The sequence below is a fragment of the Cygnus atratus genome, chromosome 1 (assembly GCF_013377495.2).
Source record: "Cygnus atratus isolate AKBS03 ecotype Queensland, Australia chromosome 1, CAtr_DNAZoo_HiC_assembly, whole genome shotgun sequence".
NCBI lineage: Eukaryota > Metazoa > Chordata > Aves > Anseriformes > Anatidae > Cygnus > Cygnus atratus.
Window position 1 is genome coordinate 59058039 of NC_066362.1, and position 121657 is coordinate 59179695.

The 121657-nt window shown below is 43.4% G+C and overlaps 3 protein-coding genes and 1 long non-coding RNA gene across 4 annotated transcripts; 2 read left to right on the forward strand and 2 right to left on the reverse strand.

The window, feature by feature from the left end:
* Nucleotides 1–28271: 28271 nt before the first annotated feature.
* Nucleotides 28272–28916, reverse strand: ASCL1 (achaete-scute family bHLH transcription factor 1). The gene has a single exon (XM_035559265.1). It carries the CDS (start codon nucleotides 28914–28916, stop codon nucleotides 28272–28274), a length of 645 nt encoding a protein of 214 aa, XP_035415158.1.
* Nucleotides 28917–37586: 8670 nt separating this feature from the next.
* Nucleotides 37587–76373, forward strand: PAH (phenylalanine hydroxylase). The gene is made up of 13 exons (XM_035559284.2): nucleotides 37587–37628; nucleotides 41973–42080; nucleotides 51778–51961; nucleotides 58186–58274; nucleotides 60446–60513; nucleotides 63346–63542; nucleotides 63930–64065; nucleotides 65653–65722; nucleotides 68480–68536; nucleotides 69517–69612; nucleotides 69969–70102; nucleotides 73122–73237; nucleotides 73858–76373. Exons 1-13 carry the CDS (start codon nucleotides 37587–37589, stop codon nucleotides 73899–73901), a joined length of 1341 nt encoding a protein of 446 aa, XP_035415177.1. The 3' UTR covers nucleotides 73902–76373.
* Nucleotides 53936–75546, reverse strand: LOC126913456 (uncharacterized). The gene is made up of 5 exons (XR_007708790.1): nucleotides 75447–75546; nucleotides 63153–63369; nucleotides 61441–61498; nucleotides 58158–58272; nucleotides 53936–57110 (listed from the first exon to the last, which is right to left on the reverse strand). It is a non-coding gene; the product is annotated as an uncharacterized LOC126913456 (long non-coding RNA).
* A 3693-nt stretch (nucleotides 76374–80066) lies between the features above and the next one.
* On the forward strand, nucleotides 80067–114863 carry LOC118254192 (tyrosine 3-monooxygenase-like). The gene is made up of 12 exons (XM_035559251.2): nucleotides 80067–80264; nucleotides 81160–81376; nucleotides 83480–83568; nucleotides 86910–86977; nucleotides 88173–88223; nucleotides 92205–92350; nucleotides 98043–98178; nucleotides 98868–98937; nucleotides 100627–100683; nucleotides 103730–103825; nucleotides 109476–109609; nucleotides 111087–114863. Exons 1-12 carry the CDS (start codon nucleotides 80067–80069, stop codon nucleotides 111244–111246), a joined length of 1422 nt encoding a protein of 473 aa, XP_035415144.1. The 3' UTR covers nucleotides 111247–114863.
* Nucleotides 114864–121657: the final 6794 nt, after the last annotated feature.

The following is a 121657-nucleotide window of genomic DNA, read 5'->3' on the forward strand; positions in this document are numbered from 1 at the left end:
GGAGTAAGTCAAGAGAAACTCCAACAAATTGTAATCTCCATGTGGTAAAATGAGCCTGCAGGGATCCGAGTAAAGACACAGTTTCTGCTCAGGGGAAATGGATTTATCAAAAGTTTATCAAAAGAATACAGCATCCTTGGCTGTCATGTGTAGTTTTGTAGTCCAAATTCAATATTGGTCTTTAGTAAAGAGCTATGAAAATAAGAACTATATGTATATATATAAAACAAAAGACACAACATTTCTGGAAAGAGAAACTTCCAAAAACATGGCAACAGTGCTGAAAATGCTGTTAAAAAAATTTAAGACCTATTTTCAACAAGCACTGCTCATTTCATTCAATAAAGAGTATGCTGCATCCCTTATATCTAAGCCTAACAGTGATTTCTGGCTAGTTTCTTTAATGGTTTGCTGTTCCTCAAAATACTAAGCTCCTCAATTTCCTCTTCAGTGCTACTGAAAGCAAATTTGGCAAGAATTAGAGACAGAATTTATGACCCATAGTGATGGGTCACCATTGAACAGATACCACTGCAGGCAAATTTCAGTGCCAGACAAACTTTGTTTGGACAAATAAGTCTTTCTAAACTGGCATTGACGAATTAAGGAAAAAAAAAATAATAGATGGGCTCAACTTTAGTCCCCAGCATCAAAGAGAATGAAGATGGTTTCTTAATAAGTGGTGATCCTCCTATAAAAGACCCATCTTTGCTGATTTACCTCAATAAAGAGGAAGAGTAAATCTGTCCCTCTGCATCTCCCTGCAAGAACGAGTTATTTCAGAGACTAGTTGTTCTAATCTGAAAGCATTTATTCATAAAACAGTTGGAAGAAATAAACTATGTAGAAATTTCTACCTGAAAAACAAAAGCATTTTTTTTTTTTTTGTAATTGAGACAGCCTGTTAGTTGGATGCTGCTGCTGCAATCTAGATCCTTGTGGCTACTTAAAATAAAAGAGAAGGCTGTCCTTTACTTCACCAGTTGTGTCCCATGACACAAAGGAGCTACTGACGAGGCAACAGTGTGTTGCTGACTTGTTTCAGGGCACAGCTTTGCAATGGTCAGGGTGCAGTAGGAAGCTGTCGAAGGTGTTGTGTTGAATGCAAGGCTATGTCCATGCTGCCTGCTGAGGGTCTCCACGAGGCTGTTCTTGAGGCCTGCTGGATCTGCATGGAGAGATGTGAGATGGGTCTGGGTCAGATGTAAGCTATGAAGAGCTGGTCCCAGTCCTCCTGCCTGTGACAGGCTCTGTGCTGCTTCAATGCATTCATGAGGGGTTAAGGTGAATGGGCAGCATGCACCACCATCACAGCTAGAGTGGCAAACAGGTTTTTCATAAGCTTAAAGACAGTGGTTTGACTGGGTCCTTTTTTCAGATTAATTTCAGATGGTTCTACTGGAAACTGCATTTTCTCTTTTTCATATAGTCACTTCCTATCTTCACTTGGGGAAAAACATTCCTAGGTCTTTATTGGAAATTGATCCTAAAAGGATTCACTTTCTTTCTCAATTATTTTGAAAATGTTTTTTTTTTTCTATGATTTTTTGTTTTTATGGCCACCTTCTCAGCCAATGATTTGGGCTGGAAGATGATCATTTAAGGCTTCACACCCCTCAGTTTCAATATTTTCCTTCTACTGAGCTCTGCAAATCACAACCACCCATCTACCTTTAAGGGGAAAGGATTAAAGCCTCTTCTGTAGTTCACTGCAGGATTTGTATTCAGGAGTTACATAGCTATTCATCAAAACAGAAATGTATTTACTAAGTGAGGACCAAGTGCAGCCTTTGGCCCATCCTGATGTGGTACTGAGTTTTACTTTGTATATGGTACCTGCACTGTAGACCACTGTTAGCACCAGTCGGGAAAATTACTATATTTTGTTCTGTATGAGTATGATGTTTTAATTGCCATTGACTTATCTAGGTAGGAATAGATTGGCTGGAATTGCCTATGACATTTTTCACACTTCAGGCTGTAGTGTTCAGGATGCTTGGTCCCAGCCAGGATGGCAGGTTTGACCCTGGAGGTTCAAGCTGCAACTGAGTGCCCTACCTGCTGGGCTGCCGAAGGTCTGTACATGTTTGTTGGACATGTCACACTCTGTACTCTAACCAGAGCGAGTTTGTTTGTGTTCCCACTCCTTTGGCTCTGGGGGGATATGTGCTCAATTCTTCCCTCCAATAATACAGAGATCTGCCTCTCCAGCTTACATTTCTTACACTTCTGCTGAGCATCCTAATCTTGTGCTACTCCAAGGCAGCTCTGCATCAGTGGGCAGGGGCTGCAGTCCCAACTGCACCATACCCCTCTGTGTTGCAGCAGAGAGGAGGAAATAAGCTGCTTAAAGGATTGGGCTCCTGCAAACTTGCTTCCTCTCTGGGCCAAGGACAGCTTAGGCTTTCCAAGCTCACACTGCGTCCCTTGCTGCCCAGCTCTGTGCTGCCTGCATTCAGCCCTTGTGAGAATGCTATGAATTAGACTCAAATGCTAGATGATAGCCACAAGTCTGAAAATAAAAATTCAGTAATAAAGTCAGTGCCTATCTGGTACTGTGTTCGTCATGTAGGACTACTGCAAAGAAATCTAAAAAGTTTGAATTGATGCTAAATGATAGGAGCAAATAAAGTGACCTTTCCTGCTTCAAACTACCTCAAACAACAAATGGAAAGCAAGGAGGGGGAGGGACGGTGGAGGGTCTTATAATCTGCATGCTTGGCTGAGCCTCAGACAGGGTGAGAGAGATCATGGCTGTACTGTGAGGGAGTTCAGTGAAAAGACACCCTGTTGGCTCTGAACTTGCTAGCCCGAGCCCATGCGTGTGCTGACAGAGTGCTGAGCCCAAACGAATATGCCTGGCCGAGAGGAAAAGTCCGTGTGTGTGTCAGGCTGATAAAACAGCTGATCCTGCTGCAAGTGCATCTGCATGGCAGCGAGCTCTGGGGCTGCCCTGGGCTGGGCCCCTGCCTTGGGCTGCCTGGGGGAATGGGCAGTTTTTTTGTTACACAAGGGTGACTACAAAGCTTCTCTTCTCCCACCTTGTATGTGTTTAGACTGTCAGATCTATCTGTTGCAGCTGGAAAGAGGCTGTATCTGGCACAACGATATGTTTATTTCCCATAAGCATTGCTAATTTAAGAGTTTCTGGAGGTTTAATGGGTGGAAAAACAACACAAGGCACTACAAAGTGTCATGTGGCCATTGGACAAAAATCTAAACCCTATGCAGTACACTCACAGGGACCCCAAAAACCATTTCTCTTAGTCATGTAATATCTGGCTTAATATCTGAGAATCACAGCTTAACCCTGCATTCAGGCCCACAGCCACTGTCCTGCACATCTCAGGTGTTGGCCAGGTGAGTACTGCTGCACAGCATCCAAAATCTGTTGCTTCTGGTGCCAGGAAAGGTGCTGTTGAGATAGAAAAGAGTGTCGGTGTAGTTAATCAACAACCATATTGACTAAGCGAGTCCTTGATGTGGAAGACATTAGATTAAATTTTGCACCTGAAACCTGTGAACCTTGCACTTCCTTTAGACCCAGGCAGCATTAGCAGAGCTTACAGCAAGTCCCTCTCAGGCTGCTGATGCCTGTCAGACCTGCCTGCCAGTTATGGAGCTCATTTCTGCATGGTGTCACCCTTCTCATGCCTGTGACCTTGCCTTTGCAGCTATCACAGAGGGCTCAGCTCACTGAGCCTTGCTGCTCGAACAGCCTCCTTCATGGCCACAAATTATGTGCTGAGACTTGAATTGAGTGCTGAGACTTGGTGAACTTCAGCTTTTGTGTCCAGATAGCACTAAGCGCTCTGCCACCACGACATGTCCATCGAGACCCGCGGCCACGTTCACCTGGAAGGCAGGGTTAGAGTATTGTCTCAAACACACCATCACTTTTGCAACCCTCACTGGCGAAGGAGGAAGCTGCTCTGTGGCTTCATGCTAGGGAACAAGGGTCACACTATTGTTATGACCTGCATGGCCCTGCTGAATATGACAAACTGTACACAAGAAGACATCACCATTACAGGGTGAATGCCCATGCCTTTGCAGGATGGAAATAAAGCCCCTCTTGATGCTCTTAGGTGTAAGAATAGTTTCCATGTGAGCGTGTTGCCGAAGCATTTAAGCCAGGTGATTTTCAGAACGTCCCCTTTGAAACAAAAGGGTCTCGGCAGGGGTCTGTGCTCGGGCATTTTGGGGCCTCTGGCTCCCAGGGGTGTTCCGGCGCTTCCCAAGGCCGGCTGCAGGAGCCGGGGGGGGGCTGCGAGGGGCTGGGCGGGCGCCGCGGGGGGGCGCGGGGCGCTGCGGAGCGCGGGCGCTGTCCGTGGTGCTGCCCCGCCGCCCGGCCGGGGGGGGCTTTTTGGGGAGGGGGTCATGGGGGGTGCATGTGTGTTGTGGGGGTTGTCGGCGTGGGTTATATGGTGGGTGTATGTAGGTGTGCATGTGTGTGCGTGTACATGCGTGTGTACTGGACGGTGTACAAGTGTGTGTATACACACTTATACACAAGTCTGTGTATAAGCTTGCAGGTATGTGGCTGTGTGCATGTGTGCATGTCTGTGTGCATCTGTGTGTGTGATTGTATCTGCATTCGTATGTGCATGGGTGGGTGTGACTGTATGTATGTGGGCAGAGGTATGTGCAGGTGCGCATGCCTGTATGTATATGGACTCATGTGTGCTCACTAACATGTTCACGCTCACACAGAAGGCAGAATAAGTGACAGAAGATTTTTTTCCAGTGAGTAGGCATTTTGATAGCACTTAAAATGCCTAATTCCTTGGCAGAGGATTGGTCTTTGTCACACTTGAAAGCATGTACTTCTATGACAAGATAGCAAGTAGCTAAAATGGTTAACAGCACCAAAAAAGTCATAATCTTTGTTTGTCATAAAGGCAGCTCTCTGAAACAAAACAAAACAAACAAAAAAAGACAAAACACCCTGTTCTCTAATTCATATTTAAAAGTTTTATCATTTTTATATCTTATCATCACAGACACAGAGTGAGACTCTCATTGCAACTTCAGAAGTTCCTTGCAGGTCTGCAGTTTTTGAACCCAGAACAAGACAGAGAAGCCAGCAGGAGCTGGAAGAGGTAGTACAAGTTACAATTGCCTTTATGTATCTATCTTTCCCCTGTTGTATTCCGCTGGAAATGCTACACACAAAATAAATAAGAAAGACTGTTTTAGAATAGATTGAAGTATTTCAGAAACCTTCACGTGAATCTGGTGATCATTTTTTCTCTGCTTGATGTTAGTAGAAAGCAGAGCCTGTCCCATTAGATGTTTTCGTTTGTTTGTTTGTTTCAGTCATGTAATAGAAATGATGATAGTTATTTAACAACTTGCTGGAAAAGAGTAACAACAACCTCCCTACCACCTTTTGCTGTATGCTGCCAAGTTTGATTAACTCCTGTGGGTACGGTTACAGACATCTGTGTTATTTGCAGCCTAGGTGTGGGACTGAATTTTTAAACTGTTTCTGGGGTTTCAGAAAAAACACCCAGCAAGGGGAATCTGGCAAAGTTGTTCAGCAAAACCCATCTCACAGATGATGAGGTGTGTCCCGTTGCTGCACTCCAGCTCTGGACAGCATTTCTTCTGTTGTTCATCATTTAGAAATCTATCCCTGGATCTCTCGGACAGACTCACACTCGGCCTGCTCACACTGCTGTGTGCTGCTGGTGGCAGGCACGTCTCAATGCCCAGGATTCTGCTTCCTTCTAACCAGGTAACCTGGTTTCACTGACTGCGGAATATCCTCCCTGCCCCCATACAAAAATACTATTTTGGGTCTGAAATTCCATCACTCCTTGGGGTGATGGGAGGCCTCGTCATGGAGAACTTGTATTTCATGATATTCATTTACAAAATCACCCCAGGTTGCAGAGTTACCCAAACACAATCTTAGCTAAGTAATAGTGGTGGAAACGTAAGCCTTTTGCTGTGCCTCCCCATGTGTTTTGGTGGTGTGCTGTGGGACAGCAAACCCCCTCACAGGATCCTAGTGTGGGGAATGCAACAAAACTATTTAAGTCTGCAGGATGCCCACAGCAGCTGCTCTAGCTCTGGAGCACCACAGAGGCAGCTGCTGGTGGGCTTTGCACTCACCAAGGATCTGGGGATGCTGTTCTCATTGCCTTGTTGTGCTCTTGGTTTGAACCTTTCAGTGTCTGTTTGCTGACCTTTGCGTACTTACCATCCTCTTACAGGAGTGAAAGGGATGAGTAGTTCTTGCCCCTTTGTTTCAGAGAACAGTTCATTGTCCACCCTGCTTCTAACACAAAATAAATAAGGAAATTGTTTCATCATTATTTGTTAGTTTGGCTGGTTTTTAATAGGGACCCAGGGCAGCTGCATGCAGCTCTTGGATTCCTTAGAAAACCTCACGCCCTAAATACCAAAGTTTTCTCTTAGAGGGGGCAGAGAATGAGGATGCTCTTTGCTCTCTGTGATCGGCGAGATTGACAAGTGGATATATAATGTGTTGCCTAATGACAAGGAAATCTACCGAATGATCGATTATCCTTTAGCTTCGTAACTTTGCTAATATGTTATCTTGGATTTGTGACACCACCAGACAGCATGTATGTCCAGGGCTGGGGTTTCGATTGCTCAGGGAACCCATGCCTGCACACAGGCTCTCAGAGTTGGAGGGGCCTGAGGGGAAGTGGGATTTTAACTCTACTCACTTCCTGAGCAGATGCATGCTGCTAGGCTGGAAATAAATATAGGACGTAAGGGGTACTATACACCACTAAAAAATCCATTTTTATTTGCAGGTTTTACTTTTTTTTTTTTTAATTTTAAAAACCAGAAAAATAAAACCCAGCCCTCCTAGCACTCCTGAATGCAGAAAAGGTATTAATTTTAGCTACTAATCTGGCCCACTGCCTGGAATCCTCACACTAATATTTTCTTCTCCACCACCCCCAGAATGCAAAAATGGGTGATTATCCCTACTTTGCAGGTGGAATCTGAAATACAAGAAGGCAAACCGTAGGGCAGAATTGTAGGTCAAGGCCCCAGCTACTTGGCTTTTCTAGCCTGCCTGCCGCTGCACCACACCTCTGTACGTGCAGACAGGGTGCTCAGCTTCCCCTTTCCTCCTTCTAGATGCAGCTTTCATCAAAGGCTAGTGATTGGAATAGGGAAGGTAAATAGCACTTTCTACAAAAGTATCTCCGTTGAGGTAAATAGTGCTCCATGAACCAGACTGACAGGAAAACAGCTGAAGACATGGTCTGAAGCCTCAGCCCTGCAGGATCGTTAGGAATATTACTGTCCCGACCTAATGAGCTACCACTGATCCTAAACAATGTCTAGGACAAAAGACTAGAGGGGGATTGGCTGCCCTCACCCTGCTGCCAGCAGACTTCTGACAACCCATTAAGGTTATAGCTATTCAGGCCTGTTCAGACAGCCCTTTTATTTTTTTCTTACAACTCCCAGCTAATGAGCAGGCAGTGCTATTTTTATTTTGCACAGGGACTGTACAGCCAAACAAGGACCTCTGCATGGCTCTGGAGATGGAGTGAGGTGTGGGAAGGAGAGGATGGAGGAGGTCTTTTGGCCATGTCCCCCTGTGTTCACCCTTCGGGCAGATGCATGGCTGGGAAGCCCTCCGTGCAGAGACGGTGAGGCGTGTTGTGCTATCTGGGAGAGAGCAATCCGGCCCTGCTGCTTCCCCACACTTGCAGAAGTGAGCAGGGGAGGGGAGGCGAAGCCAAGACCCAGCTTGGCATGTGGCATGTGCCTTTGGCCGCCAGCACGCCTCGGCTGCGGCCCTCGCCGTGTGCCTCCAGCCGCTCCCGCTCCCGGCATTGCAGGAGGTGCCAGCCCCCAGCCCTGCCCCGCTTGCCTTGGGCTTCAAGAAGTGGTTGGAGTTGCCCTCTTCCTTTTGCGCCTTCCCACCTCCTTCAGGCTCCCTCTTCAGCTACAAGCGGCATCACTAATTGCTTTTTAGGGTCTCTTTTCTGCTCTCTGTTCAAAATTCACAGGGCATCCCCTGGCCCATTATGCTCCTTTCTGAACCTTTTCAGCGCCTTTTACAAACTTAGCACTTTCTGTGCTTCTCGTAGCCTTTGCAAAAAAAAAAAAAAAAAAAAAAAAAACTTTTTTTTTTTTTTGCAAGAAGGCCCCCTCCCTCCGCAGCCCCCCTCCCCACCAGAAAGCACATGCACGGGCCCGCCTCCCATTGAATGGGGGGCTTTGTGCCGGGAATTTCCGGAACACAGCCCAGGGCTGGAGGCGCGGTGTGAGTGGAGGGGCTTTGGGCAAGAAGCCTCCCTTAAGCCCACCCCATTACCACGGTCACTGTTTGCCCTGGGCTCTCTAAAAGGACTATTGTTGCCTGTTGCCAGGTATTCCCTAGCAACACTTAAGCCAAGCTGCCTCCTCTATTTATGGCAGAAACTTTTCAATGGTCTCCAAAACACGTGCTTGTCAACTCGGGAGAATACCTTCAAACAGACACAGAGGGGAAAAAAATAATCCCAAGCGCTTGCTTTGGTTGAAATATGTGTGTTGGGGGTGTTTTTCGATTTCTTGTCATTTACCTTGGATCAGCAACCCAAACATCTGCAATTTGAAAAAAAAATAAAATCCCTCCCTGTCACCCCTTTGCAGCCCCTGCCCCTTGCACTACCCAGCCTTCCTACTGGCAGGTGGGTTGGGGGGGCAGTATTTTGGGGTGGATGAGCCTTTGCTACATTTGGAAACTTTTTGCACAAAAGATTGCTTCATTATTTTAAGACAGATTTTGATTTCTTTGTGTGTGCCGGAGCCCTTACAAGAACTGCCCTGCTTGTATTGGCTGCTGGCAAATGGCCTTTTACCAAGAGGGGTGCAGGGTCAGGGAGGGGAACAGCATAGGCATAGCACCACTAAGTTAGACCACCAAATGCTTGGGGTAATCACTTGTTGTGGATGCTGAGTTTGAATACAGACGCATGCATTTATTCCAGCAGGGACATATTTCCGTGTTTGTGTTTCTGTAGTCAGATTGTCAGCTACAGCCAGCCAGTCAAGTTCAGGGGAGAAATTAAGCTGCAGCATCTCCAAACAGATGTATACATATTTTGATGACTGCATGTAATGATATGACAGAAAAGCCTTTCTGGGCAACTCCCCTTGATAGAGATACTCTGCTGTTTGTGTCATATAAAGGGCTCTAGCATAAACTAGTATCTTTGTCTACTAACATTGCATTACTTTCAGACTGCGACTGCTGCAAAGCACCAAAGTCATTGTCACCATTAGGGAAAATCTTATCAGGTAACAGGAAAACATAAGGGCAGGATTTGCAAAGACAGATGAAGCAGTGTGGTACCCAGCTGACTGAATTTCAAGGGACCGTGACCATCTCTGAGCTGCCCACCCATACATCCATGCTGGCAGTGGGTGCAGTCCCACTGCCACGGAGGACAACACACTGATGCAGCATCAACACCATGTCTAGAGTAATAATATGAAGTTTTCCCATCTGCAAATTTATACCAGCTTTCCTGACATCCTTTAAAACTTCAGTACATCAGCATGACATCCTGGCTTTCACTGCAATTTGTTCTATGTTGCTCTTACTTCATTTTTTATGGACTTTTGCTGTCCCCTATGACAGGTCCCCGTGCTTTATTTCCACCTGTTAGTTGTTTTATTTTTGTTTGTTTGTTTGTTTTTGGCTCATTCCCTACATATCTCTTCAACATCAACCCCTCATTCACTGAGTATTGTTTGTATTTCATCCTGTCAATGTCTTTCTTCCCACCTGTTCTATTGTTGTTGGTTTTTTTTCCCACACTTTCACTTCACTATTTCTGACACCATTTCGTCCCTGAATAATCTGTCATTTTTTCACCTTTGAGAAGGAAAAAAAGCATTCCTTGTTTCTCCTTTTAAACCCTTAGAGCCCTTCCTTTTTTGACTGTCATTGGCAGTTGCACCATCTCCCCAGTCCATCAAATTTGCCATTTTGTTATTACGAGTCTTTTCTGTATCCCATCTGCCTCTTCTCTGTTCTTTTATCTTGGGAGCTTCATACATTCAAAGCTGCTTTTCTGAGCCAGGGGCTCAAACCTTGTCCAAGACCTGTCTGCTTCTGTTTTTCTGTCATATTTTACTATTTTGCCCTACTGTAACCTGCAGAATTCACATTTGTAAGACTGGCATGAAAACACAAGCAAAGATGTGAGTTTAGAGGAGAGCTGTGAGACTTGTTTCTCAGCTGTAACCTCTGAGCTGCTGCATCATCCCAAGAGCTGAGCTGCACGGAGCAGTGCAGGAGGCCAACTGCAGGCAGCTGCCCTTGGTATGAGCATCACTGAGGCCTTTGGAGCCAAAGCAAACCCCAGGAGAGAAACGGGACTGGTGCTTTCTGACAGCCTGACAAGCAGGGAATTACTGTGCTGCCTTTTTCTGCTTTCTTTCCAGAGTAGATGGCAGAGGCTGGAACTGCCTCTATTGTTCTGAATAAGAAACTGAAAATATTCAATAGACGGTATTCCTTCTGTGTGGGATTTTTAGGTTTTTACTCTCTATGGTGAGTTGTAACAGGCTTGTGGAAAGATCACAGTGTATTAAAACATAGTAATTCTTTTTTATGACCTGTAACTATGGAAGCTACTCAGTCAAGGAGGTTATGATCTTACTCAAAATGACAGGCATATTTTGTGATGTTAGTACATCTTTTCCTAGACATGCGTGTTGGTGTTTCCACAGAGAAGGAAAATGTGTATCCATCCGTCTGCAACCAGCCCTGGTGCTGCTGCATTGCTGTCTGACATGGAATAGTCCCTGCTTGCAGCTCAGCCTTCATAAACTCAGTTTTGTTGCTGTTTTATAGAAGTACTGTAATTAGAAGATGCTACATTTCCTGTGTTAACATATTCCCCTGCAGAGCTTGACATTAGAGTGAATGTAAATGGTTTCATGAAGTGCAAGATTAGGGCTGTTTAAATAATTGTTGTAATTGAAAATATGTGTATTATTATGTCTCAAGATGTTTTAGATTAAATTAATGAAGTTCACATCTAGAGGAGCAGATATTAACCCTTTATATGATTCTAATCTTTTAACTATGCATCAGTCAGGAATCTGAAGTTCAGATTTTCAGTCCAGCCTTAAACCAACTGCTCTTAGCTTTGAAAAATATTTTGACTTACTCCTTGCTATTTTTTCTATTAATCTCAATATTATTGCACTTGACTTAAGACCAATGCCACAACAACAAAAAAGCAGCCTGATATATGGAAAGCCAGCCCCGTAGCTCCTATTAAAACCAATAGATTATACAGGATCTGATATAGATGCCTGCCTTGACCTACATTTAGATAGCAAGCAGAAAAACATTAGAAAGGCAAGTTTTTAATTTCTGGAACGTACGTGAGTGTACTTCTTATTCCTATTCCTTGCAAAGTCTCTCACAGCTTTACAGCTATTTTAGCCCCATGAACACGTTTTACCTATCTGTGGCATATAAAACTGCCCCCAGTAACTTAAAAAGAGGCATTGAAAAATGATTTCTTTCTAGAGAAACCGACCGATCACTCAAAACTTTCCATTTCTAAGGGTTAACTTCCAGCTCTTGTTTTTGTAGCTGGCTGATATGCATTGTGAAGGAGTTTCTGTAAACTGCAGAAATGGTGGTTCCCAAGTGAAGAGATATACCACTCTGGACAAGCTGTTCTATGTACAGGTTTCCTTAGAAATAGCTCTGATCAGCCCCGTTTGTCTGTCTCAAATTGTGCACTCATGACTTCCAAAATAACTCATGAAAATGCTGTTTACACCTATCAGGCACAGTTTGCCAAGAACCAGCATAATTGTTACCCTTATTTCAAAGAAATGATCTACCAGTTCATATATTGCCTGTGTGGTAGCATGGCAAATTTTCATCTTGGCATGACAACATCAATATATGTAACAATGCTTGAAGTAAGGTAATTCTGGGACAGATTTTTTGGCTTCTGATGAAATTCATACTTTTCTCAATGCATTATGGAAAATCACACATTTGTCCAAATTCTTGAAGCTACTTTACTTATACCTGAGCTTACTTTCTCTCTCATCAAAGGAGAGGGCTGGCTTAAGTCGCTCTCAGATTCCAAAATACATTATTAGCACATGCCTTACAGCCATGTTTAAAAGTCTCTGACTTCCTTAAAATATGAATCCCAGCTCTTGAGCCCTGGCTCTACAAGAGTGCTGAGCCATCACTGAAGACCAGCATCTTTCCTCCTGGGACACCTGGACTATAAAAATTTGCTGAGAGCCAAGTTGGAGCAGTTCTTATTCCTCCTGTGTTCAAATGCAGGTCATTTCGGAAGGTAAACTCTGTCTTCCAGTTACATTTAATATGTATGCGAACTGACGGTGACCTCGGTATGACATGTCCCTATAGACCTAGGCTTTGTCTCTTTCATACTACCAAGTCACCCGGTTTCAAAGAGAATGGCTACTTCTCTATATATTTTCTCTGTTTTCCATCCTTATGAATGTTTCACGCCAAGCAGTATGCACACACATACCTACACAAGCACTACCTGGGAACTTGCAGTTTATGAAATGCCTTGGGATGAGAATTTGGAGGAAAGAAACCCTGCCCTATTCCTGTCAATAATCAATGGTAATATTTGAGCCACACCTCAGCTGAATTTTTCTGAAGGTTGAAATGTTTTAAGCAACTTCCCCTTCTCTACCACATGTTCCTGTTTGTGCTCTTTTTTTTCTGGGTCAGAAAGGGAAATGCCAAAACACTTCAAAAGGCCTGATTCTAACAAGCTTCTGGTCTGGCTGGGTCCAAGATGGTGTGCTAAGAAATCTGATGGATAGCTAATTTTCTCACCCATACTCCTGTTCAATTTGTAGACATACATGGTTCTTGTCAAGTGTGAAGCTGACTCACTCAGATAACTGGGAATATGACTGAATTTGCAAAAAAAGCTTTTCAAAAACTGACTAGTAATTACGAGTGTTCAGGGCAAGATATCTTGAAAGAACTTCATTTGCAGAAAGTGTCAAAAACTTCCTTCAAGAAAATGAAATGTCTGAAATGTTCCCTCTTGCATATTCAGACACGGAGGTCTTCACACTCACTTATGACCTCTGAAAAGCGCAGTCCAAGTCACCCTTAAGCAACAGTTCAGACTGAGGTCAGTAAACACAAGGAAACACGAGCTGATGACCAGTGTGAAATAAGGCTGACCTCCTCATGCTGCCTAGCTGGCAGTCAGCTGTCTCTCAGAAAACACATCCCACATTTGAAACAGCTGGTTCCAGTAGAAAAATCAAGGACATAACTGTTGTAGAGACTGTGTCCCTCTCAGCACTGAGCCTTTCACAGATGGTGGTTGAGTGCTGATGTCAGTGGGAATCCTTGTCTTGATGACATCCAAGTTACTGTCAGTGTGGTTTGGGAGGAACAGAGGGAGCTTCACTCACATAGAAAGCAACTAAGGATGCTTTAAATTAGCATTAATTGTCTGTCAGCTTCCTCATCCTTTTCAGGATCATTTGTGGGCTCCCAGACAGAATATTTCATCTGAACAGACCTGCTCTGTTCCTTTTTTGTTGTGAGGAAAGTGCAAACTTTTGCTGTGTACTGACTTTGATGAAGTCAAAGAAGAAGAGTCCTAAGCAGGTTTGGAGATGCCATCCATTTGAGAGGACAGGTACTGGTCTTCAGAGGCACACGGCAAGGCTGGGAAACAGAGGCCATGGCATCCTGAGATTGAAATCTGAGAGGTTTAAAGGTTCCCTGCTGTTGCCCTGAGTCAGCAGGAGAGGTTGTTTCACAGATGCCAGTGATCCGGCTGATCTCAGCAGTGGGTTTTGCCTCTTTCAGAGGCAGTGTCTTTCAGCTACTGATGAGTTCTTGATGTCCTGTGCTCTGCTGCTGGGATGATAACCACAAGCTAGCATAGCACCGTTTAAAGGCTGTTGACCCCAATCTACTCCATCCCTTGCCCTGAAGGCAGTGTCAGTTATGCAACCATTCATAGATTAATGGACTTAAGTGCACCGCAGCACTATCATTGCTGTACAGCAGTGTGCTTGCAGCTGATTTTATCTATTTATGTATGTATTGGGGGAAAAGATTAGTAAAAACCTGCAAAAGTAGGATCTCCATAGTGCGTTGCTCTACGTTAACTCTCAGCATAAGGGTGAAAGCTCCTGCACAGAGAGGGGAGGGTGAATTCTTCATGCTCATACATGGGGGTTTCTGACTCCTTCCTCCCCATCAGCAGGAAACTGTGATAGGTCTGAGCCTTCAATTTACATATTGTGCACTTCATTTTTGTATTTAGCATTGAAAATGCTTAACAAGCACTCTCGAACGTGTTGGGCTCTGAAGTCAGAGCAGAAAGAGGTTACTGTTGACTGCAATGGGATCTGAAACCATGAAGCTGTTCCCAAATCAGTGCCTCAAAGTGTTACCTGTAGGTCTAAGAGGTACCTTTCATTATGAGGATACAGTGTTATTTTGATGGTTCGATATCAAGCACAATGGAGCTCCAGCCTTGATTAAAACTTCCAGGAACTTCCACAACAACAGTGATGATGATGATGATGATGATGATACAATGTACAGGATGGATCTGCTATACGCCCTTCCAGTTCCCCTCTCCTCAAGCCAGACAAAAAGGAAACTAAAATTGAATGGATCATTAAAATGAATGTGACTGCAATGAACTAATACCAGAAAACTTTTAGTTGACTGATTTATTTGGGCTGCATTTAATAATTAATAATGGAAGCAGGAACATATATAGATTATCCTGTAATATATTTTTTTAAGATAACTAAAGACCTTCTGAAAGCTGGACTCTATCTGTAGCTCTGTCCTCACTTCTCCTTTTCACATTTATTTTTATTAAAAACAACTTCATAAACAGCAACCATGAATTTTCCAAAAGGATTCTCATCAGGACCCACGTTTTGAATGAAAAAATTTATAAGGGAGCTGTTCTACAGACAGTTTTTAACTGGATGCAGAGCCAATTGAAATCTATAAAGAAATACTCATAACCTATTCCTACATGGAAACTGGAACGAAGACAAAGCTTTCACTTCAAAATCTGCTTAGATTTTCAGATTTCATTTATGCCCTGGGTTTCCAAAGATTAACTTTTCTCTTTCAGACTGCATTAATAGCAATAGGCCTCAATTAATCAGATTCAAAATTTGGAAACAAAGAAAGTATTTTGTCTGTATAATCACTGGGAGGCCATATAGTAAGATCTTTTCTTACTGGCCTTTTTAATGATTATTTCAGTCCAGATTTTTTTGTTTAAAGGAACCACTGAAATCTAGGCTTTGAATTTTGTAAATGAGCCTGCTGCCCAACGCACTTCTCAGCAAGATAAGGGCAGAATGGCATTTGCAGAAATGCTTAGCTATCTCTCTAACAATCCTGCTTGGTTGTGGGCCCCTTGGTAACAGCTTGGCAAATCTGCAAAAGGAATGTGACTATATAGTTTGTGTGTGGATTGTTGAGTCATTATAGCCTCCAAATTGCACAGCAGATCATTAATCATAGGCCAAGATAGGCAATCACTGCAGAAACCTGATGAAAAGGCTCCAGAATAATGCCTGCTAAATCATGTTTAACATGCAGACCTTGCCTGTGCAGATATGGAAAGGGGGAGGTAAGGAAAAAAAAATCATTCCCCTTTTAGGAAAGAAAACTTCTACTTATCTTTGATTTGCATTCAGCCCTCCCTCAATAGTCCTTAAGCCTGTTATTTAATTCATTTTGGTGCCAGGTCCCATCACAAAGCGAAAACCCTAACCAGGACCTATGCAGTCTATGACCTCCAAACCCCCTGTCTTTTCTTGTCAGTTCTATGTCATTTGTGCAGTTGAACTCCACCAATTTGAAATGCTGACCTCTTCCATAGACAACCTTATTCTCCTTGAGTGAAAGAAAGGGCCAAGGCCTACAAACCACTCAAGCGAGAGATGGCAAGAAAAGAGAAAAGTGGTTGACTCGTAAATCAATTTCCACAGCCCACCCAAAACCCACACGGACCATAACAAAGGTATTTTTTAAAAGTTGTGTTGTTGTGGTTTTCTTAATTGAGCTCATTCTCTTTAAAGAAAGTTTCGAGCTAAGTAAAATTGTTTATTCAGGGTGGAAAATTAGACCAGATTCCACTCATAACCCGCCTCAAATCAAGTTTTATTTATATCAGACCTCCATTCCCACCTGTCATCCCTGCAGAAAAGGAGTGCAGCCTCACAAACAGACCTTTGTCCATGTCGGAAGAGGTGGCAATATCTAAAGAAAGAGAAACGTTGAGAAACATCAGTGGCATAAATGCCTGCTCGGATCATACAGTAAATCCTAGTATGAGGAAGAGCAATGGCACCTGACTTCTTGCTGCACAGTCTGCCCATGTGGATGTGGCTGTGCATCTCTGTCTTTGGGCCCCTGTAATCCCACCCATGTGTCTACAGCCTGTACCAGGCTCCTCATGTGTAGTAAGCAGGGAAGGAACATGCACATGCATAGGCTTCACCGAGCCAAGCACACGCACTGTGCTGTAGAGACATGTAAGCAAACATCAGGTGCAAAAACAGCTAGAAACCTGCCACCACACCGTAAGGTTAATTTTAAAGACCCATATTTCACATCCTGGGAGTCTCATTCTGTCTATGTTACTTGCCTGGGAAGGCTTCCTGCTCCTCACCAGATTGAATGGCCGAGTCTTTATTGCTTTTATAGAGCAGCTGCAGAAATAGCCTGAAGTACATCATGTCCACAGGCCCTCATCCCTGCTAGCAGCCTTGAATTTTTCAGAGGCATGGCTATGACCATGCTGGTTCTCACTGAACTATCACATCTTTCAGTTTAAGGCTGGGATCCCTAAATGACATTACCAACCTTCCCAATGGGAAACAGTACACACACTCCCAGCCAGGCTGGTGTGTCTCCATCCTGCTCTCCCAGGATCATAACCCTCTGAAGCACAGGATCACAATTAGTCTTTATCAGTGTGGCAGACCCTGGTCAGACCTTTAGGCTGAACATAACAAATGAATCTTGTAAGATTTTGCATTGGCCAGGCATATTTTAAGAGCATCCACATGCTGCATACAGCATGCTTACAGAGATCCATGGAAGAGGAAAATTTTCTGGGAGCTATTAAATACAATGGCACTGCCTTTGGCTGGCATGTTCTTAAAGGACTATCTTCAAGATAGCATCATATGCTCTCCTTTCTCTTCTTTTTTTCCCCTTGGCCTCAGGTATTGGCTCTTTCTGGACTACTCAAACCCCTTCCCTCAGCTTCTCTTTCTTGAAACACAATGATGCTACTATGTGATGTAAACATCCTTGACACCTTACAAGAGAAATAGAATGTGATGTCATTAAGGAGCTGGGAGAGTTACTCCACCAGAAAAGAAGTAACTACAATGGCAGATTAACTCCTTCAGGAAACCTGACCTATTGCATGGTATCTGCTTTAAATTGCTGTGAAAATATTGATGGGATATGGTCAATACAAGGGTTCCTCATCTGGAAGAGCAGAAGCCTCAAAGGAATCTGTCTGTAGAGCCTGCTCATCTGATGTGCCCCCATCGGGTCTGCTCCTGCTTGCCCTGGGGCTTACCAGGTCCAAGCCCTTGGGGAGAAGGAAGATTTGGAACTGTTTATACCACTTGACCCTCCATCCAGATGACTTTCCATCATCTGGGGCCAGCTGATGCTAAGCAGTAAATTACATTCAGGGACATGCTGTCTCACTTCTCAATGGCATTTTAGCATGAGAGCCAGAGTCCATAAAGCCGGGCTCATTACACGCTGCTACAGCAGCTGGAGCTAAGAGGAGTGTCAAGCTCATTACCTTTGATAATATGCCTACTGATGGAGCTAGGTGTGCTGGAGATGGATTTACCAGTGGCCAGCACTTTTGTTTGGGGGTGAAGCACTGCATTAATCTGTCAGGCAAGACTCCACATTATGCAAAAGGAAGAATTCAACAGGAAACAGTTGCATGTGGATAAAAATCAATGCTTTCGCAACCTGCACCTCTGAAGGCAGCAGCGTCTGCAGCAGCTGAAAAGACACATCTTCTCCTTCCTCATCTCTTTTCTTCAGTGAACCCAGGCTTATAGCAAGCAGCTTGCAAAGTTTCACTCCACTTCAGTGAAATCCTTCTGTGTTACTAAAATACTCATTAACAATTTTGTTGGCTTTCTTAGTCAGCTCAGTGTGTGCCATTGTCTAGTCCAATAAAACAGAGCTAATTTTGTTCCTGAATGCATGAAGTAATACACCAAAACCTGTATTTGACTATGCTTATTAGTATTCCTGCCAATGCTTCCATGAAAACTTACCTTGCAACACCATTTTGTTTGGAGTGCAGTGCAGCATATTTCAATAGTTAATGTACAATACTCGAGAAAAAAAAAAATAAAAATCACGTGCCTGTAAAGGAGATGAAATGGCAAAACTGGAGAAGGAAACTTGCTGTGCCCAGGCTTTCTGGCTAAACAAGGTGTATCATGAATCTGTCTGTTAATAGCAAGGTCTTTTGGTAAAACCACCTCAAATGCATAATGATGAAAACAGAAGAATTAGAGCAGTGAGTCTGACTGCTGTCTGTATCAGCATTGGACAGCTGAATTGGCTAAGTCAAGAATAACCAATTTGTCATTGTAGTTGGTCTTCCTGGGTGCTTTGTTACTTAAAATCCTGAAGGATAAGAGGCCTTCTCTGAACTTCTGAGATCATCTGTATTTACTGGTTGTGGCCTCCAGGTTACTGATGGTGTGCAGTGTCTCTGCCAGAGAGTGGAGAAGAGTTTACAGAGCTGGGAGGAGGTGGACTTGAGGGAACGCACTGCACTGTAAACCTTGTCCTTCCAGCGTCCCTTGATTCACAGTTCACATATCACTGAGAGAAGAAGTGGGCTATAGTGCACTAGGTGGGAACCTTACACAGGCCCACCACTGAGGGAGAAAATTTTAATTTCCTGTTTTCTTAGGTGATGAAATCGCAAGGATGCACATGCATTGTCTCAATTACAGCAGCAGCAGCTAGCAGGCATGCATTTAACAGCGGTGTTAATAAGGCACATGCTCCTGGTCGTGTCTCACAGAAGTAGCTGTGCAGTCATGCAGCCCTTGCTTCTTTTCATGCTGTGGTGGCATCTGGCACAGCTAGATCCTTGTTTGGGTTATTTAATTGCTTCTTTGCCTGCCTTATGCAAACTACATTTGTAGCTGGGTCTGACGTGGGCTTTTGGGCACTCGGACCCATGACTGCAGTGCATTTAGTAAGCACTCTGCTCTGTCCTGTAGGCAGTATTTCACATAGTCACCCAGTGACTTTATTCAGTTCACTGGTCCCCAGTGTTATTGTCACCCTGCATCATTTACCAATACAATTTTCACAAACAAAATTAGTCATTGCAATGTAGGTGTATGGAAGCTGTCCCACTCTGGAAGGATTCATTAAAATTCCCATAATAGTCTCCTTGTCAGGACTCTTGCCTGCTGTCTGGGAAGTATTTCAACAAGTCTGTCCTACTGTTGTGTTAATTAAACATTGTTCTATTTATAAATGCTCTATTGGTCAGTAGCAGTTCCACACACAGAGAGCGAGAAGGAGCAGTGGTAACTAAAAGTGATGTGCCAAGAAGACAGGATTTGGCCATGCAGAGAAGCCAAGGGACAAGTCAGACTAAGCAGAGTGCCCCTTGTGGACCTGTCATTGTCCTCATCACCTGCTCCTGCTGCCACGGTGGTCTTCTGACAAGAAACTTGGGAGTGGGGGAGGAGGGAGGAGGTTCACTCACTGCTTCTGCCAGCAGCTATTTTATTTCTCTTTGTCCCTACATCATAATCCCTTCATGGCAATTACCATAGAGTGTTGTAGGTGGTGAAGATATATCTGGGTTAGAAAAGGGACCAGGTAGGTTAATGGAGGATAGAGCCATCAGTGGGTATAAAGATGGGCAAGTGCAGTCTCTAGCCCCGTGCTGGGCTGTGGGAAGCTGTGCAGCCTGCAGGGGGCTTACTCCTTGTGTGCTTGTGGCTCACACTCCCTCCAACCACCTCCACATTTCTCTTCTGATGTATGTGTGGACACCGTGGGAGGGAGGAGCCCCAGGGTCCTGCTTGCTGCTAGGAGATGATCTCCTGGGGCTGGCTCTACCTGGGTGTTGGAGGTGTCTGCCTACTGATGCCATTTCTCTGTGCTCGTGCTGTGCTCATCAGCAGTTTGCTCTATGCTGATGCCCTGCCCAGCAGTGCACAGCGTGGCTCTTTGGCTGGGAGCCTGCCTCCCTTTCATGATTACTGTGACTTTCTGCCACTGCATCTTGTGCTGCATCCTGTGGTACTGCAGGTCCACTCCTTCCCCCTTTCTCCAATGCTGGGAGTGATTGCCAGCATTTCTAACCATCTTCTACAGGTTTGCTGACCTCAGAGGTAGGAGAAGTTGGCCACCATCCCCCGAGGATGACAAAGAGGTGGAGGAGAATGAAGCTAAAAATTTGTCAGCAGAAAGCTTAAAATGCTGTCAGGCTCATCCGTGGGTGTGCATCTGTCTGGAACATTACTTGGAAGCTCAGGTCCAACTTCAAATCATTGAGCATGAAATATCTGTGAGGATCACATGAAACTTTTGGGTTCATCTGAGTGGCAGTTCTGCCAGTGAAAGATGTGAAAGAGAAAGCTAGGCTTCTGGTTTTGGCAGTGCTGCAAGTTTGACAAGATAGGAGACACTCCAAGTCTCCTTGCTGTATCAGGGCCTTCAGATGGGCAAAACAGCTTGATACACATTACAGTAACCTAAAACCATGGCTTGCTCTGAAAGTTAAAACAGGATGAAGCAAAATGTCTGCCACTGCCTGTTCCTGAACCTCTTAGGTCAGCAATTCCAGATGCAGTTTCTGCCTTGTGGAGGAATATGCACAGATATTGCTTAGAAACTTCAAGTAAGTCCCGGGTCTTTGAAGAACACTATCTGAAAGGCTGAAAAGGTTATCAATAAAAATTGTCCTTTTGCTTGTAGACCAACAGTCTGACATTATCCCATGTACTGCCTGAAAACTATTGCCATCCAATGGCCGAACAGCAGTGCACATGGCAAGGACTGTGGGCTTTGTGTCAACCCTTCTCTGGGACGCCCCTGGAGGTGCAAACGAGAAGCTCTCCAGCACAGTGAGACTTTGAAGAACGTGCTTAGATATTATTGACATTGCCTGGCTCGGGGAGAAACCTTCCATCTCCCTCTTGCAGGCCCTTGGCAGGGCAGGGAGGGGAGCCCCACGGCACTGCTGCCTGGGCTGTGTTTGTCCTGGATGTGACACAGGACTTTGCTCTCCCACACTGTCCCTCGGGTGCCTTTCAGGAGCGCCGTATTTGCTTCTTGGAGTGCACACGTGAATTATTGTTTACTCAATAACAAATCAAACAAATTCCATCTCCTTTTCAAAGCAAACCGCAATGATAAAAGAGGGCTGATTTCCAGTATTATTAGCGCTGATGAATGTCTTCCCTTTACTTGACTGTCTTTATTTCATGTACAGGTGGCTTTTTTTTTCTTTTTTTTTTCTTTTCTTCTTTTTTTTTTTTTTTTTCCATTTAGAAATGTCATCACCACTTAATTAGCAATGCATTGTTACCTGAAAGTAAAAGCAAGCCTATCTTAGGCCATATGGCAGGGGTTTAATCTGCACTGTCATGGTATAATCCTGTCGAAATGGCTTCCCTTTTCAGTCAAAACCGCATTTCACACTTTACTAATATAGGGCCTTTCCTTTCCTGTTCAGGAGTAATACAGCCCTGCATGTTCAGCGAGTGTAAATTAAAATAGCTCCCAGCTCCAACCAACAGCAGGAGGGGAGAGAGTGTAAGTGGTGTGGCTGTGGGGAAGGGAGGATGGCCCCATCCCAAAAGGCAAATGTGGGCTCCTTCCGTGAACGGCTTTGGTGAAACTGGACCAAATGAGCTTGGGGTCTGCTTCAGAAGACTGTCACCACCCCTACCACTAAGGCCTATGCCTTAGTGGGGCTGGCTATAAGAATTTTTGCAATTCTTATCTGTCCTTCCCCAGTGCCATTGGTAATCCCGCATTAAGAGTTTATGAAAGCAGAAAGCAACTTGTTGCTGCAAAGTTTTAGGGGAAGTGAAGCTCTTCTGGAAAAAATTCTGTGTTTGTTCCTTTCTTGGAGGTTAGGTGAAGAGCACGAACAGGATTGAATCCTGCTCAGAATGGGCTAAAAGGAAAAATGGATTATCTGCCCCCCAAGAAAGTTTGCCAGGGTATTAATGTGTGCTGGCTCTTCCCATAGCCCTGTACAAGAGCAGAGTACAGATTTCAGTGATCCTCTCTCTCGCTAGCTTTCTCATGTTCTCCTATTGCAGCATATCAGAAGGCACTTGTGAGGAGCTGCTCATGGCCTCTGTCTTGCATTTGTGGTTCTCGGGCTAAAATAGATTGAGACAGGACCAAATCATGTCTGTCAATGAATCTAGGTATTTTCAACCCAGGATCAATATCTTGTCACAAAAAAGCAGCTTTCCTTTATTTAGTTGCTTCCTTCCCTGCATTTTAAATCACCCCCTCCCTCTTCAATTAGTATAATAAGAGCCAGGTATCAGGGTAGAGGGAGAAAAGGGACCCCATGAAACTTCTCCTCCTCTCCTACTGGCTGCCTGGGTTTGCCCAGGACAAAAGTGTGAGAGCCAGTGAAAGTACTGGTGCTTGGGGGGTGCTCTGCCTTTTCTTACATCGTTCTATGGATACATCTGGCTCCAAGCAGCAGGAAATGCTGAAAGGGACAGCAAGCTCCATACTACTCAGATAAATTGTACTGCTCCAGGGTATGTGTGGGATGGAGGGCTTCCATCTGCAAAGCCAGAGCTCCTTCCCTATGGGATAAGTAAGAACCACAAAGCACTCTGACCGTGGACAAAGTCTGACCTGTCTATTTTAGCATATTGTCTGAGCTGTGCAGTGTCACTTTACAGTTATAACCTCCAAGAACATCTCAGAAGGGGTGTGGAGATACTCTATTCTTCAGTCACTTAATATTTTGCTGTATTTTTTTTCAACCCACAGGTGACACAATGCCTACACTACACAACAGTACTCTTCCCTGCCCTCCATCCCTCAGCAAAAGGGCTGCCTATAGAAGCTGCATGATACTGACCTAGTCATTATCGGGTATAACGACTGGTTATACACACGTATGTGCAATGGGACAACAAAGGCAACAAGGGCAAAAAACAGATTCAAACGATGGCCTGGAAATTTGCTTACAGAAAGAAAAGACATAGAGCTCTCTTGTAGTTTATATTCTGGGGAAAATCCATGCTTTGGCCAGGAAAGTCAAAGCCTAGATGTCCACTTACAGGCAGTGGGGGGGGGGGGGGGGGGGGGGGGGGGGGGGGGGGGGCGGGATTGTAAATAACTCAGTAGGTATTGCACTAGGGAAAAAAAGATTTGAGCATGTGGGTAGTGGTTCTGGTGTGCATTTTTAATCTATTTTCCTAAAAAAGGGAAAGATACCTCTGATGCTGTCCAGCTGAGAATCAGCCACACCTGGCATCTTCATGGCCACAAGTGTGGAAGCTTGAATGTGGGACTGTGGGGGCAGCAGAACGCAAAGGGGGCTGAGAGCTCTGCGGTGGTGCTGTCTCACTGGGCACCTCACTTGTGCTTTGCAGGAGCAATGCGGGGAAGGGCTGAAGATGCCGAGGGACGATGTGAGTGTCTGTTATGGTCCTGAAATGTCATTTGGGTGCACGAACAGGGAGAAATACCTGAAGGGAGCATTCAGCTGCAGGTTCTTTTCCCTTCTTTTTCCAGCTTTCGGCTGAACTGCAAAGCAGAGGGAGTCTACTAAGAGCCTGGGCCCGTCCATTTGTCTCACCCCTGCTTCTCTGTCCCTAACCCCCCTCCCTCTCCCCTCCCGCAGCTCCGGAGGGTGGAGGTGCGATTCGCTATGCCAGTTTTTTATTTCCAGCATGCTTGACAGGCTGGGCGAGGAAGGCGTTAATGTTTTCTGACAGGCCCCCTCTAATTGTTGGAGCTTTTCTTCTCTGCCTTTTCTGTGAAATTCTGACTTAGGCGAGCAGCATAACAAAATGCTCTGGCATTGAAATGTGCGCTTGCACTACACTGGGCTCGGGGAAACAGCATTATTCATGAAGATTTTCAGCTGTTTTTGTCTTTTAACTAACCTTTGAGTTTGATCAGAGGCTAGCTGGGCTCCCTTTCTCAAAAGGCAGTCTTGGCAACCCGACAATGGAGCCAAACTGTTTTCCCTGTTAAAGAGATAACTATGCCGTTGAGTTGGTACATGGGGGAAATTAATCTTCAGGCGCATACAAATGATAGGTTTACCTCGGTCTGCAATCGCCTGCATGGGATTATTAATAGGACGCGAGTAAGGAGCAGGAAAAATTCAGTCTGGGGCAGGGAACTTGGGGGAAGAAGAAACAACAAAAAAAAATCCCAACCCCAAACCCATCATCCCTTTTGATTGCATAAAGCCTGCGACTGATTCCTCACCACTTGCCTTTTGCAGTGGGAATTAGCTGTGCATTGTGCGGGCTGACACGCTAAAAGCGAGCCCGCTTGGGAGCAAGAAGTTGCTGCGCGCTGGGACGGAGCGGGTTGGCGGCCGGGGGCGGGGGGCTCTCCCCGCTCCCTTTTGCAAAGGGCGGAGGTGTTGGGGGGGGGGGGGGGGGATGCAGAGAATGCCCCCTGCCCTTCAAGGCGAGCTAATCCCTGAATGCACTGAGTAACAGGCGCTGCGTTATGGAGCCAGCCCCAGTCCCCTCGGCGCTGCAGCGCCCGCCTGCCCTTGGGCAGGTGCCCGCTTACCGGGGGGAAAAACAACAAAAAAGGGAAAATAAAGTTTTATAAAAGGCCTCCCAAGGGTCGAGGAGGGGGTCGTAGGTCCGGGCGTGGCTCCCCCCGAGTCCTACCTGAGCGCCGGGAGCTCCTTAGGGCGCATGTGCTCCGCGGGGCTGCGGGGGGACCCCCAAAATTGGGAGTGGGGCTGGGGGGCAGCCGGGGGAGGGCTGGTTTGGGGAGGGGACAGAAAACCCCTCGGGGGAGAGAGGTGGTTGTTAACGGGACACCGCTCCGGCATTGGGATAAATCAATAGATAGGTGCATCAATAAATAGGCGGCTCCGCAACCTCCATCTGCAGCCCCCCCTCCTCGCTTTCCCCTGACCCCCCCCTCCCCGCTCCGCGTAGCTCTAAAACTTATAGTGCGCCCAAAGAAGTCCCTGATTTATGGAGTTTCCTAATGCTAACTGAATACTGTCTGTCAGGCAGCGCTGAAAGGCTCTCCGCACTAATACAAGAAAAGGCTTTGTGTTGCTAAGCGATTAGAGCAGATGTAATGAGATTTACCCCAATCCTGCTTTGCCCTTTCCCTATCTTCAGTAAAATTGTGTGTGTGTGTTTTCTTTCTTTCTTTCTTTTGGGGAGGGGGCTGAGGGGAAAAGGGAGGGAGGAGGTGGTGAATTTCTGAGCCTGCCTTATACATTGTAGCGAACAACAGCGTAACTTTGCCTTTAGTTTAATGAGTCTGGATATTTACTATTCAGAAGTGAGCAAAAAAGAACACCTGTCTACACAAGGAAGAGAAATTTCGCCTTTGTAACAGAATGAAACATTATCCTAATGTTATATTCATAGCTATAAATTACTCGCTGCACTTTCTTTGCATACCTTATCTGCACACTTGCAAAAGTGGGTAAATAAAAAGGAGATGCTGTAAAGGGAGAGCGGATGGAGGCATATAACGGTTATTATTTTCATAACTAAACATTACTTCCACGAGCGGTTAAAACGAGTGTTTGTGCTGCACCAAGGAGGGAATCCGTGACCCCAGTACCCGTCCCCAGTTCCCCCGGTTAAATCCCATATGGATCATTTCGGGCCGGGGAGGGGAGGGGGGAAGGAGACGAGGAGGCAAAGGGAATACAGTTTTGGGGTGATGCGGAGAGGCCTGTACACTGATATGTGCGAGGATGTTTGTGGATCTGTGCCCGCACGACGTGCGTGTGTGCAAACTGATTTACAGGCGTACAGTCCCAAAACCCGGGTGGTGCACCGAACTTTTTCCCTCCTCTTTTCCAAACCAGCGCATCCCTTGCAGCTCAGAGGCACGTAACTCTGTACGGCACAGTGGCTCTCCTCGTTCTTTTTTTTTTTTTTTTTTGTAAGATGCATTTTGCGCTTCGCTTTCCGCTTGGCTTGGTGCACGCAAACTGAATTTGCAAGTGATGCAGGAGCCAGGCGCAAAGGAGGAGGCGAATTCTGGTCACGTCCTTGCTAACTGACAACAAGCAGGCTAGCCAAAAAAAAAAAAAAAAGGGGGGGGGTCCAATTTCTTTTTGAATCTTGGTAATTGGGTACTTTTACACGCAGATCACGCTATTTGGGTAGAATAACAAGCTTAGAAAGACCAGTGTCTCCGAGCTGCCACCCATTTCTACTACTTTATTTATTTATTTCATTTCGTCTCCCCCCTCGCCGCTCGCTTCCCGTCTTCCCCCGACGGTTTTATTTACCCAGCCGCTATCTTCGCGGAGGCAACAAAGTCGCCCGTGTTATTGGCGGCGGCGGCTGCGCCTTCCCCCGTGTTTTCGTGCCCCGCCGGGGGAGAGCTGCGGAGGACGGGGTCAGGGCGCCCTCTCTTTAGGACCCGGTCTGTTGGGGGAATTCTCTAATGTGCAGTGATTTCGGGAAGGACAATGCAATCATTAATCACCCCCTCGCCTTTTGATTTGGATACACGTTTGTAACCCAGAAGGGCAAGAAAACAATGGTGATACCGCGAGATCTTTGCATATTTATATAGAGATAGATAAAGATATATATGTTACATCCATCGGATACAAACACTTCATATGCAACTCAGCTCTGGCATAACATCATTTAACATTTTGTCCTTACATTCATTGTTGTCAATGGCAGAAAGAAAAAAAAATTACATGCAGCAGGCAGCTGATCATTTTAATTAAAAAAAGTTTTATTACGAAACTAGTTTGTATAAAACAGGGTTATACAGGACCTTTGTAAGTTTGTAATAAAACAGTAAGAAAAGGCAGTGGCATAAGGGATTTTTTTTTTGTTTGCTTTTTGCTTTTTTTTTTTTTTTTCAAAAGGCAGCATATAAAAACAAATGGCTACCATTTTGCGTTTGGACAATAGCTGCATAAACTTTGTTCACTTTGAACATTGTTTAATAACATTATTAATACATTAACAAAGTTTCTATAAAGTAAGACACGTTGGTGCTAAAGTACATCTGGAGGAAATCCAAGTCCTTTACAAAACCACATACAAAAATGGCAGTTGTAAGGTAATGTCGACTACACGTCTAAACATGAAGAGGTAATAAGCATTACATATTAAAAAAAGTATCAAGATATACACATTTTAAACCATTTGTACAAAACCTCTATAAATCTCTCTCTTATGTACAAAAATAGCTTAATATATCCCCAAACTGGTTAGGGTGGATACAAATAGATTTTCTTATAATAAAAAAATTCACAAAGAAAAGAAAAACATTGGAAGCATCCTATGATGGAAACGAGAGGAAAAGCTCGGAGATGGGGGGGGGGGAGCCGGGATTTGAGGGTGGGGGGGGTGTCTTTGAATACAGCATAGCTTAGTTTCAAAATCTCCACGAACACCAGCAAACTAACTTCGTCCACAGAGCAGGGAAGGCTGGGCTGTGCGGGGCTCGAGGAGGCCGGGATGGGGTGCGGAAGGGGGCTCCCGTCTGGCGGGGGGGGAAGCATCAGGAGGAAGAGCCCCGAGGAGCGCAGCGCCCGGCCGTGGGGGACCGGGGTCGCCGTTCCCGGGGGGGCAGCGGCTCCGCCGGTCTCGCTCGGTGCTGGCGAGGCCGGGAACGGTGCGCAGGGGCCGGCCGGGCTCCGGCCGCCCCGAGGAGCCCCCGCGGCGCTCAGCGCTGTGCGCGGGGGGCGCAGCGTCCCGCCGGGAGACGTGCCCGCACCGCCCTCCGACGGCGGGGGAGAGCGAAACGCAACAGGTCCTGGCTTTGCGGCGGCTTTTCGCGCCCGCGTGCGTGATATTTTTCCCTTTTTGCCTGTAAGGAGAAAAGAGAGATGAGGTCAGAGCCGCGCGGGGACCAGGCGAGACCCCGACGGCTGCGCGCCCCCCCCGGCCCCGACGGCTGCGCCCCCAGCACCCCCTGGCCGGCCGCGGGCGCGCACCCACCTGCCGCGGGAGGCGCGGGGGACGTCGGGGGGCGCTCAGAACCAGCTGGTGAAGTCGAGCAGCTCCTGCTCCTCGGGGCTGAGCGGGTCGTAGGAGCCCTCGTCGGAGGAGTAGGAGGAGACGGGGGAGCCCGCCATGGAGTTCATGTCGTGCGAGTAGCCAGGCGAGATGGTGGGCGACAGGACGCCGGCCTGGAAGGCGGCACTGACGGCGTCGTGCTCGTCGAGCAGCTGCTGCAGGGCGCGGATGTACTCGACGGCGGAGCGCAGCGTCTCCACTTTGCTCATCTTCTTGTTGGCCGCGCCGTTGGGGACGTGCTCCCGCAGCGTGGCGAAGCCCAGGTTCACCAGCTTCACGCGGTTGCGCTCCCGCTCGTTGCGCCGCGCCACGGCGGCCGGCTGCTGCTGCGGCAGGCTGTACCCGAAGCCGCTGAAGTTGAGCCGCCGCTTGCAGCGCATCAGCTCCGGCGAGGCCGAGCGCTGCCGCTTGGCGGCCCGCGGCGCCGACGGCTTGCCGCCCGGGGACGGCTGCCCGCCCGCGGGGCTCAGCTGCGGCGGCGGCGCCCCCGGCGGGGCGGCGGCGGCGGCGGCGGCCACGGCGGCGGCGAAGAAGCAGGCAGGCTGCAGGAAGGGAGGCTGCCCGGCGCCGCTCGCCATCCCGGCGGGGCTACCGCTGGCCATGGGCGAGGGGGGGCGTCGTGCGAGGCGGGGGGCGGCCGCTCCCCGTGCCCCCCGGCGGCAAAAATATGAAAAAAAAAATAATAAAAAGGAGAAGAGACGGGGCGGGGGGGCGGGAAGCCGGCGGCGTTCGCTTAGCGAAGGAGACGGGAGAAGGCGGGCAAGGGGAGAGGGGCCGCGGCGACAAAGGGGAGCGGGCGGCGGTGCCGGGCGGGGCGGCCGGGGAGCGCGGGCGGCTCTGCCCGCCCCCCTCCCTCTCGCCCTCCGTGCGGCGGCCGCGGGGAGACTCGTGGCGCTCGCGTGTGCGCAGGCTGCTTTGCAAAGCCCCTTTTGCAAAAAAGTGGCTGGGGATTGTGTCTCTTATAAGGGGCGGACGGGGCTCGCCCCCCCCCCCCCCCCCCTTCCTACACACACACACAGTCGCTGCCCCCCCGCCCTCCCCCTCGCACACACGCCCGCTCTGCACCTTGCGCCTTCCACGCTCCCCGGGCTTTGCCGAGCGCCGCCGCCTTTGCAGCGCGGGGGGGTGGGGATGGGGGGGGGGGGGGCGCACACACTCACACACACACACACACACACGCTAACACCCCCCCCCCCCCCCCCCCCCTTCCTATATCCCCCCCCGCAGCCCCCGGGCCCCGCCGCACACGCGCTGGCCGCCGGCTCGGCCCCGCCTCTCCCCCCTTTTCCCCCCCTTTTTCTCCCCCCCCCCCTCCCTCGGTGCCCGTCTCCCCCCGCCTCCCCCCGCCCCGCCGCCCCCACCCCCGGCGGGTTTTGTTGTTGCAAGTGCGTGCGCCCGGCGCGTGCCGCGCTCCCGGCCCTGAGCAAACACCCGCGCCGGGGCGCCGGCGGGCGGCGGCGGCGGCCGCGGAGGAGGCGGCGGCGGCGGGCGCGGCCCGACGGGGCGGGAGGCGGCGCGCACGGGGATGCGCGGGGAAGGGGAGCCCCGGGGGGACCGGGTCCGTCTGGGGGGTGAGGGGGATTTGGGGAGGGGGTCCGGGGAAGAGGGGTGCGGGAAGAGAGAGTAGGGAGGTGCGCGGTTGTGGGCTGGGAGGAGGGGAGCTGAGCCGTCGCTGGTAGAAGGAGTGTGCGTGGAGTTGGGGGGGACGACCCGAGGTGGGCCTCTGGAAGGTGGGGGGTGCATGGGGTGAGCGTGGCTGGAGGGAAAGAAGGAAGTGCATGCACTTGGACGAGTCCAAAGTGGACGTCCTATGGCTGTCAGCGCGGCAGCAGGAGGTTTCTTTTGTGGGGCACCATGAAGTCGGGGTGTGCTAAGCACAGCGAGCAGGTGGATGTGCAGACACAGCTCTCCCCTGGCCGCACAGCCCATTCCCCAGGCCACACTGTGCTCGCTGCTCGACGCAAGCGGCATTTGTTTGCAACTGGGGAGTCGGGATGGACCTGCCCAATGAAGGGGAAATTCCCCCTGCTGCCAGGCAAAGTCTTGCATGAGGCTTTGGTCCAACTGTGCAAAAGCAGCACCGAGGCTGAGAGGTTGAGGCTGGCATGACCTGGGGGTCACACCGCCCCTTGGGGCTGTGGGAACATGGGTGGCCTGGGTGACACCGCCAGGCTGGTGGCCCTGATCTTGGTACGTGCAGCAGCGAGGAGTCCTGCACGTCCTTCTCTCTCCACCCTCCTGCCTTGCACATACCCACCTGTTTGTTCAAGCTTGTTACTCCTTTTTCTTGTATGATCTCCACCTTTTTCTTAGCACCTCTCCACTCTGAAAACTCAGAGGTGTGTGCTAGCTGACTGTCAAAAGAAGCAGGACCATTGCCTGACCACCTTGCCACTGGTGGAAATATGGCTCTAGGGAGTCCCTGGCAAGTGGTTGTTGTGCCCAATGCTCACACCAGCCTCAGAAACGTGGCAGGTGGGGACCTGCACAGCCTGAGCTGTTCAGGTGTCAGTGGAAATGAGTGCAAAAACAAGCCCTGGTCTGCTGCTGGCCTCAATTACAGCAGCTGAGGCTGCAGAGATCACCTCCTCTGCCCATGGAGCCCTGACCCTTGCTGGACACGTGGCTTTAACAGCAATAAGCAGCAACTGTGTGTGGCAGAACATTAATATGCACCTGCCAACTTAGCAGTTTTTAGCGTGGCACCATTTAATGCAGACGCATGATGAAAAAGACAGTGTGTCTGGTCTAACCTCTGTCATGCTGTTTATTTCAGGGTTCTCCTCAATGGTCACCGAGTATCTTTCTAATTTTTAGCTTGCTGTCTCATCAAACACCAAATTTACCAAATGATTTTTATCTTCTTTTGGGCAGGACAACCGGCATGCAGCATTCGGTACTGCTCTCTGCATAGGGAGCTCTCCCTTCTCAGTTCCAAGTCTTCTGGATGATTCGGTCAGGGACATCCCTTGTCTGACCTCACTGCACTGGAAGTAGCAGTTGCATCATCAGCTTCATGCTGTGTAATGTTACCGGAGCGAGAGAACAGCAATGCACCAGTGGCATTAGAAAGTGGCAACAGAGATCAGAAAATGAAGTACCAAATTGATTGCAGCCGTGTAGACTATATATGTATGTAGAGTAATACTTACGGAGTAGTCCACTGCCAGAACTAGTATGAAAAGACTGTGGCATGGAAATTCCTGCCCTTTTCCCCAAATGGCAAAATGGGACCAGAATTTCTGGGTCCCCCTTTCTTGAGTCTCAGAGGGCTCTGAACAAGAGCTCTTAAAAAGGCAAAAGACGTGCGTCCCAGAGGTCACCACGTATAACTTGCATGTCATTTCACCTCCAAAGCTCCATTCTCCCCTGGCTCCCTGGGCCTGGGGGGCAATGGGGGGAAGAGCCTTTTCCTCCCTTTACTGAGCATGCCCCTCTCCAGCCGCTGCCACAGAGGAACAAGCTCATCCTTCGTGTTGTCTAAGGTAATGCCAATCTTGGCATCTCTCTGATCTGCTCACTTCGCAGAGTAAGGGGCCTGGGGCTGCCAGGTTTATAGATAATAAAGATTGTTTCAGGGTCCCAGCCTCCACCCACTTGTATGCACAGTCCTGCACCTGCACCTTGAAATTCTTAATTCTAACATAATGATAAATAGCTCTTGCCCTTTTCATTGGTCTTATTGGGCTTTCCCCTTTTCCTTCTTCTTTTTTTTTTTCTTTTTTTCTTCTTTTTTTTTTTAATCTTGAATTGTCAGTACTTTATAGTGTCTTTTTTATGTGCCTAAATTTTGTGTGCCACACTCATGAGGTCTTTTGAAGTCCTTGCCTTTTTTCTTTTTTTTTTTTTTTAAAAAATAACACACACACTTTGGTATGCTTTTTTTTCACCCCTTTTCTTTTTTAAAGGCCATTTACTTTATGATTAAATGCCGTCTTGGAAAGGCAGAATGAAAGTCGTTAATCTATATAGATCTTCAAAGAATCGATACATTCGGGACTTCTGTAGGATTTGTTACACTCCATTTTGTTACAGTAGGCTGCTCGTCTGGATTTGGGCACATGTGTTTCTCTCCCTCCCCTCGCCCCCCCCCCCCCCCCCCCCCCCCCTTCCAGCTTCCCCCCCCAAGAGTGAAAATAAAGTAAAAGGTCTTTCATGGTAAACAAAACCAGCTTATTCTCCACATAGAACACATGAATAGCTGGAAAAAAACTTACAATAAATGGTGCATTTTTTTCTCTGCTGGGTATAGCATTCAAGATCAGTCCAGTATTCAAGAAGCAGTCCATTTTTTGCTCAGCAAGAGAGTTTAGAAAAGAAGCGTGGGGTCTATTCAAGGATCTTTTCCCCTTCACAATTGCTGGGCTTTATGAAACCTATCTTCCATGCCTTGTCAGAGTATTTCTGGGGACCAATTAGTGCTTTGTTGCAAGGCTTCTTTGCTGAATCTTTGAGCAGCAAGAAAAAGCTCTCTTGAGTCTCCCCTTATTTTGACTATTTCAGTCATTACTCAGTGTAATAATTAATATGACAACTGGACGCTGAAGTTTGTATAGAAACACCTCGGCTGCAGGAGAGAGCGTGCAGTGGGTGGTAACAAGCTACAGATCAGACCGAGAAGCCACACACACAAGGAAAAAAAAGAGGGGGAGAGAGAATAATGAATGAAAAGAAAGAGGGAAAGAATAAAGATAAATAAATAGTTGGCGCAACCCAAAGAAACATAATACAGACTTGGAAGGAAAAAAAAAAAAGCAATTAGGAGGCAGGGGAGGGGGCGGGGCACCCCAGAGTGGAGAACTTATTTTGAAACAGTGTCTATGTGAATATAATTTTCAAAACTTTCCTACTTTTAGGAGGCAGGAAAGCAATTTTTGCCAGTGACTATTCCTTCAGGTAAGTCATTTTCAAGGAGCATTTGCCTACACTTTTGCATACTTGATAGACTTAAATGTCTCTTTCTAAGCATGCCTTTAAAGAAAGAAGGACTTCGAGCATTAAAACATGTTGGTGACTAATTATTGCCCGTCCTGCCCAGGGTGGATGGAAGCTACTTCCTGGGACAGCAAGTTGCAGGAGTTTTCTGGTGTTATATCGTCTACCAGAGGAATAAAGCCTGTGGCACCGATGAAGAATTAAAAATGACGTTTGATCAGGGACACTGCTGAATTCTTCTCGAAAAGGCGCCTTGGGATGAACCCTCATCACTTTGGAGACATTTCTTGGGCTGCCAATTAGGGCATAATAAATAATTAGAGGTTTTAAGCATATTAGATACAGCTCATGCTAATGAGCTACATCAGGTCTTGTGCTAACCTGAAGTGACAGTTTGCATATAGGGCTGCAAGGAAAAAAAAAAAAAAAAAAAAAAAAAGGAGGAGGGGGGGAAAAAGGGGAAAAAAAAAACAGCAGCCACCCCAGCCGCCCACCCCAGCCCGTCCCCGTCCCCGATGTCCCCTCCGCGGGTCCCGCAGGGTGCTGCCGCCCCCGGCCCCACGCCCGCCGAGCGCTGCCCGTGGCCCGCCGGTGGCCCCATTGTGCGGCCACGCGTCCCGCGTCCATCACGGCCGGGATAAATCACACCGGGCTGACACCCCCCCCCTTCCCCGCCCCCCCGCCGCCCAACCCCGCCAACACACACTTTTTGGACAGGAAAATTTTGGACGGAGGAGCGGAGGGCGGTAGGGGTGGGTTCCCCTGGCTGTCCCCTCCGAGGTGACAGTCCGCGGGATGGCAGAGGGGTTGGGGTCATGCGTGCTGCAGCCTGGGAGGCGGAACCCCCGGCGGCACGGGGGTGCAGCCGCCTCCCCGTCCCCATCCCAGTCCCCATCCCGGTCCCCGTCCCTGTCCCCCACCCGTCGGCCGCGGTCGCAGGGGCACAGTGCCACCTCCCGGCCACCCGCGGGGGTAGCGGGGCTGGGCAGGGGGCAGCCCGAGGCATTTGCGGGAGCGGGTGGCGAGCCCGGCTCTGCCAGGAGCGGGGAACATGGCCCGGAGGTTTTGCAGCCGGAGGGTGGGAGGATAGGAGTCTCGGTTGGTGCCTAAGGGGAGCTACAGCACCGGGAGACCTCTGGGAAATCCATAGGGAACATCGACCGGGGACACCCCTCTGCCTTATTCACACATCCTCATTCAATCCTCATTTGGGAATTTTTCAGCAGCTTCTAGAAAAGCCCCTCTCCATCGCTCACTGCTCTCTCAGCCCGATGGGGACGTCCCAAACCCGCAGGGAGCCGAAGGTCGAGGATAGTCCTGGTGTCCTTGCATCCCTGCCCAAGCCAGAAAACACACAGCTCTGGGAAAGCCGCTGCTCTCCAAACGCTGCCTAAAGGCAGAAGGAGGAGAAAGCAGTCTGAAAAGCAGCCAAAGTCTGTGGCCCTTTGAACTTGCAGCATGCCGTCCAGGGAACCAGCCAAGTTTCAGTGCAAAGAGCCCTTTTAGTTGTGGCTGAGCAGCACAGCCAGGAATGGCCGTGTGTGGGGTATGCATTTCTGGGGGATGGAAGTTGTTTTCAGATGGAGGCAATGCGGGACATCGGTGCCTACCTGCACATGGTTGGAAGGGAAGGAGTGGGGTTGCATGGTACTGCAGCAAGAGCCCAGAGCAGGACCAGCAGAGCCCAAGGCTCAGGTGCTCACCCAGGGGCTGAGGAACCAGAGCTGTGGGGCAACTTGAAATGCAAGTGGGAAATCCCAGTTAGCAATGTCACGGCGGGGCAAAGAACCTGCACTTGGTAGGCTGAACTACATCTTCAAAGAGAGCTCAGGCAATTTGGATTCAGAAACGGTCCAAAGTAACCAGAACTGATGCAATCGTGTTCATGCTGCAATGGCATTGGAGTGAATGCTAGCTTGTGCATGCATGCACACACAAACTCACACACTACTTTGCTCCAGAACAAGAGAATTTGGCAATTCCTCCTAGCAAGAAGGAGCTTTGCTTCCCTCAGCCAGTGCCTTTTGCTAGCAGGCAATTTCTGAAGGTCCAAGCTGATTAAACAGTGAACCAGTGGCTACACAGCAGTGATATCATTATGATTATGTAGCAATAAGAATACGAGATAAGCTTGCAATATAAATAGAAAAAAATAGTGTGGGAGGAGTCAAAAAAAAAGCAAAAACAAATTACAAGGATTTGGCATAAGCAATATCTAGTGTATCTAGTATTTCACTTTACCTTGTCTTTATTGTCAAGGTAGAGTGAACAGAAGGTGCAAAACATATGAAAAGGGGAGGAGAGGGATGGAAGAAAGGAAAAAGACTTGGTGCATGTGAAAGCCTCAGAGAAGGAAAAAAAGAACAAATGTTAGTAGAAAGAGAAAAACAAAGAAAAAGGAAGGCACAAATGATTGAAAAAATAGATTATGACTTTGGATGACATAGCTATTTTGGTCAGACTTAGGACATGCATCTAAGTGTTTTAAAATCTAGTTGAAAAACATACCATGTAGAGAGGCACGGCATGTGGACAAAGCAAAAAGCAAACAAGAACAGTTACTGGAAGCTGTCCTGCCCTACACAGGGACTACTATAATCAGTGTTATCACCATCCTCATCTCACTGTTGGTTTTTTTTTTTTTCTTTTTTTCGAGGTGGCCTTCAATGCCCCTATCATCGACAGAACTGTGCTGGGTGCTGTACAAACACAGGACACAAAACGCTGCCTCCCATAGTGAACCTGCTGGCTGAACAGTTCAAAAACAGTAGTTTTAATACTGCTGGCAGGTAACAAGGTCAACCTGCCTTTCACCTACTGCACCATCTCTCCTTGCCCCAACCTGATGCTTTGGTGCCAGCAATGTCCAGGGTGGCACGTGGATATCATATTTGGCTGCCTACCTTGGCTGCTAGCCCATAACATAGGATTGCAGTTCATCTCAGAAAGTCACTTTCTACCTGTGCATATGGCCATAGGATGAACAAACAAGAAGTTTCTCTGAAAAATGTATGTTTTTTGTCCAAAGCTCTGAGTTACTGCAGATGTACATCATACAGTACATAATTTCACTGGGCTGGATTCTGACTTGATGGTCATGGGGTTGAACATGGGTTTGGACTAAGATTCTTGCAAGTGGTTCCCTACTGATCAGATTTCCAGCTACTGGATTTCATAACTACAAATAATTCATGGTAAGTCTTGGTTAAAATTCACCAGTCTGAATTTGTTCTGGAGCATGCAGTAGTTTCCCTCAAGGCTCAAATAACTGTGAAGGGCTGATTCTTGTGTTCCACAGAACTTATCTTCATCAGAAAAATGCAGCAAGATTACCTGCTGTGACATAGCCTGTCTTGGTGTAGACTTCAACCTTCCAAATAACAAAATAGACCTTGACCATTCTCTTTTTTCCTTTTCACCTGTCCTCTAGTATCAGGCTATAACTTTCCTTCATTCCTTCAATCTCTCTGGTGACTCTTTCCAAACCAAGTGTTGGCTGGTTTGTGCCAACCCTTTACTAACCATTTCCGAATTCATTCATGTTCCGCCTCTTCCCCTTGTAGCTCTCCATGGTTGACATACCTAAAAACACATGTGCACCTTCTGCATTTCTTCTGCCTCCTCCTTGCTCCTTTTCTTCCTTTACCTCCTTCTCTTTCTCCATGTTGAGATCCATATCCCAGAGCAAGGTTCACAAAGTTAACACCTGTTTAATGCTTTATACTGGGCCTCTGTTGTCTCCAGTGCCTGGTGTGCGGAGCTGTCCCCTGCTCTCTGACCTCTTGGATGCAGCCCAAAGGGCCTCACTAAAAGGCAAACAGTCCAGCTGCTGCTGAGTTGTGCCCCATGTCTGGCACGCAAAGAGAGGTTCCTGGAGAACATCTGATCTCCGATCACGTGGAAGGGAAACCCACCGGTCGCTAAACACACACACAGCCACAGGAACAGACGAGGGGGAAGGCTGAACCCAAGTCAAAGCGTTGACGTGCAGGAATGAAGGCAGCGGCTGACATTGATCTGGGGAAGACAGGCTGCTAATTCAAAGCATGCTGCTCGTCCATGTTGGGCACAGATAGAAACAACATGCTGGAGTGCCGCTGCACGCTGGGGGGGAACCGAACGGGCTGGCTTGTCCGTGTGCCAGGGCTGGGTGGGTGGGGGGCGTGGAGGGAGAACGCCCTCTTGGCACAGCATCTGGGGGGAGGGAGCTGGAGGAGGGGATGGCTTTGCCTCGCTTCCTCTACTTTAAATACCTTTGCACGGAGTTCTGGCCACCACGGTAAGGTCAGAAGGCTTCACCCGCAACCTCCCTGTGTGGGCATTGCCGCCTCCGCAACATGGATGCACAGCACTGCAAGATGAACGGTGACCCTTTCCAGGTAAGCTTGTGGGGCCTGTGTGCCTGCTGTTTGCAGGGAGTCCTTCCGTGCCCCCCCATGCTTGCAAATCTTGTTTCCCGTTCTCTAAGATGTCCAAGATGGGAGGAAACAATGCGTCTGTCTCAACCGTTTGTGGTGCTTGGTTGCCACCGTTGTCCCCTTTAGCAGCCGGCGTGCTTGTCTGGAGTTAATTGTGCTCACAGATGTGCAGTGAGAGCAAAAATGAAAACATTTCAACAGGGGAAAGGAAAGAGAGGCAACAGATCAGGGTCAGGGGACCTCTGTAAATGTATCCTTGCATATATGGCAAATAGAAGAAGCAGCGGAAAAGAGCAGCAGATAATTAGAGGTCTCTTAAACCTGTGTGATGAGAGCAAGCTATCTTCTTCTGTTTAGGGAAAGCTGCTGAAATTATGCACTCTTCCGGTGGAGCTATTTGTTAACTTTTAGCACTCTGACATATATTCCGCCCCCCCTTTTTTTTTTTTTATATGTTTACTGACGTACTTTGAACTCTTTGTTTTGGAAAATACAGGAAAGTACTGAAACCCATGACTTTCGATTACAGGCACTATAGATACTGTAGGAGCAAGTGATGTAATTCGAGGCCAGCATGGTTAATTATTAGGACTGAATTCTGTCCTGCGCGATGCCTCTGAAGCTGGGGACAAGCTGTGGAAGATGTGAAAAAACTTGCTTCATTTCCTGCAAATCTTTTTAGCTACAGAGCAGCCAAGGAAGCCTGGTTTCCTACTGCTTCATGTGCTGAGGCTGAACTCCCCTAGGGATACACTACTGTTCCACCTTGCTGTTTCTCCAAGTTGTCTAATTGCTTGGTCCCGGTGAGATCTGTGGGAGCTGAGCATCTAGCTACCTTAAGAAACTGACTCTAAATGGCTTGGAAACTAGTTTAATTTTTAGGAGTAACTTCGGAATCTTATTTCCATTGAAATATTTCTTCCATTTTTTTCTATACTTTTTTTATATTATTTTGTATATTTTACTTTCTCTGAAACTACAGAAAAAACTTCCTCTGGCTTCAGCAGTGTTGGAATTCACTCTGAAGGTTTAAACAACTCAGAAATGAGTTGGAAGGCTGACAGGTCTGTATTATTGACTTCCCAAACTGCCACGTGTCAGAAAGACAACATCAATCTCTGTGTGAATTAGTTAATTAAGAACATAGATTTGCATTGCACTCAGGCAAACTGTCCCTGCATCTACACATCACTGATGTAAGAGACTGTGCTAGGTCCAGAAATGGTTGTCTGTATTTGTCAACTGGTTCTTATACACTTATAGGTCACATATGCATATCATATAGACAGTGTTTCAATGACAATGAAACAATTTGTTCAACTCTTAATCACAATCACAGCAGTAAAAGAGTAGAATTGTCCCAAAGCTGCATTTCATGTCTATATAAGAGATTGAGAGACAAGAAATTAGAATTAGGATTGAAAATGGATTAGCCTTGATCAACAGTTAAAAAATATGCATATCTATGACAAAAAGCTCAGCAACAGACGTGCCTGCGTTTGTGTTGATGTGTTGGTTCCAGTGTCTATTAATGTATACTGCCTCCATACATATTGATAAGATCTGGGTACCTGTCAGGAAAATAATGGTTTTAGTCTTCTTTCCTCTTGCACTGAAAGCCTCCACCTCTGTAGACAGACTTAGGCACGCACTGAATTTTGTACAAAGACCATCCCAGTGATCTACATTCACATGCAGATGTGAAAAAAGTTAAGCAACTGTCATCATGTTTGCAGGATTAGTGCCTACTGCCTTCTGCAACTGTTTAGCACAACATAAGCCAATTTGCAAGAGTGGGAAAATGAGTGAGAATGGCCTAAAAGTGGCCAATCTCAGCATATCAAGGCTAGTGACCAATGAGAATCTATCACTGTATAAAAAGATTAATTAATATCAAAATTACCTTGTAGGACTTGAGCCTTGTATTATATCCTCTGCTGATGTTCAAAACACAAATTCTTCCTTTGTCACACAGAGTCAAGACAACCTGCAACAGAAGCTGGTCCATGAAGCATGCCTTGGCAAGAACATTTAAAAAAATGTAACTACAAGTCTTTTAAAACATTTCTAGAGCAGACCATGAAAACCAAATTCTTGGTCCACTGAGCAGACACTGGCGTAACTCAGTTCTGTCCTTAGGGTGAATTTAACTTGTTGAGATGGAGAAATCGTAACAGCAAAGCCATGCAGGACCACAATATCAGATGACAGTTTTGGTTACACTATCATAAAATTTCCAGGCTACTGACATTTTGTTTACTTTTTGACACTCCTGTCACTGGTTTCCCTTGTGGTTGCTTCAGATGTCAAATGGCTTTCATTAGCCAGCTGCCACACCATTCCTGACTGCTTTTCCTCTTGGTCCCTACCAGCTAAGAGTGAGGCCAGCTCCCTGGTTGGCTGAGAAACCAGAGAATAGGGAGATGCTCCAAGACATAGCACAGTTGAGTAGGTGACAATCTTCTCTCTGGTCCATACCAGTATTTCTACTACAGTTCCCACCAGAGTTTCTCTGCAAGGATGGAAATCATTTAGATAATCTGTGTGACCACTAGAAATAAAGCTAGGTAGAAAAATCTGTTGCCAGACTCCAGCAATGAATGTTCACATTAGCAGCAGCCTAAAAGACAGCCTGAAGAATCAGGAATTATTTATTTTACAAAAAAAAAAAAAAGGCAGTTCATTATAACATTGCCTCAGAAAATGTAGTCCCATCAAGAGTTTTATGGCTTTTGGGCAGCTGGATTTCATTATTAATCTGTCTGCTACAAAGACTGCTTTTGCTATTTCTAAGGACAATATTTGGGAACTGAGACTCTTTATGTTCTGATTTATATGTTAAATTTAGCAATAGCTAAAACAGGGATGGACTCTGACTGAAAATGTAGGTCTTAATAAAGAAAAATTGAAAGGGTGGATACCTTGAGTCAGGCCTTGACCTAGGACTTGTTGCATCAGCCTCTGTTACAACCCTCTGTGTTGCTGATGTCTGGTGTGATCTTTGAAATGCCATCCAGGGGTGATTTGCCCAAGGCCACAAACAACACACAAATAAGATCTTACTGTGACTTCCAAAAGTTTGTGGTGGTTGTGCTTAAGATTTACAGAATCACAGAATCATCTAGGTTGGAAGAGACCTCCAAGATCACCTAGTCCAACCTCTGACCTAACACTAATGAGTCCTCCACTAAACCATATCACTAAGCTCTACATCTAAATGTCTTTTAAAGACCTCCAGGGATGGTGACTCAACCACTTCCCTAGGAAGCCCATTCCAATCTCTAACAACCCTTTTGGTAAAGAAGTTTTTCCTAATATCCAACCTAAACCTCCCCTGGCACAACTTTAGCCCATTTATGCTGACATTGGAAAAGTTAAACAATTCTGGAAATCAGCAAGCTGTTACCTTCCATGTCAGGTACCCAGGTAATTTTGAAAAACTGGCCCCACTCCATGACTGAGTTTCCTGTTCCTAAAGTGGTGAAATAGCTCTTCCCTATGTAACCAAGGTTTTGTGAAACACGTGTACGGAGACATATTAAGACATTATGGTAATGAGAACCATGAAAACAATTAAAATAAACATTCCTCCTGCTTGGGAGTACTGGAAATTGTGTTTCGGAATTTGCAGAGCAGAAAATCAGTAAGAGTCAGGAACAAACATAAATGAAAACACGTCTTGCTCTAACTGAATCTTTAATCACTGCGGGATTTACAGAAGATCTAAAATTTGTGACAGCATTTCCTCCCCGCTCCTTTTTTTGGGGCGGTGGTGGTATCTTATTTTGTTTTTAAACCAATTTCCATATCCCTCTTATGAATACCACCTCTTCTGATGTTACCTGGAAGATGCAAACAGAACTGAAGGGAAATGCAGATCATGGCCTGTATCTCTGCACAGAGCTCATCTACCTTGCTCTTCTTAATCCTGAGCATTAATGAAAAGGAAGCTTGAAGATCTTTCACCATAGCTGAAACCAAAGTACAGTAATGTTTCCAGTTTTCCCTGAGCTTGATACACCTGAGAAGTGAAGCAGGGCTGAAATGGAGTTAGGCTATTTTTCCGCCATTTTTGAATACCTTCCTCACACATGGAACATAGTTTCCAAGAATGGGTTTTGTGCCTCTACCACGATACATAAGAGCAGCCCCAGAGCTGTCCCTGGAAGCAACAATTGCCTTGATTCCTACTGAAAGCATCTGTATGTCCCCTCTACATCACTGATACAGTGCAAAATGACAGTGGAGAAAGGCAAACCTGGCCCCTGGGGTGAACTTAAAGATTTTCTTGTACTTTTCTTTCAGGAATCTATGTACATTGAAGAGGCCTCAAATAAAAATGGTGTGATTTCTTTGATCTTCTCTTTGAAAGAAGAAGTCGGGGCACTGGCTAAAGTTCTGCGCACGTTTGAGGTAAATGTTGATTTTTTTTTTTCAGGAGACTCGACCATGTCTTTAATTTTTTCCTTTGCAGCAACATTTGCTCAGGGTGTTTATCATCATGTTGCTAATTCCGTTTCATTGCCATAATGGGGTAAATAGGAACTGTATCTTTTCTGAAGTTAAAATTACTTAAAGTCCTGGAGCTCGAGTTGCCTTTTTAAGTGAAAAGTTAGATTTCAAGCTTTTAATTTAAAACCTCCACCTTTAAACGACACAAAGATGAAAAAAAAATTGCATTTTTCTACATTTAATAAGGAAGTATTCCACTGTAACTGCCAGAATAAGATGCAGAAGTGAATCAGTTCATAACCTGGGGTTGACATTTGAGTAGGTATATATATAGTATAGAAAGGCAAATATAACCCGAACATGAGTGGTGGGGCATGAAGCATTTCTACTGGAGGGAGCAACTGTCCTCATAGCTCTTGTCCACCTCAGTGCATCTGATATAAACAAACTCACCACCTCCCACTGGTATTTCTATAGAGGGGGCAGAGGGTACCTCTGAAACAGCACCAAAATGACAGCATTTTGCAGTTTATTCACTTCCAAGGAATTCATGAACTGGCTGAGTTGGAAAGCTTTAGGGGAAAAAAGGAGACATTGACCTTTCAGGACATTGTGTGCCTATTTATTCTTGAAGAAATATTTCCCAGATGTCATGAATGCTGTTTAAAAAGCATGAAATCCTTGTAATTCAGCATGCTTGTATTGCAACACATACAGCTGTATACTCTGTGCTCCCACACTCTGTTATATTGGTTTTGCAACTTTTTTTAAAAAAAAACATCATCACGTGATAGTTGTGCCTGAAAGCAGTTCTGTCTATACTACAGTGTAATAAGTTGTGGTCTGCATACTTTCCATTCATAAACTGAACTGACTGGGAAAGGAAAGATTTGTGCACTATTAGTACAAATGAAAAATAATTATGAGTTATAGGCCATACTTGAATCATTAAGATAAAGGAGATCTCATGCTAATGACAGCAGAGCTGGTCTAAATCTGTGAACTGACTACTGTAACACAGTTCTGCAAAATGTCTGTATGTTGGCAGTAGGTGTAAATGAACTAAGGAAGGCTGTTGATATTTCTTGTTACATGGATTGCCATCTACTAGGCAAATTATTACCAGCTCTAAGGGAAAATTCTGTATGGGATTTGGTGTAGGAGGGAGAGAAGTAGCTGCATCTAGGATGTAACTCTTCTTGCCCCAAAGCAGGTACCCAACTAGGCAAGCTGTTTTCCCCTGCAACTCTGATGGCAACAGTGGGGGTGGAAGCTCAGTTTTAGGAGCTCTGCATTGTTGGGCAGGTGGATTCCCAACCCAATGAGGCCAATTCTTCCTGGGCAAACTTGCAGCCTCCCCCAGCACAAAGGTTTCAAAAGGCCTGGCACAGGTGCTCTTGGGCAAGATTTGAATTCTGTTGGCAATCTTGTCAGGAAATGGATGGACCTTGTCATGTGTGTAAGTGATGGGCCTACATGGCTGAGACAACCTCCACCCTTTCCCGCCTGGGCAATGACCATGGTGTCTCAGAGGGACAGACTTTGTGATCTGAGGCACCTACAGCAGAGCCGGGGAAGGTGGTGATACGCAGGTGATGCCCTCTCTGCTCTGAAAGGAAGATACGAATGGGGACAAGGCAGAAGACTTCCAGAAGATTTTTCTTCTTGTATCCCTTCCCTGCTTGACAAAATCATCTGTGAGAACAAGGTTAGCTACAGGAGCTGGTCCAGACCTGCTGTTGGTAGGCTTGTTTGGAGAAGGAGACCCCGGCCTTGTCCCCAGGGTTACAGCCACTGCGTTGGCGCTGGCCTGAGGAAATGCGGCAAGTAGGTCTGAGAGGGGTGGCACAGGGAGGAGACGTGGCTCTTCCGGCTCTTGCTGCCTCACACAGCCACATGAAGTAGGAAAAAAAGAAAACACAAAAGCCACAAAATACGATCAGACTGTTCCCCAGAGTGGCAGCAGCACCACAGATGCTGGTCCCTGCTGAGGGCCGTACCTCCACAGCTATTTGTCCCAAGGCTGAGGGCCGGCTGCACACGCTGAATTTGGACCCTCCCTGGTCCTGACCACGGCTGGGGCTGCCCAGGCTGTCAGGGTGTCTCTAGGCACTCTGGCGTGGGAATGTAGGCAGAGAGCAGGGCTCTGCCCTTTCTTCCTCCCAGCTGGCACTTAGGAGTTATTAAAGGGCCGTGCCTCCAGCTCTTTGAGGATTCCTCTTTGAGGATTTTGCCTTTTTTCTAGACAGCCTACAGAACTACTCTGGGCCATGAGGGGGGAAGGCAGAGAATTAAAAGAACTTTAAATATGCAAGTGTTGAAAAGAAATCCTCTCTGAAGAGAGCAAGCACAGAAGCAAGCACTCTGAAGAGAGCAAGGCACAGAAGCAAGGTCCAGACTGCAACATGAGGGCTTGAGAAGACACCCAAAGAAGCAGAGACCTCATGGTACTAGCAGCAGCCAGGCTGCCTTTCTGTAAAGCAAGTCTTCATGTGGACATGGGGAGGTTCATCCTCACCTTGGTTTGCCAGCTGGAGCAAAGTTTCTGCTGTTCTGGGAGAACTTGTCACTCTTGTGTTCCTGCCCAGGACGCAGGAGTACCTCCTCACCACCAGGCTCACAGCCTGCCCATGCCCCATTTCCATGCTGAGGTTGCACTAGGCCAGGCATCACCTCCTGTCCCGGTGTCCACTGGAGCAAGAACCCGAGGGGAGCTATGCTGTGCCCCAGCCCGGCCCCGCAATTGGGCCTGGAGGCCTCGGTAACAGGGCCCAGGACCAGTGGCACATCAAGCACCATGGCTGCTCCCCAGTCTAGATGTAATCCATGTTCAGTCAGGAGGCAAAACTCCCAGAGAAAGAAGTGGTGTCCAAACACAGCCCGGATGAACTGGGTAAGCCCCTGTTTTGGGTGGACTGAAGGTAGGGGAGCCGCCTATGCAGGCAGGTGAAGGCACAAGGCCAGTTGCTACGGAGCACATGCACCTGGCACAGACTTACATCCAGAATTACAACTGTGACATCCTTAAGGGAATTTCACTGTGTTTTGATGAATAATCTGTTATTTGTCCTGCACAAACATCCCTCAATGTTGCTCATGCAGCTGACAGAGTGCCACTTGTTCTCACATCTGCTTTTTGCTCAGAGACCCAAACTCTTGCTTTCTGTTGAGGTCCCAGTTACACTCAAGATTGTGGCTAAAGTGAGGACTATGTAGATTGAAGGATTTTTTTTTATTATTTTTATTTTTCCTGAGGAGTCTCCTCCATGTACTGAGCTCCTTATGTCTGCTGGCTTTATGTCCAAAATCTTTTTTATTATGTCTATGTTTCTCTTATTCTTTATTCATTTTCTCTACTGTGTTTCAGTGTTGGACTAATGCATAACCTCTGAAAAGAACAAGCAGATGTAATAGCAGCTCAGTCATGTCTAGCAATAAACAAATCATTAATACTGAGTTGACTTTCCTTTCACACTAGCTATTCTGTATATATATTGGCATGTGGTAAAGATTTGCTTTTTGGTTAAATCAAACCCAATTATTTTCACTTGAAAAGCCTTTTTATACGTAATCTTTATCCATCACAGTGTGGATGTGGCTTCCCTATGGGTTCTGTTTGGGAAAATCTGTCCTCTTTGTGGGCTTGAGGGTGGCTGTAGAGACAGCATAAATCCATCAGCAAAGTCTTTACACTGACTTAATTTTAATAGGACCCGCTGTAAACCAAGGCACTGCTTGGTGCAGCCATACACTGTTTGTCTGAGTTATGGTATTATAGAAGATGGTATATAGGAAGCCAAAACTGGAATTAACATCTGTCTGAAACAGAACATAACATATAAACAAAATATCATGCTTAAAATCAGGAAGACAAATCATAGCCATTGTGGAGTTATGTTTTTTGATTCACTGGACAAGTAAGAAAGCTACAGAGTGTAAGTCCAGGTCAGAAACAGACAGAAATCTTCCAGAGTTCTTATCAAAATTGAAAGATAAGATTACAATTGATGCAAATGTTTATTTTCTCTAGTGATAAAAGCTTATTGAAATTGAGATTTTTTTTTGATTTTTTTTAAGAAAAAGTCCATTTTGAAAGAAAAAAAAGTAAAAAGTCTTCCCCCAAAAGATCGGCATTTCCAAATCTAAATTTATTATACAAAATACTAGAACTAAGCATTTCAATATATAAAAAGGATTGCCCTTAGTTTGAGCTGATTTTTTTTTTCCACATGAATTTATAGATACATTATATTCCTCTGAGGTCTTTTTTCTGATTAATTTACAAGTAGTAGCAGACATCTCAGCTGTAGTACATGTCAAACATTGTGTAGGAAAATATTAAATATTTGCTCAACCCATCATCACACTGGAGCCTTCCACCTCCTCTTCACTGACATGGCCTTCCCAAGAACAGAGTAGGACTTCAGTACAACGTCCAGCCTTCACCAGTGCTACTACCAGTCAGTAGGGCTCTAGCTCACAAGCTGCCCCATTGATTTGCATCAGGTAGAACTACTCCCAGAGTAAATTGCTACACCATGGGAGGACTGGCTGGGAGTAACAGCCTGCACTGAATAAGACCCTGAGCTTTCAGAGCCAGCAAAGATGACTGTGCTCTTTTTTCTGTTTAGTAGCTTACTTTATTCAACAGAAAGTCCAAAGTGACAGATATCCCTTCATCCCTTGGGTAGGTATTGGCTCGGCAGTGTTTTATTTCCAAATCAGGAGAGGCAGGCAGTCACTTTGGCCGGGGGTGTGTTGGAGGTGTCTGCACTGATAGGTGAACACGCCAGGCATGCCTCTTCACCACAGTATGCGTAAGCACAGCTATGATTGTCTTTACTACACCTGAACTCAGTGCTTCAAATCAATGTTTTCACACTGTGCTCTCCTGTTTCCTAGGCGCAGGGCTAGGAGCAGGGCTCCTGGATATAGTGATTGATATGATATGATTTTAAAGAGAGGAGTGCCCTTTTGCTAGGTGGTTGTGGAGTGCCACATGTTCTTGTTTGCTTTTTTGTTTGTCCCACTCCAGGTGTTTTGTGGCTATATTGTGCTGAACATCTTACAGCAAACTTTAGGGCTGGAGAAGAAGTGAGAAGTGATGGATACTAAGGGCCAGCTGCCCACTGGAGCCATTTGTTAGCAGGGTCCCCTCTGGGTCCCTTTGCCTCCTGAAGCTTGTTCATGAAGTGAAGACCATGGCAGGTGTGAGGGAGAAGATGGGGAAACTTTGTCTTCAGCTGAGAAGCTGTTCCTTGGAGAGTAAAGCTGAACATGATGGGTGTCTTGGTCTTTACTTTGGGAAACCGTGGCTGAAGGCACCTCTGTGACTTCCTAACTTCTTTGATCTATGAAAATTAGGCACTGAGTTTCTACCAGTGCTTCTGAAAGTCTTGTTCGGGAAGCACTGAACTAGCCTGTGGTAAGGGTTAAAAGAAGACATCAATTTCTTGTAACAGGAAATGCGAGTAAATCCTTGTTCTGGGAGATTTCATTCAAGTTTTCACTGAATGTTCATTAACAGCACTGTAGCACTGTTGCTGATATTCATCTGGTAATAATTTGGGTATCCTGATGAAGCCAAACTTACTCAATGACAATACTCACATGAACAGTGTGTGGATGGATTTCACAGCTCTGCTTAGTTTCAGCAACCATGTACAGGAGCATTTAGTAATGCATAAACAAAAGGACATACAAATGCCATGGGAAGCAGTAGCCCACAACATTTTTAGGAAGCACCTGTCCCCACTCAAAGTTTCCCAGTATAGCTGTGAAAACACAACTTGTCCAGCAATCAGGCCATTAAGCTTTTTGAGGGAGGAGCCAATTTTTGTTGCCAGTGACCTGCACAAGATTGCTGATGTAGCATAATATCCCTAGTGTGGGGATCTACTGCCGTTGTGTGGCTGTTGCTGCATGCAAGACACTTCCTTCGTAATTTGGGGAAGAAGCTGGAGTTGCTTCATGGTCTCTGAGAGACAGCCAAGGCTGAGATCCAGCTGTGGGGAACGGTAGGCAGGGAAATGGGAAATCTCCTCCCAGGTCTTCTATTACCTCTGCTGTGAATCAACATCCCTATGGTTAAACCCTTTCATTGAAAAATCATGACTTGCACAAAACAGGCTTAGTTTCAACTTGGGGTTTTTTTGAGCTCTGAGAGCATGTCTTGAGACTTTTTTCTAACAGGGAGTGATAAAAGACACAGTGAATGTGGATATTCAAATAATGAAAGCTGAGAATTGTTGCCCTCAGGAGTGCAGGTTTTAAGAAAAAAAAAGCAAGAAATTTGGAGTGACTTCTGATAACTTCAAGGGGTCTGCCAATACTGTACCCTTGTGATCTTGGTTAAGTGTTACTCCTAAATGATCCCTCAGTTCTCAAAGCAGAATCTGTTCTGTGATGTTCACACTATTAATTAAATACAAGTTGAGCAGCTAGCTACCCTTCTACCTACACAGAAGCACTGCAGAAGGTATGAGGCTGTACCACAGGATACAAGAGACTCAACCTTCATGCAGTCCATAAATCTAAGCAGAAACAGGGAAGTACCAACCTGCTTCAAATTCTTTGCAGGTGTAATGAACAAAATAGGTCAGATTCAGCAAAGGCATGTTTAATCTCAAGCCTTGGGCTCAGCTGATTTCTACCAGTTCTAAAATAGGAAAGGCAGAAGTGTTAACAGTTTGGATGTAAATCAAAGCCCAAATATGTGACAGGCCAGATCTTCCAACACCTGGAGTTAGGTTTCATCAACAAAAATTAACTCAGAAATCATGAAGTCTCATCAAATAAATAAATTCAAATTTCTTATTATCTGTCTTTTGAGGACATATATTGTCAAGATTTCAAACTCTACTAAAAACACAGAGAGATTGAAAACTGGTCAAAATAAACAAATAAACTAAAAAAATCCCCCACCACCTTTCTATGGTAACCATTTGGCTCCAGAAGTTGGAGCTTCAAATAAAACATTGACTGCTCTGAGAAATATGATGCAATTGCAGGATTTGGCAATACTGAGGATACAAAAATTTTGAATAATATGAAGCTATGAAGATTAAACACTAGATGGAGTAGTTGGACTAGAATGAAACTGAGATTTGTAAAGCAACTCTAGTAACAGAGCCACTATAAATATTTTGAAATTGGGTATTGCTTATTAGCAATACGCAGCGTATGAGAGCGTGCTTCTGTGCGAGCACCAGTTCAGGGATGTATGCTACTGAATTTCTGCTTTAAAAACAGTCACCAGAAGGGTTCTCCCTTCAGCTGCTCTGCTGCTATGTCCTGAAGCCTTGTCACAAGGAGATAATGGGTTTTCCATGTTGCTGAGCTGCAAGCACCCCTTGAATAACCAGCTGAAATGGCTTCACCCTGCAGGAAAGCTATCGTGCTCATCCCAGGTTTAAAAAAAGAGGTGACTCTCTACATAATTCCTTCTTCCCTGTTTGTTTGTTTGTTTGTAGTTCTTTTTTAATCCCCCCCCCTTAGGTGTGCCTGGCCCAACCTTTGCTCAGGGGGGTGTTTTGTGCCCACTCTCCACCTCTGTGGATGGCTCTGATGGATGGGTGCCAGCCCCGTGGTGCTGCACCCATCTCTGCAGCACGGCTGTGCTGAAGGGGCTGGGACCCCTCCTTGTCTGCCCTCTGCCCAAAGCTTTCCAGCTTGGAGTCATTTGAACTTCCAGCTCCCGGCCGCTCCACCACCCAGTGCCTTACCAAGACGAGGGTACAATGCACAGTCCTTTTGTGAAATGGGGCTTTGGAGGCCTAAAACAAATTGTCCTCGGGGCCCAGCACAGTGACAGCCATTCTCTGCCTGCAGACAGCCCCACGAGGACAGCATCTCTCAAGAGCAGCAGTTGGTGGTGAATGCGCTTTTGACCTTTTCAACTTATTGTATTGGTATCTAGCCAAACAATTTAAGTTCATCTGTAGCGTGCGACACTCAGGAAACAGAGGAATGACATGCATGCTGTTTCCTACTAAGTAATAAACTGCCTTTTGTGGTGGAGTGAATAAGGCCTTTGCTGCTGATAGCCAGATGCCCCCCTGCACTGTGCAAGCACTGAGAGCAGCAAAGAAAACCTTAAAGTGCTTGAGAAGCTCAAGCTAGAGGGAGAAAAATACGCACCCTTTTTATTCCCTGCAGGTCACAAATAGATCCTTGCAGCGTTTTTTCATGGATGAAATCCTGACCCCACTGTAGGGGTTTGACACTGACACCAGTGGGGACCGTCAGTTCACCCCATGTAGGTTAGGGTCTTCCCAAGCCTGAAAGCAGCAAAACAGAAGCTTCTCCAGGGCTGCTGAGCACCATGTGTCAGCTCCTCTGACACTTCTGGGGTTGCTCTTCAGGCCAAAATTTCCTCTTAGGGTTAACTCTGTTCCTTGCGAGGGACAGAAGGACTGACCCAGCCAAGGTTGCAGCTGCACTGGGAGCCTGAAGAAAGGTCAGCACTGACTGAAATCTGTTTAAAAGGTTTTTCTCAAAAGAAAAAAATAATAATATTTTTATATTTGAATTACAGTGCTCAGGAAAACCTCAAAGTTTAGCTAAAATGAGCTATATTTTTCTGGGCTTGCACTTAAATGACTGGGTTAATATGATTTTTAGTTACCTGTTGCTTTACTCATATTGTCATGGCAGCAACTGAAGTCAGGTACCAACAGGCCATAGTTGTCATGGCTATGGTTGCCAACAGTTCCTTTCTTGAGAGCAAGGAGACACTGCTTCTTGTCAGTGAAGGTCTTTGTTGAGACAGAATTTGACTTTCTGTGATAAAGAAAATATTTATTTATTTATTTGTTTGTTTGTTTTGTGTGTGTGCTGTAAGAGTGATCAGATTCTGGAGCAGGATGCCCAGGAAGGCTGTGAAGTCTCTAACCGTGGAGACATTAAAAACCCAACTAGTCCTGAACAACTGGCTTTCATGGAGCCTGCTTGAGTGGAGGTTTGGACTAGATGATCTCCAGAGGACCCATCCACCCTCAGTGACTATGCAATTTTGTGATTCTGTGATCCTAAAACACCCATACTTGTATTCCCATAACCATGGGCTACCTTTTTGGTGCAGATCCCTGTTTTCTGTTTCATCTCTGCCCAACACTTGCTCACAGCCCTGGAAGCTGTGCAGGGGGCTTTGCAGGTGACTGTACAGTGGCTTGGCAGAAGCTTAGCTCACAGGTTGGTTCATTCCTTGCTTTTCCAAACTTCTTTAAAGATGCTCATAAATACAGCAATCACTTTCTCATAGGAGGGTGAAACTCCTATTTCTTGTGTTGATCCTGTGGAAATGTTCTTGTCCACACAGACAAGTTCCCAGCATGTACTCTCAGTACTGGTGTCACCATTTACAATAGAAATCCTATTTGCAACTTGTATCCTGCTGTCACCTTTTTCAAAGGTTTGTGTAGAAATGGTCTTTATGCTGATGCTGTGTGCAAGGGTGAGTCACACATACTTCTCAGTTTTCCTTTTCATCTCTTTCCCTGTTCCGAAAATCCTCAGTCTAGTGGCTATGAGAGGTAAGTCTCTGCTTTTGAGTTATTTGTACTGTGCAGTATGGGTTGTTGACTGACACGAATTTTAGCTAGTCTTTATGTCATATTTCTTCCCCCAAACCCTGTGTAATCAAGATCTCTCCTCATAGGAAAAAGGTATAAACCTGACACACATTGAGTCTCGACCTTCCCGTCTCAACAAAGATGAGTATGAATTCTTCATTAACTTAGAAGGCAAGAATGTCCCAGCACTGGACAACATCATCAAGTCCTTGAGAAATGATATTGGTGCAACAGTGCATGAGCTTTCACGAACAAAGAAGAAGGACACCGGTAAGGATATACTGGCAAGGATAATATTGAGAAGGAATATTTGTCGCATACTTAAATTACTTCTTTTTCTTCTAGCAAAGGAGTTACTCTTGGACCTGTGTGGCTGTTTCCATCCCACTGCCTATTTTGTCCATATTGTTAGCTTTTTCATATGGAGATTTGCTGTCAATATATGCCATTCTCCATTTTTGGCCATGATTTTGACTAGGTCTCTTGGCAACTGTTTTTACACTATTATATTTTCATCTGTGTGTTTGGTTGACACCACTCCCAGTCCCTTAAAGACTGCCTTATTGCAGTGGGTTGATACACCAGTTGTTGCTCATTTGCTGACTCTTTACAAACTGTTTATTCAATGCATCCTTCAAAGTCCAGCCACCTTCCAAATTCTCCTTATTCAGGTAGGATCTGCTGACCAAGGGTAGCATAACAAAAAAAAAAAATGACAGCAAAAGCTCTGACTGTTGCAGTGCCTCCCCCCTTGACAAATATCTCTGGGACCTCACAAATCACCATGGCACAAACCTTGTGGTGTAGTGTAGGTGACAAGAGCCCAGCCCCATGCATCCTCGGGGGCAGGGGGAGGGCTTACCCTCCTGTGCTCCCTGGGGCTGGTACACCCCTTTGAACACCTGGATTTACTTTCCAATTTCAATCTCATGAGCTCTGTCAGCAGGCCTTTGAAGCCCCTTCCTTTTGGGGCCCATGAACCTCTGGGCTGAGTTGAGAGGAGGGGAGGAAAAGTCCCCAGCAGTGGCCCTCCCCAGCTTCCCCTTCTCTCCTTTGCACAGTTATATGTGAGTCCAACATGGACTGTCTGCTTCTCCACTACTTGTGCTTGGGGATCCTCCTCACTCCTGCTATAGAAATTAGGGAGGCTCTGCCACCCACTTCAGTGGGACCAGGAATAACTCTTCATTACTGGAAGAAATCCTGGGGAGGCCAGTAGTAATCCTGCCTTTGGAGGGAAATAAGATTTTCTGAGTTGTCCGCACTCCTAATTTTTGATGGAGTTGAGGCTGCTTGGTACAGAGGTGGCTGCCCAGCACCCAGTCTGAGACATACTTAAATGCCTATTCAGATAACAGATGTGATTTTAATAGGATTTCGGACTTTAAATACTTTAGGTCTGGATCTTCCTCTTCCTTCCTAGGAACAACATGAAAGAACATTAATACCTTTGTGAGATCAGTGCTGGTAATCCTTTTACCATCTCCTTTGTGTCTTCCCCATGACATTACATTTGAAGATGAAAAAGAAGAAGGCAAATACTCTTTGGAGTCAGTTCTCTCCATTCATGAGATAGGGGGACAAAGGGTTGATTAGCTGATTTATGATCATGTCAAATCAAAGACGTTTTCTCTTTGGGGATTTTTTATTTCCAGGAGAAATCTATAGGGCCTAGCAGGATTTGCCATTATGTTGTTTTTCTAGTTACTGTTAAGAAGATGTTAAAGTTATATATAAACAGAAGCCAGTCAGAAAGAGATGCGGCTCTAAATATCAGCCAGGAAGGTTTTGTGACTGAAATTCTGACCTCACAGAAGTCAGAACTCCCATGGTCTGCTGTAGGATTAAGTTTCACTGCATGTTACTGTGTTGATCAAAGCATTTTTTTGAGTTAGATTATCCTGTCAGTGCTGCAGAAAGGGACTTGATTCCCTTCCATCTGAGAGGATAACTTGTGTTTGTTTGTTAGTTCCAATAACTCAGAAATAGCATAAAGTGGGAGCAACTTATTGCCAAGGAAAGAGAGGAAGATTGATATTTCTTCTTGCCCTTTCCCTTTTTCTTTTTTTCTTTCAATTTCAGCTTTTCTCATGAGTAGTAAGGGTCCAGTCAAACTGAAATCCCCAAAGAGCCATATTTGAAAGGTCAAAGAAGCACTGCTTAAGGGGTGAACTGTGGGTGGCAAATTCCGGGCTAAGGCAGCTACAAGGGCAGACTGAAATGGGAGCAGACTGAACTGTAGGAAGAGTGGTAAGATGTTGTCCTTTATCTGTGATGGCATTAACAATTAGTAGGCCTCATGGTGCCTTTTAGGTCAGCCTGACTTTCATATGTATCCTCCTGGCAAATCTGGTTGTAATCTACAGACATGCTTTTGTGAAATATTATTCCCAAAGCACAGAATGAGAGCAATACACCTCCAGGGAGAAAAATCTCGGGCAGTTGGTTCATGGGGATATCTTCACGCTCTGCTAGGTTAGCAGGTAAAGCTGGGAACGTTTTCTCCTGGAGCCAGTCTGGGGTCCCATGTGACCAATTCTCTCACCACTGCCTAAAGATGCTCTCAGTCCTTCCTTGTTAGGGATTCACTTAGCTCACACTCATGGTTTGAACAAAAACCCTTCTTTTAATCAGTTTCCCATAGGAAGCACACAGTGCCATTCTTGGAGCAGTGCTTTGTGGAAAGTCAAAGGAAATTACTGGCCTTTCCCCTTCTGAACAGCTTAGCATTAAACAAATGTGTGTTCTTTTTTGGCCAAAGTGTTAATGAAAACTTCCCCCTCCCCCCCTTCTTTTATAATCTGAACACTTTTTTTTTTTTTGTCTTTACTCTCTCAAAAGCTAAATGTAGATTTGGTTTCCCTTTTACACGCCCAAAGAGTTACAAATAGGAGGCTTGGATTGACAGTGTAATTTTAGCTATGAGCAGGCCAGCAAAATGCCATAAATCCAAAGGTAATTTCAGAACTCAAGTTGAGGTGGTCTAGCAGTCACTGGGCCAAAAACCTTTTGTAGAGATGGAAAGATTTGTTCTGAAAACACAGTGCATCTCTTCATGGCTCTTTTTGGAAACAAGCTAGATATCTGCAGACCTCTTGGAGCCCATGAATAAAAATAATTAAATATTATTCTGTTGCAGCATTAGGCAAATGCAGACAATTTATTGCATTTCTGAGACAGACTGGAGGCTGACGTTCTGTAGGGTCCTTGTTTGCTAAACCCTGAGGCTGGCCAAAGCATTTGGGACTGTTTAAAAAAGGGCTAAACCTGGGCCTTGAACTGCTATAAATTGCATAGACCTGTCTTTGACCCTCCTCACAATGGTCCAAATGGAGGAGCTCTACAGAAGTCCTCACTGCCCCTGTTTTGCTGCCCCTCATATAAATGGCTTATTAGCATTCTGCTAAGCATTTGACCCCATGGTAATTTGGTCACCACTTGGGTGTCCAGCACAATCCCATAAATGCTACCATTTCAGTTACAGACAAATCAATATTTATTACTGATCAGCCCACTTTTGCTCCTCGGACCTTCACAGAGGCCCAGTGTTGCAACAGCTTGCTCTGGCAATTCATTAATGGCCGTGCAGACAGACAGCAAGTCTGGCGAACGGGGCTGGAGGAGGATGTCGCAAACAAAATATGGGAGAGATTCAGCCAGGGGATAATTTGATTTGATCTTTTCAATAGTTGCTGTGGGGGCTGGGGTCAGCCTCCTGGCACACCACAGCTACACAGAGGACGCAGTAGCTCTTTTGCACCCTGGTGCCTGTTGCCAGGGTTGTATGGACTTGGTGGCTGGGCCAGGGCTGTGCTCAGCATCTTTGATTCTTGTTGCCACAAGAGCTGAGAATGTTCAGGACTTAAGTCCAGCTATGCTGGTGCAAATAGCACAAAGCATCTTCACGATCCTTTTACAGCTTGCACCGTTTCACCCAGAGCAGCTCTCAGAGCTCAGAGCAGCACTCCCTGAGCTATTACAAGTGTCTGGGGGGGCTGGGAGGTGGGCAGAGATCTGCTGAAAATAGGTCCAGTACCTATACAGGCTCTGCACCTAAAAGATAAGATGCTGCACCTATGTAGAGGAAAAGCAAGCCACCCATCTCCATGCCTGAGACTGACACTGCATCAGCCTGGGCATCAGTCTGTCCCCCAGTTTATCACAACCTCTGCACCAAGTGCTTTGGGAAGCTTAAGAATAAAATATGTTTAATGAAAACAATTTATTCTTATACATCTATTCTATGGCTTCTTGAAGCTGGAATGATTCAATCTCTGCCCATCTAGATCTTTTTGACCCAGGGCAGCAAATCCCTACAGTTATCACTGCTGAAATCCACTGCAGGCCTCAGCCTCCACTGGTTTGTCTGGACCCTTCAGATCATGATGCTTCCCTGAGAATAGTGGTTCCTCGCTTGAACACTGACAAGTGCTTTGCTGTGGGCTCTCAGACAGCTTTTTTTCTGGTGCCCAAAACATTTATCAGGATGCTTCACTGATGATAGTGGTTGTCAGCTTCCCTGACAGTGGTGAGTCTGAAGCACAAAGCAGTGAAGCGATCCCCCTACCTTCATGTAAAGGCCACTGCCAGAGCTGGGAGATGAACTCCGTGCCCTGCTGTGTATACAGAAAATAGGGGCAGGAGGGTTGGGTGGGTTCATCATTCATGAGGTATGTCTCTACTGACTCCTCTCTAGGACTCAGACACCCCTTTTTCTAATCACCCTCACCACTGTTTTAACTCGAGGGGCTGGAGGTGCAGGAAGGTTACTAACAGCAAGGTGAGAGAGCATTTCTGGGGAAACTAGAGAGCTAGCAATAAACCCATCAGTCACTTGAGAAAGATTTTCCTCGGACTGCTGCTGCCATCTAGTGACTTGTGCTGGTCCGTCTGTTAGGGCAAAACAGAAGGCTGTGCAGCTTGAAAGGGGGTACCAAAGCCCACTTTTGCTGGGAGGAAGAAGGGGAGGCACAGAGTAAAGGACTACGGAGCCAGGAGAGCCGCCTGTGTTGCCCGGCCTGCTGGAAATGAGACTTAGGGCTTGCAGCAGAAGCGTTGGATAGAGCCAGGCTGGCTGGATCCAGGCTGGAGGTGGGACAGCTGGTCAGGGGAGCAAGCCGTCTGTGTGGGGCTGAGCTGTGGCCACCCAAGGAGCTCCCTGTGCTGCTCCAGCCCCTCGATGCAGGTGCTTCACAGAAACGCAGAACCACAAGTGCCCTCTGTGCTGTGAAGTGCAGCAGAAAGAGCAAGGCTGAATAGTCCAGGAGGCAGAGTTATCCTCTTATCCCCTAGGTGGTCTGTTGGGGTCCAGGATGAGCCATGTCAGCGAGGCACTGTGGGGAGCTCATGTAGCAGCTGCCGGCAGACTGCTCAGAGGCTCCATCCTCAGAGGGAAGCTTTTCCTGGGGATCAGGTTCACCTGGGACAAAATGCAAAATAAAACGGGGAGGTATGGCTGAGTGGCAGCGCTCCCAGCTGAACAGAGCCACACAGAGCATTGAACTGTTTTGCTAGCTCTGTCTGAGCAAGTGACCCCTGTTCATGCAAGAAAGTCACTAAATGAACTGCCAACATTTTATTTATAGACTTCTGAGAGACCTTGGGCTTAAAGCAACAGAGCTTTGGGTGATATTAGCCTCATGGTCCATAGAGCTGACTTGTATGTGGTGTAGAGAGCACATGGAACATGATTACAGAGCCTGAGCATGGGGTGCAACTTTAATCAGGCCTGTTGTCCCTGTTCCTCAGAAAAAGTATGGTAGAACTGGAAACAGTACGTAGAAAAGTGATGGGAATGCTCAAGAACAGGCTGTGGTTTCTGTGCTAGAAATACTCAGGCAAGGTGTCAACCAGGATGAAGGATGGTAGATGGAGGAGATGACAGGGAGCTATAAAATCCTAGGTGTCCTGTAGGAGGTAAGGACAAATTAAGTTTGTGTGCAGGAATTAGTTAACAACAAATGAAATAATCAAGTTTTAAATGCAGTAATACAATGCTAGTCTGAGTTATCAGGCTGACATTTATCATTTTATTTCATCATCCTAGCCTAAGTGAGGCCACCAAGTAAGTCTTAGAAAAAGATTTTCAGGGGGTCAAATAGTCTTGTATCCATCTTATTGTGGGATTTCTTGCCATTCCTTTGAAATGTCTGATTCTAGCTACTGTGAAAGCAAGGATAATCTGGAAAAAAATACTGTTTGGGTAAGTCAAGAAACCAGAATAATAAACAAAAAATCATAAACATTACAAACCAGCTCTGCGCCAAGGGCTAGACATTCCTGATGCTCTGTATTATTCCAACAGTGCAAAACAGCCACAAATTCAAGACAATTTGCAGGGTTTGCTCTTGCCTCCTACTATAAGGAAAGGCCAATGCTGTCAGAAGTTAGACCCCTACATATTTATATTTATGATGAAGAAATGGAAAGACCAAAAGGTCCCAAACCAAGTAACAAAGAAGCATACCAGTCTCTATTTCTTTTCTGTTTTGCAGTACCATGGTTCCCAAGAAGTATCCAGGAGCTAGACAGATTTGCCAATCAGATTCTAAGCTATGGAGCGGAACTGGATGCTGACCATCCTGTAAGAAACAGAGCTTTGTGTTTTTAACATGTTTTTAGTTTGGGGATTGATTTTTTTTCCTCATTTACATTTGCTCTTATTTAAGACAAATATAGCAGACTAAGTCTCAGGCTTTTTGACAAGAAAGGTACATTTCTAGGGTTAGAATCAGCCCAATCCCCGCTATGAAGTCGAGCAGACCAAAAGTTGCTTTAGTTTAAACAAATACTAGTAGACCTGAATAGTCACAGATGTCATCAGAGCAAAAGGCCACCACAGGAACACTTCTGGTTTTCCCACGTGGCTCTGATATGGTGACTTCAGACTCAGTTTGTGAATCACTGGCAACAAAAACTTCAGGAGCAGCATATCATATTCTGGAGATGGGAAGAGTGCTTTTTCATGGTTGGTCACATACATGATTGAGCTTAGTGCATTGTTATGTGGTTGTTAAATCTGTCGTGATTTATGTATGGTGAGAAATAACAAAAGGAAAAGTCCCCATTTCAAAAAGTTTGTGGTTTAAATGGTAGTGTCAGATAGTTTTGTTCACTGGCCTAGCTGATAAAAAAAAAAAATTACATCAGTGGTTTTTCAGCTCTTCCAAATACAAGAATACTTGCTGCTTCTACTCCTTCTCCAAGCAAACAACAACTTATTTTCATTTGTCAAAACACACCGAGTTCCACACAGAGCAACAGAAATTGCTGCTATTAGTTTAATTGAGATAGGATGATTATAAATAAATTACATGCAGCGCAACAAAAATTGCTGCTATTAGTTTAATTGAGATGAGGTGATTAGTCATTCACTACCTATTGCTTAATTCAAGATGTGTTGTGTATCATGTACAATGATTCATGATATTCAGTGCAGTCATATGAAAGGCAGAATGAAAGGAGATACACTGAGTCAATGGCCCCCTTGTGTGTCATGTGGGAATAGACCAAGACTGTATTTGGAAAAAAAAAAAAAGAAACAAAAATATAGATATTAAAAGGAATGAAGCATCTCTGCTTCAGTTTCTAGAATTATTTTGTGAGCAGTTTTATCCAGGTTACCTTAAAAAGAAGCCCAACTGCTGGGGTAAATAGGCAAGACAGCACATAGGGTGCAGAAAGAAAAAAATTAAAAGAGCTTGTGTTAGGATTTAACCACAAATACCAGGTTAATCCGGGACAGTGCATTTTTTAGGCTATTGGCTGCCTTTGTTTGCCTAGCACTCTTTGATCTGCACTGTGCTTTAGCTATCTCCTGTACCTGGTTGTGTTTCATGGCCAATCAGTCCTGTTGTGCCATGCACCTCTGAGGTGCATTCATGAACTGAAGCAGTGCCCACGGAGTTGTAGCCATTTGCCTTGCAGAAGTGTCTTCTATCTGGGAAGGACATTTTTCTACTTTAGGTGGTGAAGACACTCCTAGCCCTGAGGAACCAATAATAAATGGCAAATTGGGACAGGAGAATGGTCATTCCAGGAGAAGATTTACAGATTATATTTCTTATCTCTAGTAATACAGGTAATTAGTTGCAAAGGTCAAACTGACAACCACAAGGTCTATTACACATTCTCTATAGTAATTAATCCCCTTCAAATGATTGATTTTGTAGCACAAATAGGGCTTTTTGGTTAGCTAGGTGCTTACCATTCTTCTAACATTTTGAAAACAAGCACCTTGAAACATTGTTCATGCTGAAAAAATGCCTAAAAGGTCTGCCTGAGCGGATGAGTGTGTTTCTAATATGGTTTAGCTCTGCTTCTCTACACCAGCCAAGCTGTGCTGGCAACTGTGACAAGTTTCATGACAAACCAGAAGGGCATCTTTATCTGAGGGTTGTTTATATGGTACATTGCTCTTGCGGTAGCACCCTGCCTGTGTTGTAAAGGAGAATGTTTCCCTTTTTCGTAGCAAATAGAAATGACAAAACAAAAGGGCTTGAGGGTGAGAAGGGCTGGGAGGCTGCAGCTGAACAGCTGCCCCGCAGACAGGGAAGGAGCAGTGCCCTTTGCAAGCGGGGTGTAGTGGAGCCAGGCAGGATGGAGGCAGCTTCCCACACCTCCTCCTACACTTATGTCGCTCCCCAGGCAGCTTGCTGCTCCCTTGGGCCAGCCATGCCTGAGGGTGTTCAGCAGGAGGAAGGCTGTTCACCACCTGCACTTACACAGGGACTGACTGTCACTGTTTCTCTTTAGGGGTTCAAAGATCCTGTGTACCGGGCCCGGAGGAAGGAGTTTGCAGATATCGCCTACAACTACAGACAGTGAGTGCTCAGTGTGTGGGCAGAAAGCTAGCCTGTATCTCCTGCCCTCTCCTGGGGCTCTCGTCCTGCTGGCAGTCCCTGTTTTTCCACAAGCATCCTCCTGCTGCTGGCTTTTCTCTGGCATGTGTTTAAATCTTCCAGTTCATGTATTTATCCCCAAATAGCAGTAAAACAAAAGTAAATTGTTGTAGGCACACGTTCAGATGAGAACATTGCCTCCTCTCTTTCCCCACAACACCCCTCTTCCCCTGGCTTTGTTGTCTAATTGAGCAGCAGACTCAGTTGCTACTACAAAGACCTGAGCATTGAATAAAGCTGCTTCTGGTATCCTCCCCATTAAACTGGGACTGGGGGAGGAGTGCCTATCATTTACATTAAAGCAGGAGCTGCATACACTATTAAAATAATGAATAACTTATGGTTCTGATGCTAATCCAGTGCCTGATACTCTACTTTTATCATGTCTGACCCAGCTGCAATCAGCAATTTGGGCTCTCATTTCCCAAGAAAAATAAATGAATAGAGATGATAAATTCATTTAGAACAGGCTTGCTTGATTGCTTTCAGTGATCAAATCTGGAGGAGATAAAATTCTGCTCCCAGAGCCATTCACACATTTACATCAGTAATACTGGGCCTGATTCTTGCTGAGACTGGTAAAAATTGTGATTGCAAAGGATAAGGTAACATATGTTGTACATTTAGGGATCCACTTCGCACAGGACTGTGATGAAAAGATAGTCTCTGAGCCAAAAAGCTCATAATGCTCATAAAATGAGACAAAATTGGTGTGATTGATGTAAAGTGAAAAAAGTCAGGTGAAAAAAGTCAGAAGCCCATTTTGTGGCTGGAAAAATTGGATAAGGCTTTGTGGCCAAATATGAATGGATCTAGTTTCCACTTATACATATCCCATAGAAGATTTACCTTTCCTGCTTAACAGATAGCAAATTCTGGTCTCTAGTTTGTAGGCTTTCGTTAAATCCTAGAAAAATAAAACAAAAATAAGATAATACCCATATCCTCCCCCCACCCCACCCCCACCCCTCCAGTATTCAACCTGAAACCAGCAAACCAGTTTAGGAAGATGAAACCATTATATTCCAAGATACAACTACTTAATATTTCGTCTGTTATCCAGATCCTCAGACACATTGAAGGCTACACAGGCTTGGACCTCTGTGAAATTCTTGGACTTTTCAATAAGGTCTTTCGGTAATAGAATAATGAACAGAGTGTGAAAGCCCACATTTGGGCTTCTGGGTCTTGTGGAAAGAAAGTACATGTATTTAGTGACTTTGGATGCTGATTCAGGGAGAACCAAATGGGTAACGTTCTTGCCCTGGGTGCTACACATGGCAGATGACTTACAGGGTCTGCAGCAGGAGAGCAGAGGCCAAGGGAGTGTCTCTTGCATGGTAGGGACAGGGGCACAGAGAACTGAACTGGGCAGGAAGAGAGTGACAACCAAAACTATGAGGCATTGTGGGAAGTATCTGAAAAAGCAAAATGCTTAGCTTGTGAAGTCAGCTACAAAGGTGAGGTAGGTCTGTGGTCAGTTTTTTCATACTCCTCCTTATCAATTTAATCTTCTTCTGTGCCCCCCCTCTTTTGCACTTCTTTTGTCCTCCTGTTTGTGTCTCTCTGCCTTCCTTGCTCCTCTCTGCCTTTGCTCTTTTGCCTTCTTTCTCGGTACATTTACCTCTCATTTTTGTTGAATGCCTCATTTCCCTGAGTTGTCTCTTCTTTGCCTTTAGCTTGCCTCTTCCTTCTGCCTTTGTTAGCTTCTGGCCCTGTTCATTCGTGCAATTTTTTAATTGAAATTTGAAAAGTTTTAAGCCAATAATTTTCCCCTGTAGCCCTGGAAGGTGGCTGAGGATTACTTAGGAGTGTTACAGGATCAAAAATCCCCAAGCAATCCTCGTAATTCAATGTGATGTTTAAAGCTCCACAAATCAAAGAAGGACTGATACAGAGATGCAGAAAATTATGGTACTCCAGAGGAGCTGCCCTGAGGCTCAAGGGGAAAATGAGGGGGTGGGAGATGGTAGGGTGTCATCGATAGTTTAACAATGGATCTCTGGGGCTTGGAAAGCTCCGGCATTATTCCAGCAGTGATGTTAACCCTATTAAGTTACTTAAAACCCTTTGATTTTTCAAAGCTGTTGGATTCACCTATGGCCCTATCATTATGGCTAAGAAATTGACTATTCACAGGAGGCCAAAACACATTGCTTGGGATTGTCTAATTCGTGCTAGCTTCAACATGAGCTAAGTACATGGAGGCCTGAGGGTGGGATTTGACACAAAATTACTCATTACAATTAAAAAAAAAAAAAAAAAAGAGTCAAACTGGCTGAAGTCTGCATCTGTTGTAGCATAAAGCACAGCTCAGAATTTCTCTGACTGCCATGAAACAGACTTTTCTGGAGCTGGTGGTTTCCCTGTTGTAACAAAGACAATTAATATAGTGTGCATTAGAGCAAGAAATACAACAGCTGTTCCATGGTTAGAAATTGAAAGAAATTGAAACCATCAGCCAGAGAATATTTTTAGAAGAATGTCTTGATAAGACAAATAAGCACTAATTTATTTGTATCACAGTAATGCAAGGGGTTGGCTAGAGGCCAGTATCTCACCTGAGGTCAGTAGAGTTCTTCTCAGTCAGTGCCTAGGGGCAAGTCCTTTTGCACCTCCATGTCAGAGAAAAAGCATCTCCCTTCCTGCACCAGCAGCTCCTGACCAGCCCATGTAGAGCTCCTGAGTATGATGCTGGTGGCATAGGACACTTTCTCTGTCACTCCTATGGAGAATATCCATATTTGTTTTCAGTGGCCAACCTATTCCTCGAGTCACCTACACAGAAGAAGAAAAGAAAACATGGGGCACCGTCTTCAGGGAACTCAAGAGTCTCTATCCAACTCATGCTTGTTATGAACATAACCATGTGTTCCCACTGCTAGAGAAGTACTGTGGCTACCGGGACGATAACATTCCCCAGCTTGAAGATATTTCAAAATTCTTGCAGAGTAAGTTTGAAGCACATGAAAAAAGAATAACATATATATATATATATATATAAACATACCTCTTCTGTCAGTTGGGGTGGTGTTTTCACAGACAGACAAGCAGTATCTGCTCAATTGTAGGCTTCCTGCGAGCACTTGGGCGCATTCTTTAGCCCGTGCCTCAGGTCCCTCTCAAAAACTTTCGAAAGTACATTGGTATTGATGTTCAGATACTATGATGGTGGTACACATGGGTAGAAAATTCCCTGCTCTTTCACAACTAAACTCTATTTAATATAGTGAGGGCAAAGAAAACAATTAACAACTTTATTCTACTGTGAGGAGTCCAGATAAGGATAAATCAAGTACACTGGGTGCTTTTAACATGCCATCTTTCTGTCTCTTCAGCCTGCACTGGATTTCGCCTGCGTCCTGTTGCAGGCTTGCTCTCCTCTCGGGATTTCTTGGCTGGGTTGGCATTCCGAGTATTTCACTCTACACAGTATATTCGCCATGCGTCCAAACCTATGTACACACCAGAGCCGTAAGTACTTTGGCACAGAAAGTACATAAAGTCATAGGAGACTAGCAATAGGGTCAGGCCAACTGATAATAACCATGTGGGACTCCAGAGGACTCCTGGGAACAGTTAATGGAAAGCAGCCAAGCGACTGCTCTCTTTTGAAAACATTTTTGGAAGATTTCTAGTCTTTTTAGTAAGCTGTATCCTCTTCTGCAAGTTCTTCTGGGATTGATCAGACAGTTCTACTAACTGAAGACATGCTTGTGTGGTGGCTGGGAGGAAGGAGAGCAGCATACAAAAGCATTTAACTTAGCTATTAACACCCAAAGCAGTGGTGTGAAATCTAGTGCAGGAATGACTCAACATGTTGCAAGCAAGCTTCTGGCAGCAACATAGAGGAAGCCCAGATCAGTGACCCCTTCTCTTTTTCAGTTTTATATTGTAATATTTCTGTCTGTTCCTGTCCTTTTCCACTTGCTATTAAAAAAAAAAAAAAAAAAAGAAAAAAAAGAAAGTTACCTTCTTCCTCTGCTTTGTATTATTGCAATTCTTCCTCCCTTTCCATAATATTTCTTTTCTCTCTACTTCTTCCCACAGCCTCCCTTTCCCTTTCATTTTTCCACTCCTTATTCTTCTGTTTTTTCTGCTTGTGTCTCTTCACCCTGTTCCCATACTGCACAAAGCCATACTGAAATCTGCCTCGCTCTCATCTCCTCACAAAATGCCCAGGCAAATAGGGACTGACTGTAGAGTGGAAAGCCTTACCACAGCCCCTGCTGTTATGCAGTGCCTGCAAGTCTTGCGCTGTCTCCTGAAGGGTCCAGTGAATGACATCTTTCACAGCGTGGCTTACATCTTTCCCTCTGAGTCCCTTGCCTCTCAAATCTCCAGTTTAATTCTTGTTGACTGGGCTGTTCTCCTGGGCATGCATCTCCTTGAATATCTGCTCTTCAAGCATCTGCCCTATAGAAGTCTTCCACAGACCTTGCTTTCCTGGGAGCATCTCATCCCTCTTGCCTTTCTGTCTCACTAAACTGCTTCTGGGTCTTTGAAAACTCTAGCAGTCCCTAGGTGAGCTCTTCCCCAAACACATCTGTTCAGCTGCCAACTTCAACTTGTAGTGAAAGGAGTCCCACCTAAGGAAGAATGAGTCCCCAACTCTTAGTATGAGGCTCTGGGCCTGAACAGGGGCTGGGGTTGAGCTCCTGAGGTGCATGTTGACACTACAATGAGTTGTCTTAGTTGCTTGAGCTACATTTAGAGCTATTTCCTGCCCTTGAGATTGAAAAGCACGTTTCCTTTGGTGGGGTGATATCTTCCTGGTCTTTTGTGAGCTGGGGAAGTGAACAGTTGAAAGGACAGTTTTCTTCCAAAAGGAAAACAAATGATACACCATCCTTCCTCTGAGGCATCTGTGAGGATAAAACCACTAAAAAGCCTTAAGAGTGCAAACCTTGACCTCACAAGAGTCAAGTTAGAGCAAAAATGTTTGCCCATAAGTCCTGAGCATTATTTGCTGATAGGAGTGCATGCACTGCACTCCTGACTATATGTGGACTCTAGGGCTGGACTTTGCCTAAATTATTCAGATGTCATGTTTTCCTGCAGTGATATTTGCCATGAGCTGCTAGGACATGTGCCTCTTTTTGCTGATCCCAGTTTTGCTCAGTTTTCCCAGGTAAGTTATTCATCAGTTATGCTATTTTTATAACTGAACACACCAGAGCTGAAGCAATTCAGAGGATGAACTAAGAGCTATGAGGGATGGGATGGTGTGGCGGGAAATTCACCTTTAAGCTTATTGTTTAAGAGTGACTGAGGTCAGCTGAGTCTCCTTTTCCAAATAACAGGTGGTATTAACTATTTTCCTTTTTCTTTGGTCATCTGAGATTGTCATGGATAGGTATTCCAGAGAGTGGTGGTGAATGGAGTTAAATCCAGCTGGCGACCAGTCACCATTGGTGTTCCCCAGGAGTCGGTGTTGGGGCCCATCCTCTTTAATATCTTTATTGTTGATTTGGATGAAGGAATTGAGTGCACCCTCAATAAATTTGCAGACGACACCAAGCTGGGGGGATCTGCTGGAGGGTAGGAAGGCCCTGCAGAGGGACCTGGACAGGATGGGTTGATGGGCAGAGGCCAGTGGGATGAGGTTCAACATGGCTAGGTGCTGGGTCCTGCACTTTGGCCACAACAACCCCATGCAGCACTACAGGCTTTGGGCAGAGAGGCTGGAAAGCTGTGTAGAGGAAAAGGATCTGGGGGCGTTGGTCGATGCTTGCTTGAACATGAGCCAGCAGTGTGCCCAGGTGGCCAAGAAGGCCAATGGCATCCTGGCTTGTATCAGGAATAGTGCACCTGGAGGTGATCGTCCCCCTGTACTTGGCTCTGGTGAGGCTGCACCTCAGGTACTGTGTTCAGCTTTGGGCCCCTCAGTACAAGAAGGACATCGAGGCCCTGGAGCATGTCCAGAGAAGGGCTACAAAGCTGGTGAAGGGCCTGGAACACAAGTCCTGTGAGGAGTGGCTGAGGGACCTGAGGTTGTTTAGTCTGGAGAAGAGGAGGCTCAGGGGAGACCTTATTGCTCTCTACAATTACCTGAAAGGAAGTTGTGGGGATCTGGGGGTCAGCCTCTTCTTGCAGATAACGAGTGATAGGACTAGACGGAATGGCCTCAAGTTGCACTAGAGGAGGTTTAGGTTGGAAATGAGGAGACATTTCTTCTCAGAAGAGCAGTCAGGCATTGGAACGGGTTACCCAGGGAAGTGGTGGTGTCACTGTCCCAGGGCGTGTTTAAGGAAAGGTTGGATGTGGTGCTTAGGGACATGATTTAGTGGGTGACATTGGTAGTAGGAGGATGGTTGGACCAGATGATCTTGGAGGTCTTTTCCAACCTTACTGATTCTGTGATTCTATTCTATTGAAATGATGAATGTTTGCAGTTGATAGCTTCATAAGAGTAGTGAAGAAACAACCCAGAACATAGGGGAGAGCATTGCTGCATTCCTGACAACAGCTGATGTCACGCAGGCTGTGAATCAGGGTTTATTTACTGCTTGAAATCTAGACAAAAGTCACATGCGTGAACTTATGTACCCATGTGCCAAATGTTTGTCTTGTGTGGGTTGTTTTTTACAGGCAAATCCTTTGTGAAGAATTCATCTAAAACCTTCTTTGTAGATGTTGATCTGTCTGGGGAAAGTTAAATGGCTCGTGATTCAAATGAGTTATTGCTCCATCTTGTAGCCCAAACGATAGGGAAAGTGAAGAATTTTTATTTATTTATTTATTTATTTTTCTGTTGAAGCTACAGAGAAGTCTATCACAGAGGATGTCAAGTGAGGAACTGTCCCATTTGCAAATGTGTGAGAAGGCTGGAGAAGAGCTTTCTCTTTGCTAGTGTTAATGTCTCTGGAAAAGAAGCCAAACCTCAAGGAAGGAGTAAATTTAGGCTACATCTTACCAGAAAACAAGAAAAGACAGACAGACAGAAAGAAAGAAAGACAAGAAGAGAAACACAAGAGAGACAGAAATAAAGACAGAAAGAATGATTGAGGATGGAAGGATGGGAGGTCAAGAAGGACAGAAAGATGGAAGTATGGAAGAAGGGAAAGAAGGGGACATAGCTTTTATGTAACAACCTGCTCACAAGACAGAAGTTAACCTGCTTTAGCTATTAGCACTCAGTATTGACCTCAGGCTCTGTGCTTCCCCATGACCAGGGATTCCTTCAAAATAGGCCCTACTGCACTTTGGCTTATTGGGATTTGACATATTTGACATATTTGACAATAGCTGCACTAATGCTTTTGGTTTGGGAAAGGGTAATGGGGGTGGGGGCTCTGATTTTACATTGTGCAGTCCTCACTGGAGCAAACTGAGAAAGATACCTGGTTATATACAGTCTCATGTAGCTGTCCTCTGAATCCAGCTATAGCACGCCTCCTGGGAAAGTTTCTATTACCTCCCAAGGTATGAATGAGCTCTTTCAAATCATGCCCTGTCATTCAGGAAAAAAACACACATCTTTCAAGGCTGCAAGAAACCTCCTGCAATCCGGACCCATCAAAGCAAAAATAAATATTTAAGCTGTATGGATGTGATTGATTTATCTCCTTTTGACTGTATCATTCTCTTGGGTGTGCATTTTGGGCTTGATCAAAAGTCTGTCAAAGCAAGAGAATTTTGTTTGACTTCAATGGCTTTTGTACGAAGCACAAAGAACTATGCCTTGTAAATGACATTTAGACAGGACCCTTTTGTTCATTTCTGGAGAGATTTCTGGTTTAAAATTGATGTTGCACGATAGGAACATGTCCTGTAAACATTTGTGTGTGGTAGTAAGTGATGGTAACATTTAAAATGTGAGAAATTACATAAGACAGGAAGAATGTTTCCAATAAATGGCTTGAAGAATAATGGTTTATTGTTACAGGAAATTGGACTGGCATCTCTGGGAGCTCCAGATGATTTCATCGAGAAACTTGCTACGGTAATTTAATAAATGAGGGCCCAATTTTCCAAAGCACCCTGTGTTGTTTGATTCTGCTGCCACTGAAGTCACTGATAGAACTCCCATAGAGTTGAATGGGAACAGAGTGAAGTCCATAATTGGAAAACCCCACCCTGAAACAGTTACGTTAAAGAAAAATAATTTTGGCACCACTTACTTGAAGTGACAGATGTGATTAAACACAGAGGGCCAGACAAGACTTCCTCCAGCACAAACATATTGGGCAAGAGGAGATTACATGTTACTACATGCCCCCAGTGAATTTCAGGAGACAGCTTCATTAGCTGTTCTACCTGCTAGTGTTCCTTTTCTTCTGCCCTGACAGGCAGATAAGTTAATGCTTTACCTGAATCCTGCTCTGAGAGAAATGCGACTCCAAATGAAAATCAGGACACGCCTATGAGATTAGTGTCACCAGTGCCAGCTCACCTGGCAGAGTACTGCAGCATCTTTGCTGTTTCTGATAGATTAAGTAGTTTTCCTGAGGCGAGGCGGGGCATGTATCCCTTCAAGCACATAGTAGGGAACCAAAAAGTCAAGCTAGGCCACACACTAATGTCTTCTATTGCGCTAACGGCTCGTTTCCCTCTGTGCTGCTGCAGCTAGATGCCTTCTGTGTAAAACACGAAACAAACTGCTATCATCAAAGGTTCAAACTTCAATTGAGTTGGCCAGACAAAGTGAAATTTTATTGCTATAGTTTCATCGTCTCTGCTCTGTTGACAAATGTAAGCACAGTAAAACACAACTGCATTTGTCAGGAAAATGAATTTGCACTGTGGCCCTTACAGGAGAAGAATTTCGGTCTGTGAGGATGTTTATTGTATTTATGCAGTTGATATTTGACACACTGTAATATTTTAAATAGAAATGCAAATTCTAAACACATTCAAATCAATGATGTGTCCCTGCCCATTTTGATCAAGGAATCATATGCTTCTCTCTAAATTTCTTTCTAGGTTTATTGGTTTACGGTGGAGTTTGGACTATGTAAGGAAGGCGATTCACTAAAGGCATATGGTGCAGGGCTGCTGTCTTCATTTGGGGAGCTACAGGTGTGTTCTATAAAACATTTCGAAGATGAGATATTGTTCATACCTGGGTTTTTATAATTGCTCAAATTTCTCTTCCAGATACGTTCAGACCCTTATTTTCCTTCATACTTTGTGCACACAAGTAGCATATAATGTCATAGTTCATTGAAGTGCTCTACCTAATAGATGTGTCAGTGTATTTATAGACAAAGGGCTCATAGCTGCTTCTTTCCTAGTAAGTCACTGTGTCATTGGTATTCCACAGCAGCAAGTCTTCCCTCTGAGAAACTGGGTGGTATTCAGTAGCTCTATCTTTCTTTCACAGCAACTTAAAGCACTTTTAAACTGAAACAAATTTCTTACCCTTTTGCTCATAGTACTGTTTATCAAGTAAACCTGAGATTCAGCCTCTTGTCCTGGAGAAGACTGCTGTGCAGAAGTACCCTGTTACTGAGTTCCAGCCTGTCTACTTTGTTGCTGAAAGTTTTAAAGATGCAAAAGAAAAGCTAAGGTAATCCAGTCATTCCATATATGATGCAATTTCTCGACCTCTGCAAACACAATGGAACTCATTGCCATAACAGGTATTGGGTTGACGGGTATTGTTTTGAGAGGCTTTATAATAAGTTCTTCAGTGCTCAAAGAGACTTAGCAGTTGTTACGCTAAAAATTTTGTTATGGGGAATGAGGGGAACATACCTTTTATATGAAGCCAAGAATTTCTGCTTATCCTAATCGAGTTTCATCAGTATAACCAAAATACATCCAAAAAAATCCTTGTAAGTCCAATTGCACTGATAGTAACACATAGGTTCAAAGCTAGCTAATTAATGGAGAACAAGTCTCTTCAACATTGCTATGGTTAAAATTTGTTATAAAAATTATCTCCTAGTATATTCTCCTTTTCTACTGAAGTTCTGCCCACCCTTACATTTTCTTTTGTGTCTTAAAGTCAATGGTTTCAGTCTGGTGGTGGTGGGTGGAGTTGTCAAGTAATCAGCATCTGTTGAGGTCTTCAGGGCAGAGCTGTGATGCTAATGAATAGAGTTTCTTTCTCTCTTTTGTGAGGAGGAGAAAGGTGTTGATGTTCTTGATGCTTTGTTTCTCCCTCCTGAGTCCAAGGTGTGCTCAGGGCTATTTTTATGCTCTCTCACATTCTTTATAGCTTACTTTTTCTACATTGTTCTGAAAATATGTTTTACTTCTGACTTTACAAATATATGTTAAATATTATTTTAGGTCTTTATTTTTTTTTCTCAGCTCCTAAGTTACTATGAGTGACTGACCAGTGGGGAGTTGGAGAGTTGTTAATAGCCTGATAGCCCAGGGACCACAGCATCATCCTATGCTCATGCCTTTAAGACCTGTTATCAGCCCATGCCAGTAGTTCTTTATGTTCCATTATTACTTTAGGGCCAGATTTAGTTCACTCTGTACAGCACAACTGCGTGATATTCCTGCCTATACGGAAATTATTAACAGTAGGCATTATAGCACACAATTATTCAGAATTGAGCTAAACTAAAACAAATTAGGTAATAGCTACATGGTCATTAGACAATTGCTATTACAGCTAAACAAATGTCCAAGCAAGTCTAATAACCTTCATCCTGAGACCTCTGTTGTTAGCTTAATACAGAGCCTCCAGCTTGTTAACCAGCAGTGTGTTTACGAGCCTACAGGGCTACACAGTAAATGTTTCAGTCATCTGTGACTCAAATACAAATTCAGTTCCAATTCAACAAGACTTTGAAGTAATGGCCCAGGTTCAGTTCTGGTTCTTTAGACAGGACTGACTCGGACTGCATTTGTGGTTCAGCTTGGGTTCCACCTCACAGCAATATTTCTATTTTTGTTTAAAAACAACAACAACAACATTCTTTCTGGATGTTAGCCAAGCCACTGGGGGTTAGCCTTGTTCGCACTCAACAAATCTTTCACATGAGATGCCATACAGGGACTTGCCTCAGACCTGCCATCTTTTCTTTCTTTTTCTCTCTCTCACAGATGAACACATACCAAGACCCAAAACATTTTGCTGTCCTAGGCTCCTCAGCTTCTAGGTCTTCCTAGCTACCTCCCCTGCTTTTTCCTCAGTCATCATAAACCTACAGCCTCTACTCCTACCATTTGCTCTGGGGCAATACTTGAGAAAGACAGCTTTCTCTTCTGGTTTATGCTATTAATATCCTGCACACATTTTCTATCTTCTCTGTGTACTTCTTCTCACTGAAATGAACTGATAAGAACTGATAAGCAAGCTCCTTAAAAAAAGTGTAAGATGTTGCATTGCTCTATAAAAAGGATCTTGGGGCTTCTTTTATTTGTTTCAAAGATGAAATTGGAGAACTGGTTAAACTGAAAGAGGTGACCAGGTTGGTCCAATGCCTGTGTTGGTGGGTTATGCTTGGGTGCACATTTGTGTGTGTGTGTAACAGAAAACCTTCCTGAGAAATTCTTCTGAGGCTGACCTGGAAATTTCATATTGAGATATGCATCTCCTAATAAGAATCTTACTTTCAGCTGAGATTTAGGAAGATTGTCTTCTAAAGTGGATCGGTCCCCTTAGAAAAACACCGCTAAACACTTTCATCATAGCCAACCTAATTTTTTTTTACTGTCACACCTTGTGGCCTGTTCACACTGAAATCTGTTTGAAACAAGAGTTTTAGCTGATAATAATTAGGACTAAACTGAAGGAGCAATGTGGAGGTGGCATCCAGCATATTCCACTGTTCTGGGCCTATGGGATTTAACATGACGAGTCACAGTCTGTATAGTGGGGTTCCATAATCAATTCCTGCATGCTTTCCTTCCTCTTTCAGCAATAACTTCAGTAATTTGAAGCAGATATATAAGCCAGTATCCTGCTGGGGTCTGCAAGGAGTCTGGAACAATAGCTCTGACCATCTCTTCCCACTCAGAGTCTTCCTTTCTACAGTTCTGTGGTTATGCAAATTAGTATTTTCCCAAGATACTGAATTCTTACTGCTTTTGCCATGGAATTAACTATTTTGCAGCTGAGAATAAGGAGTGGCAAGACTGCAGCTTCACTCCACTGACTATCTCCTGTATTTGCAATGACCTGGGTGCCTCTACTAACAATGCCAGAAATTAAGTCTGCTTGCTCCATGATATGCCAGGATGGCATAGATACTTGTCCTTGCTTTCCCAGAAACTGCAAACATGGATCAGGATTCCTATCTTTTGCATTACTGAAAGGAAAATGAAGTTTTAAAGTTTGGCAAATCCTGATAGCTACGTATTTGGACTATGTCAGGAGCAGTGTTGACATGCCAATAGCATAATTATGCCTGCTTGGAAAAAATAAAGGTGGTAAGGATAAATGAACATTCAAGCATGTTACAGAATGCTGTAGATCTCAGCTCACTCAGCAGGAATTTCAGTTATTTCCTTTCACAGATTTTCTTATTACCCTCACCAACAAATGCACATACCGACCAAGAAAAGAGAGTTACTGAAAATAGGAGCTTTTCAGGTTTGCATGTGTTTTTGTATTTTTCCCTCAGGAAATTTGCTCAGATGATCCCTCGTCCTTTCTCTGTTCGGTACAATCCCTACACCCAGAGAATCGAAGTCCTGGACAATGCAAAGCAGCTGAAGAATTTAGCTGACACCATCAATAGTAAGGAACTACACATTTGTTAGCTTGAATTCCTCAGAGCTTGAATCAGAAATAGTAACCACAAAGGAGATTTTCTCTGGTTGCCTTTTGTGCTTTGAGCTTGACCAAGTTCAATCATCAGACATCTCCTTTATGGTGCAAAAATTCCTTCCTAATTCTAGCTAAACTTCCAAACAGCACTTCCACTTGACTATAGTTTGTTACATCTGAAATATCCAGTTTTACTGGAGGTGCTAGGAAAGGCCAGAGGGTCTGGTGATGGATTCTGACCTGAGGCTCTAGTTGTTTTCAGCAAGGAAGTAAAGGGAAAGCTTGGCTAAGTCATATTCTCTTTTGTCATTCTAGTTTTTCCCTGATGTGGAATATTTTTAATATTGACTGGCCTGCTAAAGCCAGCATTCCTATTCCTGTAAGCCAACCTTGTATGGCTGATGAAGGTGAAGGACTGACTTTAAAACCTGTACTTCATTATGACCCTCATAAATGTGTCCAATCCAGCACTTATTTGCTCAACTATTTATTATTTTTTTTCAGGGAATGAATATAAATGGTAAATATATATAGGGGTTTTAGAAACGGGATAACTGTAGGATTAATTACTGTGGTTATTTCCTTTGCAGGTGAGATGGGGATCCTTTGCAATGCTCTTCAGAAGATAAAATGAAGATTGTCTGTAACTCGTACTAACCATCAGCTACAGTCTAGAAGCTGCCATATGCAAATACCAGTCTTCACTTAGCCTCAGTCTATTATCTTCCTGTGTACTGCATGAATGCTTATGTCATATATCTTAATTATCAATGATTATCAGACAAAGAATCAGAGAATGGTTTGGGTTGGAATGGACCTTAAAGACCATCTATTTCCAATCCCCCTGCCATGGGCAGGGACACCTCCCACTAGACCAGGTTGCTCAAACCCTCATCCAACCTGTCCTTGAACACTTCCAGGGATGGAGCATCCACAGCTTCTCTGGGCAACCTGTTCCAGTGCCTCACCATGCTCGTAGTTAAGCAGTTCTTCTTTATATCTAATCAAAACCTACCCTCTTTTAGTTTAAAGCCATTACCTCCTGTCCTATCACTACACTCCCTGACAAAGAGTCCCTCCCCAGCTTTCCTGCAGGCCCCCTTTAGGCACTGGAAGGCTGCTGTGAGGTCTCCCCAGAGACTTCTCTTCTCCAGGCTGAACAACCCCAACTCCTTCATCCTGTCTTCAAAGGAGAAAGAGACACTTGGAGGAGACCCTTGCCTCTTTTGGCCTTCAGACGCTAATCCTTTTTTTTTTTTTTTTCTGACTAAAGCATAAACATCAACTTAGTTCTGGGAATCTAGGGAAACCCTCTGTATCTCTTGTGCCAAAGGTTGGCAGAAGGAAGAGATCTCCACCATGCAGAACTACAATCTGCTGCAGACATGGGGTTGCATTACCACACTTGGCAGAGTGACTGGATGGTAATATATAACACAGACTAATCCACCTTTTTTTCTCTCACATTCATTTTTCCCTCAGTCCCTCACATTTGTGCATATTCCCCATGAAATTCTAAACTCTACATGTTTCAGGGAATATACACACGCTGTTTGGCCCTGTAGAGTATGACCTGCCCTTGGTGAAACTGTACTGCTTTTACACATGAGCACCTCTATCATGAAATATTTTTTTTCCTAAAAGTGTGATGTTGCCATTGATCAAAAGCATAGATGTTAGTAGAAAAGACAGCAAATATGCTGCAGCCTCATTAACAAAGATGTATTGCCACACGCTAATATACTGTATTTGCACAGTGATTAATCCCAAAAAGGTTTGTGCAAGTCAGGAATACTTTATGCTGTGTTCTGTTATTGATTTGCAGAATGGAGTCCCTAAGCAAGGCACTGAGACTGCTTATCCAGAGCATGGGGTCCATGCCTCAGTACAGTACCCACAAAAAGGCCTTTTCAGAGAAGAGTTACCTAAAGACACATCTGTGTGGCTTTTTGCTGTTGGATGCTAGGTCACTTTGCCAATACTCTGTGCAAGTAAGAAAACATGCAGAGTTTTAGCATGTCATCAAGGCCTTATTAGCCCAATCTTAGAGCTGTGATGGCTGTAATATTGTGTAACATCATTGTCTTAGAGCTGATTCAACAAGCTGACAGAAAGGGGAGAGCTCTCTAAATTGACTTACTCAGCTACTCACTGAGGAAAGCTGAGGTGTGAAGGTTACCTTGTATAGTATGTGTCCTCTGAGAGTGGGTGCTTTATTCAGCACTGCTGCAAGGTATCTCCAAACTTTTTGGGCTCATAATCCAGGTGGATAACAATACCCTTCCTGTTGGAAATGAAGGAGAATTGTGTCTTTTAATGCAGCTGAAGATATCAGAGCCTTCTGATTCCTAATTCACCATATCTGTGGCTAGAATCCCCACCAACGCTATAGGAGACATGGATTAGCCTGTGTCCCCAATCTGAATGCATTCAAATTCACAGACAGAATAATTCAAGACAAATCTTCAATCATTATGCTTTTTGATGTCTCCTCCCTGCCCCCACCTGAGCTTTAATCTCCTTCTTTTGTTAAAGCACTTTTGTTCTGCCTGGAGTATAGCTTGACTGAGGCAGAAAATGGAAACCCAGTTTAACCCAGATGAGCCATAGAGATAGAAGAGCTTTGATGTTCAAAGCCTATTTCTGTATTTTCTCCAATAACTTTCACTCAAGACAGCTAAACGCTCTCTCGGACTGGTCCACATTGTATAATACCTCCCTGTAGCTCCCCAGTTGAAGAAAGGAGATCAGCACTTGTATATTGGAACTGAATCGACCAAAGCAATGCAGAACAGTATTTCCAGCTTGAAACAGTACTGCATTATGATATCAACATGATTCAAGAGTCATATTTCTGTTAGAAGATCCAAAGATGAAGGGTGATTTGAAAATTCATAAGTTCAGTACCTACTATTGTACTACTCTTGTATTTATAGATCGAAAATCAGTGGAGCTTCAGTGTAAGCATCATCCTCTAGGAAGATAGAAAGTACAGCTCTTTCCATTATATTTATGGTGGCTAATAACATTAATCTACGGATACCAGCTGGAAACCTTTTCTGTAGAAGTACACTTATGCAAAATGGAATCATTTTGGTGCTTTGAAGTAAGCTTTTTTATCTCTGTATCTTTCTTCTTCTTCTTTTCCTTTCTTTTTTTTTTTTTTTTCTCATGACAAGGTCTGTGTAGATCTTTCAGTTCTTCTTGGCATGTATTTTCAGTGTGAAAATAATCCATATTTTTCTATCTTCATATAATAGGACCCATAAGGTAACTCTGTACCAAAAAAGACAATTTCATCCCAAGGGTGAAGTCTTTCAAACTAATCCTCTGCTTTTGATTTCTGTTATGCATGACAGCAGTGGTAAATCTATAGAAATATTAAGAACCCAGGATTCATGATTGTCTTTTATGTGCAAGTGGAATGGCTAAAGAACATTGATGACACAAGTCTGATTCTGTGTCCATTAAGGCAGGTGTAAATGAACAATAGCTCAGCCAAAGCATCATCACATAGCTGTTCAGCAAGACTCAGAGATGAGAAAAAGTTAAATGCTCAGTATTTAAAAAGTAGAGGACATATACTGAAAATAGATTTTCTTGAAGAAAAATAACAGCTTTAATGTGCTTTAAATAATACAAAGTAAATTTAATTTAAAATGATACTTCTTTACAGACCACTTCTTATTTCCATGCTAAAGAAAATTAAAACTGTGTAGCAAAATGCTCTTTGATTTATGTGGACAATATAAATCTTATATGTAAGTTAAACACATGAATTGATCAGAAGTAAATACACAGGGAAGGGGGAAAAACCAACTGAGGTGGGCTCCAATTAAAAAAATGGCTAACCTGCAGTGACTGAGTTTCTCTCATCTTGACAAGATCATGGAGCTTTAACAGGAAGCTGAGATTTGAAAAAAAGTCACTTGATGTGTGTAATTACCTAGAAATATACAATATTGATTACTTTGCCTTTGCATACTCTGTACATCTTTGTATGCTACACTGACTAACCTATCCCAATCTTACCTTTTAGGTAAACTTCCTCAGTTCTGCCCTACCATGCTCACATTTCTTAATGTCCTTGTCTCCAAGCTTTGTTTCAGGTGACCGAAGAAGCCCTCTCATGAGGCCCTCTTCCTTTGCAGTGACTTTGGCCAAAGCCAGTGATGGTGTTGGAGGCAGGAAGTCATCAGCATGAAGTTACATAGGGATGTGGTCTCGTCTGGGCATCTTAAGATGCCTAGATCTGACAGCAGCCTTGCAGTAGGGATGTTTTATTCCTCAAAGGATGCAGAAAATCTTGAAAGAGAGGTTAAGCACAGGAAGAGCGCCCAGGAGTTCATTCTTTTAAAGCCTGTCTCTTTGTTGCTTCAAACCATGCTGGCAATTGGCAGAGAAAACTTTTTTAATGTTGAAATGTAACCATTTAAATTAACCTAAATAAAAAGAAATTTTAATGCCACATCCAACTCATATGAATATCATTGTGTTCATACATGGTAGAGATATCCACAATGGGAACAGTTCAAAAATGGGCAGCTTGTCTGTGGTGATCAGCCATGGCCTCCCTCTCAGGGAACAGGAGAGGGTAAGCCTACTGGCTTTTGGGGTTGGAGAGACACACTTTCTGCAAGGAGAAGCTGCCTGTCCCTGTGGGACACACTGTGTTCTGTCCTTGCATACCCCTTTAAACTGCAACATTCAGCCTGAAACCTCTCCTACTGTACTCCTAGGGGTCCCCAAAAGTGCTGAAACCAACACTCTGGCAGTGGGATGCCCTAGGAAAGCTGACTTACACCATGAAACCATGTATGGAGCCTTCCTGGGCCTGTCCCAAGTATGGATCCAAGGTGGCGGTAGAGCATCCACTGGCTGGGGAAGGACACGTTACCACCTGGGAGCCACAACTCTCTGTGCTGGATCTGCAATGGGCTACAAAGCTGCACTGCAAGCTTTGTTTATTGTGCTCTAACTGTCAAAGGTGGCTCATGAATCCAGTCTGGGTCTACTGAGAAACCTCAATTCATATACACAGGACCATTCTGCTTCATGTTGTACAAGTACGGAGATATGGGACTCTGACACTAGGTTGTTAAGACAACCATAAGAGCCTGATGGTTCTGCCCTCTTAATACTTGTGACCAGTGCCATAGACATACATCTCAAGACCTAGGGCTTTCACCTGCAGTGCAAGGACTCAGGAGAGAATAGGCTGGAAAAATAGAGCTTGTGGCACTTGTTGTTTGTGCCATGCCTGTGACCTGAATCTGGGGACGCATGAACCCACTTTCCATGGGGAAGGCCCAGTCTGGACTCAGACAGTCAGACTTGTCTCAGCTCCTTCATGCCCAGCCTTGTCACCTCTGCTATGGTAACACGGGTGTGGGAACAGCATTTTTTCCCCCTCAAAGCCTACTTTCTTCACCCCACCTTCCCTATCCTATTTGGTTTACAGATGCAGTTAAGCCCGGTGCTCCCTTGGGCTCTGCACAGACCTCTCTGACATGCCTTCTTGGGACATAAGCAGGGCCAGGGGTGTAGGGTTGGGGGCAGCCCATGGCAGATGAAGTTGACAGATCCCGAAGCCTGGCTGGGTTCAGGATCGCAGCCAGTGGCCAGCCCTGCCCGGCCAGTGGGCAGTGCCAGGCCCTGTGGCACTGGGGCTTGGGCTGTGCACAGCTGCGGGGACCACGCTTCCCAGGCTGGCACTCATCCACCCTACAGAGCCTGGGGTGCCCCAGGTCTGGGTGGACGGATGTTCCTCAGGACGCTGAGACCTGCCTTCCAGGTGCAGTGCTCTGAAATTTGCCCTGGGTTTGTCTGTCTTGGCCAGGGAATAGCTAGGAGAACTGAGGCCTTCCCTGGCCTCATGGGCTAAGGAGAAATGCAGTGTAGCCATGGTCTCCGGGTTGTATTTAACTTCCCAGGCCAGGGAGGAGCTAAGAAAAATTCATCACTGAGGTGTGAGACCCATCCTGGATCAGCTAAGGATCACACAGAAAATGGCTCCATCTGTGAAGGGTGGACAAAACAGTGGCCTTCCTTTTGGGCCTACAAGATGACTTTCACAGGGGCACGCTATAACTTGGGGAGCCAGCTAAGAGGAACTTAACAGGGAGGCTGCAGTCAGCCTATGTGGGGCTAGAGAAGGACAGGTCAGCCTGTGGGCAGGAAGAGCTCAGAAGCAGGCAATGAGATTTGATTTTGACTCACATAGATCTTTCTGGCACTCCCACAATTGTGTCAGTGCAAAGGGGACACCGCTTGGATTGGGCTAGGAAGTGGGGCAAGAGCCTGTTTGATTCTCTGGGGGCATGGCCAATGCAGATGGGCCCCCATTGAGATAAGAGAGAATGGGAAGGAAGCGCTATCTGAGAAATGGTGCAGGGCGGTCCAGATTGGGAGATGTAAATGGTACTCAGGGTAATTGCCTCTCCTCAAAGGAGCCCATCTCCGGGGGTGAATGGCTTGCAGACACCTTCAAACAGAGCGGGAGTGCCCTGCTTTGAAGTTACCCAGAAGAGGGGGGTTATCTTGGGCTCTTACGCAGATCATACGCAGGCGGTTTCCCTTGATGTGTCTGGCATGGCTGACATAAATGGTTCTACATCCAACACAGTAGGAACCAGCTTGCATCACTGCCATCTGTCAGCTCTGGTCTCACCACCCACATAGTCCCACTGCATCTCCAGTCCCATCACAATCCCCAGCCATTACTCTGGTAGAAGTACACACATCCTCAGGAAGTTTTCACTGAACATTTTGCAGTTGCAGTCTTCTGCTCTGGCTCCCAATGAAGACTGACTTTGGGGTGATCTCAGGCCAAAGGGAAGAGGCCAGCAAGGACAAGGTGATGCGCAGCATACAATCCTTGAACAGGCAAGGCAGCCTTGACTCCAACAAGGAGGATGGTGGAGCCACTCTCATCCTGACCCTCACCCTCTGCAATGTGAGGAAGACTGAGTTCTCCAGGGCAGCCAAAGTCTTTGAGGTACAGACCCTGCCACTCACCTTCCATTCCCTTTCTCCACTGACCCACCTCTTCTGCCCCTATTGCCTTCACCTCTCCTACTCTGCATCTCCCCGTCTCTTACTGCTCTCCTTCTGCTTGCCTGTGCCCCCAAGTTATGCCTCCTCCTGCTTTCTCCCTTCCTTCTTGTCCCTATTGTGCTTCAGAGTCTTAGAGAGCTTGACTGGCCTCTCTAGATGGAGGATAGTGTTCTGGAGGGAGGAAGCAGCTAGACACAATCATTTAGAAGAATCATCATTTTATGCAAGAACTGTTCATAGCAGATACCAGTCTATTGTCTGTTTCTAGCAATTGTGGTGGCCAGCCATGACTAAAAAACAGGCCAGCATTTCAAGTACTCAGACTGTGGTGTTGTTAGAAGCCAGTGATTTTTCCTGCATATTTGGCAGGAGATATAGAGAACACAAGAGCTGTAAACCATTCACGCATTATATATTCTGGGCACATGAAGTACCCCTACCAGGTGCTCACTCTCATCTGTGAAAATGAATATCTCAAAAGAAAAGTATTGTATTTGTTACTTATTTTTAATTGTTTGCAATTATTTAATGATTATGGTGTTATTATACATCAATAGATCTGCTTTCATTTTGCCAGGCTCTCAAGAGTTACCCAGTCACTCATTTGCTATTTCTACACAGATGAAATGCCACAATCAACAGTATCTTATCTTTCATCTCCATCTCTCTCTACGTAATTCTACTGTGTTTACTGTTTAGCCCTGCATGTATTTTAGCTCCTTCTAAACTGGGCATTACTAGGCTTCATTGTTTAACACATACTTCTTGTTAATACCTCTTTTAGTCACCTTTTGAAGATATTGTATAAGTGTTTCTAGATTTATTTGGCTTTTCAGTCTTTTGACAAGCCTCATCATATCAACATCTGGCTCTTGCAGATGTTTGAAACTCAGATCCATCACTTCGAAACCAGGCAAGCTAAAAAGCCCAAGAACTCTGCTGATGATCTTGACATTTTTGTTGAATGTGAAGTTCATAGTGCTGATGCTAATATCATTATCACATCCTTAAAGAGAGCAGCAGAGGATGTGAAAACTGGCAGAGAAGACAAAGGTAAGAAACATATGCGTATGTTAGTGCTGTTTTGTTTCTATTTGGAGTAGGTTTTTTAGCTTTCTCTTAATAGTATTAATTTAATCAGTCTGGAAAACAGGTGAGCATACATTCACTTTTCTTCAGCATGTGATTGTTTACCTTGGGACCATTCCCAATGGTGTAGAAAGGGAGGCATTTTGACATGGCTAGTGGAACTGAGGTGAGAAAAGTGTTCCATTAAGTAGGGAGCTGAGAAGGATAGAGCAGCAAAACATGAAGCTCAGGTGAAACTGGAAACTCCTCAATGACAGGAGGACTGTGGGCTGAGACCTGTACAGAGAATTGACAGCTACGAGGCTCTTCGGAGTGACCACAGACACTTGATGGGAATGCAATAATATGGTAGATAGTCTGAATGTTTCATTTGCTTGTAGTGTGTTGTGTTGGTTTTGTTAAAACAAGCTATAGCTCTCTGTTTATGGTGTCCTGTCTGCTGCCGTCTGACTCTCTGGAGGTAGACTGCTCCTTCATAGAAAAGAGCTAAATGCAACCATTAGGAAGGAGCATCCAGTGTGCAAAAAGGAAAGGGGGTCAGCAGAGAGCCTGCAGGCACCAGGCAGACTGGTAGAAGAAGGAGATGAGCTTCTTGTAGTGAACAGACCTAAGGCTCCAGCTCCTGGGTGCATCTATTTTTTCCCACATGGACCTTCTATTCTTTTCTTTGGAGTTTTTAGATGAGCCAGCCAGGTCCTCCCAGGGAGTTTGCTTAAGGAAAGTGATGGGACAATGCCCTGCTTTGATGGCTTTAATGCAAAAGAACTTGGTACCAACCAAAAGAAGTGGAGAAAAGCAGCGGTTACCTCTGCTTCTATGAAGCAAAGACAGAGACAGTCAAACTGGTATCTGTCAGCACCATCCCTGTTTTACTGGCTGCATGCACTTCTGTAACAAGGTCAAGGATTCTGCTACAGTCCTTTCTCCCCTCTCATTTAGCCTGTCTGCCCTCTCCCAGGACTTAGTAGAGGATAGGCAAGATGCATATGGGGATATACACTGGATGACTCATGATCAGGTATAGGTTTTGAGGAGACATGGTCACAAATGGAATGACAAGGGACTTGCATATAGAACCATTAGCAGAGCCAAAGACAAAGACTCAAAAAATAAAAATAAATAAAGCGTGTTGTAAGAAATCTGTCTGACTTGTATTTCTTTCTTCTTATTGCAGCATTGACTATAACAGCATGATAGAGCTGGCATTTCCCAGCATCTGTGTACTTTTGTAGCCTTGTACGTTTGTGCACTTGCAGTGCTTGGATGTAATTTAGTAGGACTAAAGTTAAATATTCCATTCAGTACAGAGATGCCTGGTGTCCTCTTGTCAAGTATCAGGTTCAGGTGATCCCCAAAGGACCTTTTCTCAGGTGTAACAACAGAGTCTGATCTCAACACCAGTCTGATCTCAGAAAGCAGCATTAACTTTGCCTTTCCTCTGTTGCTGATTTTTAATTAATTGGTTATAAATGCTTGGACTTAAATTAAAATGGGTACTGTACAAATATGCTTTTAGTCACCAGAAAAGGTCCCCTCTTCAGGAGAAGTAAACTGTTTGGAAATTCAGCTAATGCTTGATTAATTTTTGCTGGGAGAAAAAAAAATGAGAGAGGGGAAAAAAATGAAGTCAAGATACTTCTTGGCTTATTTTGTTTCTAGAAAGTTCACATTTTCCTTTTAAAATACTGTTTTCACTTTTAGAAGTATGAAAATTTAAGGATACTTTTTAGGTCAAAATATTTTTTGAAACCTAAAACAGAAAGAAATTTCTTGTGGTGTGTCAAACAGACCATCTCATTAGGTCTAAGATGAAATATTTTTGTCTTTAAATATTGTCTCTGTTAATTAAAACTGACGTATTATCGTAGCAAGTTAGTTTTGAATCATTTTTCATCCAGTCTGCCAGCTTAGCCAGCAAAATGGAACTCAATAACTGATATACATATGAGTATTTAGATATTTATTGATGAAAATAAAGTTTGCAATCTTCATCATAACTTCTATTTTCTGTGTCTCTTTTAAATTATTTGATCCTATCTCATTTAATTATTGCTACTTTCTTTCAAGTGCCCTGGTTTCCCAGAAAAATCCAAGATCTGGACAAGTGTCACCATCTGATCACCACATATGATCCTAGTTTGGAGCATTGTCACCCTGTAAGTTTGAGGTTACTGTTGGTTTGTTTTTCAAAAAGAAACTCTGTGTAGTTTTTTTGTTTGTTTGTTTGTTTGTGGAGAATTTTAGGAGTAAAGAAATACCCAGGAAAGGACAGCAAAAAAGGGCCAGATAAAGATTGATTTTCAGTGGAGTCTAGAATTGCAGAATGAATAATCTAATGAGAAAAGCTTATGGGCCCTGATTCACCAAGGTAAATAGGATTAACAATAGGCATATGATACAGTCATTTCTATGCAATATAGTCTTTAGCATGTGTTTAGCTTTCATTGTTTAGTTTTAAAAAAATATCTCTTGTTTATTATTTCACCCATTATATTTGAATTATGCCCACTTTGTATTAGCTGGCCCACTTAACAGTCAAGTTCCCCACCTTTCCATGTTTTGTGTTTTCTATGCCTCAACCTTTCAAACACTTTATATCTGCCTTTTCAATTTTGCAAATGCCAGGAATCTCATTCAAGTGCAGATGTATAGTGGATGGTAATGAGGACAAGCAGCAAAGAGCTAGTCACTAATAAATACCAGATCCTCAGATCCCGCAGAGAGAAGTAAGATGCTTAAACTTGCAAACATTGTCTAGACAGAAAATAAGATAAATACATGGCAGCACTGATTCATGGACATAATACTGGAACTGAGATTTAAATGTGACTGAAGAAGCTCAAAATGTCTAGTGATTCCTACTGAGATAAGCACCTGAAGTTTAAATTGGAAGCAAGTTTCAAAGAGTAAAACCCTTATTTATATCTGACTTTTCCCAAGGTTTTTGAAACCAGGATTTTGGCAGTATTTATGGATACTGCTCTGTTTGCAAAACATTGTTAGAATGTTTGTGATGGGCTTTCCCTTGGATTCAGGCAGTAGGTTTTGGTTAAGAGTGGGCCACAGAAAGGGCTTTACTCATAACAGTTACATCTATGTAATCTTAGCCCTGCCATATGCAGAAAATATAGAAAAGGAAGAGAAAAAATGCATTGGAGAGTATTGCTCCAGTGAAGATAATTCTAAGACAAAGTACTGAGAACAAGTATCAATGGTTTGCAGCTTTAGCATAGATGAGATATAAGAGTTAGGTACAGGCAGATAAGGGGATCTGAAGGACCTTTTGCTGATTGCCAAGGCAGGTCTTGGAACTGCTGTGAAGTGTTCTGCAAAACATCATGTAGAAGTGAAGCATGAAAAGGAAAAAACAGGCTTTGCGCTGAAATGTGCAAAGAAGATTTAGATGGGTGCTAATGGAATCTACGTGATTTCATCCTTCTCTTCTTTAAATATCTGAATTCTATTTAGACTATTTTATTAACCTGCACAATCTTTATAGTGTTACCTATGTACAGCCCTGTGTGGTAGCTTAAAAAAAAATAATAAAATAAAATAAATCTGGTCTATTTTCTATTTTTGACTTATTAAACTAGAAATCTCTAGGGGATCTTCATATCATGCTCAACCAGGACATCAGCCAGGAGTTAGACTCAATGATCCATGTGGGTGCCTTCCAACTCAGGATATTCTATGATTCTGTGATTCTATCTTTCTTTCTTCCTTGCATCTTTCTGGTAGAAATATTCCAAGTATTTGCCTATGTTTTTCCTGAGCTATCTATGAGGTTGTTTCCCATGAGATTAATGAATGCACGTTGGGAATTACTTGAATCCGACTATGTTCTGCTTTTACTTTGCCAAAGAGAAGGTGTGAGCACTGAAGAGGGTGAGAGAAAGCATGAGTGGTGTAGAGTTACTGGAGTGCTGAGCGGGGATCAGTCACCGCTGCAGATTGCAATGCAATGTAGAAATACCTAAACTTGAAACAAGTTAGCTCAGGCACTGGAAATCATTCATCTATGCCAGGCAGGGGCACAAGTCAGCCTCACTTACTGTGCTGCAGACCATGGCTCAATGTGGACAGGCTAATGGAAAGTACCAAACATTAATGTCCACAGCTGGCTCAGCAGAGATTTTGCATATACATTTAACTGTTGAATAGGCAGTTTGGGCTATCCATCTCAACAGTTCTGCTTTGTTCTTTACTGTCTCTTTAATGGCTGGAAAAGCCATGACACCAGTTGCAGGGGCACCCTGACACCTGTATGGTGCTTCCTGGGGGAGGCTCCTCCTGCAGGGACAAAGCTGAGAGGTCATAGCACCAAGACTCTGGCCAAATGGCTTTTTCATGTGTTTTGCATGGACACATTATAGCTACAGACAAGCAAGGGTGGTATTTGAATGACCGTGTTTTTCATAACACATGACAACAAATAAACTTGCTCTTGGGATCCAGTTCTTTCCTCAGATTCACGCACACAGTACTCATTAACTGCAGTATTACTGGTATTATCGCTACACTGAAAATTATGTGAATAAGCTTAAGGGAGAAAGTTGGCTTGTAGAATGCAAAGTGGTTCCAGTAAGTTCTGAATATTTTAGAATAATAAATATTTGTACAGTGATGCTGATCAACGCTGCTTTATGAGTTATATTAGTAACACAGTGCCAGATTTCAGATTTTATTCCTATTATGAATGATGTAAAATTCAAAGGAATTTGATTCCACATGTCTATTCATATTTAATAGCTGGAGACCCCTGCTTGAAACTCCACTTCTAGTAAACATTGCAGGGGAGGTGGGGCGGGGGGGGAGGGGAGGGAATTCTTGCTTTTAATAAGTAAACTGCTCTTTTGAACAGACACCACTGAATCTGCCTTTATTATAACACGGCAATAAATGGGCAAGAGGAGATTCAGATGAATACATATACTTTCCGTAGATTCACTGGTGGCTCCAGTGATTTCTAGCCAGTGAATACCCCTTCTTTTCCCAAAGTGCAGAGCATCGTGCGGGTGCAGTGTACTTTCTCTTGTGAGGTGATACTGGGCTTGGTACCATTATGCCCATCACACTCCAGCACTGCAACCTTCATGCTTAGCACAGGAGAGCAATGACTCAGAGACTCAATTCCCTTCCAGCAGAAGAGACACCTCCAATTCAATTACTTTTTTTAATGTGATTTTCATTTAAATTTGACTGTAAGTTTAGTGGTAAGTGATGCAGTGTTTATGAACAACTCCAAAACCTTCATACCAAGCCATGTTACTTTCCTTTCTGGTCACAGGCCCAACATTTTCAGCAAAATGTCATGGATGAAACTGAGTGCAGACTTTGGCTTGCCCTGTTCATAAGGATCAAGATTCATTGCCTCAGAGAAAACAGCCTAACTGAGGCCTAGTTATTTTGAATGCTTCTGCCAGCATATTTATTCGTGCCCAGAAATCTCTCTTAATGTGAAACTTTTTTTTTTTTTTTGAATTATGTTCTAACTCAGGGATACACTGACCTGGAGTACAGGAAACGGAGGGCATTCTTTGCTGACCTTGCCTATAATTACAGAGCGTAAGTACAAGACTGTTGAAGAGACACTTAAACAATCACTATGCACTTTCAGACATCCTCATGTGCAAGGGAAACCTTAATCTTTTAGTGATGTATCTATCGGGCTATCTATTAGAAAAGAGAATTTAGATATAGAAACTTTACCTCCATACAATGCAGACTTTTCTCACAACACAGCAAATACATCTTAAAAGTCATAGGGTTGTATTCACATCTCATTCAGTGTCTTAGCAGGGGTAATTTCTCCATATAGGTCTTTCATTTCAACCTTGCAATTCCTTCTAGGACAAGCTCCTAAGATGAGGCTAATCTTTTTCAAGGAACTATGAGGAACAATTTTTAGGACATTCCTTGGCAAATTTTTAGTACATATTTTTGACAAAGAAAAGAAATTTACTACTTTATTTGTTTGACAAAATGGCCAAGTCCATGTAGATTACTGTTCCCAACCAAAATCTCCCTGACTGAAGAAATGCTATCAGGGCTACAGGGCAATTGTCTTTTCTAATTGAAAGAGGGAAAAGCCTAAAAACCTCTAATCTCCCATGTGCATGATTGAAAGTGTTCCCATCTTTCTTTGTAAAACTTCACCAGAATCACACTGTTGTCTGGAAGAGTTAACTAAATTGTTAGAACTGGTTGTGGATTATCAGCCTCATGGTGTCCAAGAAATGGTAAAAACTTCCAAGTCATGAGATCTGAAAAGAATTCTATTTGACTATAATTTTCTCATTGCCGCTATATATCACAGCTAGTCCAGCACAAAACATCACAAAAGCACAGACTGAACTGACTGAACTATTGGAGAAGTAATAGTGAAGAATTGGAGATAAGACTGTTCATCAGCGAACTTAATGATAAGCATGCAGTGTATGCCTGGACAGATCTCTGCTGATGAGTTTGATGATAATACTGTGCTGATCACATCCTCATGGATGGATCATCCAGATACACAGTGTATGGTGGTTGCTTGATTGCCTTCAACAGAGATAAGGTTAAGCCTGAAGGCCTGTTTTTTTCTTCTATCAAGCAGAACACAGCTCCCTTTCTTACCATGTTCTTCTGTTTCCTCCCCACACTGAACAGGGGAGAAAATACACACATTAGAGTCTACCAGGACAAAGAAGTGATCTTTGTATGACTGAATTTGAAATCTGCTTTAGAAACATGCATTATTTCCTCCTCTTCATTACAGAGGGGACCCGTTGCCTCGCATTGAGTACACAGCACAGGAGACTGCAACTTGGTGAGTTTGTTACTTATACACTGAATCCTGGGCCATTCCATTGCAGTGTCAGGAAGGACAGGCGATATGAGACAATTATTTTGAAGACACATTTAGAAACCACAAATTTTACTTCATGATAAAGTGTTCCCTTTTGGTCATTTGTTTTGCAGAAACTCATTCTCTAGGCTGGCCCTATTCACTTTATAGAGCAAAACATGTATTCTTGACCCTGCCCGCCAATCACATCAAGATATCAGAAGCTACAAAACACCTGGAGCCTATAGTAGAATATCTTAACCTTCAAGAGCAACCTTGATTCCTCCTTGGATTTCTTCTAATTGACTTCTAATTAATCATGCCTCTGGTGGTGACGGAACTATTGCCTCTCCAGATCTGTTACCAAGATAAAGTGCCCACTCATGGGATAGCAGCTCACTCACAGGATGTGGCTAATCCACGTGCCTGTTATTCTGCAAATATTCTTTGCTGTTAACATGAATAAGCATCGTTCTCTTGAACTTACAGTGAAGGAAACTTTGGGGTGTCCTTCCAGGATACATTATTTGCGCTGTCTTTGAGGTCATATGAAATGATGGGCAAGTTACTTTTACGTGGGTGCAGCATGTCTTCATTAGGTCTTTGCTTCTCCTGAAGATTTGCCACTTAAAAAAATTGCCAAACATTCATTCAATTCACAGTATGTTTGCAGACTTTACATGATATAAGTGGTAGAGCTGAAAGAAAGGGGAGTTCTTATCTCATATACCTGTTTCCACTTTCTCCCACTCTTTAATAACTCTCAGTAAGTACCAATAATTACGCATTTATGTGATAATACAAACAGAAATATATCCAAATGCCCCAAACTAAGAGGAGGCCCCCAGGATTGTGCAAGGTACCTTATGTATGCATAATAGAGTCTTTGTTCAGATAAGTTTACAACGTAAATGGAAAGTCAGCCTAAAGGTGGGAAAAGGGGGCAATGATAGCCACATTTTTAACTAAGGAACTGAAAAAGTGAGCACTTAACTGATTTGCCCCAAATTATACAGGAAGTTAATGTCAATGCTGGAAATTAAATCCATATTCTAGATCTCTCATACCAGGACCTCAACCACAGGGTCATCCTATCCTTTTCAATGATTATTTTACTTTAAATAAAATTTATTGTGCCATAGAAAGCTTGAGGGGTGTTGCCCACAATCACAGAAACCTTGCATCCAACTCACCCAGGCAATCACATTTTTATTAAGCTCAAATAAGTTTTTATAGCATCTTTCAATTGTCAAAGATTGATAGTCAGTGTCATGCTCATGATTTCTACCACCAGCCAGCAATCTTGGCATGGGATGGTGTGTGGAAAAGTCATATTTAAGAAAATTTAATTTTGTGTTCTTTCCTGTTTTTCCCTTTTGTTGCCAACCTCCGTCATTCCTGCCCTTCTCCACCTAGAATTAGTCCCACTGTGGTAACAGAACAGACCTTTAAAGCAGTATCTGCCTATTTCCCCAAACAACCAGCCACAGCAACCCAGGTTGTGAAGCTGTTTCCAAAATTAGAACTCTCAATGTTTATCACAGCTCCCTGGGGCTGTGCCCTGAGGTCAGCTGCATTACAGCACAACTTAATTGAGCTCAGTGCAATTGAAAGGGAAATTTGTAGCACAGACTAAATTCCCTTGGTGTTCACTCTGAAGAGTTGTTGGATGACTTCAGTTTGCAGCAACATGGTTATAAAAATGAAAACTAATCAAGTGCAGAAATATGACTTTCAGAAAACAGAGGGTTCAGATGAGCTGAGTTTGTGTTTTTAAGCAGCACTCTTGGAAGGCTGTGAAACTAAGTAGTCATAGAATATGTCTTGTGGGTAAAAGCTATCACAAGAAAAAGTGAGAATCTTCAACAAAATTATGGGGATGCACCTGTCACATCTTCATAAAAAAGCTGAGTAGTACCACTTTTTATCTAAAAGAATTAGGGTATTTATGCAAAATACAAGCATTGACTTTAAAGTCTTTCGTGTGACTGGCTCCATCCTTCAATATAAAGCTTCTTTCTGGAGTGTCGCATAGCCCACACTTCCAAAACTTTCTCTTCCCCTCTCTGGACTGGATGACCCTCAAATAGCAGCTTAATGGTCTTTTGATTGTGGAGACAAGGGATGTTGACAACGATATGATGATAAAGAACCAAATCCCCAGACATGGTCAGAATCACTACTACTCAAGCATGTGAAGTTTGTTGTTGTTGTTTGTTTGTTTTTCCTTTTGTTGTTGGTAGTGGTTTGCCCCAAACACCTACTGAAGATATATTCCTGGGCTCTATTATTGTTTGTTTGTTTGTTTGTTTGTTGTTGCTGTTTTTAATAAATAGGAAAGACCTACTGTAGTCATCTTTTTATTCTACTTCAGTTTTCTGAAAGATGGCCAGTGAGCTAAGATCCTTTACAATCAGACTAGCACTTCCACATGGTAAGACATCGACACTATATTAGGGCAAGCTAAACTGTCCTCTGGAAATATCTGCTACTCTCTACTGACTTTGGAGTAAACTTACATGATTGCCTTAGAGCTACTTAGAAAGGACAGATGCTTGACTTTGGATAATTCATCACTACTCTCTGAGACTGTCTATGTTTCTGTGGTAGACAATGTTTGGACAAACAGTAGAGTGATACTTTGATAAAAGAGACCATATGTGCAGAAGTGTAAACAAGCCTGCCCTCTTTAGACTCCAGTCTGGGGCTGAACTGTGTACTGGTTCAGATCCTATGCAATCCCACTGAAGTCAGTAGTATTCTATGGGGAATAAGCCAGGGCAACATTTGAACTCTAGTCATCCTAATTTTTTCCTAATTCTTCCATGGAAATGGCCCAGTCTCCTGCGGCTTTTGCAATAGTGACAGCAGCCACTGTTTTCCTCTGATCTTTTATTTTTATTTCTCCTAAGTTTTGTTTTGTTTTGTTTCCTTTCATTCTGGTTCATTACTCCCACACTGTGTAAGTCATTTGTACAAATGGAGAGAGCCATTATAGGGACTGGCTATCACGTCCATAGCAACAATAGCATCACAAAAAAAATAAAAATAATAAAATAAAAATAAAAACAAAAACAAAAACAACAAAAGGTCATTTTCCATAGCCAGCACTTCCAAGAATGATCTCAATTTTCATAAAACAATGTTTATAAAATTTTTAACACCCTAGGGCTATGTCTGAACAAAAATAGCCATTTCTATAAGTTTCTGGACATCCTATTACTACTTCTTTATTTTGCAACAGCTAAATATATTCCAAAACACAGCTCTAGGACCAAGCACCATCAAGTCTGAAAGAGGCTTGAAGCCTGTGACAAAATCTGGTTACATCTATTTTTTTTTTCAGCTGGTCTCCTTTCTTATGATGGGCTAAATGCTCCAAGAAGTTGGCATGTCTTTCAAATACATAGCTCACGCCAGGCATTTTGAACTGCAAAAGTATGAACCCCTTTGCCTGTACAGATGTACTCTTCAGTATCAGAAAATGTGATTTTTTAGGGCTAGCAGTCAGGCTGGACATGGAGGTGGAGGGACCAGCATCTTAAGCTGTACTTCCATTTAGAGAGCAAAGAATACCTGACTTATTCCACCCCTAAATAGTATAACGCAGAAGGCCACAGCTTCAGTTTTCTCTCTGTGGCTTCCTCTGTGCCTGGCTCTCTCTCTGTGCCTCTGATACCCTTATTCCTAATCAATGTTTCCAAACCAGTATTAGAACCCTAATTAGAATTAGGGTACATTAAGGGATAAAGCAGATTTGTGGAACAGAACCCACCTTATGAAGGAAAAATGAAACAAAATGCCCCAGGCATTGTCACATCTGTCCATACTTCAGCTTCCAAGCACCAGGTGTCCCAAGACTCATGCTTATGCTGGGGGTCTATGTCTCTCTGGATCTGTAGGTAGAGCAGAAAAGTACTTCTTTACTGAGGTGGGTCACGCTATATGGCTCTTGCTTTTCAGGAGAGAAGTCTACAGGAAGCTGAGCAGCCTCTACCCTACTCATGCTTGCACACAATACCTAGATGCTTTCCAGCAGCTGGAGAAATACTGTGGCTACCAAGAGGACAACATACCTCAACTTCAGGATGTCTCCAGATTTTTAAAAGGCCAGTCATTTTGAACTATGGCTTATTGTACGATTCCTGGATATTTATGTACACCACATGTACACAAGCTGTGTTATAGGACATAAGCTGGCAAGCAGAGCTGGTTAGCTGTTGAACTTCCCTCATGCAAGGTGACTGTTAGTAAGACATTAATACGAGGCATATCTAGGGACCAAGGTGTGACTGAGTTTGTTTGTTCTTTCAGTGGCTACAGTTGGTGTAGCACTAAACAGCTAATTCCAATACCATAGTAGCACACTTCTTAGCACGACTTGAGCATATAGTTTTTCTGTGGGTTTTGCTGTATTTTACACTTCTACAACTAAGCTATCAGTAAGACCCAAACACAAGTACAGGTAAATACCTCTCAGGTCCACTTTTTTTGTTTTCTGTTGCTTGAGACAGGATACCAATGTGTGCTAGAGGAACACGATTTCCAGGAGGTCCTACTAGTCAATACAAACACAGCTTCCTTGCAACACCACTGCTTCTTTCTGTCCCTATGGCCCCACATACCAGTCTAAACTGTTTGGCACCTAGTGTGTAGGAGAGCAGAAAAGTCATGGTGCTAGTCTATAAATTCATGAAGATTTGGCCTCAGGTAGAAGAACCTATAAGATTGCAAGGCCCACTGTGGGGGGCAGGCTAGTGTAGGGCTGGAGAGAAACAGAGCCTGAATTATTATTATTATGAAGCCACAGGCTGAACGCATTCTCAAGGCCAGACACTTTGTGTCAACCAGCAGATTTGCCACTCTATAAGGAATAACTAAAGAAAGTCTGTCTTTGAAACCTCCTTGCTCTTCTTGAGTGACAATGAAATATTCCAGAGAGTGAAGAATAACTGCTCACTATGCCAAAATAAATAAATAAAAACTATGGCTTAACTTTAAATAAATTCAATTTAAATAGAGTATTCAGGAAATCAAATGACCTGCTCCATATATCAGTACGTGATGCTAGTTAGCTTGACTGAGCTTTCTGTTGCTGAATAGGTTTCCAAGACACTGCCAATTTTAGGGAAAATTAAACTGATGACAAATATTTTAGTGTGAGGGAATGGAGGGGTGGAATATGAAATGTGACTCTCATGAAGATGCCAGCACCAACCAGTTGCAGGAATTTCTATGTGTGTTATGTATTTTCTTCTGTATTTTCTCATGTATTTTCCTATCCATTCAGCCATCCCTCCTGTAGTACTTGGGCTTATAAATATTTTTCTCACTAAGTAACTTATCTTATCTCATTTACACAGTAGCTGACAGCAGGGAGCTCCAGAAATCACATGATACTGGTCTGATTACCACAGATATTCATACTCTTTGACTGAATCAGATGATTTCAAAGTGGGAAAGTTTAGGACAATGTAAGAATATCCTCTCATAGTATTATTCCTATTGCTCATGTTGGTTGACAGTATTTGATTACCCTGAGTCTGGGTTTTCTTGCTTCTTTTGTAGGCTCTGGTTCTAAATTTTCTCTATGCTATACAAATTTTCCTAAGGGGAAAAAAAAATAGGCAGCAGTAAAAATAGTCATTCTGAAAATTCCACTAGCAGTGGTTGGGAAAATGTTCACAGTGAGTTTCAGCTCGACTATTTCAAACATGGCATGACTACTGTAAGCTAATTGTCCAAATTACTTCTCTGACTGGGAATGAGAATCAGGCATGTCGGAGGCATTTTATTCCATCCTGGCATGAGTGTCCAAGGAAATGGATAGAATGACTCCCTAAAGTGCCAGTCCTACCCTCCTTAAAGTTTAGATAAAACCAAGATGATATGTAGTTCAGCATGGAGGCTTTATGAAGCATAGACAGAACAAAGTTGGTTCAAAAGAACTATGTTAAAGATAGACACATTTAAGAGTTGGTAAGCTATTTTAGACCCATTATATGGTGCTTGGAATTGATATCCTCCTTATCTTCGATGATTCCCTCTAATAAGATCATTTATTATTAATTTGGGTGGCTTTTACCACAATCTTCAGCAAGGCCAGAATTTTTATACCTACAGCTCATGAATCAACAGTGTGCTTAGTCTTATTCCTGTGCTATGGGTGTGCAGTGTTCACCCAACCAAACTTCAACCAACCTCTAGGCTGTGAGGTCTCCCAAAGTTCCTTGGCATTCAGTGGATGAATTTCACCTACTACCATGGCATACAGTGGATGAATTTCACCCCATCTCCATGTGTGGAGATGCATTGTGCAATTTGTCCTTTCACTGGTTAGCTGTGGATGAGCCCTGAACTGTCCCACTCCCAGTTAGGATGTAAATCCCAGCATGCATCTTTACTGAACACTGCCTCTAAGGACTGGACCATTCTTTAGTATAAGAGATGATAAGCCCTTGTATAATAAGCTATATAATAAATGGAAATGCAGAGAGAGAGAGGAATATACTCCAGGGAAAATTATCGTGCTATAGACAGCCCAGACAGCCAAATGAACTTCCATTTTCTTTTACGCAGCAGTGTCTGTGAACTCTGCTTAGCGATCCCCTTTCAATTTAATGTAAGTTGAATTACAAGATCTGTCAAGTGTTAACTGGTCTGGTAGTGAGGTTGGTTTAAATAGAAATGAACTCTACATCATAAGTATTCCGCAATTATCTAAAGGGAATTTAAAAGGTTAAGGACTTGACAGTTTAACAGGGCAAGAGTTTTTCTTAAAGTGTTAACTAGAGGAACCTAAGCACTTCTTTCTTTCTAGGAAAGAAGTTTGGATTTAGACATTCATTGTCCTCCACAGCTGGAAGAAATTACAGCCAGTGAACTCAGGCAAGCTCACACTACAACACGCAGGCCTGTATGCACAAGTTTTTCTAGGCCAAGAATTAAGCCTTACAGATCACTTTAGGTCAACTGCTGGAGACCTTCTCTTCAACTCTTTCTGGTTTCAGAGACCTTTGGGCAGTGGGTCCAAGCAGCCACACCCCCAGTTCGCTGCTGATTTCTGGTTTTATAGTACACTAATGAAATAGAAGTTCATATTTTGCAGATAATACCTTCAGCAGATAACTTTTTTTTTCTATGGCTTTTGAAGGCAATTGCCAAGCTTCTTCCATCAGCAGACTGTCTGATTCACTGGCCTGTATTTAAAAGGGCATCTCAGGGAACATAAGCTGTAATTTTCATTTCTTTTCTGCTCCTCGAACATAGATGCTAAAACAATATAAATTTCCCTAGACTTTCTCATAGTCCTTCTAAAACTGAGTTACTTCAAGGCTTGGTAGTGTTTTGATGTATTTTTCAGATGGTGTAGTTATCACTTCACTCAGACTCAGAATGTAGCCCAAAGATTATCAGATTATGAGCTTTTCATGTTCTTTCTGATTGGCTTAGTATGTTTTCAGCAGTAAGGAAGTACCCTTTTTGTTCTAGCTCCTGGACAGTCCACATAGAGACCTATTTGATGGTCTTCTATTCCCCATAGCACGTTGCTTTCCTAACTGGGGAGGGAGGAGAACAGGAAGCATCTTTGCAAACACTTTCAGTTCCCTGGTTAACTCTGATGCTTTTGGTCAGCATATAGAAAAAGACATAATCTCCATAGGTTTATTTGCTGTTCATCTTTTTTGTCAGTTTTGTACCCAGTACCTTCAAGCAATAGAAGATAAGCATGGTAAACACTAACCACCTAGTCCTTCACACTCTCAGGTAGAAAAAATTCCTTACTGTCCACTCTTTTTTTTTTTTTTGTCCTGAATAGTTTGAGATGTTTTGTCACTTCTATATCTTCGAGTAAGGCCTTTTTAGCTCCCTCCCCTTCCCTCCCCTTCCCTCCCCTTCCCTCCCCTTCCCTTCCCCTTCCCTTCCCTTCCCTTCCCTTCCCTTCCCTTCCCTTCCCTTCCCTTCCCTTCCCTTCCCTTCCCTTCCCTTCCCTTCCCTTCCCTTCCCTTCCCTTCCCTTCCCTTCCCTTCCCTTCCCTTCCCTTCCCTTCCCTTCCCTTCCCTTCCCTTCCCTTCCCTTCCCTTCCCTTCCCTTCCCTTCCCTTCCCTTCCCTTCCCTTCCCTTCCCTTCCCTTCCCTCTTTTCTTTCTTTCTTCCTCTTTCTCTCTCCTTCTCTTTCCTTTTCTTTATCTTTCTCTCTCTTTCTCTCTCTTTCTCTCTCACTTTCTTTCTGTCTTTATTCCCCTCCCTCCCTCCCTCTCTGTCTCTTTCTTTCTGAGAAAAATGCTAATAGCCAGACAGAGCAAGACAAGAAATGTTGGAAGAAACATTAAAAAACTAAACAAAACAAATCTTGTAAATGGCTTGGTTTCTGGGTGGGATTTTTTTGTTTGTTTACATAAAATAAATTAGGTTCCAGGCTTCATGACACAATAGGATATGGATAGGGAAGGGAGAAAAAAGACATTTCTGAATTTTTTAAAATACAGTTTTATGCTTTAAAGCAGATGAAATGTCATTTATGGGAGCTGAGAATACAACACAGATTTCGAATATAGGACTTCAAAAAGATTACCATTGGCTCTCTTTAAAAGCAGTGATTTTCAATTTTCTTAGCTTTGCAGACCACCAACATGTTTCCCATGGAAATGAAGATTATGCATTCAGTTGACCATAGGACAGTTTATTTTGCTAGTCATCTCTCAAAGACCTTTCACAGTAATGCAGGATGTTTGGGGATAATATTGATAGCACAAGGTAAAATCCAATTGAAAAATGTTGCGTTCTTCTGACCTCTTCTATGGACACCTGCAGAGCAAAACGTGTATGATCACATCACTGGAAGGGTATGTAGTCTGTTCTAGGCAAATATAATGGTGAAAAAATCAGAGGGGAAAAATAGCTGAGAATAGCTAATAAAAATTCTGACATTAGATGGCTAAGGGCCAAATTCCAGCATTATCTCTAACAAGGACCCGTTTGCTCTTTCTCCTGAGTGTTCCTGTTCTAATGAAGTTCAGATTGAAAGCTAAAATTGACAGGGAGGCTTGTCAGGGTTGAGATAGTTTATGCAGTTTATATCAGCATGCACTGACAAATTGAGAAGAAGTTTAATAGTATGCTCCAATTCTACTGCTGGGCTATTTTGAACTAGGTGCATTGACAAATAGAAGAATTGCCTAGACTGGGTCAGACTCATTGTTTACCTACCCTTATCTTCAAGTGTGTGAGGTACCAGAGATTTCATAGTAGGGAATAAGAAATTCCATAGATCAGGCTTAAACAGTAACCAAGCATCACAGAGGAGCCAGGTGCTCTCAGACAAGGGTAGGGTTGGGAGGTTTCCTTTGCCAAACTCCTGTTTATCATCTTTTAAATGTGCTGTGGAGGAAATGAGAGAGAATCCAAGGACTAGTAAACTAGCCAGGGACTGAAAATGCAGGTTCTATTCCCTGCTTGATCATAGGGATCATGTGTGACCTCAGACACATCATTGACATGACAAATGTGTGTTAACGTGTTAGAAATGTAAACTGGGGTTAGTAGGACTTCTGTACCTCACATCATCACTGTGTGACTAAGCATAGGATGAGCAGTTGGGTGTTTTGATGTTACCCTAACTGGACCCCTAATGACAAAAGGCACATGTTGATAACGATAAGCCAGGATGTTCCTACTATCCTTCGGTGGAAGGAGCTACTGCAACAGGACCTGAAGGCCCACTGAAACTGCTTACCTGCAGTGAGTGTATAAAGCAAGTAACCGTAGGAAGTCTTAAATTCTGTCTCACTTCCCTTTGCAGACAGAACAGGTTTCCAGCTGAGACCAGCAGCAGGGCTGCTGTCTGCTCGTGACTTCCTTGCCAGCCTGGCATTCCGTGTCTTCCAGTGCACACAGTATATAAGACATTTCTCTTCTCCTATGCATTCCCCAGAACCGTAAGTATGATACCATGGCACAATCCCATCCTTTGAATGTGTTGGAAATAATTCTCTTGGGAGCAACTCTGGATCTCTATCCAGTATTCCACAGAATGAAATAATCTGAGAAACTGATAGCTGGAGTTTTAGAGGGGGAAGTAATGCATGCAAGGGTGTGGGTCTCTGTTTCTCTTACAAAGTTGTCTGGAGAAGGAAAAGACTGGAGAATATCTGGTTTAATCTTTTCATCCTGTCTTCATTTACCATCTGCTGGGGTTTGATTCCCTGCTGTGAAACTGTCCCAGTAAGTGCTGGCCAGACAGCAGCAATTACATTTCATGAGAAATTACAAGTTCACACAGACGTTTTTGTTGTATGCTGGGACAAAACAGGGTCTTTTCAAAGATGTTGTGACATAGGAGACTATTGCCCATGCCATCGCAAGTGAGACAATAGCCAGTGTAGTGGGGGGCAGCTGTATCCCCATGGCAGAAGGGAATGCTTTGTCAAACTCTCTGCAAAGTTAGGCCAGGTATGGAGGCACCTACTGCAGAGTAACTAAAAGAGTTGCAACCCTCACACTAGCTCCCTTGGGGGGTCTGTTGGCTAAAATCTTTCACAGGATGTTCACTTAGAGCAGGGACAACAAACAAACAAACAAACAAACAAACCACTTTAATTAAATGTGAAGGTCACTTATTTTCCAGAGACTGCTGCCATGAGTTGCTGGGTCATGTTCCCATGCTAGCCAATAAGGAGTTTGCCCAGTTCTCACAGGTAAGAGGATTGTACTTCTAGCTGTTAACCAATTGCTCTGGGTAGCAGGCCAGACATGCCTCAAAGGCACACAGCTCACGGTGCTTGAAATGTTATTTTAAGCCTTGGGTGTGTCTGACTCACAACCTCCAGCAGTAGTGGGCTAGCAGTGCCCGAGGAGATAAATACTCCAAGGGAGTGATAGCACTGCTCCCTGTGGACATTTTGTAAAAGGAAGGGCAAGCAGTGGTTGTGGGTCATCTCTGTGGGAGAGCCAAGTCAGCCTGCAGCAGGATGCCGGTGGAGCCTCTGCAGTGCTGCTTGTCTGAGCTGCATAGACTACGTTATTCCCCTGGCTTCCTGTCTGACGCCGCACCAACCCAACCACCAACAGCCATCAAGCCCCTAGGCTGGCTCTGCCTGTGGATGTACATTTTTTGTCTCACATGATACTTTGTGTCCATCACCATGTCATTCATTTGAGATGTCTTTCCTTTTACAACTCACCAGACTCTCACAACATTGCTCACACTGGTGAGGAGGCTCCAAAAAGCAAACAGAGCTTCTTTGTACAAAAGAGACCATTCGGTATGAGCAGTCAGTGTCAGACCCAAGTGAACTCAATGACCTTGTGTAACTATAGACTTCAGAAATATGGATGTGCCTCAAAACCATAGCAGAGGGATAAAGATAACTCATATTCTAGGCTTATCAATTGCTGGCCAGTGTGGAAACTGACAGTAAGTGCAGAGGGGTTATATGATGTTGATCCTTGATAGAATGTCTGAACAAGAAAGCCACTTCACCTCACAGTATGTGGTTTCCAATTTTATCAACTTGGATACATGCCAGTTTCCATTCTGGTCATAAATATGGGCTATTATCAGACTCAATTTAGTAGTTCTTAAAGTGTCCTTATGGTCTGTAATTGTCTTTGGAAGAACTCTCTTCAGTTCAGTTCAACACCGGAACTGAAGACACCTTAGAAATGACATTATAGCAATTTCAAAACTTTCAGCTTTACTCTTTCTCTGCCTGTAACACAGACTATACAAAATGGAATAACATTAAATTAATTTTCACAATTTGCATTTCACATTTTCAAAAAGTATTTTCACAGCTGAAATTCACCCCATAAAAATTCATTTTTATTCCATTCAACGTGAAAAGATGAATGGGGAATAGGGAATAGCTTTGTTTGTTTTCTGCACAATACAGCTCCCAGGATAGTTAAGAGGAGACACCTACAGAAAATTATTGTGAGAATAGTAATTAACAGAGAGCATAGTTGTGAGTAAACAGCATCCTCCCTGCATGTATCTGACATACCAGTAAGGGCTGTCAGAAAGAGAATGAGAGACTAAAAGGTATGGAAAAAATAAAACCCACCTTCCAGTCCTTAGTTCTCATTCCTCCCTTCAAATCTGTGCCTGAGATAGTCCAGCATTAAGCCAAGAGATGGTTAACTTTACACAGAGAACTCTGAGGATTAAACACTCATCTAATGTGGCTCCCAGTGGTATGTAGCTGGGGGCCAGGGAGAGGTAGGCATCCTGGAAGCCATGGAAGGTCATTTTGGGTGACAAAAACAATGAATAGTTCATGCTATTCATGCTAGAAATGATGTGGTCCTCCCCCTTCCCCTCTTTCTGTCCCTTGGGCTGAATAATCACACTAGTGTAACACTGACTGCTTGCTTACTTGCTTTAGGATATTGGACTGGCTTCTCTTGGATCATCTGAAACAGAGATTGAGAAACTAGCCACAGTAAGTACAGACGGCAGTTTAGTATCAGAGGCAAAAACCAAAGAACTCACTTCATATCCCTCACTGTTCAGGGAAGGCTCTTCTTTAGTGTCTCGGATTAGCTACACAAAAATAGGAGCAGCAGCAGAATTGTCTTCTCCCCATCCACAGGTTAGGGAGGTGTCAGAGCAGGAGCTGGAGTCCCAGAAGCACGTGATTCCACTTTGAGGAAATACTTATACTTTTTGCTGCCATAAGAGTATGTTCCTGAAGCTGAGCCTCTATAGTTTCAGTAACGGGAGGGTTCCAACTCACTTTATAGATTCAGCTAATTGACTGTATACTCGATGTGATTATATGTATACTCGATGGTTCAGGGGACCATCAGAATTCAGGGTGCCCTTTATTTGCTAATCTCACGAAATAGGTGAGCTCTTTGGCAGCAGGTACTCTCTCTTGGTTCTGAATCCCTAGGCTGTATACAATCTGTGAGAACAACTCATGCAACCTGTAACTGCCATCTTGGTCTGAAAATACGCCGGAGGCCAGATTTTTTATTTTTATTTTATTTATTTTTTTCTGATAATGGCAGCTATTTCCCTGTCATGATTATTTTTTCACGGGAAGAAAGGAGTCGTACTCTCACCCACTAAGGTGAGGCTCATTCAGGAAAGGGTGTGGATGGGAGGAGACTGTCACTCCTGAAATTCCTCACCCAGCTCACAGGCCCACTCTTGGTGAAGTGGAATGAGGCACTATTTGAAAGAGATTACAGCTCAACTAAAATCTATCTGCATGCATCTGTCTATAAGTCAGGATTAGGTAACACTAGCAGCATTTTTAAATATAAAAGGTCCCACTACTGAATTGTTTGTAGCACCATCCAGGTCCTGGTCTCATTAAGTAAAGGGACTGTATGGGAAGAGGCAGTGACGTGTCCGCAGTTCCTCTGCATTTACCCTTCTCTGGGTCTGAAGAGGCTAGAGTAATTTTAAGATTTATGTTTTGGTTAAGTTTAAAAGAGTGATGGGTCCTAGGAAGCCATTTTGTGTAATTTTCCAGGTCTTGGTGAGATTGGGTGAAGGACAGTGGTTTACACAGCATTCCTTTGCAAGGACCTCTCCCTTACTCCAGATTGTTTAAGACTAGATTAGAGATAGGGTTAAGCAAAACATTGTTAGCAAAACAATGGGTGCTAGATCTGAAATTTTCACAGTGTCATCTAGGGTTTGGTGAGGTAGAACGAGGGAACCTTTTTTAAAGAGCTATCTGCAGTTCAGGATTTGTGAGAATACAATTTACTAAGTACCATTCATGTATTCAGAACAGTAAACATATTCTGAATTAACCACTCAATCTTCAATTTTTTTAAAAGTTCAGACATCTAATCTAGGCTTATTTTTTATGTTTCTTCACCAGAAAGTGAAGATAGAGAACCTTTAATGCTTTCTCTACCATGACATAGAAGTCTACCGTAAATTCTTGTTTCTCTCCGTTCATTATGAAGAGGTAACTAGCCTAGGTAATATGGCAATACCTAAGCTACCTAAGAGTTTCTTAAGAGAATCTTGACTTGTTGTTATGGTCTATAACATATACACAGCAAACGTTGAAATGACATTATTTCCTTTATCTCCAGGAGTTTTCTAAGCAGGTGAATCCATACACAAGAGATGGAAAGTTACCAGTGGTCATGTTCTCCACAGTGGGCCACTAGTACCATGTTTCATACCCTGTTAAGACACTGAGAACCAAAAGAACCTCACTAAGAACCAAATAAGTGATATCTACGGAACCACTGATATATATATAAAAAAATCCTTCTCCTAGAGCATTGTCCTATGTCTCACTGTCACTTTCTGCAAAATGATGAGATACTTGAAAGGCTTTTCACTGGAAATAGCAAGAATCAAGATTATTAACACAAGAATAATGGGGAATTATCACTGGAACGGAAGAGAAAGCAGCTCTGAGTTTTGCAGAAAGAAACATCTTGGCATGCTGTTTCTTTAGTTGTAAATTTGTAGGCTAAAACCAGAAATCATCAAAATCAGAAGATGCATATCAAAGAAGGTTGGGGAAAGAAAGAGAAAGAGAGTGACAACATAGACAGAATAACATATAGTTTCACATTATTTTGTGAAGTGCTTGCAATTTTTTAAGAAGGGTGCTGAGAATGCTAAATTGAACCCTGCGAATGAGGCAGCAAAGAGCTACATGTCCCTGAAGTAATCTTGAAGAGTTGCAGCACAAAGCCATATTCCTGAAATGTCTTTTGTTTTCCATGTTTTGCACAACACCTATCCAGCAGCTTAGGGGTCAAGCTGTGTCCAGAATTGTTCCTCCACTGTTCATTTCCTTAGACAGTATAATAAAGGAAGGGCTATCAGGTTACCAGAGCCAAGAATTGCTTTTATCCCATCACTGTCCAGCAGGTAAAGGAAGTATGGTCCCAATCATGCTTTATTGCAAGAAAACAAACAAACAAACAAACAAACAAAAAACAAACAGAAAGATGCATCTTTATTTTCTATTGCAGCAAGATGAAAATGGAATTGGTATAATCTTAAAAGGTACATTGCTGTTAAGGAATAAGTCATTCCTCTGTTCTGATGAATACTATCATATAGAGAAAGGAGGAAGGGAACTGCCTTTTCAAAGACCTTTCTAAGGGTCTGGAACCCTCTGTGGGTGTCTACCTGTGCTTTTGGGGAGTATGTATTGAAAACTGTTAGCTTTCACTGACTATAAGGCAGCTCAAGGCTAATTTGTTTAAAAACAGATATTATCATTAGCAGTTGTTGTTTGCTTTTGTTTTTGTTTTTCTTTTTGAGGAGAGTGAGAATGGAAAGGATGGCAAGTTTTGAAAAAATATGTATTATGCTTTTTGTGTGTGTTATATGTTGAAGAGAAAAGATAATTTACTTAAAATATATAGCTGTAAAATTTGAAGATACTAAGACCTTAAGGACTAGGAATAAAATAAATTAGAAGGAAGGAAAAAGGAAAAGCTTAAAATGAATTGCCTATTGAGACTGTGATTTTCACCAATTGTTCTTGTTATCAGCTTTATTGGTTTACTGTGGAGTTTGGTCTCTGCAAGCAAAATGGATCCATCAGAGCTTATGGGGCAGGACTGCTTTCATCTTATGGGGAGCTTATGGTATGTGTCATGTATTTGGTATCAAAATACTTCTTTAATCCAGTTTTCTAAATTCTCTGGTAAAAGCAAAATATTTCCTCACATAAAGCAATGTGATTTAAAATACTGATTTTTCTTTTGCAAAGAAATTCGTTCTTCCTCTCAGGAAGCTACTGAGTAGGGTACAAAATACTGTAGGACTATACCTGTCTTCAACCTAGAGAGATGAAATCTGATGAAGCACTCAACCTATAAAGTATTAGATTTGTTTCTTACTGCTCCTATCCAATAGTGATGCAGTTGACTTCAACATAAAACTTTTCTGTACTTTTCTGAATTACTCACTAGAGGGCAATATTATGCCTATTATGATCTGCTAACTTCCTCCACACCATTGACCTTTATGCACATATACATCACAAAGCACTGACTGACTGGACCAAATTAAGTACCAAAAAAAACCCAAACCAATAAATAGGATTGACAGTGGCAAAAAGAAAATGTTTTAGAATTTTACATTCATAAATACGTTTCAAAACTAATTCTAGCTTGAATTTTATATAGATGAAAATCTGTATGTGGGTTGAATACTGTACTGCCTGGAGAGACAAACTGTGGAAAGAGTGTACTCTTTTACAGAAAGCTCATGGGTTTCACCTCCTTCAGACAAACAGTTGGTAGGAGGGACATTTTTTCTCCTCAGTTTTTCAGAACACTGAAGCAGATGATCAGTTTCTAAGTGCAAAAGCCCTGAACTGATATCATTAGGTCTCAATTGCTTCAAGTTATGCAAATACTGGATGATTTTTGGTAGTAGTAAGGACTAAAGGTGGGGGTGTGGAGGGTGCTCTTTTCAAGCCTATTTATAAACTAGGTATCACAATTTTCATGGGAGATATATACACACAGACTATAGACATGTGTATGTACATATTGATGCATCAGCCTACCACCCAGCTACATGATATATTCATATGAAACCATGGCTTTGGATTAGCACACCTTGGACTTCCATGACTGGAGACAGATTGTTATAACACTAAAAAAAAAATAATAAAACTCTCCTAAAGCTATACAGGTCAGTTCTGCTCTCAGTCAAGTGGAGGAAATAGGACGAAACCACCCACTAGTGTATCTCAATGCATTTATAATAGGAGTCACAGAGGTGCAGCTGAGAGCTACCTATGGAAAGGGAAACCCTCACAGACATCATGCCTCATTTTACCACCGGTGAGTTTAGCATCAGTTTTCTTCCAACACTTGCAATTTGGAGAGTTTTGTTTGCAAACTCAGTTGTATAAGATTTGCAGAGCTTTCTGGATTGGAAAACTGAGATCTCCATGCTCATTACCCCTATAGAAAAGTGAGTATGCCTTCTTTCTGCACAGCAACCTGATCTTGTGCCTGACTGTTCATGAATGTTAGCAAAACTATGCTAACATTATTGCAGCACTCATCTGTAAAATAGTGGAATGTATATTATCTTGAAACTGGTCAATCAGCTCACCTACAAATTAGGCTCCAGAGCAAAGCATTTAGTTTGAGCATCTGTCTGTTCTAGGATAAGGCTGAAGCTACTATTTTTCTGAGACTCCCTTGGTATTTACTGCATTTACAGCCAGTAAGCAGGATACCTAGATTTGCTTTTATTTATCTGGACCAAGAAGGTCCAATATCAAAGCACAGGTAAAGGCAACATTTATTCTAGTCTGTCTGCCTGAATACCTTAAATCATAGCTTTAAATCATATGCATTTACTTGTTAAACAGGATACTAAATGGCATTGGTAATCATGTCTCCTATATTTACACAGCTTTCATAGTAATATGCCCACAGAATCTATCTGCATCAAGTGACCTTCTTTTCTGTTTTCTTTTGACACAATTGAAGGTAAAAGTCATGTCAGAAACACTCACCTTTGGTGTCTGGAATTGCATGTACCAGACTTGTGCTCTCCCTCCTCTCTTTCTGCCCTTTTCTTCACCAGACACCAAGCTGTTCTACTTCGGATTAAAGTAGTAGGCAAGCATTGCTTGTTCACAAAACTGTGCCATATAACACAAAAGTAGAACTGCATCTCAGATTCCCTGCCTGTAAGGCTGAGTATAGGAGTGATAATTGTCCTTGAGTTGATAAATGTCTGATTCTTGTCTTTACTTTTATTATCAGTAGTTGAAGGGTAATGCTGCAAGATAAGCTTTTGATACAGCTGGGTTCACCTGGGTCTTCATCCATCTTATTTCTGAAATTATATACAGATGTGATGGCATTTATACTTAATAGGTAATGAAGAAAGATTCCCTCCTAACCCCTTCCAAAAGTGTATCCACTTTTCATGTAACACCTAAGATGGGCAAGTAGCTGATCAGCAATAATGCTATGTGCCATGTACAATCCTTATGTGAGCTCTGGAAGTTTATCTGTGTACCTTTTTGGACAGCAGATTAGTAGTTTCTGTGCAATTCACCTTGAGCACCTGAAACTTCATGCACACAAATTATTTGTATCTATGGCCTTAAGTGCTGAAGTTTCCTTTGAGGGCTGGCTGATTCACCTCAAGGATTTTTATTTGGAACAAAAATGAAAACCAGAAATGGTTCCATTTAATCATTCTAGTCTTTATAAGCGTTTAATTCTAACTTCAGTATAGAATCCATGGCAGTGTCAGTGAAGTGCTGAGGTGCTATTCTTTAGCAACTTGAAAAAATATAGCAACTGTTTCTTTCACACCTGAAGAGAGGAAATATGTGTAATGCAATGTCTATTTCAGTAGAAGGGTGGTTTGCTTTGTTGTTGTTTGTTTGTTTGGGTTTGGTTTTTGTTCTTGTTGTTTGTTTTTTGTTTGTTTGTTTGTTTTAGAAATACAACAGTGGTTAGGCAGTTTTGTTAGAGATGAAATACAAAATGTTCCTTGAACTTGAACTGGAAGACAGTGAGGCTCATGATAGCCTTTAGTTCCTTAAAGAGCTCATTTTGCAGTCTTAGACTGGCTCTTGAGAAAGCTCTGGATAAGCTTCACTCTTGCTTGGGAGAAAGCCATTGTCCTTCCTGATAATTATCTGCCAGCCTTCTCAGTATCAGACCAGACATGGGCTTATGGGTGGAGTCCCCAGACTTAATTTCATATCATCTAGAGGCTCAGCAAAAGTGGCAAAGGCAGGCTCACTGCAGGTTGTGTGATCAGGGAGACACACTGCAGTAACCTGGGCAAAGGAGGGTCTTCCTCATCACTGGAGGCTTCCAGATCAGTTATAGCAAGGTGATTTGGGCACTAGGGAGGCAATAAAGGCATGAGTTATTAAGGCCAGATGGTTGGCTGCAAGAAGATAACATCTAACCAGCTGGAAAGGGTGAGTGGTGTAACATAAAGCTAATATTATTGAGAATTTAGAATCAGCACGGAGTCTAGGAACATCCCTGAACTGCAGCCTGGACTGGCTGTCGGTGAGTGTATGACTGTAACCCAAGGAACCACATCCTGACTACAAAGTCTTCAAAATGTTTTCCTTTTCTCCACAGCACCCCCTCTGACCAGTTTGAAGTCAACTTCGGGTAGTTATTTTCTGTGTATGAGCTGATCTTGCCCAAACCTGGAGAACAACATAGGGAAAGACAGATAACGAGAGGTAGAGATGAAACACCCTCTGCATGGTACTTGCACTTGAATCCATGTTGTCTAAAAAATCATTTAAAGACAGCAACTAGGTATTGGAAAGGACAGGATAACCATACCCAAGTCTAAACTGAACAGTTGTAATGGGTCTGACTGCTGGCCAACCTTGCCTCTTCTGAACTGTAAGAATTCCTCCCCAATAGCTCTTGGTATTGCACTGTTTATTTCGCTATATTCTGTCAGCTGTTCTGCATTATCCAAAATGCTTCTCCTGTTAACACTCAGCTGGACTCTGTCCTACATACTGTAAAATCTTATGGCTCATACCACACGTCTGGCAGCAGTCAGTGCTACATATGCTTTTCTTGCAGCACAACAAGTACTTAACTTGTAGAGGCCTTTCAGGCCATCCGGTTTCAAGCAGAACTTCCACTAAAATCAATGGGATTTCAGCTCTGCTTCAGCACTGACAGCATAGCGGGACCCCTGTCAGGTTTTAAGTTTCTAAAATCTTTTCCCATTAGTCCCCTGAGCTTCTCAGATTATAAGAGCAGCCTTATGTTTGTGTATACCATCCATCTTAGACTGTATGAGTGCTCTCCAAGGTTTATTCTTCAACTACACACTGCAAATGAAGAACAGGGAAAACACCATCTTTTAGCATTTTATATATATATATATATATATATTAAAGTGTATATGTATTTCTGCACCAGTTCTGCAGCAAATTGACCTACTGGTTAAGGCAGGCCTCCAATGATGGAGAGTTCAGGCTCAGTTCAGCAAAACATCTAAAAATATGCTTAAGGGTACTGTCTGAACAAAGTCTTGAAAAGCGTCACCCAATTTTACCAGCTCTTTACAAATACCATGAGAGTTGGCATTTGCATTGTGAAATAGTGAAAGGAGCCTTCTGAAGACTGGGGAAGAAGAGAGCAAGACAAACAGGCAGATAGCAAAAATGGGCTGGTACTATAAGATATATCAGACGTCTGCAGGTGGATGGGGGCACACTGTACAGGCTGAGGATGGAAAGAAAGGTCTTGATTTTGCCTGAGAGGAGTTGCCTTTTTCCTTTTTGTTTATATCCGGGACATTTCACTGCGGTGGCCATATAACTCACCATCAGTGGCTAACTGGAGGCCAGACCAGCTTTTAGGCACATCTACAGTGCAGTTCAAATGGCACTGGAACTGAGCTAGCATTAACCTATCTGACTCAGGTTGCAGAGGCAGACAAACTGGGCAGGAACTTACTCTGAAACTGAGCTGTGCTGCCTTCCTAGGACCCTGTGCAGGTACTAAACAACCAATACTAATACCTATGAAATCACACTGCCACCATCTCTGCTGCTGGCTGGTTTAAAGGGATTTCCAGTATGTCTATATAAATGGCAAAGGTGCCTGCAGACTGCAGTGTGGACAGAATTGGCTTCTATGATCCTCCCATCTACCTGAGGGTAAAATTTAGAAGAACCTGAGCAGAACTTATAGAAGAAACTCCATGGGCCCAAATCACAAACATACACATGCAGAGTATAGTGTACATTTATAGCTTGGCTTTCAGGGACACTTTAATGCTGCTTAAATGTCATGGGAGCTGTGCAGAAAATACCAAGAGCGTTCTGTTTGCTCTTCAGTGCAGCAGGAAATGTGAGCTTTGTAACATGGTCTGGGTACTTCAAAATAGTGTTGTGCAGCACGATGACTCTTCTGTGCTATTGGCTGAGAAAGCAGCATGATGCTGAGACTATTTTTTCTGATAGATATTTGTATTTTGAGGCATAGCGTAGACTTCCCCCTTCCTGTTTGTGAATTGTCTATGGAACCCAATAATACATCACTGTAATATAGGAAATTTCTTCTTCTTCTTTCTTTCTTTTTTTTTTTTTTTAACTTATTAATATTAACTACTATTTATGAAAAACAGCTTTCACCTGTAAAAGAACAGGAATTGATACTGCCTTTAACTATTCCATGAGTATTTCATGGCCCAGTAGACACTAATTCTTGCTATGTTCATTTACCTATTCTAACCTTTGTTGTTCCTGTTACAAAGTACGCTTTATCAAACAAGCCAGAGTACAAGCCTTTTGATCCAGAAGTGACTGCAGTTCACCCATATCAGGATCAAGCCTTCCAGCCTGTCTATTTCATAGCAGAAAATTTTGAAGATGCCAAGGCCAAGCTCCAGTAAGTAATTTCACTGAGGGGGGGCACACCAGCTTGAACCCACACTTCTACTGCACAGTGGCTTTTTTAGATGTGAGATTGTTTCTCTGAGAAAAACTTCATAAAAAAACATAGCTAAGTATTTCTACACCCTGTCCAATGCTTCATCTCAGCAACACTTCATCTTATCAACTTCTGAGGTAAATTCTGTAACTGAACAGTGCGATCCCACAAATAGGGTGCCTATGCGCTGTTCCAGACAAATGGGAGGTCGTGAAGAACTGACTTACCCAAGGTCACATAGAAATTTTATAGCAGACTCGGGAATTAACATGGATTAACAGGGGTCTTAAAAACAAGATTGCCTTTCTCCTCTGATTATATCTGCACAAGAATGCAGAATCAGCATTCACAGGCAGACTGATTTCTACCAAGTAGTTGACTGCAATCTAAATAATATGATTTCAAATTAGCTTGAGGTGTTTCTAAATGCATTTCTGTGGCTGTTATGTAGTAAGTTGTTGTTTTTAAAAAAGGGTTTAAAATTCTGGGCCTCAATCTCCAACAGTTAGAATAACAAGACCAATTCTAGCTGGAGCTACTGGGGAGCATGCAGGAGCTGAAATGAGAAATTTATTAGAAGAGGAGAACTTGGGCCAGATTTCTTCCCAACCTCCCCCACCTCCTGCCCCAAAACACTGTCTGCTGGGGTTATAACAATAGCAAATTAGGCTCCTCATCTTAAATCTGTGGGTTCAGATTTAGCTATTATCTTGGCACTGTGCTAAAATGCAGCTGAGAACTCACTGGCAGAAGAGAGACTTTCAAGAGCTTTTGACTCAGGCAGACCTGAAAAGAACTTAAAAGGACAAGGAATACACCATTCTCAAACTTAAAGCTTTTTTGTACATTTTTTCAGGATAGTTGCTCAGCCAAAGCTGCTCAAAATAACTGAAGGTACAAGAATCTGTCAGAATGGAAAACATAAAGCAACATCAGTACAGGGGGTTCCTACCAGCATGTACTTAATGGAAACATTGTCAAAAATGGCAAGCAATTTTTTTTTTCCTTTCAAGAGAGATGGCAAAATAGTCCAGGATGCCTAGTATGGATAGGTTTTTAGGATTTTATGCAGAAAGAACTACTCCAGGTTATTTCTTGGAAGTGAAGGCAGCAGACATGCTGTGTTTCTGCATTCCTCTAGCTTGTGGTTGTAATAACTCTGAATTGTGTTAACGTAGAGCTGTAAGAGCACAGACGGATCTGAGCCAGCCATGCTGAGAGGCAGGCACTGCAGATCTTTTGGGCTGCAAGTAGTTCAGCTGTGGGAAGGATATAATTCGCCAGAAAACCTTATGGAGTGACAGTGATGAGGGTGTCACAGTAGCCAGGGCTACCCTGATAAATCCATGCCTGTGTATGGATAAATTAAGTCCTGCAGGTTTTATACGTGGGGAAGTGGCTTCTGAACTAGCAGATCTGTCTCCTTCCCCCACAGAAACTACTCAATGAAGATCAAGAAGCCCTTTTCTTTGCACTACGATCCATTCACCAGCAGCGTAGAAGTTCTGAACACACCACAGAAAGTCAAGAGGGTACTCAGTCAAATGAAAGAGGACCTGAAAAATCTCTGCCTGGCCCTTGAAAATCTCTCTTAAAACTGCAGCAGTACATCTCACCTGGAACTGATATATATGTAGACAGTTGCAGCACTTGAAGATTTAGTGATGAAGTTGTAGATGCATGCAAACATGCAGCTGCATGCATCTTTAACCCACAAACAGCTCTGTCAAGCTAATCTTTTCACTCTAATTTAGGCTGCTGACTTAGCCACATTAATGCATTCCTACTGAGTATATTTCAATGACAAAAAATCTCAAATTACTCCAATTTTTGGTAGGTGATATAAGCTGCAGCTGTTTGGTGTGTACTTATCTGTTATTATTGGTCCTTTACAGTTTTTTTGTTTACCTGCTGCCTTTTGAAGTTATTGGTCACAAAATACCACAGTAACTCTTCTGTCACAAAGTTTTTTACTTCTTGCTTAAATGACAAGATCACAATCTTTAAGGCTGGCCAGCTGCCTACAGTCCTTGCAGCTAGCTCATTTCTGCTAGCAATTACTATCAGCTATTGTGTTCACAAACTATGAATGATTCCTTTACAATGTACAAATGCAAGAGTTTGTAAGAGGGACCTTTTACTTCAGCTTGCTATTCATTTTTTAGACAGTCTTCTTTTTCAGTAGCCTTCAAATGTGGCAAAATATTTTCCTGTCATATTTGAGAACACAGAATATGTATTCTTGGATTAAAAAAAAAAAGGCAAAAAGGGCAGAAAATCTGATGTCTGTGATGCTGTGGCTCTGCGGCATACCTGCTTGATTTGAAAAAAGAATTTTGGATTCTGGAGAGAGAAAAGGTGAATGTATTGAAATATTTTCAAAGAAGCCTATAAGAAATAGAGTCCCATTGATATAGATGTAGATGTAGATCATGTGATGTAGATAGTCCTAAACACATTTAAAGATTTTTGTTTTTCATTGGCATTATGATGACTTTTAGTAATAACCAAAAATCCAAGTATATTTAATATTGATGGAGCAAATCCTAAGATCAAGCACAAGTACCCATATAGCCTTGCTATGGATACAATACCAGTCACGTAATCCAACTCATCTTGCTTCCTGCTCTAGTCCCTTTCTCAGATATGCCTGAAATTTATCTCCACACTGTAGGTAATGTTTTACAGAAACAATCCTTTAATTGCCTTTTCCAGACTTTCACGCTCATTTAGAATCCTTCCTTCCTCCACTATCTACAAATAGAAACTAGTCTGGGAAAAGAAAAGGAGGCTCATGCCTGGAAGGATTCCCTCTCTGCTTAGCAGCAGCACAAACAGACAACATTGAAGCAAGCTGTGGGTATGACATAAGCAGGGGCAATGTGGATCTCATGGCTGAAGTTGGGTGACAGTAATCCACAGATGTCAGTGTAGATTTATCCTGTGCAGCTAAGAAACCCTACTCGTATTTTCAAAAGTGTATTTAGGATAAGGCAGAGAGCAAGCTTGCAGCTTGTCCACTGCTATCCACTAACTGCCAGCATACGTGGCCTGAACTCTGATGTAAATGTGAGGTGGTTTGGCTCTTGATGGAAAAGGAGTCATCAACTCTGCCTTAACTGGTCACTGTGGGATAAGAGCATGTACACAGAAAGTCACAACAGAGCAATTTGCATGCTGTTATTTCATACAGAGCTTATCTCACTGTAATTTGTACATGTGCCAGGCTCTAAAGAAACTGTCTTATTGGAAGTTAATGGGATTTTGTTTCTTAAATCTTCATGTCCATAAGCACTTCAGAAAATTCTCCCATGGGCACTAATAGAGTATTCAAGATCTGGGGAGCTGCTGCAATGGCTCCATTTTATTAAAATGTGGTGATGCCTGACAAATTTGGAACTATCTTGGCAAAATAGCTATGAGACCCTTTTCTCTCAGCAGCAAAAACATCCTGAGCTCTTTCTTTTTCATTGAAATACAGGATTTTTCTGTTTTACTTCAGGAAAAATTTTGCATATTGTAAAACCTGTTTTGCTAGAGATTCAGACAGGAACAGAGCTGAAGTGAGTCCTTTTGCTGCCAGGGTATTTCTGCTGTGATGGATGATGATCTCTCAACATACTTTTATGGATTTAATTCTACTTATCCCACTTATACACACACACAAATACTGTTTCTCTTCAGAGCAATTTGTTTTGTTACATATTGTAATAATTTATCTGTGTACTTCCTGCCAAATGGTACATAGGCAAAAATGCTTGATAGCTCACAACAGATTGTTTTCAGAAATATTATTTTCATCAACCAGTTATTTTACACTGAAAATTGAACCATGTGCTCCAGTTTTGTGTGTTTTCTTTTTCTTTCTTTTTAAGTGGAAGATAATGCCAGAGCGGAAGAGCTATCAAAATATTTTCTATAGATGGATTCTGTAGGCCATAGGGTCTTTTTCATGTATTCCCTCTGAAATGGTTGAATGTGGAGTTTATACTTGAGTTTGGCTATTGCTCAGAACAGACCTATATTTGGAAGAAATGAGAGACCTGATGGATTTGTTTTGCCCAAGGCCTCACACTTTCCTTGGAGGGACTCCAGGCCCGCCCACGCACCCTTGTCTTTTCCAGTTCCTGTAGCAATGAGAGAAAAAGAAACCATTTGGAGCCAGATTCTCCAACCATTACACATGCTGAGTAGTACCTGATCTCTTGAATAATCCCAGTGACAGTACTGAGCCTATTAAGGTGCTGTATACAGAAAGTCAGAGCAGGATTATCAAAACCTCTGTGGGTGTACTTGCTTTTTTATTGTCTTAATGATATTCGGTCTGCATACATGGCTAGGGTAGGCTCCAGTACAGCTTAGCAAAGCTTCAAAAGTAATGAATTTCACTACTTGAACTGTTAAGAGCCAGACATATTTTTCCAAAGGAGGCAAATCTTTCCTTTCTTACTCAAGCAAACCTTACCCCTGGATAGTTATGACTGACACTCCTCTTTAATGAGGTCCAAATTCTTCTCTTCTTAATCAGTGATATTACAAAGCAAAAGACTACAGGGTTACATCTTTATGAGGTACACTGGTCAGGCTGCTCTTCCAAAAGCCATTCTTTCATTTCCTCACAGAAGCCAAGAAGTACCTCATACTCTTGTTGGTCTAAGACATGGGTGATGGGAAGGCACTGATCGGGCCTCCCAATGAAAATAAAGGCACAAAGGAAAAAGCACCAACCAGTAAAAATATGTCTTTTTGTCAGTTTGCATTTCAGCAGTTTCACATTAATCTTGCACAAGAAGGCTCCAAAGCCAAGTAAAACACATCCTGTGACTTGAAACTGAACTGATGAACTCCCCATGGGTCCTTTGCTTATCCCGATAAACTTATTTTTCCTAGATGGAGTGCATTTAGAGCAAAATAGTGTATGTTATTAAATCTGTATTGTGTTGTTCTGTTATACATGGGAGAGTTAGTAAATTCGGTTCGTGGGTTTGGGTTTGTTTTGTTTTTTGGCTAACCAAGTCTGTCCTCTACCAATTTTGGTCCACCCTCAAGCCTCCAGCTGCTTCCCTGCTTCCCTGCAGATTTACTAGGGATGCCAAGGGTACCACTGCGTAAGGAGAATACATAGTTATGCAATTTGGGGAATTTGGCAGGACAGGAAGAGGAAATTTAGGCAGGCCTCCCACCCACTCCCATGAGAAACAGTATTGTGTTACAAGGCAGAAATGTCATCCTCAAAAAGACCTTCTCAATCACTTCTCTCTGGCTCCTTTAGTATTTCAACCTTTTTACTACCTGATGAACATAAAACCATATTTAACCGATTAAAGAAATCCCAAAATCAATCAAAAAAACAAAAACAAAAGACCTTCCCAGAAAGAAAGCACTATATTGCATTGGGTCTCTGCTGACCCATGAAGGAAGAAGCAAATAAACAAATAAAGAAATATAAAAAATCAAACTTCCATGAAAATGATGGTGTATTCCTAAAGAAACTTAAAGCACAAAATCATTCGATGTACGGCTACACACCTGAAGATCATCTTACAGCCACTGAGGAAAAGCTACAACTTCATACGCAGTAAATCATGACCATCAATTAATCACAGACAGAAGTGTTACATGACTGTTTGAAACAGGAAATAAAGCTACTGGGAAAAAACCTCCAGTAGCTTTGCCTTACTGCAAAAACAGAAGGTTCTCTGGAGTCTGCTTCTGTAGATATCCAACAGCATGGAGAAATTCCAGCTGGCAAAGAAACAGAGGGGTATAGACATACATCCCTAGTAATCTCACCCTACCCCTAATCAGGAGTTGATACATGGGCTTTTAGATTTAGTTAGAGGACATTACTTTGCAGCATTCTCCAGCTGGTGCATGGTCAGAGGCTGGCAGAAAGGGTTACTGTCTGTCTTGTATTAAATATACATTAACTTTGGGTAACACTGGTGGCTGAGGCCCAAAGTGAAAGCAAATCTCTGGCACTCTCTCCCACCACAAGAATTCCTCAGGGGAAAGAAAGCCAAACTAGAAGAGGAGTCTGGCTGACAACTGGGAGAGCAAAGGAGCAATAAATGGAAAGGACTCGTAGACAGGCCCAAAACATGTTTGTTTTGCATATGTTGTTTCAATGTTTGAGAAAAAAAAATAAAGGGAGTTTTAGCATAAAGGAGGAAAGTTTGTAACTGCAAGAGTATAGAGAAATCAAAGCCAGTTACGCCTTTTTAACTGTGCCTGAGGAGTGTTAGCCTTATCTAAGGCGTTTGCTTTCAGCATGGGGTACAAAGGTTAGCAAGTAGAAAAGGGGTCTTGGAAAAGAGTATTTTTCCATGGTGCATGGGAAAGCTGAAGTTGCCCTGGCCCTGCTGCCCTGCAAGACTCAAGAATCCTAAACTTTGAGTGAAGGCTACCTTAGAAGGGGAAAAAAAGCAGCTGGCAAAGCAGTGCCTCCCCAGCAGAAGACTGCAAATTTGTTATTGCTAGAGCTATATAGTACTATCTTCCACTCCACTTAACTATTTTCTCATGAGTTTTCTTTTCTCCCTTTATTTAAAATGCTGTTTGCTAATCCCTTTTTCTTGCACTTGCCAACAGGGAAAATTATGTCACCAAACACAAGAAAGTTTACTATTATTTTCCCTGGGTTTTGGGTAGAACTTGAGGAAAAAATGGGCCCTCCTAAGCATCAACTTGGCCCTTGCTGAAGACAATTAACCTGGCAAAATGGTTACATTTGGGTAAAAGAGTGACAGCTGTCACCCAACGTATCCAAAACAAATCTCTACTTCCACCTACAACTAATACTGTTCGTCTTCAAAGTACATCTTTCACAAAATTACTCATGGTAGTTTCGAACATAAACTGCTAACGATAAAACATGACACACATAATACCTGTCAGGTAAAGTAACTGGAAAAATCCTTCAGTCTGGAACTTCAATATCTGAATTATCTGTGTTGTAGCATTTTTGGGTACCATTTTCAACTACTGGGCCTACTTCTGCTGTCATGGAGTTTGAAGCTGGCATGCCATAAAATAGGATATGATTTTCACTTTGGTGAAGACAGTTATAAATTCTGAATAAACAGCAAAATTCCTATTGAATAAAGTAGTAGTTAATGTGGAAGTAAAAATAAAGGATCAATTTACAGTTGTATTGCTGTGTTGCATTTCATACACTTATATTTACTGACAGAGGGGAAAAAAAAAATATCAACACTATAGAAATATTCCTTGAAGTGGTAGACTGGCACACGTAAATACTCTGCCATAAATAGCCAATTAAAATGAACTCACAGAAGGAAAATACCTATTAATTTGTTAATTAACAAATGCTGTGTTTCAAGAATGCCTCACAAGATGACACAGATGATCATCATTAGGTTTTGTACAAGTGCTAGAAACATTCTCAACAGAACCCATAAAAAAAAAAAAAAGCCTGTTTTTAAATATTTCCTGAATGAATCCCAAAACTGATGGGTTAGAAATGGAATGTGTGTTGGATGATGATACAAATTTTGTACAGTGTTTAAGTCTTGCACTTCAGATATTTCAATTTTGTTCTGACTCTTGCATTAGTTCATACTTCTCAGTTTAAATCTCAGTAAACAAAATGATTTCACTCAACTCTTGTGTCTCTGGTGTCCTACAAAGGCAAGCTTTGTAACTGATTCTGAATTTTAGCTCTATGCAACACTGTGTTAGCTGCAGGGAGCTTGAGGAGGAAGAAGTTTCCTAAAAGAAACTCGCTAGTCAATATTGTTAGTTGTAACTTTTTTCCAATTACCAGTCTTCATCTGTGAGCAAGAAGCAAGCCAAAAGTTACTAGAATGGGCTTTGATTTAGATAGCTATCATCTAATATGGCTATCAAGTGCATACACAATTTGGTAACAATTTTACCCCATCACTGATGTGGTAATGGATTTATGGTATAGCTTGCTTGGGTTGTGGGCAAACCATCCAAGCACATTTTCTCAGTAATTTATGATATGTCATTAGTTTTTGCAATGCTGTCTTGCTTGGCTTAATGGTGTTTAAGAAAGAATAAAAAATAAAAAGTAAAAAAAAATGTGTGAAGAAAATTGACTTTCCTATTGCCTTGACATCTCCATTTGTCCAGGAACCAGACTGAAAACATGAAGCAAAGAAGCAATTATATAATTACACAGAAAACTACACAGCACCTCACTGTTTAGTGCTTACATGACAATGACAGGCTACAAGAAAACCTTCTTGTTTAATTTCTGCAAATAGTTCTTCACATTCCACTAGTCTACTAAAGCCTTTAGGTGTTGACTAACAGCTGAAGAAAATTAAAGTTATTTCACAGGACTTGGCCCAGTACGATTCTCCCTGATGGTTTAGTTCCTTATCATAAGATAAAATAAAATGGGATCACTCCACTAGTTTCAGTAGAGCTATCTTAGGCTATACTACAGGGAGTATCATGGTCCAGTATGCTGAGTATAACTCATGAAAGAAAGCTCAGGTTTTGCACTAATATATCAATTTTGAAATAATGGAATCCTGTTTATATTTGTGTGCAAGATGGGAAAATAAATTATGTCATTTAAGAAAAATGAAACAAGGAGACTATTCTTTACAATAGGAATCCAGCTTGTAGAAGTGAGCAAGAATGTAGTTCCATGGCTGGGGACACCAACAAAGACCAATAGGAACTCAGAATTCTTCTTCCAACATCATCAGAGTGTTCTGCTATGATTTTGTCTCCAGAGAAAAGCAGGTTCAGCATTTATCACATTACCAGACTTCAACCCTCTGTAAAAGAGTTATTTTCAGCACAACATGAAAATCTATCTCTAGCAAGATTTCAGTAGATGAAATTAATACGTATTTAAGAGCAAGGTCTTTGGTACATTACCCATTTCTCCATGACACCTGTGCCATTTCACATTATTGGTCTGTCCTGCTGCACTTTAAGCTAGCTGACATTCTCAGTGGAAGAGAGGAGAAAAGGAAAAACAGGAGAGGCCTAAACAGGAGAGAGTCCTATACTCATAGTACATTTGTGCAACAATTTTGCTGTGCTTGAGGCAGAATGAGAGGAACGGGATCTAATTCTGAAATAACAGACAATACTCATAGAGCTGTTGTGAAAGACAGCTAAGCTTACTCTGTGCTTCTGCCATACTGAAAGAAAGATTCTCTTTCCAATCTCCCCATAAGATGAAAGCTGGGGCCAAAAGGAAGCTGTGATGCTTCAATAAGCTTCTTTGGGAAAATGAGATGTAGGACAAGGAAAACAGCTGAAGAGAGCATAAGGACTCATTCGTGTGCCACAGTACCTGTGGGCTGGATGTTATCCTGAAAGCAGAATGAGAAGGTTGATTTTTTTTTTCCCATCTCTGCCAAAAAGGGAACAAGATGAACACAGGAGCATTGCTCATGTGAGAATAGTGTCTGTTATAAGAAGATATTGCTGAACAGACTCACACTGAGTTTGGAAGGCACCTCTGAGTTTGTACAGTCCAACCCCCTTGCGAGAGCAGGGTCAGCTAGAACAGGATGCTCAATAATGTGTCCAGTCAGGTTTTGAATATCTCCAAGAGCAGATACTCCACAACCTTTCTGGGCAGCTTGTTCTAGTATTCAAACACTCTCACGATAAAAAAGCCTTTTATGTTTAAATGGAGTTTCCTGTACTTCAGTCTGTGCCCATTTGCCTCTTGTCCTTTCACAGGACACCAACAAAAAAGCCTGTCTCTGTCTTCTTTACCCTCCACATCAGATATTTGCACACACTGATAAGATGTCACTGAGCCTTCTTTTTCCCAGGCTGAACAGTCCCAGCTCCCTCAATGTTTTCCTGTATATAAGATAGTCCCTAAATCACTTCAGTAGACTTGCTTCAATATGTCCTTGTCCTCTTACTGGGGATCCCAGAACTAGATGCAGCACTCCAGATGTGGTTTCCTGATGCTAATTCCACCTTTTACATGTTCCTTTTTTTTATGTTTTAGTTTTGTCTGAAACTCCTTGTTTCATCCATGCAGGGTACCTCATGCCATCGTTCCTACACGTCAAGATGTGCAATTCTTGATCTTGAAAAAGGTGATCCTTAAAAAAACACTCAAATTGTCTTATGAAGATTTAGAGGTTGGGGGAAATGAGACAAAAGGAAATCAGAAAGAATTCTGCTGTCTGTTAAAGCAATTTCTTGCCATGTTCAAGACACAAGTTCATGTGCTTAATCCAGTGGACAACTAATTTTTCATGCTGAGACAATTGCTCTAGTAGAAGAACAATTGAGGAAGGCTTGCTCTGTAGTATCAAATAAATGTTTTTTTCTTTTTGGACATGTATGCTAGATATAAAAAGCCTCAGTTTGCATTCATGTACCACATTAGACTGCAGAGAGAATTTGGCATTAGTGTAAATCTGAATCTCTAGCATATTGACTATCAAGTGACCTAGACCCCCTCCGCTCCCCAAGAGGCTTTGCCTTCAGCCACATAAGACCCATGCCAATCATCTCTGGCATGTATTTGAGGTGTCTGAGTGACGTTTGTTTTTCAGATCTATCTGTAGTTCATGTGTGAGGAAGGACATCAGATGGCACATCTCCTGATTGTGCAGGTTCAGACCTACAAGGAGATTTCTTCAGTTTTAGGGAAAAGTGAAGGTGACAGTTTTGAATGTACTTCTCTTGGAATCTGTTAAGTGCTATAGGTTTATCCTGATGGGATGAAGAGGCTACCAATAATACTATTATTAATAACATGCTCAGTAACTGAATTTTGAGTTGCTGTTCTGATTCCTGCTCTTTACTGAAGCACAGCATTGAAATTCAAGAGAGCTGCTGCAATCCCTGCATGTGGAGAGAAAACTATGGAGGATCTGGGACTGTAAGGTGATACACTGCCAAATGACTTGTCATCTGAGCTAGCATGTAGAAGACAGTCAAGGAAGCTGCAGGCAGCTCTGAGGGTCGTGTTTGAGAGCAGTCAGAGGAGCTGCTATATAAAGATATTGGTACACTAGTATCTCAGGAACATGATTTCATACCTACGTGCTTCTCTCTATACCCTAGGGGAGGATCAGACTGTCGTATCCCATTGAGGGGTACCGTTCACCTGCCACCACACTTCAGAGCTCCAGCAGATTTGCACGATCAGTTTGGCTGCTGCTATTGATTTCTCAGATCCTAAACTAGCTCAGTCTGAAGGATTTAGACTCTACTGCCCTTGCCAGCTAGGCTGCCTTACAGCCACCTTCCCAACGCGTGCCATGTTTCATAGGGACAGTGTACCCGAGCGTAGAGCAGCTCTGTGCTATTTACCTTTTGTCCACAAGGTGGTAGCGTAGCATTAACATTAATATAAAGATGGTGGCTTGCTCAATTTTCGACCAGTTATCTGACAGACTCCTACTACGGGACAAATGTTGACAACGTTCTTCATTTTGTTAACTTTCTAACTAAAGAAGAGCATGATATATTAGGTCAAAGACATATACATGGAGATAGTAAATATTTGTACAAATAAAGAAGCTTTACAGAAATCTACTCCATGCCTAATAGGGCTAAGTGGAAAGAATGAGTTGTAGGGATAAAATCATGCAACTCAGCTTTGAGATTTTGCCTTGTTTCCAGAACTGATGAGTACAGATATTATCAAATGATGCTCAAGAGGGAAGAAACCAGTTGGGCTGCAGTTGGCCCTAACATCACTCTTGAGTGGCTTTCTGGCTGCAGAGCAATGTATTGCAGAACTTGTCTTTTCAAGACCCAGCAGAATTCATACCTAGCAGCTTGTAGGACCATCTCTTGGTAACCTATTTAAGGAAATATATAGGCTCTTTTCTAAAGCTACTTTACGTTATAGTTTTGCCTTTGGCAATGATACTGTTGGCTTCAGACAGTCCCATCTACAACTTCTCTGCACTTTCCACTGCTCATTGTTGCCCACCACATCTTGCAGCACAACTGTGAAAGATCAAAAAACTACTTCAATATTATTCTTCTTTCTCTCACACATACTGCTTTTTT

What these genes read in the sequence shown, in the direction of transcription:
- LOC118254192 (XM_035559251.2), top strand. Translation starts at nt 80,067, where the DNA reads ATGAAGACTGACTTTGGGGTGATCTCAGGCCAAAGGGAAGAGGCCAGC. An exon ending in AGATTGAGAAACTAGCCACA is followed by an intron (nt 100,684 to 103,729) that starts GTAAGTACAGAC and finishes TCTTGTTATCAG; the next exon opens with CTTTATTGGTTTACTGTGGA. An exon ending in CATCTTATGGGGAGCTTATG is followed by an intron (nt 103,826 to 109,475) that starts GTATGTGTCATG and finishes CCTGTTACAAAG; the next exon opens with TACGCTTTATCAAACAAGCC.
- ASCL1 (XM_035559265.1), bottom strand. Translation starts at nt 28,916, where the DNA reads ATGGCCAGCGGTAGCCCCGCCGGGATGGCGAGCGGCGCCGGGCAGCCT.
- PAH (XM_035559284.2), top strand. Translation starts at nt 37,587, where the DNA reads ATGGATGCACAGCACTGCAAGATGAACGGTGACCCTTTCCAG. An exon ending in TGAACGGTGACCCTTTCCAG is followed by an intron (nt 37,629 to 41,972) that starts GTAAGCTTGTGG and finishes CTTTTCTTTCAG; the next exon opens with GAATCTATGTACATTGAAGA. An exon ending in AAGTTCTGCGCACGTTTGAG is followed by an intron (nt 42,081 to 51,777) that starts GTAAATGTTGAT and finishes CTCTCCTCATAG; the next exon opens with GAAAAAGGTATAAACCTGAC.